The 144,179-nt window shown below is 43.4% G+C and overlaps 2 protein-coding genes across 3 annotated transcripts in view; both read left to right on the top strand.

Annotated features, from left to right (window-relative positions):
• The first annotated feature begins 36,041 nt into the window (after positions 1-36,041).
• mpp4b (membrane protein, palmitoylated 4b (MAGUK p55 subfamily member 4)) lies at positions 36,042-110,001 on the top strand. 2 transcript variants are annotated; one of them, XM_034174846.1, is made up of 21 exons: positions 36,042-36,232; positions 36,357-36,478; positions 37,353-37,430; positions 37,524-37,607; positions 40,040-40,171; positions 71,058-71,139; positions 71,318-71,403; positions 83,415-83,489; positions 83,595-83,791; positions 89,462-89,520; positions 89,612-89,629; positions 89,754-89,795; positions 92,449-92,469; positions 93,334-93,348; positions 99,142-99,183; positions 99,743-99,916; positions 100,880-100,960; positions 101,247-101,340; positions 103,341-103,449; positions 106,760-106,894; positions 109,487-110,001. In XM_034174846.1, exons 1-21 carry the CDS (start codon positions 36,169-36,171, stop codon positions 109,676-109,678), a joined length of 1,902 nt encoding a protein of 633 aa, XP_034030737.1. In that variant the 5' UTR covers positions 36,042-36,168; the 3' UTR covers positions 109,679-110,001. The 2 variants fall into 2 exon arrangements, with proteins under 2 accessions (XP_034030737.1, XP_034030746.1); XM_034174855.1 differs by lacking the exons at positions 92,449-92,469; positions 93,334-93,348.
• An 11,044-nt stretch (positions 110,002-121,045) lies between these two features.
• tmem237b (transmembrane protein 237b) overlaps positions 121,046-144,179 on the top strand; it is a 43,810-nt gene continuing 20,676 nt past the window's right edge. The window contains exons 1-7 of the mRNA XM_034174836.1: positions 121,046-121,153; positions 121,389-121,418; positions 140,393-140,424; positions 140,534-140,547; positions 140,632-140,703; positions 142,008-142,136; positions 142,537-142,630. Coding sequence (XP_034030727.1) covers positions 121,133-121,153; positions 121,389-121,418; positions 140,393-140,424; positions 140,534-140,547; positions 140,632-140,703; positions 142,008-142,136; positions 142,537-142,630 — 392 coding nt within the window. The 5' untranslated portion in view covers positions 121,046-121,132. The remainder of the gene's footprint in view (positions 121,154-121,388; positions 121,419-140,392; positions 140,425-140,533; positions 140,548-140,631; positions 140,704-142,007; positions 142,137-142,536; positions 142,631-144,179) is intronic.

The following is a 144,179-nucleotide window of genomic DNA, read 5'->3' as shown; positions in this document are numbered from 1 at the left end:
GGCAAGCAAATTACCTTATACTTTTTCTTAAGGTTTTCCCATTTTTTCTTGCATTGCTGAGGAGTTACCTTTCCCTCCAGGTCCATAATTTTTATGATTTCGCTGCAAGAGTCATTAAATAAACAATTATACTGTTATTTTTTATTTTTTACTTAAACTTTTTTATATTGTTTACAGCTGTAAACTTACTCATAGCCTTGAGTTGAAGCATTCCTGTGGCCAGTGAAAAGATGGTCATTTTCAGACCAGAATGTAATAAAATTGTCATTTCATCTGTCCCTGTGGAATAATAAAAAAAAAAAAAAGTGTTTAGGCAATGGCATCTTGACACGTCTTCAGAAATGTAAATTAGTGATTGGTCATTTATTTAAGGTAGTTGTTTAATTTTTTTAATTTAAAGGAGTGGGTAAATAACCGGTAAATGTTTTAAATAAATATTAATATTTTTATTTGGCTGTTTAATTGGTTGTTTTATGACATGACTACAAAAAGTAACGAAATTGTTCGCACGAAAGTCCGTAAATACACATCAAAATGTCATGGCAGAGCAAACGTCCATTGTAATTACACGTTAAGAATAAAATATTTACACTTGAAAAGACACTTTTTTGGCACAGGAGCTCGATCGCCATCCATCTTTTTCCAATATTTTCCGCCGTTTTGCTCAAATACGTCACATGCAGCAATGAATTGTGGGTAATCGCCTTTGGCAAAGTTTGCATCGATGTGGACTTGGCCGAAGTGCAGACCAAGTGCGGAAACGGGGCGGGGCGAAGTCCTCTCCGGAGAATTGGGACACTTGAACCCCTAGCGGGAACGCGCATTTGAGGGGCACAAGGGTTGAAGTGCTGGTATTGGGACAGGGCCTTAGACTGCTGGGGGGTTCCCATGATGTAGTGAGTGTTTCTTTCTCTTTTTGCTCTGTATGCACCACTCTGCATTTAATCATTAGTGACTGATCTCTGCTCCCCTCCACAGTATGTCTTTTTCCTGGTTCTCTCCCTCAGCCCCAACCAGTCCCAGCAGAAGACTGCCCCTCCCTGAGCCTGGTTCTGCTGGAGGTTTCTTCCTGTTAAAAGGGAGTTTTTCCTTCCCACTGTCGCCAAGTGCTTGCTCACAGGGGGTCGTTTTGACCGTTGGGGTTTTTCTGTAATTATTGTATGGCTTTGCCTTACAATATAAAGCACCGTGGGGCAGCTGTTTGTTGAGATTTGGCGCTATATAAATAAAATTGATTTGATTTGATTATTGTTGGAGCAGAATTATGTTTTGCAACATTTATACATTCATTCTAATTATATTCTTTTATAACATGAATTGTATGGACATTAATAACATGCAACACAAAAATGTATTTAATGCCAGTTTTTTGTGCCCCCCAATGCTCTGGGCCCTGGGTACATAGTACCCTTTACCCCCCCAGTCCGACGCCCCTGGCTTTTATTTTAACACTCAGTCCCAGTGTTTGGGGATCATGCATGGTACCCAAACCCATATGGATATAGCAACCCAGAGGAGCCAAAAGTTGCCCCCTCTTACAGTTTTGGGGGAAAGCATTTTGGCTATGGAAAGAGCATTGCGGCTGCTACCTTTGTGTTTCCCAGCCTTATGAGCTCCTTCAAAAAAAGACGCAAGAAACAAACTGTGCGTCAATTACAAAGCGAAAGGCTGATTATAATCCTGTGTCTCTTATTATTGGGAGACGTGCATCACTGTCCTGGCCCCATCTCTTTCAGCGGTGAAACAAACCAGGCCAGCAGAGGCGACGCTATCGCATGCCACGTTGGATCAAACATGTGCGTCTCAGGTGGATTCAACTTGGATCTACCTATCCAACCTAAATCTGGAGAGTCGTTTGGCGGAGATGTGTGTGCAGTGGAAAGCAGCACATATGAGGATAAATGGAGCGCAGGAGCCACGAACGGAAGCCCTGGCCTGGAGTGTGATCAGCATGGAGATGCTAGGAGAGGTGCCTGGGGAGAGGAGCGGGAAGCTGGAGGGTGCACGCAGTGGAGAAAGGACACCTTGCAACAGATTAAATCACGACAAAAGACAAGGGCTTTGCCAAAGACTAAGGCCCAGTCTCAGTTCTCTTTTGTACCCCTTCCCCTTCCCCTTGGCCCTACCCCTACCCCTACGCCTACCCCTTTAAAACAAGGGGTAAGGTGAAGAGGTCTGCCTTTAGCCCTATGAATTGAGACACCCCTCTGCCTTAGGGGGGGACAAAAACTGCCCATCTCAAACTGCCGTCTTCACTGTTTGTCAACATGGCAACCAAAGCGCATCTTGTTGCAGTAGCCTATTTCCTGTTTTTATTTTCTGGCCTTTCTGCATAAGTGCAAAGAAATAGAAGAAGTTGCAGATTTCTTAGACGCATCGCAATCATGTCAGAGAATTTTGTGGTATTAATAATGAACTTAATTAATTCATAATTTATAATAATAATAATTAATAGTATTGATAATTAATCAATTAGTATGTAATTAATGTTAATACTAATAATTAACCATTAATAATAGTAATAATTCATATTGTTAGTTGATTAATCATTAGTTGATTGATAAGTAATTCATTAATTAATTAATTTTTTTTACTAATTAATTAATTAACACTTGCCCCCAATCTCAATTCTCTTGTGTTCCCCTTCCCCTTGGCCCTACCCCTACGCCTACCCCTTAAAAACAAGGGGTAAGGCGAAGGGGTATGCCTCTAGCCCTATGAATTGAGACACCCCTCTGCCTTAGGAGAAAAAAAAACTTCCCGTGTCAAACTGCCGTCTTCGTTGTTTCTTAACATGGCAACCGAAATGCAACTTGTTGCAGTAGCCTGTTTACTCTTTTTATTTTCTCGCTTTTCTGTGTAAATGCAAAGAAATAGAAGAAGTCGCAGATTTCTTTGATGCATCGCAATCATGTCATGTTAATGAATGTAATTAATTTGTAATTTATAATAATAATAATAATTAATAGTATTAATAATTAATTAGTAATTAATGAATGTTAATAATACTAATCATTAATCGATAATAGTAATGATTAATACTGTTTGATTAATCATTAATTGATTGATTAGTAATTGATTAATTAGTTAATTAATTAATTAATTAATTAGTGATTAAAATAAATAAACACTTGAAATATCAGTCTGTGTGCAATGAATGTATACAAGTTTCACTTTTTGAATGGAAGTACTGAAATAAATCAACTTTTTCATGATATTCTAATTATATGATTAGCACCTGTATGTATGTTATGGGCTGCATCTAGTTCTGTTAACCTTATATTTCTTTTTCGAATTCTCCCATTTTTTGCATCCAGCCCTATTTCCTTTAGAAATTTCCTTGACAAATAATATCAGTCTATTAGGACATCAGCTTATGTGTTACACATATACATGTGTGTGTATATATTTTCCAACTTATTCCCATTGGGGAAACTTCTCATTTTCTGCCTGAACGTTTATTAGGACACGAGTGCGCTCAGGGCTCCCTGTTTGTTTACAAAATACAGACGCATTACAGACCTTGAAATCCAACAGCAGGGATTGATATTATCCAAAGATTTATGAACATACCAATTAACGTGCTTATCCTTTATCATGATTTTCTCCATTGTGAGATAAAAAAGTGTCTTATCGTAGCGTTTGTGTGCATATGTATTATAACGCCTCAGCGCACGAGCAAAGTTACGATATTCTTCAGAACGACAATACAACCCCTGGCAAAAATTATGGAATCACCAGCCTCGGAGGATGTTCATTCAGTTGTTTAATTTTGTAGAAAAAAAACAGATCACAGACATGACACAAAACTAAACTCATTTCAAATGGCAACTTTCTGACTTTAAGAAACACTATAAGAAATCAGGAAAAATTGTGGCAGTCAGTAACGGTTACTTTTTTAGACCAAGCAGAGTGAAAAAAATATGGACTCACTCAATTCTGAGGAATAAATTATGGAATCATGAAAAACAAAAGAACGCTCCAACACATCACTAGTATTTTGTTGCACCACCTCTGGCTTTTATAACAGCTTGCAGTCTCTGAGGCATGGACTTAATGAGTGACAAACAGTACTCTTCATCAATCTGGCGCCAACTTTCTCTGATTGCTGTTGCCAGATCAGCTTTGCAGGTTGGAGCCTTGTCATGGACCATTTTCTTCAACTTCCACAGATTTTCAATTGGATTAAGGTCCGGACTATTTGCAGGCCATGACATTGACCCTATGTGTCTTTTTGCAAGGAATGTTTTCACAGTTTTTGCTCTATGGCTAGATGCATTATCATCTTGAAAAATGATTTCATCATCCCCAAACATCCTTTCAATTGATGGGATAAGAAAAGTGTCCAAAATATCAACGTAAACGTGTGCATTTATTGATGATGTAATGACAGCCATCTCCCCAGTGCCTTTACCTGACATGCAGCCCCATATCATCAATGACTGTGGAAATTTACATGTTCTCTTCAGGCAGTGATCTTTATAAATCTCATTGGAACGGCACCAAACAAAAGTTCCAGCATCATCACCTTGCCCAATGCAGATTCAAGATTCATCACTGAATATGACTTTCATCCAGTCATCCACAGTCCATGATTACTTTTCCTTAGCCCATTGTAACCTTGTTTTTTTTCTGTTTAGGTGTTAATGATGGCTTCCGTTTAGCTTTTCTGTATGTAAATCCCATTTCCTTTAGGCGGTTTCTTACAGTTCGGTCACAGACGTTGACTCCAGTTTCCTCCCATCCGTTCCTCATTTGTTTTGTTGTGCATTTTCAATTTTTGAGACATATTGCTTTAAGTTTTCTGTCTTGACGCTTTGATGTCTTCCTTGGTCTACCAGTATGTTTGCCTTTAACAACCTTCCCATGTTGTTTGTATTTGGTCCAGAGTTTAGACACAACTGACTGTGAACAACCAACATCTTTTGCAACATTGCGTGATGATTTACCCTCTTTTAAGAGTTTGATAATCCTCTCCTTTGTTTCAATTGACATCTCTCATGTTGGAGCCATGATTCATGTCAGTTCACTCGATGCAACAGCTCTCTGTGCATCCAGATTCACTCCATTTGAAGGGGTTTAAAGCCCTCCGCCTTCCCCTCTGCCTCGCTCCAAAAAGAGAATTGAGACACCCCTCTGTCTCTCATGCCTGCTCAAAACGGAGGGGAAGGGGTAAGGGGAAGGGCCAAGGGGTAGGATTGAGATTCAGCCTAAATTACTGTCACGGAGGTATGACTTAACACTTCTTCATATGCTTAATCCTCAAAAACTGGCCACGTGGAAAAACTATTTACTGGCTCAAATTTGGACTTTATTTGTCTATCAGAGACCTGGTTAACCTCACCACTTGCAGCCTTTTGTATTCCAGGTTATAGAATATTTCAAAGGGACAGGACTATTGGAAAAGGTGGTGGACTATTATTCTATGTTAAAGACAAAATACAATGCAAACAGATAAATGTACAGGAAAAACTGGAAGTTGAGATTGAATGTATTGCCTTAACACTGGGAGGTCCAATCTTTTCTCTTCTACCTGTAAAGCCCACGGAGAGTGAAATGACCCCAAGATCCCCCGTGGAGAGCTACTTCTGTTATGTACTATTCTGTACTTCTGTTATGTAAACAAGGAAATCTCAGAACACCTCACTCAGACGCCCAGACTTGGCGAGCCACATTCTTGTGTTTGTATATTTGCTGTCTGTGTGCCTGCTTAGCTGAAAGGGCTGCTGATTTGTGCTTAGGTGGATAAATAACTTTACCCTGGGGGAGAGATGAAATTTTGTTTTCTGAATTGTATTGAAATGCAACAGGTATACTTGTGGCAAATGCAGAAAATACCTTCCATGGCAGTGTGGGGACTGTTAGTCATTGTGAGTGACTGTAACCTGTACCTATTGAATATATTTTGGTTTTCTGGTGTGTTTTTTGGTACATTTTGGTACATTTCAATAAAATCCAGAAACCAAAGTTTTCTTTTGGTGTGTTTTTTGGTACATTTCAGTAGCCCTGAAATGCTAGGAGATTTTAACATAAATTGGACAGATAAAAGCAACAGGAAAAAGTTAAAAGAAAGGTCTCTATAACTTTATGCGGTTAATAAATGGACCCACAAGGATAACCAAGACATCTAAAACACAATTGGTATTTTCAAATAAACCAGATAGAATAATTAAATCTTTAAATTTTATTACAGGAATGTCAGATCACAATTTAATTCTTATAGCATGGAAGTTGAACAAGACTAGATTTTTATTTAGAAAAAACATGAAAGAAATCTTTTATAAAATACCCAATAAAAATTTGGCACAATTTGATAAAGAATTAGAGGAAACATTGGAATGTTTTAAATTGTAAGGAAATAGATGCATTTTGTTTGAGCCTTTCAGATATAATTAATAAGGTTAAGGAGAAATTCTTAAAAAATGTTGTATCCAAAACAAAAAAGCACATATACCCTGGTTAACAAAATTTGGTCACTGATGAGGAGAAGAGACTATTTACTTAAAAAGGCCTTAAAATCCAATATTGAAAATGATATACGCCTATTTAACGATTGTAGGAATAAAGTAGTGAAAGAACTTTTTTATTGATTTGATAAGATATAGGAAATAACCATTTAGTTTGGAAACATTAATAATATTCCTCATAAGGTAAGGTGCCATAAAGATTATGAAATAAAAATTAATAGTATTTTGACACAAGAAGAATCATTGATAGCCAATGCATTTAATAATTGTTTTTTAAAGATTCTGTAAATGACTTGGTTGTAAGTTTTGGAAACAGGACAATGGAAATTAGATCAGTAGACTCAGACAAACCTGTGTTTCATTTAAGTGACGTTTTGAAGACAAGTCCTTAAAATTTTACAAGGGCTCAAAAATTCCAAGTCACAGGATGTTTATGGTTTAGATTCATGTATGTTCAAAAGGAACGCTGCCACCTTATGTCAGCCAATAACACAGCTAATTAATTGATCGATCAAAGAAGGAGTATTCCCTGACTGCCTTAAACAGGCAGTGGTCACACCCTTGCATAAGGAAGGAGACAGATCTGAGCAGACTAATTATAGACCAGTCAGCGTCCTACCTATAATATCTAAGGTAGTTGAGAAGGTCGTGGCCATACAACTGAGGGTGTTGTGTGCCGCCCGAAGAGGAGGTACTGCAGGCCCAGCACCAGAGGGCGCCCTGCCTGTAGGCGGGCTTCAGGCACTAGAGGGCGCAGTCACCGCAGAGGAGCTTCAGGAGCCCGGAGCTGACAGCTGTCACCACTCATCAATCATCATCACCATAAAAGCCTGGAGGAGACACCACATCTCTGCCGAGAAAACGTATTACCAACTGGTAAAACTCTCAGCCGTTTTTGGTGCCAAACAATAGTTCTGAATATTCTGCAGGCGTACCTGTTGACTACTCCGCAGCTGGAGGCTGGGTTTGTGGAGGAGACGACGCTCTTCGCTCCTCGGATAAGTAGTCACTCAGGCGCTGCACGTATATTGTTCCCGTGTCGGAGGTGGAGATTCTCCCACAAAAGGAACTGAACTGAGTTGCTGATTGTTCTGCTGGGTGTGCACCGACAGCTGAAGGCGGTGGCCACCTGGAGACTCAGGACTTGGCGGCTCTGGTGGCTCTCGGGTCTCCGCTGGCAGGGGAAATCGTGTGGGTCCCGACTCTTCTCTGGACAGGTGTCTCATATCCTCGAGCCTGCCCACACGACACCGACTGTGTAATTGACTGTTGTTCAAAAGCATATCTGTATACCGTTGTGCACTTTTCACAACATTAAATTGTTACCTTTTGGCATTTCCATTGTCCGTTCATTTACGCCCCCTGTTGTGGGTCCGTGTCATCACACTTTTCACAACAGGATTTCTCGGCCACCGTCATGGATCCCGAGGGGCGTCAACCATCGAGTGAACCTCCAATGGAAACGTAGGGTGCACAGGGGCCAGCAGGAGGCGTATTTGGGTGAGCTGCAGCAAATCTTAACCGCCTTCACTGCTCGGTTGGACTTGGTAACCGAGCAGAACGTTAAACTCAATCGGAGGATGGAGGCTCTCACTGCTCAGGTGGAAGCGCACGCGCAGGGCGCTGCTGTGGCATATCCTCCTGCTGACCGAGTGCCACATACAGATTTTCCAGTGGTCATTCAACGAGCCCCCCCCGTCCCCTGAAGCATACATAAGCCCTCCGGAGCCGTACAGAGGTTGTGTCGAGACGTGCGCTGACTTCTTGATGCAGTGTTCACTCGTCTTTGCACAGCGTCCTATTATGTATGCGTCTGATGCCAGCCGGGTGGCTTATGTAATAAATCTGCTTCGAGGAGAGGCACGCGCCTGGGCTACAGTGCTCTGGGAGCAGAATTCTCGGCTCCTAACGACATATACTGGGTTTGTGCGGGAGTTCAAACAAGTATTTGATCACCCCAACAGAGGCGAGACCGCTTCGACGGTGCTACTGTCGATGAGACAGGGGCGTCGGAGTGCAGCCGAATATGCAGTCGACTTCCGCATCGCGGCAGCGAGGTCCAGCTGGAACAATGTTGCACTCCGCGCCGACTTCGTAAACGGACTGTCTCCGGTCCTGAAGGAGCATCTGCTGGCTAAGGACAGGCCGCGGGATTTTGATGGGCTTATCGACCTGGTTATACGGTTAGACAACCGAATAGAAGAACATCGTTGGGAGCGGGGCGAGGGGCGTGGCCGGGCACGAGTCGTCCCTCTTCCTTCCAGGTCCGAAAGGGTGCCGCCGTCCCCACGCTCCACTGCCAGAGAGCTCCGTGTGGCGACAGCTCCCCTTGCTGACGAAGCTATGGACACGAGCAGGGCTAAAGTGAAATCAGAAAACAGACAACAGAGGCTGGCCCGCGGGGAATGCTTTTTCTGTGGCTCGAGTGAGCACATTCAGAAGAATTGCCCCAAGCGGTTAAACTACAACGCCCGCCCTTAGAGACTGGGCTAAGGGTGGGCCACAATACACACGCGGGGAAACCCCGTAAATCCGCACACATCCCAGTGACGATCCTGAGTGGGGATCTAACCCTTCACGCCCCAGCACTGGTGGACACGGGGTCGGAGGGGAATCTGCTGGACAGCAGATGGGCTAGGGAGGTTGGGCTCCCTCTAGTGGCCTTACCATCACCATTGAATGTACGTGCACTAGATGGCACCCTGCTCCCATTAATCATGCACCAGACACAGCCAGTGACATTGGTGGTGTCTGGGAATCACAGGGAGGAGATTGTGTTTTATGTGACACCTTCTACCTCCCGAGTGATTTTGGGCTTTCCATGGATGTTAAAGCACAATCCCCGGATTGATTGGCCGTCTGGGGTTGTGACGCAGTGGAGCGAAACCTGCCACCGGGAGTGTTTAGGATCCTTGGTTCCACCCGGTGTGACAGCTAAGGAAGAGGTTCTAGTCCCGCCCAATCTCGCGGCGGTGCCAGCCGAGTACCATGACGTCGCTGAAGTTTTCAGCAAGGATCTGGCGCTCACACTGCCCTCGCACCATCCGTACGATTGTGCCATTGATTTGATACCGGGCGCTGAGTACCCGTCCAGCAGGCTGTACAACCTCTCATGGCCGGAATGCGAATCAATGGAGACCTACATCCAGGACTCCCTAGCTGCCGGGTTGATGCGGAACTCCACCTCCCCGATGGGTGCTGGTTTCTTTTTTGTGGGCAAGAAGGACGGCGGACTCCGTCCATGCATTGACTACAGAGGGCTGAACGAGATCACGGTTCGCAACCGATACCCGTTACCTCTGTTAGATTCAGTGTTCACGCCCTTGCATGGAGCCCAAATCTTCACGAAACTGGATCTTAGGAATGCGTATCACCTGGTTCGGATCCGGAAGGGAGACGAGTGGAAGACGGCATTTAATACCCCATTAGGTCATTTTGAATACCTGGTCATGCCGTTTGGCCTCACCAATACGCCCGCGGCGTTCCAAGCTTTGGTTAATGACGTCTTGCGGGACTTCCTGCATCGGTTCGTCTTCGTATACCTTGACGATATTCTCATCTTCTCCCCGGATCCTGAGACCCATGTCAAGCATGTACGTCAGGTCCTGCAGCAGTTGTTGGAGAACCAGCTATTTGTGAAGGGCGAGAAGTGTGAGTTCCACCACACTTCTTTGTCTTTCCTGGGGTTCATTATGTCCTCCAACTCCGTCACCCCTGATCCGGCCAAGGTTGCGGCGGTGAGAGATTGGCCCCATCCAACAAGCCGTAGGAAACTGCAACAGTTCCTCGGCTTTGCAAATTTCTACCGGAGGTTCATAAAGGGCTACAGTCAGGTTGTTAGCCCCCTGACAGACCTGACCTCCACTAAAGTTCCCTTCACCTGGTCGGATCGGTGCGAAGCCGCGTTTAGGGAGTTGAAACGCCGGTTCTCGACTGCACCAGTTCTGCTGCAGCCCGATCCTAACCGCCAGTTCATAGTTGAAGTTGATGCCTCTGACTCACGGATAGGAGCCGTGCTGTCCCAGAGCAGGGAGTCCGATAAGGTCCTCCACCCCTGTGCCTATTTTTCCCGCAGGTTGACCCCAGCTGAAAGGAACTATGACGTTGGCAATCAGGAACTTCTGGCGGTGAAAGAGGCCCTTGAGGAGTGGAGACACCTTTTGGAGGGAACTACGGTGCCTTTCGCGGTTTTCACTGACCATCGGAACCTGGAGTACATTCGGACCGCCAAGCGTCTGAACCCCAGGCAAGCCCGTTGGTCACTGTTCTTCGGTCGGTTTGACTTCCAAATTACGTATCGCCCCGGGACCAAGAACCAACGGTCCGATGCACTGTCCCGGGTGCATGAAGAGGAGGTCAAGCCAGAGCTGTCGGATCCACCGGACACCATAATCCCCGAGTCCACTGTCGTCGCAACCCTCACCTGGGACGTGGAGAAGACCGTCCAGGAGGCCCTGACATGACACCCGGACCCGGGAGAAGGACCCAAGAACAGACTATATGTCCCACCAGAAGCCAGAGCTGCAGTCTTGGACTTCTGTCACGGTTCTAAGCTCACCTGCCACCCGGGGGTGCAACGAACCGTGGCAGTGGTCCGGCAGTGCTTCTGGTGGGCATCGATGGAAACCAACGTCCGGGAGTACGTCCAGGCCTGCACCACCTGTGCCAGGGGCAAGGCAGAACACAGGAAGGCCCAAGGACTACTCCAGCCGCTGCCGGTGCCTCGTCGCCCCTGGTCCCACATAGGCCTGGACTTCGTCACAGGCCTCCCTGCGTCCCAGGGTATGACCACCATCCTGACGATAGTGGACCGGTTCTCCAAGGCGGCCCACTTCGTAGCCCTCCCAAAGCTCCCGACTGCCCAGGAGACTGCAGACCTCCTGGTCCACCACGTTGTGCGTCTGCATGGTATCCCCACGAACATCGTCTCAGACCGTGGTCCCCAGTTCTCCTCGCAAGTCTGGAGGAGTTTCTGTAGGGAACTGGGGGCCACCGTGAGTCTCTCGTCCGGGTACCACCCTCAAACTAATGGACAGGCAGAGCGGGCTAATCAAGATCTGGAGCAGGCCCTGCGGTGTGTGACCTCCGTGCACCTGACGGCTTGGAGTCAACATCTGGCCTGGATCGAGTATGCCCATAACAGTCAGATCTCCTTGGCAACCGGCCTCTCCCCCTTCAAGGTATGTTTGGGGTATCAGCACCCATTGTTCCCAGCCACGGAGGGAGAGGTCGATGTCCCCTCGGTCCAGGCCCACCTCAGAAGGTGCCGTCTGGTGTGGCGCGCAGCCTGCTCTGCCCTTCTGAAAGCCCGGACGAGGGCGAAGGGCCATGCAGACCGCCGGCGTGTCCCGGCTCCTGCGTACCAGCCCGGGCAGGAGGTGTGGCTATCAACTAAGGACATCCCTCTGCACGTGGACTCTCAAAAACTGAAGGACAGGTTCATCGGACCGTTTCCAATCATCAAAGTCCTCAGTCCGGCCGCAGTGAGGCTGCGACTGCCAGCTTCACTGCGGATTCATCCGGTATTCCACGTTTCCAAGATCGAGCCATATCTCGCCTCCACCCTCTGCACCCCCGAACCAGCGCCGCCTCCTGCCCGTATCATCGACGGCGATCCTGCATGGACCGTCCGCAGGCTCCTGGATGTTCGTCGGCGGGGCCGGGGATTCCAGTATTTGGTGGACTTGGGAGGGTTACGGACCCGAAGAACGCTCCTGGGTGAAGCAGAGCTACATCCTGGACCCGGCCCTCCTGGCCGACTTCTACTGACGACACCCCGACAAGCCTGGTCGGGCGCCAGGAGGCGCCCGTTGAGGGGGGGTCCTGTTGTGTGGGCCGCCTGAAGAGGAGGTACTGCCGGCCCAACACCAGAGGGTGCCCTGCTTGTAGGCGGGCTTCAGGCACTAGAGGGCGCAGCGCCGCAGAGGAGCTCCAGGAGCCCGGAGCTGACAGCTGTCACCACTCATCAATCATCATCACCATAAAAGCCTAGAGGAGACACCACATCTCTGCCGCGAAATCGTCTTACCAACTGGTAAAACTCTCAGCCGTTTTTGGTGCCAAACAATAGTTCTGAATATTCTGCAGGCGTACCTGTTGACTACTCCGCAGCTGGAGGCTGGGTTTGTGAAGGAGATGACGCTCTTCGCTCCTCGGATAAGTAGTCACTCAGGCGCTGCACGTATATTGTTCCCGTGTCGGAGGTGGAGATTCTCCCACAAAAGGAACTGAACTGAGTTGCTGATTGTTCTGCTGGGTGTGCACACACCCACTTGATCTGTTTTTGCTTTCTGCCAGCAGTAGCCGGTCCGACAGCTGAAGGCGGTGGCCACCTGGAGACTCAGGACTTGGCGGCTCTGGTGGCTCTCGGGTCTCCGCTGGCAGGGGAAATCATGTGGGTCCCGACTCTTCTCTGGCCAGGCGTTTCCTATCCTCGAGCCTGCCCACACGACACCGACTGTGTAATTGACTGTTGTTCAAAACCGTATCTGTATACCGTTGTGCACTTTTCACAACATTAAATTGTTACCTTTTGGCATTTCCATTGTCCGTTCATTTACGCCCCCTGTTGTGGGTCCGTGTCATCACACTTTTCACAACAGAGGGACCATTTAAATTATGACGACCACCCTCTGAATCCACTTCAGTTTGGTTTCAGAGAACACCATTCCACTGAGACTGCCCTTTGTTACTTTGTTGATTAACTCAAAGCGATGTTGGACAAAAGGGGAGGGGGGGGGGGGGGGTCGGGGCCATTTTTTGGACCTGAGAAAAGCATTCGACGCAGTGAACCATAACATCCTGTTAACAAAATCATCATCTCACAATATTTCTGAAAGCACAATACAATGGTTTAAATTTTATTTACAGAATAGAAAACACTGTACAAGAATTAAGAGCACTATGTCTTCTGTTTTAGATAGCTCAGTAGGGGTGCCACAAGGCTCCATTTTGGGCCCCCTCTTGTTCAGTATTTATGTAAATGACCTTCCATCCATTTGTCCTGAAGTTCACACTCAACTCTATGCAGATGACGCAGTGATGTATATTCATGCGAATTCAAGTCAAAAAGCAGCTTCTGTGCTCCAGGATGCAATGGAAAAGATTTCAGACTGGATGGTGCAAACATGTTTAACATTAAATTTTAATAAATTTGTTAGCATGTTTTTTTTCTAAAAGAAACAATCTTCACCTTACACCTGAAATTATTGTAAAAGAAGGAAAACTTATGTAAGTGGAATCTGTCAAATATTTAGTTGTGGTATTGGACAGGACACTGTCCTTTAAAATACACATTTCTAAACTAATCAAAACTGTAAAATTTAATTTACATCACTTTAGATATATTGGCAATCAGATGAGCACAGATGCTGCCAAGCTTTACATGCATGCAATGATATTTTCACATTTTTCTTATTGCATCACAACCTGGTCTTTGTCGACCAACACAGAGTTACAGCCACTAAAAAGTTTTTATAAACAGGCTCTTAAAATTTTAGATAAAAAAAAAATAATTTTTACATACCATTATTGTAACATTGTGAAAAATATAAATTATTAACATTTGCAATTTTTATTTTCTTCAGTAATGTTAGTTTAGTGTATATATTTGTTTATAATCTGGCACCACAACCTCTGAAATTGTTTGTAAAATTGTGTGTTGAAGCAGGATGGAGAACAAGATGTTCCTTCTCCAGAGGAGATCGTTTTGTGAATTTTAGGTCCTCAACATTTGGACAAAACTGCTTCTCTATCAAAGCTGCAGGGATGTGGAACTCTATACCTTTGACTGTTCGAGAGAGAGAGACACTCTGCAACAGTTTAAATTTTACACAAAGAAATGGTTGAAAGATGGTCATTAATTGAGTGTGTCTTGGAAAACTATATATTAATTGTGAGTAATCCGTTGCTGGTGCTTGTGGGTGTTGTATCTTTTTTTTTTTTTTGTAGTAGTAGTAGTAGTAGTATTTTGTACATTGTGACCTGCTGTTTCTTGCTTTTGCTCAGGAACAACAGATGAAAATTAGCTTGTAACTAAATCTGGTCTGTGGAAGACAGTTGTTGTGCAATGTCGCTGTCAAATAAATAGATAAATAAATCAATATAAATGAAGTGATTATATGCAAAGCATTTTGTTAGAATAATCAACACAAACAACATTAGAATTTTATATATGCATAACATAAAACACTGGTCTCTTGCATTCCTATTTAAACAAAAAAGTCTCCTTTTTCTTCACTTAGACCTATAAATAATAGCTGGTTGTCAAGGCTCAAAGTTTATGGCCACGTCTTATCATGGAAGAGATCCTCTGCAGTCTGGAGAACTTCTGGCCTTGGCATGAGGCCATAAAGGTGGCCTGGCCTGGATAATTTCAGATTCTGAAATGAAGCAATTATAATGTCATGTAATTCACAGTGACTGAAATTTAACCAATAACAAGCAAGGACTCCTTTGAAAAACTCTGAGTTACAGTTCTCTTGTGATGTTGGGCCAGTGGAGTCCCACGTAAGTGTCTCCAAAGCTTATCTCCAGATGGAACCAGGAATTTCCCAGGAGTGAAAACACAACAGTCTCTGTCCTCAGTTCAAAACCTCAGGTTTTTGTTGAGAAAGCATTAATGTATTTATTTAATTGGGGCGAATCGAGGCAATGCGCTACATTTATTATTGGAGTTTATTTTGTTTAGTGCTTTGATTCTTGGGAAAGTTCTATATAAATAGTCATAATTACTATTATTAAGAACAAACATGTGAATTTTCAGTATATAAGTCACAGGGCCTTCCAAACTAGTAAAAATAATCCACGACTTATACTCTGAAAAATAAGGTAAGCTGATTTTGTGCAGGTTGAAGTCAGGTTGTTGAAGTGTATAGCGTGAAGGAATTATAAGCACTATTTGTCCAAAAACAGATACAACCTGTATAATGTCTAATGTAACAGAGGCCAGCAGGTGTCGCTGTGCAGATGTAGTTAGTAAAACTCAATCCCAACAGCTCAAAAGGATTCTCTGGTCACAAGGCCAGAGCCTTGGGTTTTAGCATTCTGGTTAGAGAGGCTGACTCCCATGCCGGAGATCGATCTCGTGAGTTCGCATCCGAGGGGAGCGAATAGGCGGAGTCATAACAACACAACACAGAGTGCAACCGCTACACTAACACAACATTTTTGGAGTTGAGTTGCTACACAGTCTGTGGCAGCAAACTTTATAACCTCAGTGAAATACAGTTGCAAAATAAATCCATTTAGAAACTAAAACCTCTGTCCCACCGAATAATAAGCCATGAATGGGTGTGTCCACGATTATTTGAAGAATGATCCACGTTTTAAGCCATCACGTATCCGCTACTAAGGCGCCTCTATGTGCCTCTCTGTACCTCACATGTGCCAAGTATCAGCCTCTAGTGAGCCAGGACTGAGCCCCGTCCAGCCTCAAATTGCTTGTGTCAATGCATATGATCCATGTTGTCAGGTTTTTCCCCTGGACTCTGGTTTTTACTGTTTGTTTTACCAAAGTCTTGTGTTTGTGTATCCACCAGATGTGCCCTCAGTTTTGTTTTCAAACCTGGATCAGATGAGTTACTGATTAATGATGGACTATTTACGCCCTGACTTTCTGTTCATGAATTCCCAGATGCTTCCAGCTGCTTCTTAAAGGGGAACATTATACAGTGAGAAATGCAGTACCTTCCTATAAGAGACATACCAAAGAGCTAATATTCCACACTTTTTACACTAGTACCGCAAGTACATACCTTTATCGGACATTTGAACTTCGCTCTCTTCCGAGCACCTGCGGGCCTCCAACTTTGTAGAATATCCGCTCGGCGCTGACGTCATTGACGAACGACTGTACATGAGCTGGCGTGACCAAATAAGGAAGTGGGAAAGGTCACTGCACTGGGCAGAGGGTCATCTCTCTTGTTTGAGGCACACGACTTGCAGCTCATCAAGTGGAGTAAACAAGCAGTAAGCAAAGCGAGTGGTGACGTCAGCGGATCGCATCAGAGTGCACCTCGTCTGAAGGATTATAACAAGAAGTTAAATCTGTTATAAACATAAAACTAAATCCTTTAACAGCTGCAGATGAGAAGGAAAGAACATGCAACTGTTTTATCAAGCCATGACGATGTAAACAAGACAAATAATTACCTCTTTGGACGGCTCAAAATGCTTTCTGCAGTGAACGGCTCTGGCTGCAGCCTCCTCTGTGATTCAGGAAGTGCTTAGAGCCATTTTCAACGGCTCCCAGTGTGGTGCGCGTCTTGATGAAACACCAGATAAGTTCTCCATCTTAGTGGGATCCTGTTCTCACTTGGTCCCGTTTGTGACTGTGCTATGATAAAGAACTATTCCAGGAACTCTGTTTAAGAACTGCATGAACTCTGATATCAAACAATTGAAGAACCCAGCCCAGCTGTATCAAGTCCTGCTTAATTGGCATTGCGCTTCAACACACAGCACTTGACCTCTGACCTTTGGATACAACTTATGAACTATAAACAATTGCTGAACAGTGAACTGTTTTTCTTAAGATGATAACTTTATTTCATGAGCTCTGAAACAACCTGTGTTAACCCTTTTATGAACTGTGACTGTTTGAGGCTCCAGCGTTACAAGTGCATTTTACTCACCCTGTGTGTCTTCTTCCTTAGTTTCTGGTTGCAGAGGTGAGCATCCCACTTGGCCCAGACTATGAAATCCTTTGTTGACACATTCCTTCAAGACTGGCTCGGGATACTTAGGCTCCCAAATTTTACCGCTAGAAGGTGGGCCACTCTCCATACTGCAGGCACCCCAGCATAGCATTTTGTTTTATTTATTGTAAATAAACATATTTTCCTTTTGTACTCCTCTCTGTGTCCAGCTCCCTGCGTTTGGGTCCATAGTCTGAAATGGTTCAGTTCCACCCGAATCCCTAATCATAACATGTAGCACCATGTAACATGATGTTGGTGCATGTTTAGTCATGGGTTTGGTCCAAACCTCCAGCCCTCCCACACTTGGTCCTTTTAAAGTGTGGATTTTCAATTCACAGCATCCATTCAAGATGTTACATTTTTTTTAAACGCAGTCCAAAAAAAGACGCTGCACTGAATGAGTGCACACTCCTGCACCAGGGGATACAGTAGTTATCCTCGACAGAGGCTGGATGGGGCTCAAATGACAGGTCATTCTTTATGTAGCTCACTAGAGGCTGACACCTGGTACATGTGAGGTACAGAGAGGCACACGGAGGTGCCTTAGTAGCAGATACGTCACGGCTTAAGATGTGGATCATTCTTCAAATAATCGGTGACACACCCATGCGTGTCTCATTATTCATGGCTTATTATTCGGTGTGATTGAGGCTTAATGGGCTTTTAACAGCCTCATCCTCACACACGTGCCTCTAAAATCCTCGTATGTCCTCGTGGTACCTCATCACGAACTGCCCCACACTGTTGTTGCTAAATTTTGATCTTCTTGAAGATGAGCCTTGTTAGCTAAGAGCCTCTCAGAGCCACTTTTCTCCCACGACTGTTGAATAACTGGACTCGCACCAAAAAAACATGTTGCATGGCTCATTATTCACTGTTCATTATTTGGTGGGACCAGGGCTTTAGGGTCCTATCTCACTGGGCACAACTGTTGGAAAGCAGTTGGAGCTCAATGAAGTGGCCAATCACAGCTGAAACGATGACACGTTTGCACACGAAGTGTTCAGCTCTTATTTTCCTGCTATTATCCTTGTGAATAGACAGAATTCCCCCACTCTTCCCAATTATGACAAAATAAATATTAAAAACAACATTAATAAAGCCTACAGTGCAATCACTGACTTGCATGTCTTCCATGTGCAGTATATAATCCACTGCTTATATGATCCTTTTTTCCTTGGCTCAGAGATCCACGCACAGCGATTGTTCACGCGCTGGACCAGCCTTTTCTCCATGATGCAGTGATGTCCAGCAGCACTTCAGGGGTCTGCGTCCTTTGACTAAGTCCCTTCGGCTATACCCTTGTTTTTTTTTCCACTTGGGGTGTCCCCAGTAGGTCCGAGGTGGATCTACATGTTGATTTGCTACAGATGCATCATCCTCAGTCTTCCTGCATTTCAGCTCTGATGGACAGATGTCACATTTCCATGGCACAGCATTTAGCAGAAAGATTTTCACAGTTTAAAGACATGTGCTGTGGGAGAGCTGGATCTAAACAGTGTACCATTCAATGAAAACACATCGTCATATTTCCTCCCTCTTCGTGCCTCCCTCACAATGAGCACATCAAAGAACTCTCACCTCATGTCCTCAGAGAGAGAGCAAGGGGGAGGGAGCGACAGAGAACAGAGAAAGACAACAGGAGAGAGTGCTCCAGGTAAAAGAAGATTGACGAAGGGCTGTGTGCTCCACTCCTGCAGATTTGTGCACCTCAATAAAAAACACTAAATGCATACATCTTGATGCCCACTGCAACTGTGGCCAGGCCGGCAGCAACTCAGCCACTTCCAGAAACGGCTGTTCCTCTCTGATCATCTCTGTTATTGTGGTGCGGCATGGAGTCTTCCATGCCCTAATATCTATCTGTGGTGCAAATTTGGTGAGAATCTATGAAGTGGTTTTAATGTAATCCTTCAAAGCCGATATAAAGTAAATGTTTATCCCGAATCCGGATCACCTGTAAAATTTGGTGGAGTCTTCCATGGCCTAATATGTATCTCTGGTTAAAATCTCGTTAAAATTTTGACGTAATCCTGCTGACAGACAGACAAGTAAATAAACTCCGATGATGTCCATAGTGGACGTAATAAAAAGAGATTTGAATGCCCAAATGTGCCCATCCTAGTTCCATGCAGAACAATTACGCAAATAAACTGTACTCTTCCCGCACGTGTCAGAGGTGGGCACGAAATGCGGGGAGACAAAGGGTGGGAGGGGGGCAGGTCTGGGGAGTTATTAAGTAAAGGGGTTAGGATTATAGTTAAACAAAAAAAAACCCACATCGCCGAAATGTCACTCATTTCGTGACAGGAACATACAAAAAGCGTGAGACTGGGCTGCCGCAACCATGCTGTTAGTCAGAATGAAAAAGTCATGCGCTGAACCAGGCAAACTAGCCACGATGTTTGTTAGATGCATTTGCACATCACATATGATTTGAACATTGGTGGAATGAAAGTGTCCTTTAAAAAAAAAAAAAAAAAAACAAATTCATCATGTGATGGCACCTTTAAAGCACTACGTGTGCAGTCAATAGCTCTGATTATTATATGGTATGTGATTTTGCCAACTTCTGATTGGCCCATTCGCCACTTTCTGAGCTGTACCACATGCCGAGTTGACCGCTGGTAGAGCCGAGTACACCTCACGTGCAGCGTAGCGTTAACCAATTGAGCGACGTCTTCTATCAATAACGACCAATCAGATAACACGATACAACGCCTACTTTGGCCTGCTTCGAGTTGCGTCGTCATGACAACGCCGTGTACACAATGCAGTAAAAACTAAGGGCACAGAAAAAAAAAAAAAAAAAAAAACTGCTGGCTGCAGCAGCTCCTCGGTCTTCTCTCACAAATGTGTTTAAATACAGTCCATAAAAGTCCTGCTCACAGACTGATTGACAGGACATGTCCACATCAAGTAAAACTCCAGACATCTCCACATTTACTCAGACAGTTCGTTTGTGCGCATCTTAAGGTTCTATTCGATTTTAAGGTTCTGTTACTAGTCTATAAAATTGTTCACGGACTGGCACCTCCCTACTTAGTTGATCTAATTAAACCTTACGTACCAGCCCGGGCTTTGCGTTCTCAGGGTGCAGGAGTACTTTGTGTCCCTAGGGTAAATAAGAAGTCTGCGGGTCATAAAGCTTTCTCTTATGTCCCTGTTCTGTGGAATGATCTCCCTGCATCAATAAAACAGTCAGATTCTGTGGAGACTTTCAAGTACAGACTTTCAAGTCCCTTTCATATGGCTAGCATACTGGTATAGTTTTGTTTTACACGTTTTACTCTTAATTCTGTTACGGTCGGGAGGAGGTGGACTAAGGGACGAGGGGAACCCCTAGATGCAAGACAGCCGAGGCGATGAGAGTGGCGTTAAAGTACAGTTTTATTAGTGATAAAGAAAGCAGTCAAGCACATCATGTGGTAACAAAACTCGGAGTCGGGAGTCCTCTTCCTGGTGAGGACCATGGAGGAATGTAACTGCACTGCCGGTGGAAGCACCAAGGAATGCTCACCAGAACTGGGGACTTCTTCCTGTAAAGGGGAATGCAGTAAACAGTCTTTACATAAAAGAGTGAGTACCAAACAGAATAAGCAGAGCCAATGAATGTTTTTGTTGCTTGGAGCGTATTTCCAAAATGAACCACCAAATTCAAACAAGAGTATTTCTGGTATACAGAATAATGTTCAAACAGATAGTCTTCTCATTGAAAACAGGATTCCAACAAAAAGTCTCTTATGATTCAACCAGGATTCCAACAAAAGTCTTTCTTGGTAAAAAGAGTGAATTAAGCTCCAAAGTGCAAAACCAATGTTTACTCACACTCCAAACATGATCCCAGGAGACAGAGGACAGGAAGCACTCAGGCTGCAAAGGGCAAACCTTTCATGCATACACAGACAATCAGAGACAATGGACCTGCACTGAACAAAAACCAGACTCACTTTAAGTCACATGTCTAATCAGCTACAGATGTAGACCAACCAAGGTGTAGGTGATATTGCCTAATTATGTGTAGGTACAAAAATGACCACTAGATGGAGGTAAAGCAAAGAGACTAAGAACTGTGAAGACATAAAGGATCACCAGAGGGTGCCAAATACTGAAAGGTGATAAAGGGCCCATGCAGAGAATACTTTACCTGAGAAAGGGTGAACAGACAAGCTGTGAAATCAGAGCAGGAAGCGACTGAGAAAGAAATGACAGAAAGTACTGAGATAGAAAATAGAGCAATGAGAAAGAAGACATAAGTTAGACAAAAGCTGGGATAAAGTGTGAAAAATAGGAACAGAAGACAAAACCAACCAAACTGGACAGGACCACAACAGTACCCCCCCCCCCCCCCAAAATGGCTGGCCCACGACAGCCCAAAAACAACCCACCCCACAAGGAAGACAGATCAACACAGAAAAAACTGGGGACATGGGACAAATACAGGGAGACCAACACCAGAACTCCCAAAACACCACAGACCCATCAAAAGCAACACCGACGGGAGGCGGGGAAGGACCCAGGGAGAAAAGCCCACCCAGCTGGAAAGAACCACCCTAAAGGCCGGGGGATGACGACCCAGCAATCCATTGAGGCAGGAAAGGCCCACCAAACAACTGTGACTGGGGCTGAAAAGCAGGAAACAGTGGGCTGGCCTGTTGCCCAGGTAGGAAAGGCTCACCTAACAGGGGTGACCTAGACTGAAAACCAGAAACAGACGAGACAAAATGATGCCCTGGTAGGAGAGGCCCTCCAAACAGATGCAACCCAGCCTGTACCCCAGGGGGCACACCATTTGAACATGACTGGACAGGAAAGGCTCACTGAATGGGGCCATACTGGTGTGAAAACCAGGAGACAAACCAAATGAGTCACGCCCCGGCTGGAAAGACCGGGGCATACTGGTTTGAAAACCGGGAATGGTAAGGAGAACATTGGACGGTGACAAGACTGGTCTGGAAACCGGGAGACACTGACCCAGAACAAGGAGCTAAGGACATATGACTGGTCTGGAAACCAGGGACTAGATTCATAGGACTGGTCTGGGAACCAGGAGCTAGGGACATAGGACTGTTCTGGAAACCAGGGACTGGATACATAGGACTGGTGTGGGAACCAGGAGATAAAAACCCAGAACTAGTCTGGAAACCAGGAGGTAATAACCCTGGACTGGCCTGGGAATCCGGGGATGTAAAACTGGAACAAGGAAACAAACACCCAGAAGTGCTCTGGGAACGTAAAACCCCTACCATCTCTAGATCTAGAGGACCTACAAGACAGGGTTCGACTGGTCTGGAATTCTTGAGTTACATTTACCTCGTCATGACAACCCGGAGATAAGCCTGCATTGTCATCAACATCCTGAGATAAATTTACATTAAGACAACCCAACATCATTCCGCTGGTAATTAAACAACTGGGGATACTGTTTACCCGGATCTGTGTCAACAGATGGCTGGAAGCCCAACTGACTGGAGTCTCCAGTGGAGGCAGGAGGGTGAGCATTTGACTCACTGGAGTTCTCCACAGGTGCCCAGATGGGGATGTCCAGCCCCTCATTACCACAGTCCTTGGGGGTGGGGGTGTCCAACCCCATTTCACCAACACAGTCTGGTGCAGAGGCTGCCGTCTCCTGGGTTGCATCCCTGGGAACTGAAATCTTAAACTGCTCATGAATGCCTTCAGGACCCAGACAGACAGCCTCCTGAGACCTGCAAAAAGAGGCACAGAAATTTTTGAGTTCCACCCCACTTTTACCAGCATCGTCCTTGTGAGTGGGGATGTCCAGCCTCACTTCAGTGATGTTGCAAGGTGCCATCGTCTCCTGAGCCCCTTCATCAAGAGCAGAGACACTCAACTCCCCTATAATGTCACCTGGACTCAGACGGACGGCACCAGCTTCCTCAGACCTGTAAATAGTGGCACAACCATTTTCAAGCCCTACCCTCACCCTGCAGTCAGATGATAAGGCCTGACAGCTCCTCCTGGAAGCTGACCATTTTATAAAAAGACAATGCCCTTTTTGTCCCCAGTGTTAGTTCAAATATAGCTGTATTTTCTAAACAGCAGTTATAGATTTTCCAAGGTAATGAAAATGTTCAGAATGACCACTACATGTTTGGGAGGATCATAGAAAAGTGGAAAATTTCTATTTTGATATTTTAAGAGGAAATGTCAACTTATTACAGTACATTGGAAGAAAATGAGCATTTGCCAAATAGGGGAAGCCGGGGCACAGTGGATGCATAGGTTTAGGTCATTCTATTGTGGATTTAATACAGCAAGTTATCTATATGCATAAAGGGCTAATTCTGTCTGTCCGGGATAAACTTCCAAACTATAATATGTAGCCCGAAAAACTATATATATTCTGAATCTTCATGACATGGGGAACAAACTGGTACCATTTTTAAAAACGTTCTGGGCAACCAATAATTTAATGCTTTAATCTATTCTCTTTATCTGTTTATCTTTTATGGTTACTTGATGTCATCAAGAAAGCCTAAGTACAAAAAGTATAAAGTGGTCAATTCTAATTCCACCCCACCCAAACAATAATATGTAGCCCTAAAAACTATATATATTCTGAATCCTCATGACATGGGGAACAAAGTGGTACCATTTTTTTAAAAGTTGGACTGAAAATTACCCCCAAAATAGCCTTTTACGTAAGAAATAGCCTTTTATGTAAGACCGTACAGTGTTGTACCATGTGGTTTCTCAACTGTTCTCAGCTGTTAAGCACCTGACTGTCCTGTACAACCCAGTTTGCCTTCCTGTCTGAATACATCCAACCAAAGAAGTTATTTGATTCAACATATTATATTGAATCTGTAAAATATAATTACCTTTGGTGTACAACCCAGTACATTTGGAAGATTTGCTGTCTGTAAACTTGTATTTTCACCATTTATGACAAGAAAGAAAAAGCTGGCAAGATACATAAAGGTAAAACATCTTTTACTTCCTAAAGACACTATTAAGGGCAACCAATAATTTAATGCCTTAATGTATTCTATTTATCTATTACAGAATTCAGCTTTAATCATTACTGGTAGATATAATCTATAGAGCTATTACAGAATTCACCTTGAATCATTATTGCTAGAAATCTTAGACAAAAAGAACTTTCACTTTAATTCTTTATGGTTACTGGACTAATGCTTTAATCTATTCTCTATCTATTTATCTGTTACAGAATTCTGCTTTAATCATTATTGCTAGAAATCTTAGGCAAAAAGAACTGCCACTTAAATTCTTTATGGTTACTGGGCAACCAATAATTTAATGCTTTAATCTATTCTCTATCTATTTATCTTTTATAGTTACTAGGAACCCTGACACTCTGGATGACCAGGTCAAGCTGCCCTTTGGTCACACTGTTCATGACATATGTGAGTTGGTGGCCAAAGCCTTTCCAAACCTCCACCGTAACTACCAGAACCACAACTGGCTAAGTGAGCATGCTATCCTTGCTCATAAGAACTTGGCAGTGGGTGACATCAATGCTAAGCTTCTGGCCCAGCTTCCAGGGCAGGCATCCAGCTACATGTTAATTGACACAGTGCCCTATTCAAATGAGGTGGTTTACCCAGTTGAATTCCTTAACAGCCTGGCACGAGCAGGCCTCCCACCACACAGCTTGGTGCTCAGATTTGGTGCCCCAGTCATGCTCCTGCAGAATCTCGACCCACCCAAGCTCTGCAGTGGAATGCGACTCACAATTAAGAAGTCGATGCCAAGAGTCCTGGAGGCCACAGTAATGACAGGCAAGGCCAAGGGAGAAGATGTCTTTATACCAAGGATTCCACTTATCCCATCAGACTTCAGGTGTCTGCACTTCCCAGTCAAACCCAGCTTTGCAATGTCCATCAACAAGGCTCAGGGACAGTCCCTTAAGGTGGTTGGACTGAATCTGGCAGAGCCTGTGTTCTCCCACGGCCAGTTGTATGCCGGCTGCTCCAGGGTTGGTAACCCAGAGCAGCTGTACATCCACTTGCCAGGTGGCATGACAAGGAACATTGTCTATCAAGAGGCTCTTCAAAACTAACGGTCAGAAAACACTAAGTGAATTTCATGAAGAAATATTTCTCCATTCTAATATTTACATTTGCTGTTTAAAGCCATTTTATGTTTGTAAAATTGCAATGTAAAAACAGTGAAATACACCACTACCTCAATTTTGATTCATTGATATTTATACATTTACTGTTACCTACCTTTTGTGTGTAATTTTGTTATAAATGATTGCAAAACAAAGTCTGCATGAAGGACTTCAAAAGTGTTTGTCTTTTAAGCAAGTATTTCCACTTATTTTGGGGAGTCCACCTCTTATAGTACTGCTGGTCAAACTTTAGCCCATTAACTATTATATTTCTAAGACATCAGCATTACAAAAACAAATGTTGGACAATTGTTTTGATTAAAATGATTGGCATTTGGCCTATGTCTAAAACAGGTTAACTCGGGCAGTGCCGGGTACTAGTTTAAAAGGCTGTGTTATTTACGTCTCCCCAAGTGTAATTTACAGGTGTTTAAAATTCATTTTAAAATTTGATTCACTGTGCCCTGGACATTAATTCATGGAGCACAGTGAATCAACTTAGAATATAATGACAAGACACATTATTATAAATAGTTCTTCAAAATTATTAAATATATGCTGATGTATATACAAACTATAATCCAGCAAACCAGCTATGTAATGTGTGAGTGTCGTATATAGTGATATAAGTCCTTTAGAAACTACTATAAATACAACAGTCAGAATTTGTGTTCAAACGTGAAAATAGTTGTTTATACACACAAATTATAGAAATAATTCAAGGAAAAATAAATGTATAAGCTTCAACAAGTAATATTTGTCATCCACTTAATACTGCGGTTTAGTAAATCATTTTCTAGACTGATTCACTGCGCCCCGGGTGCATGTGACACACATGAGTCATGGTGTCAAATAGCTGATAGTCTGGAGAAGACATAACACATGCTCATCAGTTGGATGGGGAAGTCTTCTAACTAATAACTATTTTTTTGGGAACCTTTCCTCTGTTGAGAATACAAAGACACTGACATCCACAAAATTTACTTTTGATAGGAAAAAACTGACTTCACTTACCACTTAGTTTTACCCTTAATATATCCAAAAACAAAACACTAATTTATAAGGAGGATGTCTTTATGCATAAAAATATGGCATAACCACTGCAAATATATATGTAGTTTTGCAGATATAGTTACCGATTCACTGTGCCCCATGAGTCACCATACCCCGGTTTCCCCTACAATGAAATTTTTTTTTCAGTCATACTGTTATCAATGAAATATTGATTTTAAATGAAAAACAAAAAACTTGTTTCTTCAGCAGACAGCAGTATCGAGACATCTTAAATGGTTTAAAGATTATCAGGGAAATTTCCCAACAGCCAGTAATACAACTTGTAATGCCACATTACTATTTCTTTTTCAAACATGTAAGTACAACAAAATCCAGATATGAAGATAATCTCATTCAGTGTTAGGGTTTCAGCAGCAATCAACTCCCTTGCATTTGCAGTACTTGCAGCAGTAGATCCCAGCTACTCGAAAATCCAGCTGTATTTGAAGTAAAGGCCCCCTGTCACTTGCACAACTTTGAGCCGTGGACATGCACACACTCTGCCATGCAGGAGAGTAAACCAATCTCAAATTCACTATAAACCATTGTAAACTGTGCGTGGCTTCGTGCAAGTGTGCAAAGAAAATTTTGAAATGTTTAAAATCTCCATCATGCATGCATTCATTACGTGAACGTCAAGTGATCATTGCGCAAACAAGTCAAAAACACTGCATGTGAGTGCGAGTGATTGCGTCAGCGCATGAGTGCAGCTCATCTGAACGATTATAACGAGATGTTAAATCTATCATAAACATACTTTTGCAGCTACTCATGAGAAGGAATGAACATGCAACTATTTTACCAAGCCATTACAATATAAACATTAGAAATAATTACCTTTTATACAGTTCCAATGCATTCTCCATCTCATTAAGCGCACGAGAGAGAGGAAAGCAGCAGCTGGAACAGTCCTCTGTGATTCCGGAAGCGATGAGAGGTGTTTTCAACAGCCAAATCTGAGAGAAAAATGATTAATTCACTACAAAATGATTATTTTCTATACGCAGCGTCCCGCGCACAATGCATGGCATCCAGCTAGGAACACAGCGGGTGGGATCATTGTGACAGTGTGCATGCAATAGTGTCAGGGCACCTTAACTCTCAGGACGAAAAGGTGTGGTCATTTTTTAAAAGGGGGTGCTGTTTGTACCGGATAGAGATTTTGGCACATATTCCACGTTGTTCATTGGGGTCATATTAGTCTAGAACAGTTGAGTTATCCTGTCCTAAATAATGTGAATACATGTTGAAGCAGATGTAGACTTCTGTCTACGAGGTCTGTCAATAAAGTAACGGTCCTTTTTTTTTTTCAAAAACTATATGGATTTCATTCATATGTTTTTACGTCAGACAAGTTTGAACCCTCGTGCGCATTCGTGAGTTTTTCCACGCCTGTCGGTTACGTCATTCGCCTGTGAGCACGCCTTGGGAAGGAGTGGTCCCGCCCCCTCATCGGATTTTCATTGTCTGGAAATGGCGGAATGAAAAGGACTTTTTTTTCATCAGAATTTTTTCAGAAGCTGTTAGAGACTGGCAGCTGGAAACCATTCGAAAAATTTATCTGGCTTTCGGCGTGTCAGAGGACAAGTTTGGACATGTCCAGCTCTCCACAATTTCTCTGATACTTACTGGACTGGTAAGCATTGAAAGCCGAGATAGGCATGTCCCAACTTGTCCCATGACACGCCGAAACAGAGGTGTTCCTTTGTCTCGCTTCCAAAGCGAATCGGTCTTTATGAGCGAAGCCTCCGCGCGGCTTTCCATGACAAAATCTCTTGTTAAAAGTGAAATCTGCCGGAACATGGCTGATGTCGAGCTCTTGTGATAACCAGAGAAAGAGCACACGACGGTCTCGTATCCACAGAGCCATCCGTTTAGAAATGGTCCGGTGGCTTGTGCCGCGTCGTCGCAGCTCAGAGCGCGGCGCACTGAGCGTCCTTAAAGGGGTCCTTAAAGCTGTAGTAACAGTCCTTATTCTCTGTGAAGCCCGTAAAATTTTCACCGAAAGCCAGATAAATTTTTCGAATGGTTTCCAGCTGCCAGTCTCTAACAGCTTCTGAAAAAATTCTGATGGAAAAAAAGTCCTTTTCATTCCGCCATTTCCAGACAATGAAAATCCGACGAGGGGGCGGGACCACTCCTTCCCAAGGCGTGCTCACAGGCGAATGACGCCACCGACAGGCATGGAAAAACTCACGCATGCGCACGAGGGTTCAAGTACGTCTGACGTAAAAACATATGAATGAAATCCATATAGGGTTTGAAAAAAATAAAAAGGACCGTTACTTTATTGACAGACCTCGTATATGTGGCCCTGCGATAGACTGGTGTCCTGTCCAAGGTGTACCCTGCCTCTCATCTTATGACTGCTGGGATAGGCTCCAGTTCCCCCACCCCTGTTATCCTTAATTGGATTAAGCGAATATAGAAAAGGGATAGCTTCATGCAGACTTCTTTTGCAGGCAGTGTGTTGTAATGCATACTATGGGCCTTATCCGGCCCCTGCACCGCACATTTGAAATCCCTCTTCGACATATTGGCATCACTCCATACTGACAGCTTTTTAGAGTATAACTATGTAACTAACAGCTCAGTGAGACTGTGTTTGAGTTGCATAAGATGAAATCACTAAAGTGACTTGTAGGATGTTCAAAATAAAAGCACAATATAAGAGCATATGCAGTAGTTGGAGCTCAGTCAATGTATGTCTGCTGACTTTTTTTTTTTTTTACCTTTGCCTCTCACTCTGTGGCATTACACAGGATTGGATGTCACTTTAGGTGTGTCTGCAGTCTTTTGACGTGGTGTATTCACACTCTCCCTCTTTGTCAAACCTCTGTTGCCTCCTGTGTCACAGTTCCTCCTACGTACTGTTAGCAGCTGAATAAGTTAAGAAGATTTAGCAGCCTTGTGGCACCCAGCCACTCGATAAGGAAGGACTGGCTGTCCGTGGCCAGAGACAGGAGGCTCATTTTCCTAGGATTAAGTGGGATCGAGAGAGATTACAGCCTTCTCTTTCTTTCCACACACTGAATTAAAACGTAGTGTCTGGGACACATTTACACACCGTATCTGCACCTGCTGGGAGCTGGATACTGATTACATCCATCAGGATTCAGTTGTAAAGGTAACATGCATCACTTTGCCTTATGAGAGATTTCACTTGGGTTGCAGGAGGGCCACAGGGATCCTCTAACCTTTAACTGCAGGCAGTTTCCACATAAATGCTCTTAAATATCCCTTTACATTTATAATGCATAGTTATTTATTTATTTTACTGTTAGTCAAATCTGTTACCTTGCACTTCTGTGTAGCCATGTTTGTGGTTGTAGAGTGTTAAACATTTTGATCTACTGCTCATCTTGACTGCAGAATGACATTCTGTATGCTTTTTAAGGCTGGATTAAATACAAGCAGCTGTGGCCTTGGTAGCAACCAGCCATAGGCATTTAAAATAAACAAAACTAAAACAATTTTATTACAATCTACAGTTGTGCTCAAAAGTTTACATACTCTGTCAGAAATCTTGACATTTTGGCCATTTTTCAGAGAATATGAATGATAGCACAAAAATCCCTAGATTTACTGTAAGTACGATTTAGCACTTGTCCGGACAGACAACAGTCATAAACCACTAACTTACCCCAGAGTCTCTAGTTGCACTAGACTAGGGGTCAGCTGCTAATATCGAGACAAAGTCCACATTCAAGTGAACAAGTTCTGAGCAGTAAATATGTAGATCAGTTTTACCCAAGGAAAACCCAAATCAGACACCAGACCATAAACACTCGAGTTCTAGCATTACTATATCCATAACATTAACCCAATGTGTCAGGTTTGGCCCCGGCTCAAGGTTTAGGTCTTCGTTTATTGTGTAATTGCCTTTGTTTTTTTTCCACTTTTACTTTTCATGTGTCTTTATCATATTAATCTCACTTTGGTTCCATTTATTGCTTATCTTTGTGTTATGTGTTATTCTTTGTCTCATTCTTTGGTTGTCATTTAGTTTGCCGTCATCCGGTTATTTATTTGTGTTCTGTTAGTCTGAGGTTTTGTTTTGTTACTGTTTATTGTGTGTCAGTTATTCATTGCTTTATTACGTAGTTACTGGTTTTACTTTCTGTTCAGCATTTATTCTCTGTTTAACCAATAGTTTGTTTTGCCACTTTTATTGTATTTACTTTTCTGTATCAGATCTGCTTTATTTTCAGTTATAATCATTAGTTTTCTTCTTTTCCACTTTTTGACTCACCCCCTTAGTCCTTAGTTTTACCGTTTTGTTTTGCTCACGTATTATTGTTTGTCTGGAACTCTTCACGTTTTACACCATTAGTTTTTCTGTCAGTTAGTTATCTTGCCCCAGTTCGCTTTGCTTTTGTCTCACTGCACACTCTTGCACTTACCTTTTGTTCTCCCTGGTCATTCCCCCATTCCAGAGCCTTCCAAATACCTGCACCTCATCACACCCTAATTAGTCCACTCCTTATTTAAGCCCTCACAGTTCCACAGCTCACTGCCCGATTGTTGACTTTGTTCACTTTCTCGCCTTTCGTCCACCTCCTGTTTACTCTGTAGTTACTGACCTTGCTTGTTTGCAGCTGGCCTCCGCCTTGTTGTATCCTGAACTCCACCTGTTTTTTGACTCTGCCTTTGTTTTGCCTGCTTTATTCCTCAACGTCGTGTGTACAAACCCAGCCTGTACCATGACTGATACCTGTGCCTCCTTGTCTGACTTCCTGTGTGCGGAATCCCATGCCTGGTTTCTAGATAAAGCCTTTTATTCATCTCAACCTATCATGCCTGTGAGTCTGCATGTGTCTCCTAATAATTCCTGTGTCAAGCAACCACGAGTCCTGACACAATGAATACTTAAATAATGCAATAACATTCATCGGCACTGCAATAGCAGATCATCAAGATTAAATTTAGGGGGTGTGACATCAGTGTAGACGAGAGGTCTCAGACTGATTCCAGAAAGGGCAAATAGGGTGAAGGTTTTCTTTGCAACCACTCACTCCAAGGATTTCACTGATTAACAACACTTTGAGCAGATGGAATCAGTTAATCAGTGCAATCACTTGGTGGAGTGAGTAGTTGCGAAGAAAACCTACAGCCTCTCTGCCCTTTCTGGAATCAGTTTGAGACCTCTGGTGTAGACAAAAGAATAATATTTGGATTGATTTATTTTATTTGGTAAAAATCTATATATGTAAAATGCCCATATAAATAATTAGAGAGAACCACACAAAGTATGAAAGATCACAATGACGGCAGGGCTGCCCTGTGTACCAGTTTGCAATCAGCTTGGCACAGGCTGAAATTGGAACTACAGTTATAAACAAAAGACAAAGGAGACAGAGTGCTGACTCCATCACCACAGCTTCACACCTTCACTGTGCTCTTCAAAATAGTCCGATATGAATAAATAAAAGTTTTGATTTGCATGTGTGGCATAACGAACCAGAGTATACAATGATACACAATCTTTTCTTCATACTACAGTGCAGCATCTCACACTTTACTGTTTGCATATGCCATGGGCCTGAGGGATATTCTAGCAAATGTGATTAAGCCAAATCCCTGTTTATTTTGACAAGTCACAACTTTCTAAGCGAGGGTTCCATTCCAAATGCCAAATCTTGCTAAGTTACAGTAGTAACTTATACTTCTGAACTAGTCTGGTCGCTACCAGGCTAATTATTAGGCTTAGCCTGAGTTGCCACTTAACCATACCTGTCAACTCTGGGAAATATCAGACAGGGAGATATTTTTTGCCATAAACATCATGAATGTGCAACCCACCCTTGAGCCCTGTAGAGTGCCGTGCATTTTTTCTTCCTTTCTTACTAATTAGTTAATTAATCCTAAATAATTAATTTATTTATTGCACATGTAAAATAGTTAAAAAAAAAAAAAAAAGTCCAGTAGAGCTAAGTGCCACTCTTTGCAGCTTTGAAGTCACTGGCCTTGCAAATCTGAGTTGAGTTTCAATCAAAATCAGACTAAAATTTATTGCCAAGTAAGTCTGCACTAACAAGGAATTTGATCTGGAGTTATTGGAGCAATAAGAAAAGAAAAGAAAAACAATTGTATAAGTAAAAGAGTCAAATAGACAAAACCATATATAAACAAAATGTCATGGAATTGAATACCATTGCACACGCCAAAACCTGAACAATTACTGGCCACCACGTCAAGTTGGACCACTGCAAATTAATGTGTCCTTATTCTGCAGATTGCAGTGCTTTATGCTACTGCTGTGGTGAACATGTTGAAGTTTCTTAGAGCTTATTAAAATTATGTCCGTAGGTGTTTTTGATGTCTAAATTATGAAACAACATGACACCGTGAGTGAGTGGTTGGGTTGGATTAGGGGCTTCAACATACTGAGCTTCGTGATGTTGGAATAATCCCAGAAATTTCTCTTGCTTATTCACAAAAGGCAAACAACTTAATAACGGAAATTTTTTTCTGGAGTCTGACGTATCACTCCATGAAAAAAAAAAAGTTAAATTTTTTTATGGAGAGATACATAGCTTAAAGTTATCTAAATGAATGTATCACTCCATTTAAAAAAAAAAATGGTTTTATGGAGTGATATATAGCTTAAAGTTATTTAATTTAGCATATCACACCCTAAAAAATGTTTTAATTTCTTTTATGGACTGATACCTTAGTTTAAATAACTTCAAACTAATGTATCAATCCATAAAAAAATTTAACTCAGTGATACATTAGTTTAAGTAACTCAGTGTTTTCATAACATTTTTTAAGAAGTGATACATAGCTTAAAGTTGTTTAAATTAATATATCACTCCATACATTTTTTTCTTAATTTGCTTTAAGGAGTGATACATAGCTTAAAGTTATTTAAATTAATGTATCACACCCTAAAAAATGTTTTAATTTGTTTTATGGACTGATACCTTAGTTTAAATAACTTCAAACTAATGTATCACTCTATAAAAAAATTTAAATTCAGCGATACATTAGTTTAAATAACTTAGTGTTTTTTAGAATGTTTTTTTATAGAGTGATACCCTAGTTTGAAGGTTGAAACGCACAAGTCAGACTCCAGAAAAAAATAATAAATTTTGATATTATCTGCTTTTTGTGAACATGCAGGAGAAATTTCTGGGATCCCTCCAACATCACAACACTCTAACACAATGAACCTCAGCATTTTGAAGCCCATAATACAACCCAACCACTCACTTATGGTGTCAAGTTGTTTCATAATTTAGACATCAAAAACACGTACGGACATAATTTTAACAAGATCTAAGAAACTTCAACATGTTCACCACAGCAGTAGCATAAAGCATTGCAATCTGCAGAATGACATATTTATCAGTACATTTTACCCAGAATGCATTGCACTGGTATGTTAACCATGCACATTTAGTCAATCAGCAGTTTCCTGCCAGCCTTTCTCTGAGTTTATTTATTGCTGCAGTGTTCCCTCTTTTCCGTGTTAGATGTTTAAATTCGTCATAGTTCTCCATTATAAGTGCTGCTCTGAGGCAGTGAACATTGTTGCTCGCTCTTTACATGTTGTCATTGTGAATACAGTTGATCTGTGCTCGACCTCATGGGCTGCCTATGAATGTCGTGCACACGCAATTAGTCTGAGTGACTGAACCTGTCTTGACTTAGTTTGATTGCGTGAACGTGGCTCGGCCTTTTGGAACCGCTTTAGCTTGAGCTCATTTGGTCGGCTTATGCAAGTCAGGTGCTTCACATTAAGCACCGCTTTTCTGAGCTTGCTTCAGGAAACAGGTCCCTGCTGTCTGCACACTGAGTTGCATCCCGTGTTCAGGAAATTTTGTCAATTCGCCTTAAGATATTCCATAATCCCTTTGCGCACCAGACAGTCACTGCAGTCTAAACAGCATTGAGAAACCACATGACAACAATTGCAAATGAACATTATACTACCAAAATGTACATTTTTATGCAAGACTGCATGCATGAGACCCTGGAAACAAATATGCTAAAACAAATCTTCCAAATATTCTTTGTTTAAATTTGTCATGCTCTAAGAGCTCCTCTTGTCAGGATCGGACTAGGCGTGGCACAGAAGATGGATGGACACAAATGCAAAACTCACAGGGACAGGTGTGATTGTATAAAGGCTTGCAAAGCTCACAGACTGGTGTGATAGTAAAAAGGCAGGCAGGGATTCGGTACACAAGTAGACAGTCAGAGAGGTGGCAGTACAGGCAGGCGACAGGCAAAGGCGAGGTCCAAAAACATGCACTGGTCAAAACACAAGTCAGCAATGGTCATGGGCTGAGGCGAGAGCAAGGTCAAAAGCAGAACATGGTCAAAAACACTGCAGAGCAAGACAAAGGCCTGGAACGTGAACTAGAAAGCACAACAAACTGGCAGAGAACAGAATGAAATGCACAGCTTAAATAACAGGGTGTGATTAAGAAAAGTGAAAACAGGTGTGTGAGAAAGTTCAGGAAGGAGACAAAGCTGAGACAAACAGGAACAAGAGAGTGCAATAAAATAAACACTAAGAGGCATGGAAGAAAGAGAAAGATGAAGCAAACAGGTGCAAGAAAGTGCAGAAAAGTAAACACTAAGCAGACAGAAAGAAAGTGGAAGGTGAGTCCCAAACATAATGCAAGAAAATCAACACCTGGAAGGAGCAAAGAAACAAAATCAAGACAAAGGTGAGAACTGAAAGTGATCAACAAGAGAATTAAAGGCTGGGGCTGAAACTGAAACAACTAACATGTGGCAAAAGCATAACAAACAGAAATTACAAGCAATGACTATAGTGGTAAAATGCAAAACCAGTGACTAAAGTAATCCTAAACTGAAAATCAAAGACAGGAGAAATGAGCACAGACAGAACCAAGATGAAAACCCAGGCCCGGGGCAGTTCATGACACCTCTATGCTGTTGAGTCTTGCCTTGCGAATAGCAAATTGAACACGGGGCAGCCCTGTGAATACAATCAGCTAGAAAACAAATTTATTTCCATTGTGGTGCAAAAGAAGTTAAAGATCAACATGTGTGCAACAGATCACATAACCCGCCCCAGGGCAGGTTTGATTCAGAGACTGAAATGAAAACTTCATCTTCTTCACTAACACACCTGTCACCTCCCACCTGTCCCGGACTCCACAAAACTGTTAGTGTGGGACTAAAGCTGCCTCAAAAAAAAAAAACCTACTACTACTACTACTGCTGCTGCTGTTACTTGAAAAAATGAAGAGGTAAAAAGTTCAAAGGTAAAAAGTTCAGAGGAAAAAGAAGAGAATAGAAATGTATGACACCAAACTTTTACAACACTTGCAGATGATGATGCAGCACAAAAGTATCTCTCCTCTTAACTGACCTATATAAATATAAGTACGAGCTGCATCTGGAAATCCCTCAACTTCTGTAGAACTTTGGAATGCATAGAACTGTTATTGAAGTGCATCTTTCTGGAGACACTGTGGAAATGATGAACTTGAGCAACTCTGTAAAACCATAAATGCAAAACTAGTGGCCATTTGCTTTCAGCAGAGGCATGCGCTTTGTAGTGGTGACTCCCATACTGCAATATGAGATTGCACTCCTGCTTTATTCTCTCCCTAATGATCGGTGCCACAAAGCTAAAAAGAAACCAGATATGCACAAAGTTTGATGGCAGGTGACAGCTGTGAGGGTCAACATCACATCTCCAAAGCGATAGTCCTGAAGAACATCTGGCTACTATAATACTGACAACTGCAGACACAACTTTGATTGGTCCATTGTGTATTTTTTTTTTTTTTTTACTTAAAAAAGGATACTACATGTCCTGGTAAATCATCAGTGAAAATTCCAGAACTTGGTAGGAGGCTGAATGACCATGAGGCAGGCGGTGGAAGCTCAGGTGTTAAACCCCCACTGTGAACTTGGAGAACACGGTCAGTCCCTTCTCTATAAATATACGGCTTTGGTCTTTGTGGACATTTTAATAATCTGGCATTGTGCTTGTGTGTGTGTGTGCCTGTGTGTGTGTGTGTGTGTACATATGTACACACGGTCCAGGACTGCATCAGATCCTGACAGATGTGATTGAGGAGGTGAGGCAGTCAATCCATGAGGACATCGACGGAGCAGAGTTGGTCCACAGTCTTCTCAATGCCTCGTGGCTGCAGTCATTGCTTCAGGTCTGAACACAACACAAAGTGGAAATACTTTTGCAGTTAGACTTGAATAACTAACTGAAGCAATGTGAAAGAATAGCAAATCTAGGCTGAGAAAAGAGGTGAAGATTTGTGAGTAATAATATGGCATCATGCTGAGAAAGAGCACCACAGCTACACTGTTTGCTTTGAGAGTGCTGAAAAACACTGCCAAAAACAACAGTATAAAGTCAGAAGGAGTTGCATGTTTGTGGATGTACTAGAAGCCTATGACAGGGTGTCAAGAGAAGAGTTTTGTTATTGCATGAGCATGTCTTGAGTGTCAGAGAAGTATGTGTTGGTGGTGCAGGATATGTAAAAGAAAAATGTGATAGTGGTGAGATGTCAAGTGGGAGTGACAAGTACATTCAGGGTGGACATACGATCATCAAGGATCAGCTCTGGGGCCTTCCTTGTTTGCAATGGTGATGGACAGGGTGACAGATGATATCAGACAGGAGTGTTTATGGATGATGATGTTTGCAGATGACATTATGATCTGGAGTGAGAGTAGGGAGCAGGTTGAGACAAGCCTGGAGTGGTGCAGGTACACTCTGGAGAGAAGGGGAATGAAAGTCAGTTGGAGAAAGTGTGTGTGAATGAGGGTGAGCATAGTGGAATGTTGAGATTACCAGAGCTAGAGGGAATGAATTTGCATGTTAGCTCTTGTTGATCTTGTTGTTCATAGTGACGAATGGATACAGGAACATCTCCAAGTCACTGAATATGTCTTGGATTTCATTTACATTAATCATGAAGAAATACAGTACTTTGTTCTTACAAACTATTTCACTACTCCCTGAAAATACTGTTAATGTCTTTCCCTTTGTTGTATTTATTGTTGGACAACACATTTCAGGTTTATGAGTGCCTTCAGAAATTCCTGATTGATGGTCCAACACCAGCTTTGAGCTACGGTTCAGGGTTGTGTTTTCAGGTTACCTTCACATTTGATTAAATTACAAAATTACATTCATTGAATGGAGTAAGTTACATGTATTTAAATAGTCCATGTGTGTTGTTTGCATAGTTGCTGATAGATATCAGAGGATTAACCTGCTGCTCCGAAGAAGCCAAGGAGCTTGACCGTCTCCTCCGACAACCACATCTGCAGGTGAGTAATGAAAAAATAAATAAATAAATAAAAGTCACCTGATAAGGATTTCATGTTGCTTTAACAAGATATAGCAATTAACAAAAGAAAAAAAAGAAGAAGTCCTAGGCAGGCCCTGAGGCCAGTTCGTTCCAGTGCTTATCTCCAGATTCCATAAAGTCAAGTGTATGAGCGTCTAAGACTCCAGGTTAATTCCCCAGCCGAGGCGAGTACCCATTCACAGAACTCCTGGACTGCTGCTTGCTTTGTGAGATGGCCAGTGTGACTGTTTTGTCTGTGTTTGAGTCTGTTCATACAGAGCATACACATAAATAAGTGATGCTTGGATCATTTTTATTCCAAATGCAAAATGTTTCCTACAGAAAATAACCACAGCTGTTACACATTAAGGCTATTTTTGTAGTGTAGAAATAAAAAAAAATAGCATAAAGACATTGGTCATATTGGACAATGTCTGTGCAAGTGACGAGGTTTTACCCACAGACTGGACAAACCCTCTGTGAAGTCACCCATAGGTTTTCTGAAGAGCAGTTTTGAAAATGAACTGGTGCAGATGCGACTGTTGTAATCTTGGCACTGCCTGTCTCCCAGCCAAACCATAAGTGGATAAAAGTGTTGAGCATAGACAAGACTGTGCACTGTTGGAATGAATGACGCCTGTACGCACTAACCTATCTCCAAGTTACCCCACCTAACGAACTAAATAACCTTCATTCAGGTGTTTGATTCATGTATTTTTCTATGGACTGTGTTTTCGTACCAGGTGGTAGGGGGTGGATATTAAAAACTATGACCAACACTTTGTCTCCAAAAACATGATAATCACTGCAGCTAACATTACCAAGCCATCGATACCTGCTAATTAGGGGTAATGGCACTAATGTATAGATAGCACAGAATTTTGAAATAAAATGCTCAAAAAAGTTGTCAGTATTGCTAGCTGCTGTATTGACAACACTCTGCCTGTGTCCCAATTCAGCAGCTGCATGCTTCTAAGACTGCAATCGTAGGCCGCTTACATCATAAGTGGTGTGGCTAGGCTATCCCGTTTCAAACGTTGCTTGGAAAGTGGCCAACTTGTGCAGCCTTCTTTCTCCCAAAGGATAAAACAGGTGTATCCTACATGGCCCAAAGAATCCCATGAATCACTGTACATTTTTTAATACAAAATGATTGGTAAATAAGTAATAATAAAAAGTACCACCTTTTGGGATCCGTATGTACATTTGTGAATATGTTATGTATGTATGTATGTATTTATAAGTAAGGTATAAATAAGTAGGATTACTAAACTACAGGTTATACCCACTATGCTAGCCTGTCTCGTGCAGCTATCAAGGTTGCCAGGTAGCAGGGCATCATGGCTTGGAAAGGTAATGTCCATAACAGAAGACCATCAAATCACACCAGTAGACCTGTGATCCTCCCCAAACCACCCTGATGTCTTGATATTATCGCTCTATGTGCTGCAGACTGGTTGTTTGCGGGCCTTCTTTTGGCCTGGTCCCGGTAGCATGGCCTTTCACAGTGTAGCAACTTAGCAATGGATCGTGCTTGGGAAAACACACCATGTTACCAAAAAAAGATGACATGGTCTTAGTTTACTGGCTAGTGTTCATGTCTCAAGCATGTGCATCTACAAAACTTGGCAGATTTTCATGCAAACATGGTTAAAAGGTTTTGGTAGTTGCAAACTGTCTGAATAAGATACCCAATTCTGACAGGTTTCGCTCATTTGCCTCACAACAAGTCTTGGGTTGTATTCCACCAGAACCTACTTTTTGTGTAATTATGTTCTGCATGTCTACAAGGGTTTCTGCCAACCATCAGGCCATGCACTTTAGTTTCATCTCCAAACAGGGGTTGTTGACAGGATTGGTTCTCCAGCCATTGTCAAAACCTTCACCCTGTTGGAATGAAACCATGCCATGCCTTCATGGGGTTTGTTTGTGATTTAAAAAAAAAGTCTTTGGTTTGCATGTCATCTCACTGTCCTGTCCACGAGCCATGCAGCAAGGTATTGTAATCATTCAAATAATTCTGACACAGCTGAGCAGATGTTCTCCAAACTTGGTTGGGATGCTCCCTGGGAAAGTGTCTCTAGATTAACGGTTAGAACAGATTGGGGCGATAAGAGCATTTTCTAGGTTTTCTCTGCAGCCAACAGGGCTTGACAGACAGTAACACTTATACCAATCAGTAAATCACTTGTAATCCAATGGTATACATGATGTCATGATTATGTCACTAAAACCTCATGGAATTCTGTCGCTATAGTCAGAAAAACACATTTCTTAGATCTATGCAGCCAGTACAGTTAGATTAACAGCGCCACACTTGCTGTATCTTGAAATGACTATTATACTGTTGCAGCGCAGTTTTACGTGCACACATGGGGTATTCATCGGCTTTCATTCTTACTCGTTTTCTAGGCCCTTCTGTCGGCTCATGATTCAGTGGCCCAGAAGGACTATGAGCCAGTGCTGCCGCCAATGCCAGATGACCTGCCAGATGATGAGGAGGCCACCAGGATTGTCTGCCTGGTCAAGAACAAACAGCCTCTGGTGAGGTGGACAGCTAACATTTGTTACATTGAGTAGCTTTTTTCAAGAAGAAAAAGAAAGAAAGAAAGAAGACAGAGTTTGCAGCCCTTTCCGCTGACCTTAGCAGGGCAAGCGTAGGATTAATGGAGACAATCAGTCAGCTGGTCTCCAAAAATCTGTACATAACTCCATAAAAGCTCCAGTGTGTTCAGCTCTGAAATTCCAGCTTCTGATAGATACGGGCGACGACCAGTGAACCTTTTATTTTGTGCCATGGTGACGTCATTTAGCATGTAAAATGACCATAACATAATATACAGTTACAGCTGCGTGTGAAGTGTTATTTCCAAATGCAGACGGCTGTTGCTTGCAATAAACAGTAATAATGATCTTTGTGATGGGCCCATGCAGTGGTGGGCACAGTTCCGATAATCCGATAACCGATAATTATTGAAGCTAATGTTTTCATTATCAGATTATCTTTTCAGATAACTTTAAGAACCATTATCAGACTAATTATCTTCCAATAAATTTTTGTCCGATAATTTTTAGACTGTTAACGTGGTAAACAAAGCTGAACAACTACAAACATTTCTAAAATTTAAAATCAGTTGAGCACCTACCTGTTAAATGTTTCATAGCAGGAGGAGTAGCAGAAGGAGAGCTGCTTCTATAAGAAACCGTTCTATCCTCTGCAATCAAAGGATAACTGGTCACAAAAAAAAACTTATTTCTTTTAACCCCATACTGATACACAGGCAATATCACCCAAGTCATCCAGAGACATACATTTTTAACTTATGGTTCAAATTTTAACCAAACTAATTTCAGACAAGTTATTTAAAATTAACGTCATGTCTGAAGTTTTATAAAGTGAAAATATCAGATATATGTTTTAGTTTTAAAGTAATGCACTAATTTTTAAGGTTTTAGTATGGACATGCTGTGCCAAGTGCATTATGGGTAGGATAGGGTAATCTCAGTATGTTTACGACAGGAGAAATGCATTTCACACACTCTGATCAGGCTCCACGGACAACAGCATTAAACTCTAGTGCCTAAAACTCTTGTGAATATATTCTCTGGGTTTATAGATGTTGTTATTGTGTTTGGGTTTATTAAATTCCACTTATCTTAAATGTAGCAGACACGGATTATCTTGAATTTTGTTTTGGCAAGTTTTCATGGTCTCTACTGCCATCTGCTGGCCAGTAGTGTTCATGGCAGTATTCGCCCTGAAGCTGGGCTGATATTTTCATTCACTGTACTCGGTTCCAGCTTAAGATGGATGACAGAACCGCACAGTGTAAAGTTCAGAGCACACGATTTATGTTCTCACACACATTGTACATTCAAAAGCTACACGCCGTCGGACTCGTTTCCAGAAGTACGTGAACAGAAGCTTTTTTTTCAAATTTAATTTACATTTCTTATTTTTTACAAAAACTCTCGATGGGAGACATCAAAGTTAAAAAAAAACATTACAATACAGGTCTGTGGTGTTTGCACGTGCACAGTGCGAGAGGTCGGATGCTTGTAGCACTTGAGCAGCGGGAAACCCTTACAACGGCCGACCAGAATATCAAATAGGTTTGATTTTCATCTGATGTTAAACGCAGCTCGTTACTCAATGTATACTAAACGATGCAGGACGCGCGATTAACCTGAAACTCGGTGCGATATAAAAAATTCTTGCACGAATGAAAAATCAGCTGAAAAAGGGCCAAAACTCGCACAGTGTAAACCCAGCTTAAGTACTGAACGTCTGGCACCAGTAGATCATGGCAGTGTTCTATTTATTTTTGACACCGGTTATATCAGACGGTTATCTAATTACAACTTGGCTTTTTTTACAATTAAAAATATGGAATATTTTACAAAAGCACATTTATCTGTAAACACCAGCACATGACACACCTCACATTAATGTGTTGGTTTACATAATAAATGAGTCAACTAATCAGTGTTAGCGGAGGCACATTTTACCCAGAATCCTTTGCACTCTGTCTTTGTTTGTTACAAAACTTCAGAATTAGTGCATTATTCAACATTAAAAGATATATGTTATGTTTTAACTTTGTACAAATTACAGAATTGACATTAATGGAGTTATTCTATCAGTATTCATTTTATTTATACACAAAACCATAAGTCAGCACTGCTTTATTTTCCAAGACCTCTGCTTGATGGCACCGTTGTGATTGAGTAGGGAGTTGAGCTTTGTGGCTCCTCTCAGCTGTGTCTGTGCTGGAAGCTATGTAGTAAACAGGAGCTGGGAGCAGAGAGCAGGAAGCACAAAGACAGAAGTGCTGGCTCATTGTTTGGGTCTGTTGTTGCTTTTGATGCTACCAGAAGCGATTGTGGTGTTAAAACTCAAAATCAGCTTGTTAGTAGTTGCAAGTGTACCAGAGACAATACTGGAATTTATCGGTTATCTATAACTTCCGATGCATTTTTAGGTGGTTTATCGGTTTAGCTTTATAAAAGATAACTTTTCAGTTATCTGATTATCTGTTATCAAAGTTAATTTTTTGGTTATCTGTGCCCACCACTGGGCCCATGTAATCAGTTTTGGGACATTATTATAACAGAAAATAGACATCAGTCTGTGTATGCTCAGTACAGTTCCTGAAATGACACAAAGGCTCAGGGTTTCCCAGTTGTTTCAGCAGCACAAGTGAAATTTTATTCACCTCAGTTTTGCAGAAATGTAAGATGAAGTTATTTCGGAACCTGTGCAGACCTTGTCGCGGTATCTGCAGGACTAGATACCGCTAGCATTCCTTTGTATCTACATTTATTGTGTATTTTGGATGCAGGAACACTTGGATTGTTCTTAATCTTTTGAAAACACATTTATTTCAGGGGCATGTTGGCCTCAGTGTTGGAAAAGCAGCCCTGTGATTCAAGCTGCAACTAATGATTATTTTTGTAATTGATTAGTCTATTGATTATTGTTTTCAGTTAATCTTTGTCTGCAGTACAGGATGGGATCCAGCTTTGAGTCTTCATGCTTACCTAGTCCATCTACTCCCACACTTCAGTCTTATTGGTCATGAAGTCCAAATACATTTTTATTTACATGTTGAAATACATCACATCACGGAAACTACTGTAAAGTCACTTATATCACTGATTAGCATCCAAGTCTCACAAGGACACAGTAAGACAGGAAATACCAGGACCTTAAAGACGTGGACTTCATTGTCCTGGAACAATATCGCATTGCCAAACACATCTGTCGAGTGACCTCATGGCTCCATACGTTCTTCTGAAGCATCTCCCAGTCTCACAGAAATGAACTTCATTTCTCCAATCACAGCCACATCAGCCTGTAACTTCTTCTGGGTTGTCTGGGTGTCTTGGTTGCTTTCCTCACTCTTCTCCTTCTTGCACAGTCACTCAGTTTTTGGAAACTATGTACTCCATGCAGATTTACCATAGAGTGCCACACTGTTTGTATTTCTTCTTAATTGATGTACATAAAGTTCAAGACATATTCAGTGACTTGGAAATGTTCATGTATCCATCCCCTGACTTGTCTGAAGAAAACTGGCAATAAAACTGATTATTTACAGGTTATTATATTATACCAAAGCATTCCATTACTTATGCAACCCATCAGCTATATTTTTTAATTAATTTATATGAAATTGTAGAGATTTGCTTTGAGTTTAAGAAAGAGTTTAAGAAAGATCATTTAGAAATTTTTATTATTGACAAGCCTGGTTTACTTTTTGTATTTGAAATGGCATGAACAAATTAAAATGCGTGAAATACCAAGGGGGGCCGAATACTTTTGCAAGCCAATGTAGTCAGGCCCAAAAGTAGTTTTCTTTTGACAAGTTAAGGGATGGATACATGAACATTTTTAAGTCACAGAATTTGTCTTGGAATTCATTTACATCACTCTTTAACAAATACAAAAAGGATGGTACTATACAGTAAAACTGTCTGGAGAAGGCAGTTTTCAGAAACTGAGTGATCATGCAAGACTGAGACAAGTGAGAGAAGCCACCAAGACATCCACACAATTCTGAAGGTGTTACACTACCAGTCAAATATTTGGACACACTTTCCCATTGAATTGAAGAGGAAAGTGTTGGGAAAGTGAATGCACAGACCCACGTTAGGGGGCGTAAATGAGCAGTCAATAGGAATTCCAATAAATAACCATTTATTATGCAAAAGTGCAAACAGATTATGAATATTCCAATTAATAGTCCAATTAATAACAAAATGGTGACACGTGGGCAGGACCGAGGGTAGGAAACGCCTAGCCAGAGAAGTGCCGGAAACGACGAAGTCCCACCGCCAGCCAGAGGCCTGCAATACACCAGAGCCGCCAAGTCCTGGTCCCCCAGGTGGCCACCGCTCGAAGCTGTCGGACCGGTACTGCTGGCAGGAGCAAAAACAGATTAGGTGGGTGTGTGTACACCCAGCAAACAGTCAGCAAATCACAGAAATCCTCCTGAAGGAATAAATCCAGATACTCCCAGAGTGCAGAGGAAAACTGGAGAATGTGCAGTGTCAATGGTTATACTCAGTAAGTCAGAAGTGAGGAGTGGAGACGCCAACTCCTCCAAACTTCCCACAAACTTGGGTACAAGCTGCAAGTATAAGTCACAACTGCAAAGACTTCAGTAACAATGAATGTGCGTATGGCATAGAACGGCTGTGTAGGTTTACCTGTGTGGTAAGCTGATAACTCGGCAGAGTTATGGTGTCCTTCCCAGGCTTTTATGGATGGTGATGATGAATGATGACAATCAGCTGACAGCCAACGAGCGCACCTGGTGACGTCAGAGAGGCCAACTGGCCCGTGCACCCTCTAAAGCCGCATTCACACTGGGCGCGATCAGACGCTACAAATTCGCGTGGGTCGCCAGGCGACGGACGCGCCTCCTTCGCCCGGTGTGTCGCTCTGCTTGGGTGGACTTTCACTGCGAAAATTCGCCCCGGTGCGTCATCAAATAGGAGGAGCTTCCATTCCGCTCGCCGGCTCCGGTTGTCAGTCACGCTAACATGACGGACCTTGATCACACGGAGTGAGTTGCTGTGGAAAGCTCCCAATACAGAGAGTATCATTATTTGCTGCAGGAGCTGTGTCTGGGTGACGGCCGCTTTCAGCGGTCCTTCCACCTCTGTGGGACCCAGTTTGAGGATCAACTGTCCCGTTCGAGCACGCACGTGTAAACAATTAAAAAAAAAAAGAAACTCCGCTGCTTGCTGCAGCTGGCTCTTCCCCCAAAAAACTCTGTCATAATTGTGTTTAGAAACCAGTCACCATTTGTTTTATTATACATCTGTGTAGTTAATTAATAAAATATTCTCTACAGACGATTCGCTCGCGCGCGCACGGAAAATAAAAAAGAAAAGGAAAAAGCTCCGCTCCCGCTGCTGCAAGTAGGGCTGCTGCTCGCTCCAAAAACTCTGTCATAATTGTCTTTAGAAACCAGTCACCATTTGCTTTATTATACAGCTGTGTAGTTAATAAGTAAAATAATCTCCAGGACGATTCACGCGCACGTAAAATAAAAAAAATAAACTCTGCTCCCCGCTGCTGTGGTGCTGCTGTTCGTTCCAAAAACTCTGTCATGATTGTGAAATAAAGGACAAAAGAGACATAAGTCCTGCTCACAGGCTGCTACCAGATACAGGACATGTTCACATCAGTCAAACTCCAGACATCTCCACGTCACTACATATTCAGTCCCTGATTGGTCATCGCGGTGCGACGAGACGAAAAAGTTCAGATTTTTTAACTTGAGGAGGAGGGCAACGCGACGTGATGCGACGCAATATTGCGCCACAAACGCGCAAAACGCTCAAAATCGCTTCACTCGCGTCGCTTCACTCACGTCCATCGCCTTGCGCTGCATGGTTTGGCGCCAAAACGCATCTTTACATAGGGATTACATGGCAACCTGTGGCTGCAGTCGCTCGCGTCACGCCCGGTGTGAACGCAGCATAAGGGCCAAAAAGTGCCAGTGTGGCAGGGCGCCATCTGATGGTGGGCCAGCAGTACCTCCTCTTCAGCGGCCCACATAACAGAAAGTGTGTAAAGTAAAAGTAAAGTGTACTGAATTCATAAAGCACATTTAAACACAGTGTCCGCTGACCAAAATGCTGTACAAAAAGTAAATAAAATAGTAAAACAACCAAAAACATAATTGGATCATAAACACAATAATATTAATAAAAAGAACAGCAAGGGACAAACACAAAGTCACAGGATAGCACCGGAAATGAAAAGATTAGAGGGCTGGATGTTGGGAAGGTGTCGTAGCACGGACCCACAACAGGGGGCGCAAATGAACGGACAATGAGTAAGCCAAAAGGTAACAATTTAATGTTGTGATATTACACAACGAAACGTGTCTTAATGTTCACAGTCAATAAACACCAGGTGACGTGTGGGCAGGCTCGAAGATAGAAGACGCCCGACGAGAGAGAAGCTGCGTCCCACACGGCCTCCACCACCAACGGCCTGAAGAACACCGGAGCCGCCAAGTCCCGAGTCCCCAGGTGGCCTCTGTCTTCGGCTGTCGACCCTGGTACTGCTGGCAGAAAACAGAAAGATAATGTGTGAGTGTGAGTCCGCACACTCAGTAATTAACAGTCCAGACACCGTTAGGAGGGAGCACCTCCACCTCCAAATCACACACACTCGTGCAGCTCCTGATCAACCACTTATCTGGGACGGGGTGCGAGGTGAAGCCGTCACTGTCACACCAAAATGCCAATCCTCCAGACAAGGAAAGCACCAGGAATACGGCTGCAACAGAAGTTCAGATTACTTTTCAACGTATAAGTCAGCAGAGAAAATTACCTTAGTACTGGTAGTCGATTTCTCGGCGGGGAGGTGGAGTTGCAGTCCGGCTTATATGGTGGTGTAGATGAGTGACAGCTGGAGTAATGAGTGACAGCTGTCACCTCCTCTGGGTCTGGCGCCCTCTTGTGCTTGGAGCCCGCACTCCAAGCAGGGCGCCCTCTGGTGGTAGTGGGCCAGCAGTACCTCCTCTTCAGCGGCCCACACAACACTGGAAAGACCAAAGAATACAAATGGGTTTTGATCCTAGATTTTAAGGCAGAAATGGAGAGGTCACACCTGACATCTGGAGGCAACTGGTTCCACAGTTGTGGGGCAACGGCCACAAAAGCTCTGCCACCTCGCTGTTTGAGCCGTGACTGCAGCACTTGGAGAAGACCTTTGCCAGAGCATCTGAGGCAAGGTCAGAAATATAGACCGGAGCCAGTCCAGGAAGAGCCTTAAAAACAATTAATATAACCTTAAACTTAATTCTAAAAATAACAGGGAGCCAGTGTAAGGAGGCCAGGACTGAGGTGATATGTTCCCACTTCCTACCACCAGTCTCACAGCGGTATTTTGGAAAATCTCAGACACGTGAGTAGAGACTGAGGGTGGCCAAGGTGGAGAGAGTTGCAGTAATCCAACCGTGATGTAATAAAAGCATGGATTACTTTCTCTAGATCATTAAATGATAATAAAAATTTCAAACGAGAGAGAATTCTTAACTGATAAAAGCTTTTCTTAATGACAGAGATTATCTGTCTGTCAAAACAGAGCTCCGAGTCAAGAATGACACCCAAGTTTCTCGCATAAGGCCAGACAGAAACCACTGATCGCTACAAAACAGATCAGTGCAGAAACCACTGATCTGTACAAAACAAAAATGTGTCACAGGACTGCTCATTTATAGAGCAGTTTTTGAAGAAAAAAAAAAGGTGTTTTTTTTAACCTCAAAATTTCTGATTACTGTTAAAAAAAAGTTTACAACACTTGTAATTAAAATAGCTAAATAAATAAAAGGTTCTTTAGAAACCTTTCTTCATCTGTAAATTAAAACCATGTGTAACCTTGGAGATTTATTTTTAGACAAATAAAATAACATGGAAATTTGTACATTTTTTAAGTCTGGTAGATTATTCATATCTCATTTCAACCAGAAAAAACAGACACTGTAAATAAATACAAATGTTTATTATAAATGCAACAGGAGATAATGCTGTGTGATTGTAAAGTAGGATTTCTGTGACATAAACCTCATGATGATTTTTTTTTTTTAAATTGAGTCATTGCAACTTGTAATTTCATCAAAATTTGTGATTGCCTTTAATGTTGTGATCAGGACAGAAAAATTTCTAAAATATGAATTTGACTAGTGATTGTGAATGTTTTAAAATTATGCACAATAAGTGGAGAGCTTCTACCTGTGCAAATGTCTTTTGACTTTGATTTCATGGACATTTTTAATGATCCATTAAATTATTGTTAAAATATAAAATGAAACATCTTTTTTTTTTTTTTAAATAACAAAATAGTTGCTGTTTAAAGAGCCTTTTATTTAGAAGCAGGTGATGTTATGCTGGATTCTCTGGACCTGATGAAGGTCTCTTCTGCAGCTTTGACCTCTGTTGTTGCTGAAGACACTTTTCTCCTATTTTGAGGAATTTTGAATTCGTGAAATACCTGTGTACAGACACAAGAGAAATTTAAATTTATGTTAATTCTGAATCCCAACACAAAATTTTGATTGGAAATGTCCGTAAACCAAATAATAAAAAATGTCTGGCCTAACCTCCGTTTTATCACTGTTTAACCGGAGGGAGTTATTTGCCATCCAGCCTTTAATATCTTCAAAACAGTCAAGAAGAGACTGTATGGAGTTGGTTAATTTCACGGGGAGGTACAACTGTGTCATCTCCATAAAATGAAAAGAGATGTTATAAAGTGCATCTAGAAAGTATACACACCGCTTTACCTTTTACACATTTTGTTATGTTACAGCCTTATTTTCAGATCTTTTCAATCAGATTGAGGTCTGGGTTCTGGCTGGGCCACTCGAGGACATTCACAGAGTCATCCTGAAGCCACTCCTTTGATATCTTGGCTGTGTGCTTAGGGTCATTGTCCTGCTGAAAGATGAACCGTCACCCCAGTCTGAGGTCAAGAGTGTTCTGGAGCAGGTTTTCATCCAGGATGTCTCTGTACATTGCTGCATTCATCTTTCCCTCAGTCCTGACTAGTCTCCCAGTTGCTGCCGCTGAAAAACATCCTCACAGCATGATGCTGCCATGACCATGCTTCACTGTAGGGATGGTGCCTGGTTTCCACCAAACACGACACCTGGCATTCATGCCAAAGAGTTCAATCTTTTTTCACATCAGACTTGTTTCTCATGGTCTGAGAGTCCTTCAGGTGCTTTTTGGCAAACTCCAGGTGGGCTGCCATGTGCCTTTTACTAAGGAGTGGCTTCCGTCTGGCCATTCTGCCATACAGGCCTGATTGGTGGATTGCTGCAGAGATGGTTGTCCTTGTGCAAGGTTCTTCTCTCTCCACAGAGGAATGCTGAAGCTCTGACAGCGTGACCATTGGGTTCTTGATCACCTCCCTGACTAAGGCCCTTCTCCCCCAATCGCTCAGTTTAGACAGGTGGTCAGCTCTAGGAAAAGTCCTGGTGGATCCCAGCTTCTTCCATTTATGGATGATGGAGGCCACTGTGCTCATTAGGACCTTCAAAGCAGCAAAAATGTTTCTGTACCCTTCCCCAGATAGGCGCCTTGAGACAATCCTGTCTCGGAGGTCTACAGACAATTCCTTTGACTTCATCCTTGGTTTGTGCTCTAACTGTGGGACCTTATATGTCGACATATGTGTGCCTTTCCAAATCCTGTCCAATCCACTGAATTTACCCCAGGTGGACTCTCATTAAGCTGTAGAAACATCTCAAGGATGATCAGTGGAAACAAGACGTACCTGAGCTCAATTTTGAGCTTCATGGCAAAGGCTGTGAATACTTATGTTCATGTGATTTCTTAGTGTTTGTAGGTTTAATAAATTTGCAAAATTAAAAAAAAAAATACTTTATCACATTGTCATTATGGGGTATTGTTCATAGAATTTTGAGGGGGGAAAAAAATGAATTTCATCTATTTTGAAATAAGGCTGCAACATAACAAAATGTGGAAAAATGCTTTCTGGAAGCACTGTACTTTCTGATGATGTCCCCAAATGGGAGCGAAGAGGACTGGACCCAAGATGGACCCCTGAGGGACTCTATAGGAGATGGGAGCAGAAGATGAGGAAAACTGACCAATAGACACAGAAAGTATCCTATGTTTCAGATAAGACCACAACCAGAGTAGCACTGTCCCTGTAATGCCATCCCAGTATTCAAGGCATTTGAGGTAATCTTGCGATCTGCAGTGTCAAATGCGGCGCTAAGGGCCAATAAAATCAGGACAGTGTTATCACCAGAATATAAAGGGAGTAGCAGATAATTTTTTATTTTCAGCAGGGCTCTCTCAGTACTGTGGAGGGTCTTAAACATCGATTTCTATTTAATCCACTAGATGGCGGATGCAGCCTGTGAGCTGTTGCCAGAGCGCCGCCATCTTGCTTAGCCTTATTATGCATCATCAAGCATTAGATTAAATAAAAATGATAGAATATTTGCTGACTTAAACTTGGGTTAAAGTGATCTGAAAATGCTGTTTTGTGCAGCATTCAGGTGCTGTTACAAGCTGACAAAGGAGTATCAGCTGGTTAAATAAATAAAAAATAAGAATAATAAATTGTGGAGTGAGCTTTCATAAGTGTGTATTATATGTAATATAAATGATGAGGGTAAATGACTAAAATTGCTGAATAAAGGTTAGAAAATGATTTATTTTTTGTGTCTATCTGTATTCTGTAGTGACTTCCGTTTTACTGCCTGAATGCTTTGTCGTGATAAATATCTCACCATTCGTTTAGTGATTCAATGAGAAGTCTCACTTTCATAAGTCTCAATTTATCCCTTTTTAATTAGCTTCTGTTTTTTTTTTTTTTTTCTTCACATCAGTTTTTCCATCCTGAGATATTCTGTAAGTGCAAATTCATAGAATGGAAATGTTTTTTCTCCCAATTTGTTGGGTCAAATGACAGTCGCTTTGACATTTTATATTCTACTAATATAAGAATAAACACAAATGAGATTAATTTCTCTGTGATATACTCCATATTCCAGTACAGTGTTTTCAGATTTCTTTCAATTTGGTCCAGAAATTATTGAATAATTTTACTTTCACCCTGGCTGGCATCGCTGTTTTATTTATATTATTTAATATTTTCGTGGAGAAGCAGCCCCGCAGGTGTGTTAAGAGCAGTCTTTAATATTAAAATCTTTAATATGATGCGAGCGTGCTAAGCTCTTACTTTCACCCCTGATTATTTCCCATCTTCAACTTCATAATGAAATTAAATAAGGATCTGGTGTTGTGGCAGACATAATGTGTTTGACAAACTGATGGTATTATTTTCTATCTGGACTGAGACTAACAAATGTATTTAAGCCTACTATATAAAAAGTCTGACCTTCTGTATTTGTTTTGACAAATATTGTCTGTACAAATGTGGGACTGAGTTTGAATAAATGTAACAGACGGAAACTGCAGATTTATGGTGAAACTCTCTTATAAACACTGATCATACCCACATTGATTTCTATTTATGTCTGGTTGTCAGACACTAACCAAGATGGTGATGCTCTAGCAACTGCCAGCGAATGAGCAGATCGCTGCGGTCCTCCATCTAATGAGTAAATAGAAATCGATGGTCCTAAAGCTGGACTGAAAAGGATCAGGAAGGGATGCAGCTGTGACTAAACATTTTTTTTTCAACACCTTGGAAATGAAGGGAAGCTTAGAAATCGTTTATTTAGGCATTTAGCTTCCAGGTTGTGTCTGGACAACTGCATGCTTGAAACATGCAGCGACGGTATTGGATGAAAGACATGAATTTAGAATGACTTGAATGCTGGAGCCAACCACATCAAAAGTGTGTCCAAACTTTTGACTTAATGTGTCGGCTTCTGTGCCTGCGATTGGAGAAACTGTGCATATTGTGAATGTTGCCTGTTGCATCACCATTCATACAGCTTCATGTTGGAAGTGGCACAGAGAAGGATTTTTATGAAAAAGAAGACATGCAGCCTCAGCTACAGTTTGCCAGAAGGCACATAGGAGACTCAAGTTGAGATTTTATCCATTTTCTTGACTGAAAATATATCTTTCTGCCACTCCACCAGTTGGGGAAAGTTAAAAAGCCCGTTTTTGCTTTGCTATTCCTGGATATAGAATTTTTGCATGAAGCTACAACAAATAACAAACCGCCAGAAAATGCTCTGAATACATTCACTGTGTCATTCAAGACAAGCTTTTCATTGCAGGTATTCAATCTTTTAAGTCCATTTTTCACTGGTGCTGTATCCAATGCAGATGTTGTAACTGTTCTCTCTACCTGTCTTTGAGTTACTGTGTTGTCTCACAGCTGTGTAACCAACGAAGAGTTGAGCAACGGCAGACCATTGCATCCCCCCCATGTGACAAAATGTCTGGACGGGGGATTCTCATTCACAGGGACACCTTGCGGTGTTTGACTCAAGGGAAGTTGATCAAAGGTGGCTCTTTTGGAATTCAGGGCCCCAGTGTGGGGTGTCCAAACCTGATGGTCCATGAGCCATCATGGGGAAATGGATGGAGTGGCAGCTGCCCTTCACTTGGGCCCGCAGCTAGTCCAAACCCTCTGCCTCAGTTTGAACCCACGAGTAACTGTCGAATGTGCTCTAGCAAGTGTAGAGTTTATTCCAACTTGTTGTGGGAGCAAAATCTTAACCGCTCTGCCCCTTCAGTCTACAGTTCTGTTTTGATTAGTAAGAAAATCTCTTTTGGTTTGTCATCATATGTTTTTGTCTTCATATATACCTTATCACATCTACTCTGAATATGCCATGGAATGCTAAATTATGTTTCTAACCCCTCTCACTGCATGTGGAGATAATATCACTGAAGAGCTCAGAGATGAACATGACATTGAAACACAGCTATCCATAGAAGCCACTTCCCTGGGCCGTCTTCACACTCGACCTACCTACCAACAATGGACGATGTCTCCACCGTGTGCCAACATGTCATACTATTCCAATGTCAAAGACTACTGCCAGCCACGCACATCTCCCTCACCTCGAAGTAAAAGCCCTCACATCCGCACGGCACCACCCAGTCCCATGTACCCTCGGGGTGTGATGGACATCCTTCAGGTGACTCCTGTGGAGCTTGCCAAGCAGGAGAATCTATATGAGCTTAGATCTGCTGTACATCTGGCAGCCACCTCCATGACAAATAATACCAACAACATTAAGCTCCTAGGGGAAAAGATGGCAGTTGCCACAGAACGGATATCGGAGACCATGCAGGACAATTCACAGGCACTGGTCCTCCTCTCCCAGGTGGTGGACAAGTTGCAGTTGCTCCTGGTGGCCAACAGAACAGAGACAAACTCATCAAGTGGCTTGACAAATGCCACAGTTGCCAAACAAAACCCATCTGAAGGTGATGGAAGTTGCATGAACCAAACTCAGAAGAACTATGGGCAGCATTCCCCGCTGACCCACCAGTTTAGATGTTCTTTCCCTTCTCTTCTTTCATCCTCCTCTTCCTCAAGTTCCATCAGTATGTCCATAGAAGCACCATCCACCTCACAGCAGACCAACTGTCTGTCCGGATCTTCTTGGGATTGATCCAGGACCACCATAAAAACCAAGAATAATCCTTTGCCACCAAAGATACACGTTAACATCAAAACGCAAGCATCCAAACTCCCTCTGCCCAATGGCATCTTAGACGAGTCCCAGGAGACAACCCACTCCATGAAGGGAGACCACTTCAATAAGAAAAAGAAGAAGAAGACAATATCAGCAATGCTGAAAATGTTTAAACAGTGACAAATCACCTTAAAGGGATTTCTTGGTCCATTCAAGAGCTCTCCAAGGGGTAACCAACCATTGAAGAGACATGTGTTAGTTGTTTTTTCTTCTTTTAATGGCATTTCATTTCATTTTCATTCCTTTGATGTGTTCCAGTGGGATAAGGTTCATTCAGTCATTCATATTTCATTCTTTCCTGTTTGCACTTATGTTGTCTTCTCACCATTGACTTCTTCTTGCTCTTGCCTTTCCTTCTAAAGTCAAATGTTAATTTCACAACACTGAACTTCATCTGTTTTCTTTGAGATCACGTCTTGACCTTCTTGTCCCTTGAAACTTTTCATTATTTTACCACCTCTGCCAGGGAAATCATGCTTTCTTCTGCACCTATTTATTAGCTTGTTAGCAGGATTGTTGGCTCACAAAATAATGAACACATTTTCACAAAATGATACATTTTACATTGTTTCCTTTTTAAACTGGGACCTTTTAGTTCTGGTAATGGGGCAACACCAGAAAACTATCAGGTCTAGGTGACTGGTTAGGCTGGATGCAAATGCAGGACTCAGACAACAAGCTCTGTAGGTAAAAGCAGTTTACTGTTGCAGTAAACGGGGTCCAGTACACAGTGAGGCAGTCCAACAAGTGTCAGGCAAACATCAGGCAAAGGCGTGGTCGAGGATACAGGCAGGTAATCATAACACATGTGAGGCAAGCAGGTTGAGAATACAAAACAGAGCTGGAAAGAAGGCACTAGGCACTTCAATCTGGCAAAGGAATAAGGTAAAGAGAGGAGCTTAAATACACCCAGGTGATGAGGTGCTGATTGGAAGCAGATGTGCGTGGAACACACCAGAAAGGGGGTGTAGCCAGAGAAAGGGAAACACCCACCACCAAGAGCCAGCAGAGACAGACAAGAGAGAAAGGGACAGACAGACTCAAACAGGAAAAATCCCAGCAAGAGAACAAACAGAAAGTACCCGAAAAACAAAACAAAGAAATAAAAGCACACCAAACTCAAATCCTGACAGTACCCCCCCCCCCAAGGGCTGACCCCAGATGGCCCAGGAGCCGTAGGATTAACCAAACAAAGATCACAAATAAGACCGGGGTCCAAAATAAAATGAGAGTGAACCCACGGCCGCACCTTGGGGCCGTTGCCCTCCTAGCCAACCAAATATTGGACACCCTGGCCCCGACGGTGTGAAGCAAGCAACTGCCGGATGGAAAACACAGGCCCCCGTCCACCAACTGGGTGGTAGGCGGGGGAACGGCCAGAGGACACAACAGGCTAAACCTAACTGGCTTAATGTGACTAACATGGAAAGTAGGGTGAAAGCACATGGAGCTGGGTAACCGGAGCCGAACAGAAACAGGATTGATGACTGTAGTTACGGAGAAAGAATGAACAAATCTGGGAGCTAATTTACACGGAACCCCACGGAGAGGTAAATGGTGGGTAGACAACCAAACCTTTTGACCAACTGAATAGGTTGGAGATACTGCCTGCTTACGGTCAGCCGCCACCTTGTACAGACCAGACGATTGAGTGAGGGCTCAACGAGTCCGCTCCCAGGTTCACTGGCACTGAATGACCAGACTCGGGGCTGACAGAACCGGGGACCGCAGAACAGTGGGGGAGAACAAGGAAGGTTGATGACCGAACACGACATGAAATGGTGAAAACCCAGAAGATGCAGATGGCAAACTATTGTGTGATAACTCTATCCAAACAACTGTGAAGGCCAGGTGGACAGGTGCTGTGCACATAATATCCTAAAACCTTCTTCCAACTCTTGGCTAAAGCGCTCAGTCAGACCGTTAGCCTGGGGATGGTACCCAGACGTGAGACTGAAGGTGGCCCCAAGGAGACAGCAGAATTCCCTCCAAAATCCCGAAACAAACTGAGGACCTCGGTCGGAGACAATGTCCTGTGGAAAACCGTGGAGACGGAAAACGTGTCAGCATCATTTCAGCTAGTAGAATGCTAGTTCTTTAGAAGACTGTTGTGTGGGCCGCCAGAAGAGGAGGTACTGCTGGCCCACCACCAGAGGGCGCCCTGCCTGAAGTGCGGGCTTCAGGCACGAGAGGGCGCTGCCGCCACGGACACAGCTGGGGGTGACAGCTGTCACTCATTATCTCATGACAGCTGTCACCCATCTACGCTTCATCATACTACTCCATAAAACCCAGACGTCATCTCCACCTCATTGCCGAGATATCATCTACCTGTGAAGGTAATTCTCTGCTAAACTGAAAACACTGACTACTAGTCTGAACTTCTTTGCAGCTGTTTTCCTGTAAGTGTTTCCTTATCTGTGGGATTGGCGTGTGATCAGCGATGGCTTCGCTTCACACTCAAACCAGATAAGTGGTTAACAGGAGCTGCACGAGTGTGTGATTAGAGTACCAGATCCGACAGTCGGGGACGGTGATCACCTGGGAATTCGGGACTTGGCGGCTCCAGTATTCACCAGGTTCGGTGGCGGCGGAAATCGTGTGGTTCCGGCTCTTCTCAGGACAGACGTCTTCTATCCTCGAGCCTGCCCACACGTCACCTTTGTATTGACTGCTATCATATTCTGAGATTGTCTGTATAGTCGTTGTGCACATTCACAACATTAAATTGTTACTTTTTGGCTCATCTATTGACCGTTCATTTGCGCCCCCTGTTGTGGGTCCGTGTCACTACACTTTCCCCAACAAAGACGGCAATTTAGACAGCGACACAAATGGGCACATTCTGGGCAATCTATCAACAACAGTCAGAATTACCATGTGTCCCTTGGAGGAAGGAAGTCCAGTGACGAAATCCAGGGAAATATGAGTCCAAGGCTGTCTAGGAATAGACAGAGGCAGCAATGAACCAGCAGGAGGGTGAGTTGAGGATTTCTGCATGGCACAAATCTGACAGGCATTAACAAACTCGATAACAACCTTGCTCATACGTGGCCACCAAAACCATTGTTGGAGAACAAAGTCTTTTTAATACCAGGATGGCAGGAGAAATGACTACTATGACCCCACTTGATAACTTCCCCCCTAAGGGGGGCCAGAACAAACAATTTATCAGCAGGATAGTCGGTCGGAATGGTTTCTTTCTCTAGCGTGGCCCTTACGCGATATTCTATTTCCCAGGTAATAGCGGAAACAAAGCAGGTGGATGGCAAAATATTGGCTGAATCAACTGGTGTATTGGGGTCATCATACTGCCTAGACAACGCGTCTGGTTTACCATCCTTCGACCCGGGCCAGTAAGTGATTACAAAATTGAACTGACTGAAAAATATTGCCCAACTAGCCTGACGGGTGTTCAACCACTTAGCAGAATGTAAATAAGCCAAATTCTTATGATCAGTATAGCCTAAGAATGGCATCTGTGCCTCCTCGAGCCAGTGTCTCCAATCCTCCAGGGCCACTTTGACCGCGAGCAGTTCCCGGTTGCTGATGCTGTAATTGCGCTCCGGAGCAGACAATCTGTGGGACAGAAAGGCCCATGGATGTAACCGTCTGTCTGCAGGGCACATCTGGGGCAGGATTGCTCTCAAACCAATGTTCAAAGCATCGACCTCTACCACAAACTGAAGTGCGGGGTCAGGAAGGAGTAACATGGGGGCTTCTGTAAACCTTTGCTTTAGGACCCTAAGGGTCTCGTCTCAGTCCACTTGAACGTCCATAATGACGAGGTCACATTGTAAAGTGGAGCAGGTACAGAACTGAAATTTCTGATAAATTTTCAGTAGAAATTTGCAAAGCCCAAGAATTTCTGTACGTCCTTGTGGCTACTAGGCACCGCTCACTCACATACCGCTGCCACCTTGTCGGGGTCCATTTGAATCCTTCCTTACATTACCCCAGAAACGACACGGTAGTTTTGTGAAACTCACACTTCTCCGCCTTGACATACAACTCATTGCACAAGAGGGTTTGTAACACAGCCTGAACATGCTCTGTGAGAGAAGATCAGGATATCATCCAAATATACAAACACAAACTCATTCAAGTATTCCCGCAGAACATCATTGACAAGGTTCTGGAAGAAGGCAGGCAGATTGGTAAGTCTGAAAGGCATCACCAGATATTCATAGTGCCCTGTGGGAGTGTTAAGCGCCATCTCACATTCATCACCCTGCCTAATCCTGACCAAATGATAGGCATTACGAAGATCCAATATCAAAAATATTTTTGCACCCTCTAGTGACTCAAAAGCAGATTTCCACATGGTTCTCATTAATAGTGAGATGGAGTGACTGAGCTCTGTGAGTGATTTGGTCAAGTTCGTGGCCTTCCACTGCCCTGACCACCAGAGGTCGTGAGAGGCAAACAATCTAAGGTGCAGGGACCTGGCGAGAGAGGATAACATCAAATTAGCATCAGAGCCAGAGTCCACAAATGCATGCACCAATTCAATGTTCTGATCAGATTCCAATTTAGCTGAAATTACATTCTGAGATCCCTAGAGAGAAACTGAACTGTGACTTCACCCGTACGGAGGCTCGGGACTTAGCAGAGGCACCCCTGACCGGACAACAAAAAATCAAACGACCTGACTATCCACAATAAAAACAAAGTCTGTCATCCCGTCTCTGCTGTCGTTCCTCCTGAGACAAGTGCGTGCGGCCGAGCTGCATCGGTTCTTCAGTCCCAGGATGTGTGACGTTGACATAAGAGTGGTGGACAGTGATTGCACTCAGGTCCGAGGTGAAAGCGCGCCGGGGCAGGTGATGCGGCTCGTGGTGAGAACGTTCCGCCAGGTGTCAGTCGATCTGGATTGCCAGGGCGATCAACTCGTCCAGATCTTCGGGTAACTCGGTGGTGATATGCTGATCCTGAACCTCTGCTGCCAGCCCCTGAACGAAAATGTCTTGAAGTGCGGTTGGATTCCACTTGGTCTTGGTGGTAAGAATGCGGAAGTCCACAGCGTAATCTGCCACTTGGCGAGTTCCCTGCCTGAGCTCAACAGGAAACATGCCACCTCGCGCCCCGGTGATGTGTGTTGGAATACCTGCTAGAGTGCGGCAGTGAATGCTCAGAGGGAGTAGCAAGATGGCGACTGACGGCTCCACTCCACGGTTGCCCATGCAGTAGCCCAGCCGGACAGGTGAGAGATCATTTATGCTATCTTCGTCTTGTCATGCCCTTCATCACACTGTGTGATGAAGGGCATGACGCCACCCGTCTCTCCGGAGAATTGCTCCGGGTGGGAAAGCTGAGTACAGATGGTGGCCTCCAGTACGGAAACCAAGGAGGCAGCAGGCGGATGTGACAAAGGAGAGCAGGTGTTGCCCTTTGCCAGGTCCGGGCTGGCCTGAATATCAAACTTAGACAGGAGTTGGTCAATTTGCCAACTCATGGAGGTCATGAAGGCGTCCTGTCACTGAGCTAGCTTGCCTAAGCCAGTGCTGAGAGCAGCGAGCCGGTCCTCTTGCTGAGCAAGCTGCCTACTATGGTTACGTACTGCTAGCTGGAAAGGCGTCGAGTCCGCTGCATCCATAGTTGGCCAAATTGATCTATCAGGTCTAGGTGACTGGTTAGGCTGGATGCAAATGCAGGACTCAAGACAACAAACTCTGTAGGTAAAAGCAGTTTACTGTAGCAGTAAACAGGGTCCGGTACACAGTGAGGCAGTCCAACAAGAGTAACAATACCAAAAACATCAGGCAAAGGCGTGGTTGAGGATACAGGCATGTAATCCTAACACACGTGAGGCAGGCAGGTCAAGAATACAATACAGAGCTGGAGAGAAGGCACTAGGCACATCAGTCTGGCAAAGGAATAAGGTAAAGAGAGGAGCTTAAATACACCCAAGTGATGAGGTGCTGATTGGAAGCAGGTGTGCATGGAATGCACCAGAAAGGGGGTGTGGCCAGAGAAAGGGAAACACCCACTACCAAGAGCCAGCAGAGACAGACAAGAAAGAAAGGGACAGACAGACCCAAACAGGAAAAACCCAGCAAGAGAACAAACAGAAAGTACCCGAAAAACAAAACAAAGAAATAAAAGCACACCAAACTCAAATCCTGACAAAAACTTTAAAGTGATTTCTTTACCACTGTGAGAAAATGACTACAAAATGGTGCTGCAATCCAAACCAACAGTTTTCTGGATAAAAAGACAGAACCAGGAAATTGTGAAATATTTTTCATATATTCATCACTGGGAGAAGGGAGGTTGTTTGTCTTAAAACAGGGTGAAACTGTGGAGGCTGTCCTGATAATGAGAACTGAAGTGATGACGTAACAATCCCTTGAAAACTGCTCAGTTGGTTCCATACAAATGGTTGCTATAGGCCCTAGGGGGAACTTTTCTAGTGAGCCAGAACCATCAAGGGGAAAATCACTAAAAATCTCTACATGTGGAAAGATGTAATTATTTTCTGGGTGACTGAGGAATTTTGTGAGCGAACATGAAAAAAATAAGTAACAACATTGTGGTAAGTGTTGCTGTTGGTTCTGCCACTGTGGATGTTTGAGTCCTCTGCTTTACATCTGTACTGCAAAGACTTTCATCCTAAATGCTAATAGTGGAGCAGCTGTAACAGTCGTTCATTTTTGGAAACAAGCAGCAAAATTGGCACACATACTCCTTAGCTATTACTCTTTTGAAAAAAAAGAAAAGAAAAGAAAAAAACGATTGTCACTTGAATTTTCAGTAGGCAGTCAGGTAGGGGTCAAATGAAGAATTACACGAGGGTCAAAATTGAAAGATATTCCAATCATATTGAAAACTATACCACATTATTTGCCTGTTCTCAAAGATTCCAAAAAGTATAGTTTGGAATATCTGTGACTGAATGTTATGGGGTAAAAACAGCAAGAATGGTGACAAAGTTCAATTTCAGTTTGTACAGGGATCAAAAGCTAAAGTTGCTCGAATTTTGGTAAAAAGTAATGCAATAGGGTTTTAAAAAGGAATAGTTGCACCATGTGTTATGCTTGGTTATCATGTTACAGGGTAACATATGTCATGTTACAGAATCCAATGGACGTCCACATTGTTTAATCTTTATTTTGGAGACCAAACATTCAACACAATCAAAGCTGTTCCATTTATTAATCATATTAGCTCAACTTATAAGTTGCACCACTTTTTTTTAACCAAAATTAGAGCAACTTTAACTTTTGACCCTTGTACAAACTGAAATTGAACTTTGTCACCATTCTTGCTGTTTTCACCCCATATCACCATAACATTCAGTCATAGATAGTCCAAACTATACTGTTGTGTGGGCCGCTGAAGAGGAGGTACTGCTGGCCCACCACCACCAGATGGCGCCCTGCTTGGAGTGCGGGCTCCAAGCACGAGAGGGCGTCGGAGCCGCTGGAGGTGACAGCTGTCATCTATCAACACCAGCTGTCACCCATCACCACCACTACAAAGACCGAACTGCAACTCCACCTCCTCGCCGAGAAATCAGCTACCATTCAGGTAATTTTCTCTGCTGACTCAAAACATTGAGTATTAATCTGAACTTCTTTGCAGCCGTTTTCCTGGTGTGTCCTTATCTGTGGGATTGGCGTTTGGTGTGATCAGCGACGGCTTCGCCTCACACCCCAAACCAGATAAGTGCTGAAACAGGAGCTGCACGAGTGTGTGATTGGAGGTGGAGGTGCTCCCTCCTAAATAAACACTGACTGTGGGATTACTGAGTGTGCGAACTCACACTCATCAGGACTGTCTCTGTTTTCTGCCAGCAGTACCAGGTCTGACTGCTGAAGACAGCGGCCACCTGGGGCGCAGGGCTTGGCGGCTCCGGTGTTCTTCAGCTCCGTTGGTGGTGAAGTCTGTGTGGGGATCCGGCTCTTCTCTCGCCAGGCGTCTTCTATCGTCGAGCCTGCCCACACGTCACTTGGTGTATGATTGACAGTCCACCATATTGTTGTCTGTACGTCGTTGTGCGATTCACAACATTAAATTGTTACTTTTGGCTTATCCATTGTCCGTTCATTAACGCCCCCTGTTGTGGGTCCGTGTCACGACACTTTCACAACAGGATTTCTCGGCCAGCGTCATGGATCCAGAGGGGGGTCAACCATCGCTTGAACAGCCAATGGAAGAGCGAGGTGCACAGGCGCCAGCAGGAGGCGTGTTGGGTGAGCTGCAGCACATCTTAACCGCCTTTACCGCTCGGTTGGACTTAGTTACCGAGCAGAGCAGTGTTCTCAATCGTAGGATGGAGGCTCTCACCGCCCAGGTGGAAGCGTGTGCTCAGGGCGCTGCTGCAGCACCTCCTCCTGCTGACCGTGTGCCAGAAACAGACATTCCACTGGTCGTTCAACGAACCCCCCCACCTTCCCCTGAAGCATACATAAGCCCTCCGGAGCCGTACGGAGGCTGTGTGGAGACGTGCACGGACTTCTTGATGCAGTGCTCGCTCGTCTTTTCACAGCGTCCCGTCATGTACGCAGCAGACGCCAGCCGGGTGGCTTATGTGATCAATTTGCTTCGAGGAGAGGCACGCGCCTGGGCTACGGCGCTTTGGGAGCAGAATTCACGGCTCCTAACGGTTTATACTGAGTTTGTGAGGGAGTTCCGACAGGTGTTCGACCACCCTCATAGAGGCGAGACCGCTTCAAGTGTGCTGCTGTCGATACGGCAGGGGCGTCGGAGCGCAGCGAAGTATGCAGTCGACTTCCGCATCGCGGCAGCGCGAGCCGGCTGGAATGCTGTTGCGCTCCGCACCACCTTTGTAAACGGACTGTCTCTGGTCCTTAAGGAGCACCTGGTGGCGAAGGACGAGCTGCGGGATTTAGACGGGCTTATCGACCTGGTTATACGGTTAGACAACCGATTAACGGAACACCAACGGGAGCGAGACGAGGGGCGTGGCCAGGCACAAGCCGTCCCTCTTCCTCCCGGGTCCGAAAGGAAGCCGATTTCCTCACGCTCCACTGCCAGGGCTCTCCACGTGACAACAGCTCCCCCTGCTGACGTTGCTATGGAAACGAGCAGGGCCAAAAAAACGATCAGATCAGAGACAAAGGAGGCTGATCCGTGGAGAGTGTTTTCTCTGCAGCTCTACCGAGCACACACAGAGAGAATGCCCCAAACGGTCAAAACAGCAGCACTCATCCTTAGAGACTGGGCTAAGGGTGGGTCACAACACCCACGTGGGGAAACCCCGACGATCTGCACGAATCCCAGTCACGATCCTGAGTGGGGATCTAACCCTTCATGCCCCAGCACTGGTGGACACGGGGTCGGAGGGAAATCTGCTGGATAGCAGATGGGCAAAGGAGGTTGGGCTCCCTCTAGTGGCCTTACCGTCACCATTGTCGGTGCGGGCGCTAGATGGCACCCTTCTTCCACTGATCACACACCAGACACAGCCAGTGACATTGGTGGTGTCTGGGAATCACAGGAAGGAGATTGTGTTTTATGTAACACCTTCTACCTCCCGAGTAATTTTGGGTTTTCCATGGGTACTAAAACACAATCCCCGGATTGATTGGCCGTCTGGGGCTGTGGTTCAGTGGAGCGAAACCTGCCACCGGGAGTGTTTAGGATCCTCGGTTCCACCCGGTGTGACAGCTAAGGAGGAGGTTTTAGTCCCCCCCAATCTGGCGGCGGTGCCAGCCGAGTACCATGACCTTGCTGACGTCTTCAGCAAGGATCTGGCACTCACGCTGATCACCTGCGGCTCGTCAGGACTCACAGCTGAGGTGCATCTATATGGATTGGAACATGGTGGCATTTAAGACTGGAGTATACAGTGTGTATTTGCCAGAGACTCGACCTTGTGACCAGACGGGTGAGATCGTCGTCTCGGGAGCCATCTCATCATCAGTGGATGCAGAGAACGTCCAGGGTTTGATGCACGGTCTGTGAAAGAGGAGGGGGTGAGGTCTCACGCTCGTCAGCACACTTCCTGAGGTATGTTAGATTTTGTGACTAACATTTATACAGTCAGTAAATGTGGTGTCCCTCACACCTTTTTATATTGAGCTGTATGTTAGTCATGTATCGGCTTCCACTGCAGTGGAGTTTTGTGAACTGGATGTTCCATGCCTGCAGGTTGGGAAGCTGATTAGTAATCAAGCCAGGAAGTGTTTGCTGTTTGTACACCTTTAAGTGTTCTCTCTGTGTGTAGAGTGTGGACTCACATAATGGTTCCTTCTTTCACAGACTCGGTTTGTTGCGGCCACCTGGGGGGTGTCGGCGGGGTCCTTGGGTCCGAACAGCTTCTGGCTCCGGACCGTTAGCGCTGCTGGGAGCGCACCACGCCAGACCGCACTTTCTTTTGTTGTATTTTGTATCACTGTTATGTATTAAATTCAGTTAGCCTTTGTACCGTGCTCTGCTTATTTCATACTGGGTCCTTCAAACGCTGGTCGGTTCTCCGAGCTGCGTCCGACACATAACAGTAGTCTCTGGCCAAACATCACGGACCCAGCGGTAGCAGAGACGGTAACGCGCCAGGAAGGCGGCAGCAGACGTTCAGTAGTTATCCGGATCAGTTGCGGGTGCTCTCCGCCCGGATGGTGCGTGTTTGAGACCCATTACTGAATACTGATTTGTGCTCTCTTGCAGCCGTGTTCCTGTGTTTGTGCCTTATCCGTGGGTCGTGGTGGAGTGTGACTGGCGACGGCTTCGCGTCACGCTCCGACCGGATAAGAGGTTTAAACGGGAGCTGCAAGAGTGTGTCTGTAATGGGTGCACGCGCACGGCGGAGCTCTGTGGCACGGGTCGCTGAGCTTCCTGTGTTCCAGTTGTAGCCCCGTTTCCCCGGATAAAGATAACTACTGCGTCTGTTGTATCAGCTCCGGCGTTATTTAGTTGAGCACATTTTGGTTGTGTGTTGCACACAGCTGCGCATGGAGATGCAGCTCGTTTGTTTTTTGTCACCAAAGGGGGTTTTTCATTTTTAGCACTTTGGCACCCTCTTTTGGTGAGTGAGTCACATTACCGTCAAGCTCTTAAGTTGGAACAGGTGTGTTCCATTTGTTGGAGCTTGACGGTATAAATCACTTATTTGTTTTGTGTTAGTTCATTTTGTGTGGGTGTTTTTTGAGTTGGTTTTTGTGTGGGATTTTATTTTTTGTTTTTCACTATTTAGTGTCTGGGGTCGTGACCCTGCAGTTCTGCCAAAAAAAAAAGAAAAAAAAAAGGGACCCGAGCAACCTTATGTCAGTCTGTTAGTCTTTCTTTTTGTTTTTTTTTTTCAGTTTCACCTCCCAGGGTTTGATGGGACGGTCCCCTGGGGGGTCATGGGGGGGGGGGGGGGGGGGTATTTGGGTTGTTGTTTTTTCTTTCTTTTTTTTTTGTTTTGTTTTTTGTTATGCCCTCTCTTCTCCTCTGACTCCAGCCGTGTGAGCCGTAGTGTCGGCGTTGCTGGAGTGGTGCAGTTAGGTTGTGCTGGGCGTTTCCCAGGTAACCTCTGCACCCGGGAGGGGAGGGGGGGGGTTTGGGGTATTTTCTTTTTGTTCCCTCTCTTCTCCTCTGGCTCCAGCCGTGTGAGCCGTAGTGTCGGCGTTGCTGGAGTGGTGCAGTGTGGTTATGCTGGGCGTTTCCCAGGTAACCTCTGCACCTGGGGGGGGGGTGTTTTCCCCCCAGTTTCCGCCCTCAGGGTTTGACTGTGGTGTCCTCTGGGGGGGAAAGGGCTGTGGGTCCATCTAGCCATAGACGGCCGGGACTGGGTCCGTTGGTCGTGAGGGGAGGCGTCTCCTGGGGTTGATGAGTGGTCCTCTGGGAGGCGCTGGGAGTCCCCGTGGGTGACGTTGGATCCCAGAGGGACCTCGGCTGTGGTTATTACTCCTGGAGCTGGCGGGAAGTCCTCTGGGGGGTGTTGGTCCCTACATGTCGTTTGGGGGGGGGGGGGTTAGCGCTTTTATTTGTAAGCTTAAGTTTGGGGTTTTTCTTTTCTCCTCATCCCGGGGTTTGATAGGACGGTCCCCTGGGGAGGGGGGGGGTGGTTTGGTTGTTTGTGTTTGTCTTTTTTGTTTTATGACTAATGACCGCACATGGTTGGATAAAGGCTGACCGCACAGGTTTAAGAACTCCTGGCCACACCTGTGCTAAGTGACTGACTGAAACAAAGGCAAGGATGCAGCCAGGGGAGAGGACATCAACCATTCTGTTGGAAGACGAATGCAGATGCGGTTTCCAGCCATGGTCCCTGGAGGGGGTGTTTCTCCTGGGCCAGGTTTGTGTGGTCGCCGGGAGGCTTCCCGTGAGGGTGGGGTACTGTTGTATGGCTGGGGGGCCTGGCTGCCTTTTTGTTTCTGTCTTTTGTTTTTCCTTCCAGGTGGCTTGCATTTGGGACTGAGTGGCTGTGTTGCTGAGGTTATCAGGACCTCACCCTGATCACCTGCGGCTCGTCAGGACTCACAGCTGAGGTGCATCTATATGGATTGGAACATGGTGGCATTTAAGACTGGAGTATACAGTGTGTATTTGCCAGAGACTCGACCTTGTGACCAGACGGGTGAGATCGTCGTCTCGGGAGCCATCTCATCATCAGTGGATGCAGAGAACGTCCAGGGTTTGATGCACGGTCTGTGAAAGAGGAGGGGGTGAGGTCTCACGCTCGTCAGCACACATCCTGAGGTACGTTAGATTTTGTGACTAACATTTATACAGTCAGTAAATGTGGTGTCCCTCACACCTTTTTATATTGAGCTGTATGTTAGTCATGTATCGGCTTCCACTGCAGTGGAGTTTTGTGAACTGGATGTTCCATGCCTGCAGGTTGGGAAGCTGATTAGTAATCAAGCCAGGAAGTGTTTGCTGTTTATACACCTTTAAGTGTTCTCTCTGTGTGTAGAGTGTGGACTCACATAATGGTTCCTTCTTTCACAGACTCGGTTTGTTGCGGCCACCTGGGGGGTGTCGGCGGGGTCCTTGGGTCCGAACAGCTTCTGGCTCCGGACCGTTAGCGCTGCTGGGAGCGCCCACGCCAGACCGCACTTTCTTTTGTTGTATTTTGTATCACTGTTATGTATTAAATTCAGTTAGCCTTTGTACCGTGCTCTGCTTATTTCATACTGGGTCCTTCAAACGCTGGTCGGTTCTCCGAGCTGCGTCCGACACATAACACTTATCACCTGGTTCGGATCCGGGAGGGAGACGAGTGGAAGACGGCATTTAACACCCCGTTAGGTCACTTTGAGTACCTGGTCATGCCGTTCGGCCTCACCAATGCGCCCGCGACGTTCCAAGCGTTGGTTAATGACGTCTTGCGGGACTTCCTGCATCGGTTTGTCTTCGTATATATCTAGACGATATACTCATCTTTTCTCCGGATCCTGAGACCCATGTCAAGCATGTACGTCAGGTCCTACAGCGGTTGTTGGAGAACCGGCTGTTTGTGAAGGGCGAGAAGTGTGAGTTCCACCGCACTTCTTTGTCTTTCCTGGGGTTCATAATCTCCTCCAACTCCGTCGCCCCTAATCCGGCCAAGGTTGCGGCGGTGAGAGATTGGCCCCAACCAACGAACCGTAGGAAACTACAACAGTTCCTCGGTTTTGCAAATTTCTACCGGAGGTTCATCAAGGGCTACAGTCAGGTAGTTAGCCCCCTGACAGCCCTGACCTCCACAAAAGTCCCCTTCACCTGGTCGGATCGGTGCGAAGCAGCGTTTAGGGAGTTGAAACGCCGGTTCTCGACTGCACCAGTTCTGGTGCAGCCCGATCCCAAGCGCCAGTTCGTAGTTGAAGTGGACGCCTCTGACTCAGGGATAGGAGCCGTGCTATCCCAGAGCGGGGAGTCCGACAAGGTTCTCCATCCATGTGCCTACTTTTCCCGCAGGTTGACCCCAGCTGAATGGAACTATGACGTTGGCAATCGGGAACTTCTTGCGGTGAAGGAGGCTCTTGAGGAGTGGAGACACCTGTTGGAGGGAGCATCGGTACCATTTACGGTTTTCACGGACCATCGGAACCTGGAGTACATCCGGACCGCGAAGTGTCTGAACCCAGGCAAGCCCGCTGGTCACTGTTCTTCGGGCGCTTTGACTTCCAGATTACGTACCACCCCGGGGCCAAGAACCAACGGTCGGATGCACTGTCCCGGGTGCATGAAGAGGAAGCCAAGGCCGAGCTGTCAGACCCCCAGAGACCATCATCCCCGAGTCCACTGTTGTGGCCACCCTCACCTGGGACGTGGAGAAGACCGTCCGGGAGGCCCTGACATGGAACCCGGACCCGGGGACCGGCCCGAAGAAAAGATGTACGTCCCACCAGAGGCCAGAGCTGCGGTTTTGGACTTCTGCCATGGGTCCAAATTCTCCTGTCATCCCGGAGTGCGCAGGACCATGGCAGTAGTCCAGCAGCGCTTCTGGTGGGCGTCTATGGAAGCCGACGTCCGGGACTACGTCCAGGCCTGCACCACCTGCGCCAGGGGCAAGGCGGACCACAAGAGGACCTCAGGACTCCTCCGACCCCTACCGGTGCCTCATCGCCCCTGGTCCCACATCGGCCTGGACTTTGTCACGGGCCTCCCGCCGTCCCAGGGCCACACCACCATCTTGACGATAGTGGACCGGTTCTCCAAGGCGGCCCACTTCGTGGCCCTCCCGAAGCTCCCTACGGCCCAGGAAACAGCAGACCTCCTGGTCCACCACGTCGTGCGTCTGCATGGGATACCAGCGGACATCGTCTCAGACCGTGGCCCTCAGTTCTCCTCTCAGGTCTGGAGGAGTTTTTGCAAGGAACTGGGGGCCACCGTGAGTCTCTCGTCCGGGTATCACCCCCAGACGAACGGACAGGCAGAGCGGGCCAACCAGGAGTTGGAGCAGGCCCTCCGTTGCGTTACCTCCGCGCACCCGATGGCCTGGAGCACCCATCTGGCCTGGATCGAGTACGCCCACAACAGCCAAGTGTCGTCTGCCACCGGCCTCTCCCCGTTCGAGGCGTGTTTGGGGTACCAGCCCCCATTGTTCCCGCTTGTGGAGGGTGAGGTCGGTGTGCCCTCGGTCCAGGCCCACCTCAGGAGGTGCCGCTGGGTGTGGCGGACCGCCCGTTCTGCCCTGTTGAAGGCCCGGACGAGGGCCAAGGCCCATGCAGACCGCCGGCGTTCCCTGGCCCCTGCATACCAGCCCGGGCAGGAGGTATGGTTGTCGACGAAGGACATCCCACTTCAAGTAGAATCACAGAAACTGAAAGACAGATATATCTGACCCTTTCCCATCACCAAAGTCCTCAGCCCGGCCGCAGTGAAGCTGGCAGCTGTAGCTTCACTGCGGATCCATCCTGTTTTTCACGTTTCTCGTATCAAACCATACCACACCTCACCGCTCTGCACCCCTGGACATGCACCACCTCCTGCCCGGATCATCGACGGGGAGCCGGCTTGGACCGTGCATCGGCTTCTGGACGTCCGTCGCAAGGGTCGGGGCTTCCAGTATCTGGTGGACTGGGAGGGGTATGGTCCCGAGGAACGCTCCTGGGTGAAAAGGAGCTTCATCCTGGACCCGGCCCTCCTGGCCGACTTCTACGCCCGGCACCCGGATAAACCTGGTCGGGCACCAGGAGGCGCCCGTTGAGGGGGGGGTCCTGTTGTGTGGGCCGCTGAAGAGGAGGTACTGCTGGCCCACCACCACCAGATGGCGCCCTGCTTGGAGTGCGGGCTCCAAGCACGAGAGGGCGTCGGAGCCGCTGGAGGTGACAGCTGTCATCTATCAACACCAGCTGTCACCCATCACCACCACTACAAAGACTGGACTGCAACTCCACCTCCTCGCCGAGAAATCAGCTACCATTCAGGTAATTTTCTCTGCTGACTCCAAACATTGAGTATTAATCTGAACTTCTTTGCAGCCGTTTTCCTGGTGTGTCCTTATCTGTGGGATTGGCGTTTGGTGTGATCAGTGACGGCTTTGCCTCACACCCCAAAGCAGATAAGTGGTGAAACAGGAGCTGCACGAGTGTGTGATTGGAGGTGGAGGTGCTCCCTCCTAACTAAACACTGACTGTGGGATTACTGAGTGTGCGAACTCACACTCATCAGGACTGTCTCTGTTTTCTGCCAGCAGTACCAGGTCTGACTGCTGAAGACAGCGGCCACCTGGGGCGCAGGGCTTGGCGGCTCCGGTGTTCTTCAGCTCCGTTGGTGGTGAAGGCTGTGTGGGGATCCGGCTCTTCTCTCGCCAGGCGTCTTCTATCGTCGAGCCTGCCCACACGTCACCTGGTGTATGATTGACAGTCCACCATATTGTTATTGTCTGTACGTCGTTGTGCGATTCACAACATTAAATTGTTACTTTTGGCTTATCCATTGTCCGTTCATTAACGCCCCCTGTTGTGGGTCCGTGTCACGACACTTTCACAACATATACCTTTTTGGAATATTTATGATCAGATAAATAATGTGGTATAGTTTTCAATATGACTGGCAAATCTTTTCATTTTGGCCCCTGTGTAATTCTTCAGTTGACCCTATCTGCCTATTGAAAATTCAAGTGGCCAATCGTTTTTTGTTTTTTTTCAGAAGAGTAATGTCTAAGGAGTATTTGTGCTGAATTTGGTGCTTGTTTCACCATTTGAAAGATTCCTCTGTAAATATTCTGTGATCTGCTGCACTATAAAAGCTAAATACTGAGACGGACACGAGTAGACCTCCGTGAGTGTTGTTGGTCTTCTGGCTGCAGCACATTGTATAATTTTTAAAATCAGCTTCTTTCTCGTGTCTAACGCAAGTACAGGACCCGCCGCATGCAAACATAGTTCATATTCTATCATCACCACTCTAACGACAATAAAATTATACAATAAAATGTATAAATAGCTTTTAACCCATCAGAATTGTTCACAAGCATGACAACAGTCGGCACGTTGCACTTGGGTTGGTCCTCAAAGCACAAAACGGCCATTTTGAAAAGAGAGCGCAGAACCAGTTTTAGCATTGTTACGGATACATGATGTCACACTTTGATACTCTAGAAAAAACCCTATTAAAAGACCCAGGAAATGCTTACTGTCTCTTCACTGGAAACAACTTCATTGTTAAATAAACAGTTCTGGACTCACTGACTCTGATCCACTGTTTGGTTTGGACCCAACCCATCACAGTCCACCTTCCACAATTCCATTTCATTTTAGTCCTCGAAGTCATGGCTGCCCATGTCACTTTTATTTTCTTTATTTTTGTAAGTTTAGGATTTGTTTTAATTTATTTACTTCATGTTTTCATTTTTGTCATAGGGCGCAACAATAAAGAGAAACGAGATCACAGGGGAGATTTTTGTTGCGCGGGTGATTCACGGTGGGCTGGCTGATCGAAGTGGTGAGCTTCTCTTTCTTTCACACTCTTAAGACTGTTTTTTTTTTCTTTCTTGGAATATGTTCTGAATTTGTGCCACAGCACAGACCTTAGAGGATTGTGGTGTACTAATTTGCAGTTGGACACTGAAAAAGCAGTGTTTGTCATGTGCACTGCTGGACAATCATGTGTGTTTATGTAGGTCTGCTCCATGCAGGGGACCGAATCATTGAGGTGAACGGCTTTTCTGTTGATGGAATGGAACCTGAGCAAGTTATTCAGGTTGTGGTAGGTCAGAATTTATTGTATTTCAAACACTGAATCCCTTTTTGATTCTTATTTCCGGTGTCGCCGACCGAACGGTTCCCTCTAAAAATTGGTCCACCCTGCCTTCACTGTGCATGTGTCTGAGACTGACTCTCTGAGTCTGACTCTACACCCAGAGTGATCAAAGGGAATAATGTGATTACTAACCATCAGATGACAAAGTAAAACCTCTCAAATCATTCTAAAGTCAGTTTTAAGCAGAAACGAGGCTGTTTTGAGCAGAAATGAGACGTTAATCTGTGGGTTGCTACTGACTCTACAAAATGACGTAGGCACAGCAGCAGCATGTCAGACTCAGATGGTTGCTGTGGCCAGGGTCAGATTGGGAACAAATTTCGGCCCTGGCATTTCTCCTCTGGACCAGCCCACTATTGGCGATGAATCCACCCCCAAACACGCACACCCACCTGTGTATACCGAACCCCCAATGAACAAATACTATACACTTAAACACCATGAACACACACTTTTACTGTCATTTCACCTTGATCATAGTACAAAACGGAAGCAAAAGCACACAAGCGGAAAAAAGCTTTTGTGTCTCCAAAGTGTGTGTGTGTGTGAGAGAGAGAGAGAAAGGTAATGTGTGTGTGTGTGAGAGAGAGAGAGAGAGAGAGAAAGGTAATGTGTGTGTGTGAGAGAGAGAGGTAATGTGTGTGTGAGAGAGAGAGAGAGAGAGAGAGAGAGAGAGAGAGAGAGGTAATGTGTGTGTGTGAGAGAGAGAGAGAGAGAGAGAGAGAGAGAGGTAATGTGTGTGTGTGTGAGAGAGAGAGAGAGGTAATGTGTGTGTGTGTGTGTGTGTGTGTGTGTGTGTGTGTGTGTGTGTGTGTGTGTGTGTGTGTGTGTGTGTGTGTGTGTGTGTGAGAGAGAGAGAGAGAGGTAATGTGTGTGTGTGTGTGTGTGTGTGTGTGAGAGAGAGAGAGGTAATGTGTGTGTGTGTGAGAGAGAGAGAGAGAGGTAATGTGTGTGTGTGTGTGAGAGAGAGAGAGGTAATGTGTGTGTGTGTGTGAGAGAGAGAGGTAATGCGTGTGTGTGTGAGAGAGAGAGAGGTAATGTGTGTGTGTGTGTGAGAGAGAGAGAGAGAGAGAAGTAATGTGTGTGTGCGTGTGTTTAGTTTAGTTTATCTTACCTTACAGCAGACAGTCTCGGGGAACACAACCACTTATTCAGGGTATTTTTTGTGTTCGGTGTTGGGTGTTTTTCAAAAAATAAAGACAGCTCGTTTCAGTTAGGGCGGCTGAAATAATCCATAGCAGGCTGGGCCTCAGACGTAGCTGAAGGGACGTTGACAGTAGAAGCACTAGCATGATGAACTTCAGGTTCTGTCACCTCCTGTGCGTCCTTTCCCACGACCTGCTCACTGGACACGGAATCCTCCGATTCCGACCCAACATAGACATCAATTGGCTTTGAGCCTGGACTAACCTCTCCAGTAAAGTTGTCCTCATTTTCGCCCATTGAAGTTGCATTTTCGCCCGTTGTAGTAGGGACGTCGGGAGCACTAGCAGCAATGCTAGAAGTAGTATTGGCCACAGCAAACAAATTATCTATTTTAAAACACCCGGAAGCCTCAGCTTGTAGAGCTTTCTGCTTTTTGTCCCGAATCTTCTCCGCTCCCCCTTCCTCTTTTTGCCACCTCTTTCCATGATTTATCTAGTGAAAATATATGCGCGACATGCATCCGTGTTCCCATGGACCTGCGCCACTCATCACATCAGCAGGGTTGCCAGATGTGACTGACTGATGATTTCCAGCCCAAAAAAATGCTCAAAAACTGCCTGGATGCACTAAATCTCGCCCAATTTGAACAAAAGTCTATTGATCTCTATGGCCATAAATCTACAGAAAAACATTTTTTACCTGCAGACGGCCATCCTAAACAGCCCAATTGGGAAACTGCCCAATCTGGCAACATTGCACATCAGATGGAAAACGACAGCCTTTAGATCAGGGGTGGGCAACCTGTTCCAGAAAGAGCCAAGAGGGTGCAGGTTTTCTTTGCAGCCACTGACTCCACCAGGTGATTTTACTGATTAATATCACTTTGAGCATATGGAATCAGTTAATCAGTGAAATCACCTGGTGGAGTCAGTGGCTGCAAAGAAAACCTGCACCCTCTTGGCTCTTTCTGGAACAGGTTGCCTACCCCTGCTTTAGATGCATACTCCCATGCACCGCAACACATTTTTTGCAAAATCTTTGGACATAAATCCGCCAAATACAAGAGGAACATCGTAGTTTTGCTTAAACAAAGTAATATTTATTATAATTTAGTTTGTTGCAAGGATTTTACAATTTAAAAAAGAAAAAGAAAATTACACCATATTCCAACCGTCACAAAGATGTTTACTACAAGTAAAGGGTATATAAACTGCACGTACCTCCTTATCAATTAATAGTAAAAGTTAAACCTCAATAACGGTTTTTTTGAGTTGTCACTACCTACTCGCAGTTACAAAGTAGAGAACAGGGCCGGTGGGTAGAGAACGGGGCCGGTGTGAACTTGGGAGGGCCGGCCCACGCACGTCTAAACGTGCAGCGGCCCACCGGGCAAATGCCCAAAATCACAGATTACCAGTCCGAGTGTGGCTGTGGCACTCTGATCGCTCCCCCGTCTTTTATTATGAAATAATGCTGAATTTATGTGGAAATGATTGTTGTACAAAAGCTTCAGATACCTGTCGCTGAGATAGATAATGACTGGAGTGCAGTTTGAAGTAGAAATGATGTGATAATCAGTGAATTGCTACTGATGCTCCGAAATGATGCATGCTCAGTGAAGGCAGGGCGGACTGATTTTTTTGGGGGGGACCATTCGGTCAGCGACACCGGCATAAATAAAACATCAGAATGCTTCAAATGGTTGAATTAATGAAAGAATTGATAGTTCTCAACAATATACCAAACATAATGTGTGTACAACCCCATTTCCAAAAGCAGCTGGGACGCTGTGTAGATGTAAATCAAAACAGCATGTGATGATTGGAAAATCATGCAAAACCTGCACAGTAAATTTAGCAAAGGAAAAGTAAATTCTGTCAGGTCTACATTTGGTCCCACTCCAAAGAGCACTAAATAAGCTGTTTCATAGTGTGCAGCCATCGTGGCTCCCACCACATGCCATCTGTGTGCACTTGGCCTTGCACTGTTAAGAAAGGCAGAGTGTGATTTTTGTCCTCCTGGAAGATGCAGGGACTTCCCTGAAAAAGGCCTGTCGCATTGGAGCATATGTTGCTTTAAGATGAGTACATATACGATCTTTCTAAAGTACATTTCTCCATGACCCATGTCACGGGCACTAATAACCTCATACCATCACAGACATTTTTATTTGTTTAGTTTTTTGCCTGGTGCTTTTGGAATAGTGGATGCTCTTTTTCCTCTTTGGCACAGGGGAGCATGGACTCTTCAGTCTGCATACGCGATTCCTCTGTGCTGCTGTCCATGTGACCACTGGAGTATTTTACATATCTGTCCAAAAATGCCTCATTAAGAAAAAAATATATATATATATAATTAGTATCAGTCAATAAGTCTCATTTATTTTTGCACTATGGTGCTCAATGGCGAAAACCTTCATGTGTGTGTAACCAGACAGAACGCATGTTTGGTTGTTTGCAGACTGTCCATTGGAGAACATTGCCTGGTCCTGTGAAGTTCACTAAAATGCTGGCTGTCTTTGTCATTGAGAACATTGAAACGTTTTGAAATGTGAATTCAGTCAAATCTGTTGTGCTTGCTGAGGCACTTTACAAACTTTTGAACTGTGGAATGACGAAGGCAATACGAGTGAGTGTCAAGTGTAGTTGGAAACACCGCACAATATACAAATAATGAATGTTTATGAGTGCAATAGTACGAATATTTCATGAGGTGAAAGATGGAATGTTACATTCAATGAGGCTCGAATGAAAAAACATTTATTATTTGTTAAATACATCTAAAAATTTGATATTTTATTAATTTTTAAGCAAGAGAAAGGGACTTACATTTTGGTATGTGTCACTGGTCCTTTGACATCAAGAGGTTCCAAACAGTCCAACACGAATTTTAAACAGGAGTCCAATCTAATCCAAAACTGTTCTCGTTCAACTTGCAAAAACAATCATATAGTTAAAAAACAATCCTGACAGTCATCCATAGCTGATGCTGTGTACTGACTTGTTTGTGTACTTCTGCTTTTCTCAGTCCAATGAAAACTCGTGACCGGAATTTGTTATGCTCTTCATCCGACAGCACTTCTTCTTTAGCTAGATACATCCCAGCGAATATTGCAAATGCCACCAGACAGCTTACGGCGTACTGGATTTGTTTTTCTTTTGTGTTAGAAGAATGAGCACCGTCAATAAGCTATAAAGTGCTGTCACCACTCGTGTGTGCATGCGGTGGTCGTAGTGTGCAATGGAACAAATAATATGGAACCAAATTTGCACGCTCAGTGGAACCAGAATTGCACGGTAAATGGAGCACAATGGCAAATTGAATGAATGATCAATATCACATGACATACAATATCACGTGACATACAAACCAGCAATCAAATGATAAGAATCTATCCAGGCGTTATATAATGCTTCATATTCAGTCAAGAGAAGAACAGTGTCCAGTGGCCTTACTTGTGCTGGCGATCACAACTGTAAGCTTCCTGTAGTGTCAGTCCAGATGACGTCCAAGAAAAGCAATAAGACAGTGATCACTTTGGCGTTCCTAGACAAAGGTAGCACTGCTGTTTTCTGTACTGTGAATTTGCTAAATAAGCTTGATTTATTGGTAAAGAGAACATGTATCCTTTAACATACTATGAGTCAAGAAAAAGTGGACAGCTATGTAGTCACTGGGTTAGATGTTGCAGGTTTAGACTGAATAGTTCTTGATGATCTTTGGCGGAAGCAGTTTAAAACTGATTTTCCAGAATCAGTGCTCTCCTCAGAAATTTACTGTACAATAGTGTTAGAGTTGAGGTCGACTTTTGCATGCCGGCGGGGGGTAGGTCCCCCTCTTTGGGGGAGAAGCTCTATTATTATATGGCTATGAGGCTACACGTGCTCTGATTGGTTGATTACCGGTCAGATATTTTTCCATATCAGGCCGGTTACCATGACAATCGTCCGCTTTTTGTTACAAACCAGAAAGCTAAAAACATGATTAGAAAGTCACGCATGAACGTACTCCGTAAATCTCTAAACAGCATCAGAAAAAACACACAGATTGAAAGCTTACTAGCTAATTACAGGACCGTCTGTTAGAAACTTCTTCATGGAGGTGAAGAAAGCGAAGAGCCCAACACCATCAGCAGCATATTCGGGCTATACTGTAAGTTTGCATGTTTTATATATATATATATATATATATATATATATATATATATATCAAATATCCATATAATAAACAAATTATTAACCTCGCTTGCTCAGTCTGTATGGGGATATCAGACCTCTGTGTGCACAGAGGTCTGACGCTCGGTCCGTACTGTCAATACCTTGGTCTAATATTTCCCCGTACAGACCTCTCGCTTAGTTATAAATCCTTTAGTATTTTACCTTTTTCAAATACCAATGTAAGTAATTTCCTGCAACTTCAGCTTTACATCTTATCTAAAATTACAAACTGAAGAGACAGGGGGAAAAAAAATCAAAAAGTCACAATACATTGTGAAATCTGATTTCAAGTAAACATTTTTTATGTTGTTCCTCAATTCCACTTAGCACAGAATTGTAGGAGTAAAACTAGGACACTCAGCATAATACTGATTGAATGTTTTAATTATTAAAAATATGTTATTATCATTATTATTATTATTAGTAGTAGTAGTAGTAGTTGTACGTATGTGCAAAATGTCTTCAAAAGTGGATCTTTACTCGCTAAGGGGGTTGGGGGGCTGTTCCCACCCGTTGCCCTGCTGCCTACGCCTCTGTCACAGACGGTGATTAATATCATTTTGAGCAGATGGAATCAGTTAATCAGTGAAATCACCTGGTGGAATCAGTGGCTGAAAAAACCCTGCACCCTCTTGGCCTTTTCTGGAACAAGTTGCCCACCCCTGACTTACAGTATGTGGAAAGTGGCATCTGATTAACAGCTAAGGATTTATCTGTGCCATCCTCAGAAACAGACTTCAGTAGGGGGTGGTATTATTTTGTAAAATTAAACATTTCAGTGTTACCCCCTTAAAAATGGGGATGGTTATTATGAACAAGAAAATGCATATCATTGACCAAATGATCTGTACATATCCCCTGAAGTCGAAAACCCCCAAATCATGCATTTTTCACTCCAAAATGCTGCCTGACAATGGCAGGACATCTATACCTGGAGGTTTGCTATCCTCGAGATACCTCACTTTCCCTGCCAAAATCAAATGACCTTTTTTGCCTCATGAAGGACCACAAGAAGCTCCCACTGAACTATGACCGACATGTTCAGAAACAGACCATTATGGACATAAATGCTCACATTATTTAAGCCCAACAATATCTACAATGTTCATGTAATATTATTTTTTTGTGTGTGATGGTCTAGTGGTTAAGTGTTGGGCTTCGGACCAGAGGATCCTTGATTCAAAGCCCAGCCAGACTGGAAAATCACTAAGGGCCCTTGGGCAAGGTCCTTAATCCCCAGTTGCTCCTGGTGTGTAGTGAGCGTCTTGCATGGCAGCACCCTGACATCGATGGGTGAGTGTGTCTGTGTGAATGGGTGAAAGCGAGGCACCATTGTAAAGCGCTTTGAGCTTCTGATGCAGATGGAAAAGTGCTATAAAAAGATAGTCCATTTACCCTGTGCCTCCTTGCCATCATGATCTCCTCCATCATCATCAGCCTCCATATCTGAATACTCCTCATCTTCATCCCTCATATACACATATTTTTCCTCTTCATTTATGCATTAATTTGTTCCTCTTTCTGTAGCCTTCTCGTGCTCTGAACCACCTGGTCTCTCCAGCATAATGTCTTCTCTGTTTTCATTTCTTCCCTAGTCATCCTGCTCAGTCTTCACTTTCTAAAAAAAAAAAAAAAACCTGGCAATATCCCCACTTTAATATGTATTTTTCATTTATAATCCTGCTGGAAGCTACTCTGGCCTGCAAGACTGAGTCAAGATGTATTATAATTAAGATATATTATAATAGCCAAGTGACCTCTGTGTATACGTGCGTGTGTGATGGCTTCGATCACGGAGAAACTGGGGAGAGCTGACATTTGCAGTTTGGTACGCTAATGTATTTTGGGTCAAGCATGAACACTGCCAAAACAGGAGGTTGTTAGAATAAATATATTTTGGAGAAATTGGGGATATTAGGTAACAACATTCAACAATGGATGTTTTGCTGCAATGCACCATGGGAGATCGGGTTTTTGGAGTTTTAAATGTTGCTATTGTAGTTCATGTCAGTTTAACAGTGTTAGTGTTATTGATTTATTGTTGCCATTACCATGAGTGAAAAGTGTAGTGCGTTTGATGTCTTCCGTCAACATCTGTTTGTGGGTGTGTAAAAATAAAAGCGCCTGCTTGGGGCAGAATGCAGAAAAGATAAAAAGCTTTCTCTGTGTTTGTGCGCTTGTGCGTGTGAAAACTTCAATAACGGAAAAACTGGAGAGAGCTGACATTTTCTGTTTGGTATGCTTATGTATTTTGGGTCAAGGATGAACGCTGCTGAAACAGATCATTGATAGGACTAACATTTTTGCAGAAACTACAGATATTAGCTGACAACAATGAACAATGGATGTTGATAATTACATTCTGGACTCACATGTCATTCCAGCAGGGAGCGGTAAAGAGCAGCTGAAGGGACTTACTATTAAAAGCGTGCGTGCATGCGCGTGTGCATATATGCATGCATGCGTGCGTGCCTGATTTTATTTAGTAAGTTCAGTGTAAGTACATAATTGTAAATACGTTAAAAATACATAGATGACACAAGAAAGTGAAAACACTTATTTCCATTGTGGTCCATTTATAAATCAAATGACAAAACATAAGAAATAAAATTAAATAATAATAATAATAATGACAATAATAATAATAATAGTGTATAGGATAACAAGAACCTAGACAATTTATGAATACAGTAAGACAGCAAATTAACATAAAAAATATGTAATTAACAGGAAACAAAAGGATTGAGTTCCTCTTCTAAAAACTGTTAAGATCTAAGGTTCTAAAAACATTCTGGACTCACTGTTGTGTGGGCCGCTGAAGAGGAGGTACCGCTGGCCCACCACCACCAGAGGGCGACCTGCCTGGAGTGCGGGCTCCAGGCACCAGAGGGCGCTGCCGCCTCACAGGAGCAGCCAGGGTGACAGCTGTCACCCATCACCTGAGACAGCTGACAGCAATCATCAGAGGGGTATATCAGCAGGACGGCATCTCCACCTCATTGCCGAGATATCGTTTTTCCCGAGGAGGTAACGTATCCAGCCGACTATATCAACCTTGAATACTTTTTTGCCTTTATACAGAGAGAGAGAAGAGCAGCAGAAGACAGTGTTGGATAAGTACTCACACTCCTGCACTTCAGTGTTTACTTGACGAGAGGGGGAGGTGGTGTTACCACCGTCCGTGTTGCTGGGTGCAGCGCACCCACCCTTGACTGTTTTTGTTCCTCGCCAGCAGTACCAGATCCGACAAGCGGAGGCAGTGGTCACCTGGGAGTTCGGGACTTGGCAGCTCCAGTATTCCCGGGGTTCGGTGGCGATGGAAATAGAGTGGTTCCGGTTCGACTTGGACAGACGTCTCCTACCTTCGAGCCTGCCCACACGACACCATTGGAATTCGGCTTGTTCCCGAAATTGTAATCTGTTGTGTTTGTTGTGCGAGTTTCACAACAGTAAAGCTTTGTTATTTGACTTACTCCATTGTCCGTTCATTTGCGCCCCCTGTTGTGGGTCCGTGTACCTACACTTTCACAACACTCACACACCATTCCAATTCATTATAGAAACTTTGCATAATTTATTACTGCCCCTGAAAAATGTCAGCTACCTATTTTATAAACACTACCCAATCTAGAGCCCATGGATCCCCATGGGCAACACACTAGTGTGTGTGTGTATATATGCAGTGGGGAAAATTTGACCCTGTGTCAGTTTTGCAGGTTTTCCCACCTACAAAGAATGGAGAGGTCTGTAATTTTTATCGTAGGGACACTTCAACTGTGAGAGAGAGAATCTACAAAAACAAAAATCCAGAAAATCACATTGTATGATTTTAAAATAATTAATTTGCATTTTATTGCATAAAATAAGTATTTGACCCCCTACCAACCAACAAGAATTCTGGCTCACACAGACCTAATTTTTCTTTAAGAAGCTCTGTTATTCCGTCATCTTGTGTTTCTTCCACTTTCTAATAAATAATCATAACACTTGTTGTCTTCTACCAAGCTGCTTGCCTGTTGTCCTGTAGTCCATCCCAGCCTTGTGCAGGTCTACAGTTTTGTCCCTGGTGTCCTTAGACAGCTCTTTGGTCTTGGCTATGGTGATTGAGTGTGATTGACTGAGTGTGTGAAGAGGTGTCTTTTATACAGGTAACAAGTTCAAACAGGTGCAATTAATACAGGCAAAAAGTGCAGAATAAGAGGGCTTCTTAAAGAAAAATGAACTGTTGTGTGTTGGGGGGTTTGGCTGGATGTTTTTGTGTTGTTTTCTTTTCTTTGCTCTCCAGGTGGTATGCAAACTGGTTTTTGTCTGTGGAGACGGTGCTGGCAGAAGAATCCTTCACCCTCATCAACATTATTGGCTGCACTTGTGGAGGATGTTCACATGCAGACTTAAGGACTTTCAGCTGAAGCAGATAATTAGATGGCGTTCTGCATTTAAGCCATGAGTGGTTCAAGCAGAATTGCCGGGAACTCGACCTTGTGACGTTCGTTTGTGAGACGCTGAGGACCGCGCCTGGGTTTGACACATTGTGCCTGTGAAGGAGGACGGGTGAGGGACACATGCTGTCAGCACACATCAGAGGTGATTGATTGTCTGAATAAGTGTTAATAGTAATTTGGTATTTTGTTACGCAGTATATTTGAACATTGATGAGAATTGTGCAGCTCGCTTCTCACGGCCGTGGCGTGCAGACTGATGATCCTCCACCTGTTGTGAGAAGCTGCTCATTTACATAAAGCTTAAATTCAGACCTGAATGTGTTGCTGATAGCATGTGCCTTTGAAGGATATTAGTTGTAGCTGTTGACTTACCTCACCTCTTCTATCCTTCACAGTGTTATGTGTCGGACGCAGCCCGGAGAACCGACCAGCGTTTGAAGGACCCAGTATAAAATAAGCAGAGCACGGTACAAAGGATAACAGAGTTTAATAAACATAACAGTGATGTGAAAAAATACAAACAAATAAGTGCGCGGTCTGGCGTGGCGGATTTGCGGTGTGCTCCCAGCAGCACAAAACGGTCCGGAGCCAGAACCAGTTCGGACCCAAGGACCCCGCCGACACCCCCCAGGTGGCCGCGACAAACCGAGTCTGTGAAAGAAGAAATCATCATGTGAGTCCACACTCTACACACAGAGGGACCGCTCAAAGGTGTACAAACAGCAAACACTTCCTGGCTTAATTACTAATCAGCTTCCCACCCTGCAGGCATGGAACATCCAGTTCACAAAACTCCACCGCAGTGGAAGCTGATTAAACGACTACATACAGCTCAATAAAATAAGGTGTGAGGGACACCACATTTACTGACTGTATAAATGTTAGTCACAAAATCTAACGTACCTCAGGAAGTGTGCTGACGAGCGTGAGACCTCACCCCCTCCTCTTTCACAGACCATGCATCAAACCTGGACGTTCTCTGCATCCACTGATGATGAGATGGCTCTCGAGACGACGATCTCACCCGTCTGGTCACAAGGTCGAGTCTCTGGCAAATACACACTGTGTACTCCAGTCTTAAATGCCACCATGTTCCAATCCATGTAGATGCACCACAGCTGAGAGTCCTGACGAGCCGCAGATGATCAGCCTCAGGTGATCAGGGTGAGGTCCTGATAAACTCAGCAACACAGCCACTCAGTCCCAAATGCAAGCCACCTGGAAGGAAAAACAAAAGACAGGACAGAAAACAGAAACAAAAGGCAGCCAGGCCCCCCCAGCCACACAACACACAGAGTCAGTTTGTCGTGTCCACCTGGGGGGTGTTTGGCGGTGAATTTGAGTCCAGAAGCGCCGGGCTTCGATCCCTTTGGGCGCTGGAGAGCGCGCCGTCCTTCACTCCGCCAGACAAGCTATATATTATGTTGTACACAATTATTGCACGGAAAGGGAAATAAATGTTTTGTTTTTGGAACCGCTTTCTGGTTATTTAGCGCTGGGTTCAGTCAGACGCAGGTCCGCTCCTCAACCCGCGTCGGCACATAACATGAACAGGTCTGTGAGAGCCAGAATTCTTGTTGGCTGGTAGGGGGTCAAATACTTATTTTATGCAATAAAATGCAAATTAATTATTTAAAAATCATACAATGTGATTTTCTGTTGGTTTTTTTTTTTTTTTTTTTAGATTCTGTCTCTCACAGTTGAAGTGTACCTATGATAAAAATTACAGACCTCTCCTCTTCTTTGTAGGTGGGAAAACCTGCAAAACTAACAGGGGGTCAAATACTTATTTTCCCCACTGTATATAAGTATATAAGAAACACAAATAACAAAGTGTATGGACTTCAACATTTCATATCATGTCTTTGTACTGTTTTCAATTAAATATTGGCTTTAAATGACTTGCATATAATCCCATTCATTTTTTATTCATATTATTCGGCGTCCCAGCTCCTTGGAAATAGTGTGTGTGTGTGTGTGTGTGTGTGTGTGTGTGTGTGTGTGTGTGTGCGCACATTTGTACATGTTCATTTAGCTTGTTAAACTGAAGTAAACTAAATGAACAAACAGTGTTTTATAAGTCACATTATGATATAGTTATTTAAGTGTGTATTCATTAATTGATTCATCATTATTCTTTGCAAATAATCAGCAAGCCAAAGCTCAAGGCACCATCATGTTCAAGGTCATTCCCATCACTGACAGGCCGGTCCACAACCAGTCGATGGTACGTCATTTTCTGCTCCTGTCTTGCGCTTTCACACCCTTGTTTTTTTTAAATATAATTTTTTTTTTTTTTAATTCTGAGTCGCTCTCTCGTCATCTACATTAGCTCTACATGCGGGCCATGACTGACTACAGTCCACAGCAGGACCCCACCATCCCCTGCGTTGATGCTGGTATGAGCTTCAGGAAGGGTGACATTCTGCAGATTGTGGACCAAACCGATGCCCTCTGGTGGCAGGCCAAGAAACTGCCCAGCAACACAGCCTGTGCTGGTCTGGTTCCCTCCACCCACCTGCTGAAACAGTAAGCAGTTTGTCTTTAGTAGGATTTTGTTTTTGTAGCTTTTCCATAATTGTTTTTGTGCTGTAAAAAATGTCAAAGGTGTTCATTATAACATTTCATCACCAGGAATTTTTTGAGGTTGTTTTTGCTTTCATCACAGAACAGCTGTCTTTCCATATTTGTCACCTCAAAGGTGAGGCTTTGCAACGGCATCTGTGTGTTAGCCTGTCTGTGTGTCTGCACAGATCAGCCAGGAGCTATTGAGTCAATCCCTTTACTCCTTCAAGATCATCCAAATGCAGATTTTCCAACTTCAGAGAGATGGGACAATTTTCTACAGTTTCTTTGTTCTGAAGTTAAATGATCTGCCCGCTCATGTCTGCCAAACTGCTACCACACTCTTGAACATTACTGCCAAGATAAGTTAAGGTAGACAATGAAAGCCTAGATATTAAACTTCATCATAATCATCGCCTGCTACCCCTCCTCGTGCATAGTCCAGCGAGAAGAGATTTCCAAGCATCTTTGTATTGGGCTTTCTGCTACAACTGACCCCATTCTTTTAGTGTTAGCTTCAAGGTCTTGGCACTGTGTTTCTGATCCGTCCTCTGTTCCTCTTGCCTTGGGGATTCCACTTAAGCACTTGTTTGGTGATGTCATGAGGCTGTCTCCAGCGCAGTTTCAGGATCTCGTTTTCTGCAGGAAGCTGGATAGTTTTCTGCCAAAGGTTGTGGTTGCTTACAGTGTTTGGTCAACAAATCATCTTCTTGACCTAGAACAATTATGAATCCAGACACTCCAATGCTTCCCTCAGCATTACAAGTAGTGCAGTCAGGGCATGAATTAATTCCACAAAGTTCACAACAATGTGAAGATCAATGAACCTTTATTCACCCACAAAGGCACCTGTAAATAGACTCCATGACTTTTCCCAAAACACAGACCATGCAAGCACTGAACAGAGTAGTAACCAGAACACATCCCTGAAGAATCCCAAAATTCAGTGAGCCAGAGACTCTCTCTACTCCACAAAGTACTCACAATACTTTTGTGTGGGTCATCTGTGGTGTCCTACAACTTATTGGGGATCTTGCACATTCTCAGGATGTTCCAAAGAGCAGCCAAATCAGCCCAGTCCACTGCTTTGGAAAAATTAACATAGAGCTCATTAAAGCCCTGTTGATATTCAGCTAAGATATTTTTCCATGTGTTGCATTTCTGTGGGAATGATCCAGATCACAGGAGCATCAGTGTTAATGATCCAAACCACTAGCTGCATCAGATACATGGTTACTTTTGGGAGTTGGGCTTGGCTTGTTGTCTAATAATGGTTACCATCCAGGACCCAAGGCAGTTCTGTAGAGTAGTGGCTGTGGTGAGCCACATGGGGTGTGCAGCCAGTACATTCTGAGTGCTGGTCCCAAGCACAGATAAATGAGGAGGGTTGTGTCAGGAAGGGCATCTGGTGTAAAACGCATCAAATTTAAAGATGCAGATAACAAATCAAATTCCCATACCGGATGGGTCAAGGCCCGGGTTGACAACGACCAACACTGGTGCTGTTGCCCAACAGGGTGCCGGTGGAAATTGGGCTACTGCTGGGCAAAGAAGAGGAGGAAACCGTGTCCAGAGACAGTGGGAGAAGAGGAAAGCTAGAAGGGTGGAAGTAAGAGTCAGGACTTTGAATGTTGGCAGTATGACTGGTAAAGGGAGAGAGCTGGCTGACATGATGGAGAGGAGAAAGGTAGAGAAAATGTAGGTGGGTGTGTGCAAGTGACCAAGTGGAAGGAAAGTAAGAGCAGGAGTATAGGCAGTGGGTTCAAGTTGTTGTATCATAGTGTGGATACACAGGAAATTTTGCTGAGTAATTTACTCTACTGGGATAGCATTTGATCCCAGTCCAAATACAGTGAATTATATATCACAGAGCTAAACAGTTGAAAATCAATTCTTATTGGAGTAAAACCACTTGCATTGACCAAATGGTGTCGCAGACCGAACGGTCCTCCTTCAGCCCTGCTACCTTCACTGCGCTTACGTCATCAGCCATGGTTCACTGATAATCACCTCTTTTCTGCTTAAAACCACACTCCAGTCATCAAGTATCTCAGCGACAGTCAGATATCTGAAGCTTTTGTACAACAATCCTGTCTGCATAAATTCAGCATTATTCCATAATAACAGATGGAGGAAGCGATCAGACCACCGTGGCTGCACAAGCTGATGGCTGATGCGTTCACTGCGTGTCGGACATTTCATTGTGTCACCGTTTAAAGCCTCTCTTCTGCTTAATACGGCCTTGTTTCTGCTTATACCTGACTTTGGAATGATTCAAGAGGTTTTACCTTGTCGTCTGATGGTTAATAATCCCATTAATCCATTTGATCGCTTTGGGTGGAGAGACTCTGTGTCCCACGGGTGGCTGGGCTCCAGAATGACACATGCACAGTGGAAGCAGGGCGGACCAATGTTTAGGGGGTGGACCATTCAGTCAGTGATAACTGTCGAGCTGATTCACTCTATGATAGAGTGCAATGTACTCTATTTAGACTGGATCAAATGCTATCCCAGCAGAGTAAATTTTACTCAGCAAAATTTCCTGTGTGGGAAGAGAAATCACGTTGGGGTCATTTTAAATGAATGAATGAATTTATTTGGCACACAAACTCAACAATAACAAAAAACTGATACACAAGACAATTCCACAGTGACATGTGTGACCAAAAGGGGGTGAGCAGAAGCAAAGCTTATAAACGCCCACCCCTTATATACATACATACATATATACATACATACATACTCATTACCAACCCCCAGAGCAAGAACACAGGCGACAGTGGTAAAGAAAAACTCCCTCTGATGTTTTGAGGAAGAAACCTCAAGCAGACCAGACTCTTAAGGGGTGACCCTCTGCTTGGGCCATGCTACAAACACATTTAACAACACAAACTCAATTCACTCTTTTAAATGAAGAGTATGTTAAGACTGTGTTGAAGGTTAAGCGAGTGTCTGACAGGGTGATGAGTGTGAAGTTTGAAATCGAAGGGGTGATGATGAATATCATCAGTGCATATGACCCAGAGGTAGGTTGCGAGATGAAGGATATCGAAGACTTCTGGAGTGAGTTAGATGAGGTGGTGGAGAGTGTGCCCAAACATGAAAGAGTGGTGGTAGGAGCGAACTTCAATGGGCATGTTGGCATGTCGGAACAGAAGTGATGAGAAAGTAATGGGTAGATATGGTATCAAGGACAGGAATGTGGAAGGGCAGATGGTAGTTGATTTTGCAAAAAGGATGGAAATGGCTGTAGTGAACACCTACTTTAAGAAAAGGGAGGAGCACAGGGTGACAAATAAGAGTGGAGAAAGGTGCACGCAGGTGGATTGCATTCTGTGTAGGAGATGCAAGCCAAAAGAAATTAGAGACTGTAAGGTGGTGGCAGGAGAGAGTGTCACTAGACAGCATAAGATGGTGGTTTGTAGGATGACTTTAGAGGTGATAAGAAGATAGTGAGAGCTCAACAAAGGACCAGGTGGTGGAAGCTGAAGGAGGAAGAATGTTGTGTGAAATTTCGTGAGCAGGTAAGAGAAGCACTGGATGGACTGGAAGCAGTTTTGGACAACTGGATAAATACTGCAAATGTGGTGAGGGAGACAGCTAGGAAGGCACTGGGTGTGACATCTGGACAATGGAAGGGAGGCAGGAAGACTTGGTGGTGGAACGAAGATGTCCAGGAAAGCATAAGGAGAAATAATTGGCAAAAAGAATTGGGATAGTCAGAGAGATGAAGAAAGTAGACAGGAGTACAGGGACATGTGACGTAAGACAAAAAAGAAGTGGCAAAAGCTAAGGAAAAGGCATTTAGTGAACTGTACAAGAAGTTGAATAGGAAGGACAGAGAAAAGGACATGTACAGATTGGCCAGACAAAGGGACAGAGATGGAAAGGATGTGCAGCAGGTTAGGGTGGTAAAAGATGCAGATGGTAATGTGCTGACAAGTGAGGAGAGTGTGTTGAGAAGGTAGAGGGAATATTTTGAGGAGCTGATGAATGAAGAAAATGAGAGAGAGAAAAGGCTGAATGACATGGAGAGAGTAAATCAGGAATTACAAGGGATAAGTAAGGATGAAGTGAGAGCAGCTATGAAGATGATGAAGAGTGGAAAGGCAGTTGGTCCAGATGACATTCCGGTGGAGGCATGTCTTGCAGAGATAGCAGTGGAGTTTCTAATAAGATTGTTTAATAAAATCTTGGAAAGAGAAAGGATGCCTGAAGAGGGGAGGCGAAGTGTACTGGTTCCTGTTTTTAAGAACAAGGGTGATGTGCAGAGCTGCAGTAACTACAGAGGCATAAAGTTGATCAGACACAGCATGAAGTTATGGGAAAGAGTAGCAGAAGCTAGGAGCAATACAGATGCAATGTTTGCTTTGAGAAAACTGATGGAGAAATATAGAGAAGGCCAGAAGGAGTTACACTGTGTGTTTGTGGATTTAGAGCAGGGGTCACCAACCCTGTTCCTGAAGAGCACCTATCCTGCATGTTTCCAAGTCTACCTACTCAAGTCACACCTGGTGTTTTCCAGCTCTTGATTGGCTGAGCACACCTGATAGAGTTAATTGCCTGGGAGTGGAACAGGGAGAATTAGAAAACATGCAGGGCAGGTGCCCTCCAGGAACAGGGTTGGTGACCCCTGATTTAGAGAAAGCTTATGACAGGATGCCAAGAGAACAGTTGTGGTATTGCACGAGGAAGTCTGGAGTGGCAGAGAAGTATGTGAAGGTAGTGCAGGTCATGTACTAGGATAGTGTGACAGCGGTGAGTTGCACAGTTGGACTGACCGACTCATTCAAGGGGGAGGTGAGTTACACCAAGGATCAGCTCTGAGTCCTTTCTTGTTTGCAATGGTGATGGACAGGTTGACTGATGAGACAGCCAGGAGTCTCCATGGACCATGATGTTTATAGATGACATTGTGATCTGTAGTGAGAGTAGAGAACATGTTGAGTCTAGCCTGGAAAGGTGGAGATATGCTCTGGAGAAAAGAGGAATGAAGGTCAGTAGGAGCAACACTGAGTACATGTGTGTGAATGAGAGGGAGCCCGGTGGAATAGTGCGGTTACAAGGAATAGAAGTGGTGAAAGTAGATGAGTTTAAATACTTGAGGTCAACTGTCCAAAGTAATGGAGAGTGTGGTAGAGAGGCGAAGAAAGACAGGATGGGGTGGGTGGAGAAAGGTGGCAGGAGTGATTTGTGATAGAAGAATTTCTGCAAGAGTGAAGCAAATAGTTTACAAGACAGTAGTGAGACCAGCTATGATGTACAGCTTAGAGACGGTGGCACTAACCAAAAGACAGGAGGCAGAGCTGAAGGTGGCACAGCTGAAGATGTTGCGATTCTCGATGGGAGTGACGAGATCAGAGGGACAGCTCAGGTGAGACGGTTTGGAGACAAAGTCACGGAGGTGAGATTGAGATGGTTTGGACATGTGCAGAGGAAGAACCTAGGGTATATAGGGAGAAAAATGCTGGGGATGGAGCCACCAGGCAGGAGAAGAAGGAGGCCAAAGAGGAGGTTTATGTATGTGATGAGGGAGGACATGCAGGTGGTTGGTGTGACAGGACCAGCTCATGCTCCCTGACTTAATATAATATAAAGTCACACTGTATTACTTTGAATCTGTTGTTGTGACAGGAAACAGAGCGAGTTTTGGTGGTCTCAGTCTTTTCAACCACACACCTGCAATCACACGTGTGAGTTACCTTTTCTCTGAAATACTGTCTTTCTGCAGCTCTGTTTTATAAGTGCATTTAATGTTTTATTTTCACCTTGTGCTATCTGAAGTGACCATTGTAGAAGAAGGTAAGAAAAAACTGATGGGGTCTTGTAACAATATTTCCCATTTTTGCCAGTCAGTTGTGATTACTATTTTGTATAATTTTGTCATTAATTTTTTTTTTTTGTTTGTTTACTTTTTTGCACACAGAGGAAGATCTGATGGCCATTGATGACAGATGTGTTGAAGCAGGTACAGCATCAACTGTAGTTCATTGCTTTATTTTGCAAAACCTCCTGTATCTATTTTCATCTAGTGAAAATGTATTCCCTGTGCTCATGAAGCTTGTACAGTCAAAATGGAAGGCGATGCGATCAAGTACTTTCATGTAAGAAGCATAAAGAACAACAGCAAAAAAAGAACTCAGGAGTAACAATTCACAATGGACCACTGTTGACAGACAGATGAGGAAGTGCTTAAGTAACAGGTGAGATTGACAGCAGGTGGGGAGAAAACTGCAAGCAACTATAAGTGAAGAGAAGAGGAAATCACAAAGCCATGAACCAACATAGAACTTAGAAGTGCCAGAGTGAAAGAACAACATAAACATCTAAGGAAGTGAACAGAACATAAAGACTAATAATCAACACAGAAAAGCCAACTGAACAAAATCAATATGTGAAAGAGTGCAAAAGGAAGACAAACACTACTGACAGAGGTGAATGCAAGGGTGGAACAAGAGGGGCCAGACCACTGACAGAAGAATAAACAAATCTATACAGGACGTAAGACAAAATTAACACATACTCAAAACGTAAAGAAAGACACGACTGAAAACATATAGCATATGAAATACTGAAAGAATTCAAAATTCAATCAACTGAAAACCCCCAAAATACGATAAAACCCTTAAAATCCCAGCCTAACGGGCTGCAGGACAGGATCTCAACAAACAATACACACAATCATCTTGTAACTCACCAAATTGAAGGAGCACATAATGATGATGAGCTTGTTTGGACTTTAACTTTAACCTTCTACCAGATCAGTTGACAAAAACAATGTTACCTATGTAATATCCCAGGTCCATAAGTATTTGTATTATTCCAATTTTTGAAATTTTGCTTCTGTACTTCATCACAATGGAGTTCAAATGAAACAGTCAAGATGTGCTTGTAGTGACAAATTTCAACTTTAATTCAAGGGGTTTTACAAATATAGCACATTAATCATTTAGGAATTATAGCTATTTTATACATGGTTCCTCCATTTACAGAGGCCATAAGTAACTTGACAAACTAAATATTAAAACAAGAGCAAACAGAGATTTCTGACGTCCGCCAGTCCGGATCTGGATAACCTCCAAAATTCAGTGGAGTCTTCCATGGCCTAATATGTATCTGTGGTGAAAATTTGGTGAGAATCTGTGAAGTAGTTTTGACCTAATCCTTCAAAGCCTAATGAAAGTGAATCTTGATCCAGAATCTGGATCCGAATCACCTCCAAAATTTAATGGGTTCTTCTATGGCCTAATATCTATCTGTGGTGAAAATTTTGTCAAAATCTGTTTAGCAGTTTTGGCATAATCCTGCTAACAGACAGACAGACAGACAGACAAATAAACGCAGATCATTTTATTACGCCCTTGACAGATGTAACAAGTCACAGGAAGGGATTGGATTCATGAAAATTTCCAAATCACTGAATATGTCTTTGGAGTACTTTGATTGGTTTTATTTATTTATTTATTTTGGCTTGATGTAAATGAAGTAAACAGCACTGTACCGCATGGTAAATGTATCTGAAGTTGGTAGTTCTCAATAACAGAGTGAAAGTGCAAGACTAGTGAGGGAAGCCACAGTAGAAGCACATCTTGAGTGTTTCTTTTCAACTCCATTGTGGTGGTGTATTGAGGAAAAGTTATAAAAATTCTATCTTTGTCCAATTAATTATGGACCTGACGGCAGAGGTGCCGGATGTGGGAATCGCTTGACCATCAACTAACACATTTGGTGCTGTGTGGAGAAACATGATTCTCACAATGCGGACAAATACCAGACACAGTATACAACAGATGTCAAATTAATGTAAAACTGGAATTATAGAATGAATAGAATGTGTGGCTGGGGATAATACCAAAACTTTTCATTGAAACTGTAAGTTAGTGATGGCAAACGGCAAAGACTTTTCTGAAACATTTCAAAAACTTTGCAACAACCAGCTTTTGGAATATTGTTCAGCTCTGCATGAAAAAGGAAAAGACATCACAAGCTAAATCTAAATATCGACACATACTAGCAGCTACATTGCTTGCTCACAAAGCCTGTCAAAAGCTTGGGTCAGCCTCGACTAATGCAATTACAATTTGGGCTACATGCACATAAATGTGCAGAACAAAAGAAAAACATTTCCTTGTGAGAGGGGGAATTTACTAAGAGTACCTAATTTTCACAAAGCAGAAAGGTTGAGCAGGAGCTGATGGAGATTTTGTTAAATTTGGGGCAATCCAGCCAGTGGGCGGAGCTAGTTTTTGTTAGATGGTGAGATGACAAATTCAATGAATAAAACCTAGTACAGATTCAAGACAAGAAATCTATATTCAAAGTGATGGAAATGTGCACACACTATTTCTCTACATTCATAAAACCATGTGCACAAACATTCCCATTTTGTCAAACTGTGCACCATGCACAAACCTGATCTCCACTCCCACATTCAGTATGCGCATGCATCCTTATTGTACATGTGGTCTGAGGCGTTTTGGCCCATAACTACTGTATGTACTGTCCAAGTAATCATGTAGTTGTAACAGGTGTTTTTAACTGCTGGTAAACAAACTTGATTTATATAGAAATATGTACCTGTGAGTCATTCATTCTCTGTGGTTTTCTTTTTTTGTTTCCAGATGAGGAGGCATTTGAATCTGGTAGGTAAGTCTTTGTTGAGTAAATTCCCTGTGATTTGTTGTCTGAATTCAGTTTTACAATGTGTAGTTTTGAAATGTTATACAAATAATGAATGTTTACGAGTTCAATGGTACGAATATTCCATGAGGTGAAAAATGGAATGTTCCATTCAACTCAGCTTCGCCTCGTTGAATGGAACATTCCATTTTTCACTGAATTAAATATTCGTTCCATTGAAAAAATGTAAAAACATTCATGATTTGTTTTATAGATCCTTGTCATTTGATATTATATTAATTTATAAACAACAGAAAATAGACTTACCTTTCGGTGTGCATCACTGGTGCCTTGACATCAACAGTCCAACATGAACTTTAAATCGGAGTCAAGAATTGTTCTCAGTCAACTTGGAAAAACAGTTAGATAGTTCAGTAATAATTTCGATGATGTTGTCCGTGATGCCATGCAGTGACTTCGTGTACTTCCACACACAAAAAAGAGACCTTGTGTACTTCCTCAGTCCAGCGAAAAATTGCATCAGAAATTTGGCCAGGTTTTCATCCTAACAGCTTTTCATGCCTCCAGACAGCTTGCAGTGTAGTGGATTTGTTTTTGTGTGTGTGTGTTTGAACCATGCTTAGCTAAATACCGCCCCCACTAACATGTGCGTGGGTGGGGTTCAGAGTGTGCAGTGGTACAAAACGTATGGACCCAAATTTGCACTGTAAATGCAACGCAACACATATGGGATGAATAATCCATGTCACGTAACATACAAAGCACCAAGCAAATGACAAGGATCCACTCAGCCGTTATATAAATGACATCAGTAAAGACTTACTGTCTTTGTTTTTAACCCTTGCTGCTCTCACGGGAAACGTCAGAGGAGCTTAGAGAAGGTGAGCATGTGTTTCTCTGCAGAACTCAACCATTAGTATGAGTTTTGAAAGTGAAACAGAGAAGGTGAGATGGATTGTTAGAGATTGTTGTGGAATTATTTGTCTTGAGTGCACATGTGACAGAGGCCAGCAGGAGTCGCTGTGCATGTGGTAGTCAGTAGGTGTCACTCCCCCGACAGCCAAAAGATACTCTGGCAACTCAGGTCAGCACCCGGGTTTTAGCCGACTGGACAGAGCGCCTGCCTCCCATGCCGAAGATTGTGAGTTTGTGTCCTGATGGGAGTGAGTGGGAGGAGTCAAACACAAAACACAGAGCAAGTCGCTACACACACTCCAGTCATTAGTAAGATAAACTGTAGGTTAGAATCCTGGAACCACTGAGCCACAAGTGAACTTTGAAACTTGCTCACAGATAGCATTGTTGCCTCACAGTGAGGAGATTTTGGATGTTTTTCGGTATTATTATTTACCTGCATTCAGTGGCGCCAGCAAAAAAAATTCTAAGGGTGGCTAGTGGGGACTAGGCAAAATCTTAGGGTGGCATACCCAACCAAAAAAAAAAAAAAACCCAAAAAAACTATTTGATATACCGGTGCGGAGGACCCCATTGTGCTCTGTTTCTTATTCTTATTATATTATATATTATTATTATTGTTGTTGTTGTTGATGATGATGATGTCGCTGTTGCTCTTGTTTTAACACTGTTTTCACATTATTAACTGTTGTGATTTAAAATATATTTGCTAAATCCACACAAATCCAATGCGCCCTCATGTGGTGGCTGGGGGGTGGCTCAGAGTAATCTGGTGGTGGCTGTAGCCACCCCCAGCCACCACATGGGGGCGCCACTGCCTGCATTGTCCAGAGCAGGTCTAGGGACTGCTTGACCCTGTGTGCGCCTGTTTCTGTGTGGTTGATTTGTGAGCGAAATCTTGACACAAACTTTGTGCATCAAGGTGAAATTTGATACCTCGTTAAGATCTCAGACATGTTCAGTGTTGGGCCTGTTTTGATTTAAACTGTAGTCATCACATGGCCGAGTCTCTGAAACATTGCATAAAAAGACTTCATGTATCAAAGTAAATTTTGTTGCATAATGTTACCTCACTAAGATCTTGGATAGTCAAAGTGTTGAATATGTTTCAGTTGTAACTGTAGCCACTAGGTAGCAGAGTATTAAAACCTTGTACCTGTGATATCTTGAAAAAGTCTTCGTATATTATAGTGACTCTTGCTCCATAAGGTCACTTCACTAAAATATCAGAAATATTAAACACTGGGTGCAGTTCATTTCTAACTGTGGCCACTAGGAGGCTGAATCTTTGAAATGTTGTTTTCATTAGACAATCTCCGCACAACTGCACTGCAAAAACTGATATTTAAGAAACTAAAAAAAAAGACTTGTCTAAAGAAAATTTGACTTAATTTTTGTCTAAATAAAAAAAAAAAAAATCTTGTTAAGCATTTTTTACAAAAGAAAAAAATGTCTTATTTTTGGGACAATGTATCTCACTTTTTCTTAAGTTTTTTCCAGCTAATAATAAACTGCATTTAACCAGTAACAAGGAAAGGCAATGGATTTCAAATCATCCAAGCAAAGAAATAAGATTGTTTTCCTTATTTTACGACAGAGGCTAATCTTACAACCCCAATTCCAATGAAGTTGGGATGTTATGTGAAATGTAAATAAAAACAGAATACAATGATTTGCAAATCCTCTTCAACCTATATTCAATTAAATACACCACAAAGACAAGATATTTAATGCAGAAAAACTGATAAACTTTCTTGTTTTTGTGCAAATATTTGCTCATTTTGAAATGGATGCCTGCAACACGTTTCAAAAAAGTTGGGACGGGGCAACAAAAGACTGGGAAACTTGATGAACGTGTTGGGAAAGTGTAGTGACACGGACCCACAACAGGGGGCGTAAATGAACGGACAATGGAAGGAGTTAAATTAGAACACTTTACTGTTGTGAATGTCACAACCAAACACAGCAGATTACAGAATGTACACAAGTCAATTAATAAAGGTGTCGTGTGGGCAGGCTCGACGATAGGAGACGCCCGTCTGGAGACGAACCGGAACCACACGATTTCCACCGCCACCGAACCCGAGGGATACTGGAGCCGCCAAGTCCCGAAGTCCCCAGGTGGCCACCGTCTCGGCGTGTCGGATCTGGTACTGCTGGCAGAAAACAAAAACAGTCAAGTGTGGGTGTGTGTGCACCCAGAACAATTATGGTGGGAATTCCACCTCCACCTCTCACTCAATACGTGTTGCAGCGATCCCTCAGAGGAAAAGAGTGCCGTCCTGCACAGCCTCCACAAACTAAGGACCGGTACTCCTGCAAACACTCACAATAGATAGATTTAGAAAATTACCACAAAGGCTGAGGATATTACCTCTTGATGAAGATGATATCTCGGCAATGTGGTGGAGGTGTCTTCCTGCTTTTATTCCAGATGTGGAGTAGATGATCAGTGACAGCTGTCATGGTTGATGGGTGACAGCTGTCACCACGGCTTGTTCCTGGAGGCGGCAGCGCCCTCTCATGCCTGAAGCCCGCACTTCAGGCAGGGCGCCCTCTGGTGGTGGGCCAGCAGTACCTCCTCTTCTGGCGGCCCACACAACAGGACCCCCCCCCTCAACGGGCGCCGCCTGGCACCCAACCAGGCTTGTTCGGGTGGCGACGGTAGAAATCGGCCAGGAGGGCCGGGTCCAGGATGAAGCTCCTCTTCACCCAGGAGCGTTCTTCGGGTCCATACCCTTCCCAGTCCACCAAATACTGAAAGCCCCGGCCCATTCGACGGACGTCCAAGAGCCGGCGTACTGTCCAAGCCGGCTCCCCGTCGATGATACGGGCAGGAGGCGGCGCTGGACCGGGTGCACAGAGGGGTGAGGTGTGATGCGGTTTAATCCTGGAGACATGGAAGACCGGATGGATCCGCAGTGAGGCCGGGAGTCGGAGCCTCACTGCGGTAGGACTGAGGACCTTAAGGATGGTGAATGGTCCGATGAAACGGTCTTTTAACTTGGGCGACTCGACCTGGAGTGGAATGTCCTTGGTGGATAGCCATACCTCCTGCCCGGGCTGATATGCGGGGGCCGAGATATCCTGTTGGGAAAGTGTAGTGACACGGACCCACAACAGGGGGCGTAAATGAACGGACAATGGAAGAAGTTAAATTAGAACACTTTACTGTTGTGAATGTCACAACCAAACACAGCAGATTACAGAATGTACACAAGTCAATTAATAAAGGTGTCGTGTGGGCAGGCTCGACGATAGGAGACGCCCGTCTGGAGACGAACCGGAACCACACGATTTCCACCGCCACCGAACCCAAGGGATACTGGAGCCGCCAAGTCCCGAACTCCCCAGGTGGCCACCGTCTCGGCGTGTCGGATCTGGTACTGCTCGCAGAAAACAAAAACAGTCAAGTGTGGGTGTGTGTGCACCCAGAACAATTATGGTGGGAATTCCACCTCCACCTCTCACTCAATACGTGTTGCAGCGATCCCTCAGAGGAAAAGAGTGCCGTCCTGCACAGCCTCCACAAACTAAGGACCGGTACTCCTGCAAACACTCACAATAGATAGATTTAGAAAATTACCACAAAGGCTGAGGATATTACCTCTTGATGAAGATTATATCTCGGCAATGTGGTGGAGGTGTCTTCCTGCTTTTATTCCAGATGTGGAGTAGATGATCAGTGACAGCTGTCATGGTTGATGGGTGACAGCTGTCACCACGGCTTGTTCCTGGAGGCGGCAGCGCCCTCTCATGCCTGAAGCCCGCACTTCAGGCAGGGCGCCCTCTGGTGGTGGGCCAGCAGTACCTCCTCTTCTGGCGGCCCACACAACAGAACGCTCAAAGAACACCTAATTGGAAACAGGTGAGTGTCATGATTGGGTATAGAAAGAGCATCCCCAAAAGGCTCAGCCCTTCACAAGCAAAGATGGGGCGAGGATCACCACTTTGTGAACAACTACGTGAAAAAAATAGTCCAACAGTTTAAGAACAATGTTTCTCAACATTCAATTGCAAGGAATTTAGGGATTCCATCATCTACAGTCCATAATATAATCAGAAGATTCCAAGAATGTGGAGAACTTTCTACACGTAAGCAGCAAGGCCGGAAACCAACATTGAATGCCTGTGACCTTCAATCCCTCAGGCGTCACTGCATTAAAAACTGACATCACTGTGTAAAGGAGCTTACCGTGTGGGCTCAGGAACACTTCAGAAAACTATTGTCAGTTAACACAGTTTGTCACTACATCTACAAGTTAAAGTTAAAACTCTACCATGCAAAGTGAAACCACACATCAACAACATTCAGAAACACTGCCGCCTTCTCTGGGCCCGAGCTCATTTGAAATGGACAGATGCAAAGTGGAAAGTGTGCTGTGGTCTGATGAGTCCACTTTTCAAATTGTTTTTGGAAATCATGGACCATCCAGATTGTTAGCAGCACAAAGTTCAAAAGCACACATCTGTGATGGTATGGGTGTGTTAGTGCCCATGGCATGGGCAACTTACACATTTGTGATGGCACCATCAATGATGAAAGGTACATCCAGGTTTTGGAGCAACACATGCTGCCATCCAAGCGTCTTTTTCAGGGATGTCCCTGCTTATTTCAGCAAGACAATGCCTAGACACATTCTGCACATGTTACAACAGTGTAGCTTCGTAGTAAAAGAGTGCAGGTAATAGACTGGCCTGCCTGCAGTCCAGAACTGTTGCCCATTGAAAATGTGTGGCGCATTATGAAGCACAAAATACGACAACGGAGACCCCGGACTGTTGAACAACTGAAGTCGTACATCAAGCAAGAATGGGAAAGAATTCCACCTACAAAGCTTCAACAATTAGTGTCCTCAGTTCCCAAACGCTTATTGAGTGTTGTTAGAAGGAAAGGTGATGTAACACAGTGGTAAATATACCACTGTCCCAGCTTTTTTTAAATATGTTGCAGGAATCCATTTCAAAATGAGCAAATATTTGCACAAAAACAATAAAGTTTATCAGTTTGAACATTAAATATCTTGTCTTTGTGGTGTATTCAACTGAATATAAGTTGAAGAGGATTTTCAAATCATTGTATTCTGTTTTTATTTACATTTTACACAACATCCCAACTTCACTGAAATTGGGGCTGTACAATTTTGCTCTGAAACATAAAAAAAATATAAAGTTTCTTGTTTCATTTTTGTTCCTAGCAAATACCAAAAGTTTCTGGTTTTCTTTTTCGTTCAAAGCCTTGATTGTAAGTGTTGTTTGGCCACCTTAAATGCTACAGATTAGATCAAAATTGGCTTCGGTCTCATACTCTATTAGGAGCTACACCGCCAGCTGTCATTCATAAATACCAGGCTCCCACTTCACCGTGTTGCAGATCATAGTCCTGATTTCATTCAGTTAAATTCGAGCGTTAATAATTGTTTATTCTGATTGCAGCCTTTACTAATTCATGCTTCACCTTGCTCAGTGTATTCCACCAGCCTGACTCCTGCCTTTGCATCCGCTCATCCACTTCATGTCATAGAATCTGGGGATAAATACCAACAGGCCTCAGGGCTTACACAGGACGCACTTTTCTCTTCTTGTTCATGAGTTACTGTATTTGTTTGATTCAGCAGCTTTGGTGATGATATACAACACTATTGGACAGATTTATTCATTTTGTAAATGTATTTATTTATGCACAACTGTCATGAATTTCATAATGTTTTCCTCCACTGTGCATATTTTCCTCTCTACTTCCGTCCATGTCGTATTAGAGGATGACGACTTCAACATTAATACTGAAGGAATCTATTTATGTAAGTTTTGAAAGTATTTTCAAGAGTTGTACAACAAATGTCCACCTTTGTCAAATGGTTATAAATAAATAATGCACATTTTCAAGTTGTTATATATCTCTGTATTGCACTGTATGATTTAAAATTTGCCCCAACTATATTATTAAATATTATTTATTGTCTTAAAAAAAAAATCCAGTGTTCTTTACATTTGAGGCTTCAAGGTTACATTCAGAACTGTCAAACTAAGTGTTCCTCAACTCTGCACGTCAGGTAGGCAAACACTACTTATTGACTCATCTTCAACGTTAACATAAAATTATCAAAGAAATAATAGTTAATATATTTATGGGGGGGGGTCCAACTAAAATATGAAAGTCTTGACCCAAGCTGAATATAACCTTAAGGCCTCACCTGCACACACACACACACACACACACACACACACACACACACACACACACACACACACACACACACACACACACACACACACACACACACACACACACACACACACACACACACACACACACAGTATGTTGATATGATCAGTTTAGTGGGTTTCCGTCCCCTGCAGCAGGCTTTAGGAGCAGCATGCGTCTGTGTCGGCGGCGGTCCAGCAGCACCAGCCAACCAAACTGTAACACTCACAGCCCCAGGGGCTGCTGCGGTGACCTAACCAGCCCTTATGAGGAGGTGGTGCGCTACCAGCGGCACCCACAGGATGCACACCGCCTCATTGCCCTCTTAGGTACAGTCATTCTTGGTGCTCTGTTACCACTTGTCATGATTCATTCATTTTCTACCGCTTCTCCGAGTCCGGGTCGCGGGCAGCAGCAGGCCAAGCAGCTCAACCCACACTTCCCAATCCTCAGCCAAATCCTACAACTCTCACCGGGGGTCAGAATCGAATTTATTGCCAAGTAAGATCTCACATACAAGGAATTTGATCTGGTGTCATTGTTGCATAAACAACAATAAAAAGAAAAGGAAAAAATCCACTTCATCCACTTCTGTAAGACGTGAAAGAGTCAAATAGACAAATAATAGTCAAATAAATATAACATAGTGGAACGGGGCTCTGCAAAAACATGCAGATGTACGCAGATGTTGATCCCAAGACATTCCCAAACCAGCTGGGAAATATAACCCCTTCAGCATGTCCCATGTCTTCTCTGGGGCCTATTCCCAGCTGGACATGTCTGGAAGATCTCCTTAGGGAGAAGACCAGGGGGCGTTCTGACCATATGCCAAAACCACCACAACTGGCTCCTTTTGATGTGACCTCCCTCGGGATTTGAGAGAAGCATCTTCACAGGTGTGAGTTAAAGGCTGTCTGGACAGGTTCTTCCACCAAACATTCCCAGAAACCTCTCACCACACGTTTAGGTGTTCCAGGTTGCTTCGGTTTGCTCACCCTGCCATCTGACCCACTCATCGCCAGGTGGTGTCCAGTTGACAGCTCTGCCCCTCTCTTCCCCCGAGTGTCCAAGACACACTGTCACAGGTCTGATGACACGATTACAAAATTGATCATCGACCTTTGGCCTAGGGTCCTCATCATAATGTGAAAACTAAAGCGGCACTTGAGAAGGTGTGCGTCAATGTATGCTGTATATTTATCTTGATTTGTGGAAGATGCTGAAATAAGAGTTTGGAGTTGAAATATTACTTCTGTTTCCAGGAGTTTATTTTACACTTTGTCCTCCTTCAGGTCCATCTGGAGTGGGTGTGAATAAACTCCGGAAGCGACTGATTGAATTGAACCCAAACATCTTCCAGGGAGCAGTGCCTCGTATGTACCAGCTGCTATCATTTTTCATGTTACCGTTGAGCAAATATGATGCTGGAGTTCACTGTTGATATAAGAACTAGAACTGCACACAGAGAAACAGACCTGGGAACAGAAACAAGTGCCAGCAAGCTTAAAAACATCATCCAGCTTCATGTTTTGACTGTTAATGCGACATACAGGGATCAAATGTCAAGTTATCTTTTTAACTTGACCTTTGATCCCGTTAGTGTTCCTTTAGTCCGTACAGTGGTGACACATATGAAGTGTTTCTGATTTCCTTTACCAGACACAACAAGAACACCCAAAGTATATGAAGAGTCTGGCAGAGAATATTACTTCACCAGCCGAGAAATCTTTGACAACATGGTACACAACAACAGGTACAAGTGTGAATTTGTCAGTAATCAATGAATGAAGTGAAGATATTTGCAATTACAAATGCATTACAAGCTGAACTACATATAAATGATCCATAAATCAAGAACTGATCAATACTAGATTATAGTACCCGTGGGTATGATAGCAGAAGGGGCTGCGGTAATCTGACCTTTGAGTCCAATACAACGTTTGGTAGAAATCAGCCTCTGGATTGTTCAGATACATGTTTAACATGACCTGTATCTGATCTGAACAGTCACACTGAGACAAATCAGATATAAATCAGAACCAGGACAACGTGTGCAAACGGTTCTACTCTGATTGGGGGGGAGATGGGACCTGTTCATATGTATCAGAAAATACCAGCTCTGTGGCACAAACAGACAAATAAACAAACACGTAAACATGAAAATTTGACAAGAATTGTGATATAACTATGATTATTATAGACTCTTTCTTTTTTAGCGATTCTGAGGTGAAAATAAAACTGTTGATTCATTTTCTGCCGCCTATCGGGGTCCAGGTTGCAGTGGCAGCAGACTAAGCAGCTCATCCCATGCTTCCCTATCTTCGGCCAAGTTCTGTAACTCTTCCTGTGGTATCCCAAACCAGCTGGGAAATATAATCCTTCCACAGTGTGTCCTGGATTTTTGCTGAGGCTTCCTCCCAGTTGGACATAGCTGGAAGATCTCCCGAGGGAGATAACAAGGGGGCATCCTCACCAGATGCCCAAACTACCTCAGCTGGCTCCTTTTCGATGTGAAGAAGCAGCAGCTCTACTCCGAGTCCCGCACGGATAGTCAAGCTGCTCACCCTGCCCAGGGTTGTAAACCAAGATACCTGAAGGAGGAATCTCATTTCCGCCGCTTGTATCCGCAACCTTATTTTTTTGGTCATCACCCAAAGCTCATGCCCATAGGTGAGGATAGGACCATAAATTGACTGGTAAATTGAGAAACTCGCCTTCTGGCTCCACTCCTTCTACACCACAATGGTTCGCCCCAATCCGTCTCTTGATCTCATGCTCCAGTTTACCCCCACTCATGAATAAGACTCTGAGATACCGAAACTCCTCCATCTGGGGAAATAACTCTCCCCTGACCCAGTGTGGACAATCCATGTTTTCCGACAAAGGACCATGGACTCAGATTTGGAGGTGCTGATTCTCATCCCAGTCGCTTCACTCTTTCTCATACCTGCTGAGTGCACCTCTGAGGTCACTGCTTGATGAAGCCAACAGATCCACACCATCCACGAGGGCGTTTTATGTGGATAACAGTTTTGGGCAGGCTGTGATGATTAATCCAGCTCAAAGGATGCAACAGGTCAGATTAAAAGACTTCATTTTACTCAGTGTGCCACTTTGTAAAGTTCTCACTTCTGCCGCTACATTGATTAGCTCCTTACACCGGTTATGCGCATGCTGCACATCATCTTCTCCATTTTTTGTGGGAGTGTTACAGCACAACTTACAGGCCTGGCATATATACTACACTGTTTTCAGGGGATTTGTGTATATGCAGAAAGGGTGACGTGTTTATGGAGTACTTTTTGAAAATGACAAAGGAAAACATTGTATCAATGCCAGTGTCAGTGACAAGGCCTTAGTTTATCATTTTAAATAAGATCTAAAGCTGATCTTCGAGCACCGTCATGCTCTAAATTTCTGGGGAGAGGACATCAGAGGGCTGTCAATCAGTCCTCTGATGTCTTTAATTTTATATATGGTTATTTGAAACATTTTGAATACATCAAGCTGATTGTCCTAAATTGGAGGCTGGTGTATGTTTTTGCTCAATGGTCATTGTGATGTCTCCACTGCTGGAGTTGGACAAACTAATGGGGTGTTGTCTGTTGTATCTTAAAATGACAAGAAAAAAAAAAAGAAAAAGTTCTTTCCTTATGTGGGATGGAAACCCACTAATTTAATTATGTTAGAAATTTCTTTATCAATTAGTTCCATTCTACTGGATCTAATCAATTCCCTTGTGATGTTCAACAGGTTTCTGGAGTATGCAGAGTCTAAAGGAAACCTGTATGGCAGCAGTGTGGAGTCAGTGAGAGACGTTTTAAGCAGCGGAAAGATCTGTGTTATTGATATTGAGCCTCATGTAAGTCCAACATAAACACCTTTTGACATGTTGAATGTGCATTCTGGTGGATTATCTTTATGCAAGAGTGGCTGTTAAATGTGACCATCAAAGGTTAGAATGTCACAGCTGGTGTTCCCTCCAGTCAGAGTAGGCCAGGTATGGAGGCATGTGCTTGTTCCATTTGTCGCCACATCTACCACACCATGAAACTCCCTTGTGTGCTGGTTGGCATCCACCCAGGTAGACGATGAGTCCTTCCCCAGCTCCTGAACATAGACATCTATCTATCACAGCCAGGTGATACTGGTTGGTGGGCAACTCAACGGTGAGCCACCTGTGCAGCACTTCATGCTCAGAATGCTGCACATGGTGTCTCCCCACCATCAGTTAGAATGGAGCAGAAGACTCCTAAAGATTCAGGCTTTATTTCTCTTGTAAAGGTATTGGAATTGCTAAACAACGGCAGGTCGGTTATGATGTCTATCAACTTACTGGGAATCCCACAAAACCTTGATTGTCCCTCAGAGAAACCCCATCAACCAAATAAAATTCTTTGAGACACAAAGTGGCTTGCAAAAGTATTCAGCCCCTTGGTATTTCATGCATTTTTAATTTGTTTATAGAATTTCAAATGCAAAAATTAAATCAGGCTTCTCAATATAAAATTTTTTAAATATCTTCCTTAGAGTCAAACTGAAAGTAAATCTCTACAACATGATATAAATTAATTAAAAATATAAAAGCCAAGATGATGGGTTGCATAAGTAATCAGCCCCTTTTGTATAATACCTGTAAATAATCAGTTTAATTGCCAGTTTTCTTCAGATAAGTCAGGAGATGGATACATGAACATTTCCAAGTCACTAAATATGTCTTGGAATTTATTTACATAAATTATGAAGAAATACAAACAGTATGGCACTCTATGGTATTTTTTTTTTTTTACCTTTATTTAACCAGGTAAGTTATTAAGAAAAAAAAAAATTCTTATTTACAATAACGACCTGGAATAAATCTGTGTGGGGTAGACAGTTCTCAAAAACTGAGTGACTGTGCAAGAAGGAGAAGAGTGAGGAAAGCCGCCAAAACACCCAGATGACCCAGAAGAGGTTACAAGCTTCTGTGGCTGTGATTGGAGAAATTGTGCCTAGTGCATGTTTTGCATTTTGTACCCCCAAATATACAGCTTCATGATGAAGTGATACAGAGGAGGGTTTTATTAAAAAGAAGACCTGAAAGTTGAGCTAAAATTTGCCAGAAGGTACATCTGAGATGCAAGCCTGGATGTGATGTTTTGGTGAAAGAAACCAGCACCCACAACGTGTGTGTTACAGTCCCTCCTGCTGCCACAATGGGTGTGTCCAATCCCACTCACACCCACGAAACGCTAAGCACACAATTATAGAGATACATTGATTTTGTGTGTTCTCCCGTTCCACGGGAATAAACACATCATTTAGGCTTATTAATAAAGAAATTCATGGATTGTTTGTTTCATTGAATCCCTGGCCTGTATATCTTTTGACGCACTGATCAGGAATAGCGTTGCTATTTTGTTGTTTTCAGTGACAGTTCAGTTCAATACAACCCTATAAGGGCATGCAGCAACTCGCTGTGCTGTGACAAAGAGAGCGAGAGACAGACTCGCTGTGCTCCGCTGTCTCTCTCTTTCTTTGCTCCTGTAATGTCCTCTGCTCCTGTTAAAATACTTGAGATGAAAGTAGCGTGTGGACACACAATTTACACTATTCTCCTTTGTTGACTGAGTCATCTTATCACTTCTGTTCCTGCAGTGTTTATTTTTAGCTGCCCACTCCCATCCACAGCGACGTTCTGTCCACCTGCTCCTGCAACATTTGTGTTAGGTCCCACGGGACCCATTCCCAATGCTTCCCTCTACTCTGCAGCTCTACTGTCACCATCAACAAAGAGAAAACACATGAATGATAACAAAAACATATTTGAATGCGCACATGCCCAAATGTGCCCGTGTTGGTTTTCGTTCAGAACAGTTATATAAATATACTGTTTAACCACCAAGCAGCCACCCATCGCGCGCTGCGCCAGCCTGCCTGTTCCCATCCTGACACAATGCATTTGGCATTCCATATGATTTGAACATTGATGGAATGAAATTGTTTCCTATTAACAAAAGCAAATTCATCATGTGATGGTGCCTTGATAGCAATATGTGTGCACTCCTGACCGTTCGGCCAGCTCCCACTGGAATGCCCCTGTAGCCAAGAAGCCCAGCGTCAGCGTGGTCAGCACCTGTGTGGGCACAGACAGCCCCCGGCTCCTTGCCGTATTGCGCTCTGGGCCAGCTGCAGTTCTGCACACAACTCCAGTAACAGTGGCCTTGGTAATTGAAATTGTCTTATAAGCCAATTATCTTCTTTTGCAAGTAAATCCTCGTGTTCCCTGAAGACACACTCACGTCGTGTGGCACCATTTGCAAGGTCCTCTGACAACACTAACGGAGCCACTGTTAGTGCCATTTTACGCATCACTTTGCACATGCTTTTATGTCCACCCATATAACTGCGAACACGTGGGCGTGTTAATTGCTCATCAGTGTGTCCCTGATGTGCGCATCACTCTGATGGCTTCATGTTTTCATACTATTGACGGTTTCCCAGCATCAGCTCTACATGTCGGCAGTGGACAATAGCTGTAGAAACGTGCGTATGCAGTCATGATTTTTGCGTGACACATGGCACATTTCCACGCTCATTTCACTTTTGATACATCTGAACGTTAGTGTGGAGACGGACATATGCCACATTTTTGTGCATACACAGCCTTTGTACATGAGGCCCCTAGAGAAAAGTATCTCTGTGGTACTGGTGTTGAAAGAGTTCAGCCCTAGTACCACAGAGTATCACTTAGAATACAGATACAAAGCTGTACATTTGCAACCTTGCATACAAATTTGAATAATTGTTGAATTTTTGTTCATAACTATATAGAACATGAGGCTCGTCAGGAAATAACATTAAGATTATCAAATATTTTCAGAATGTTATGAGCTTCCTAAAAGGAAAATTAGAAAGTCTTTGCATAATGGTTATTGTGATAACCACTAGGAGGAATTTGTGTTGTAGGTCAGTATGTAGATGTTTTCTAGAATCCTTCATCTCGGCCCACCAAGAATGAAGCAGGTTATGAGTTCAAAGGTTCTATTTGGTCAAAGTTATGTTGTTTTGCTAAGCTATAGTTGTCTAAATTACAATATCTATCAAAAATACTACTCACAAAACATGTTTTTAGTAAAAAGTTTGGTGTGTTGAAAGTTATTCTTTCTGTAATGTGTTGTTGCTGGGAGCAGGCCATTCAGGCAGTGAGGACCCATGAACTGAGAGCCTACATTATCTACGTGAAGCCCCCAACACTGGAGCGACTCAGACAGACCAGACAGGAGTCCTACATCACCACCGACTACTACATCACACGGCCGTTCAAAGTGAGTCCAGAAGATGTCTCTTTCCTGCTGTGCTAAAGTCCTATGTAGCTTTTGGGAAATATTTTTGAGAGCAGCAATCATCACATCTTCCAGCCCACCTTTCTGAATTTCTTACCTCAACCAAGGAGGGTGTGTTTTTGTATTTGTTGGTCAGCCTATACAACCTGTGTTATCCAGTGATTAAAGTTTTTCAAAAATTATCCGGTTTCTAGGTGTGCAGCATACTGCTGATACTCAGCACAGATAATTTATCATCACGTTTAACGCTTAGGTTGTTGGTTTGTGTTGGGTGTTGTTACCATCATCCAAGGTTGGCATCAAGCACAGTGTCTTGAATAAATGTTCAGGGTCACCACAGCTGTTCCAAAAGATGTCCATCCCAATGTAACTCCAGATGTATAAGGAGAATGGGTATGGTGTATGGTGTATGGTGGCTGATAAGGACCATAGCACTCCCAAATTAAGACAGCACAATATGAGAAAATCCATGCAAAAAACAAACAACAACAAAAACACTTGCTGACACTGACAGGTACCGTTGTAGTTGCATCAAAAATGGTTTGCAGATTGAAAAAAAAGGTTGTAAACATAGAAAATACAAACAAATATAACCTGCAGCACATTCAACAATTTCATAACCTCCACCAACAAAATGAGGTAATGAGGGGCAAAAACACAACCTCTGCCAATTTCGTTGGCGGAGGTTGTGTTTTTGACCATGTTTGTTTGTTTGTTTGTTTGTTTGTGTACAGCCTGGAGCACACAATTTTTCATGTATCATTATGATTTTTTTTTTTAACTGAAGATTCATATCCTGATAGGCAAGAACTGATTAAATTTTCAAGGTCATAGGTCAAAGGGCAAAGTCAGGAAAAAATCTTGGAAAAATCCCTATCTAACATTGAATGAATTTTCAAAAATTCCTAACTCAAAAAAGATCAAATTTCTTTCATATCTGAGAGTGTTATGTAGGATGGTATACTTTACCGCCTGACACAGTTTGATCTGAATCTGATCCGGATTGTGGATTTTGTGGATATTTGAATTTAATATTGAAAAGCCCATTTGCATTTTGCATTATATCTCAATCAAAACTGCTTCAATCGCTCTCATTTGTGACAGTGAGGTGCAAACTGGCACTCAAAATGAAAAGACCAAGTTTGATCCGCATCTGATCCGTATTGCTGATTTAGTGGATATTTCATTTTGAAATTGAAAAGGCTGTTTGATCTATACATATTTTGCATTATATCTCAATAAAAATGCTTCTGTCACTCATGTTTGATAGTGAAGTGCAGACGAACAGCCTCTATCAAATGATAAGATTTGATCTGGATCTGACCCAGAGTGCCAGCCTGCTCCTCCATGTCAAATACAAAACGAGTGTTAGTGGAGGTCTGCGCTCTACGAGCTCGGTGCTCTCCTTACACAATGTGTCTGCTGTAAATTCAGACAACATACACAAAACTCAGATACACTACAAAGATCCACAACACAACAGAAGTACTAACAACTTGAAAAGAGGTTTTTGCCCAAAGGACTATCTGATGAACTGCTCACATCATCACGGTGCATCACTCATTATATCTATCTGGTCGGTAGAACTAAGTTCATCAATTTACTTTATTGCTGATTCAACTCTTATTTTTTATGGTTTATTATTACCTCCGCCAAGGAGGTTATGTTTTCTGTCGCGTTTGTTTGTTTGTCTGTCTGTCAGCAGGATAACTCAAAACGTTTTAAATGGATTTTGATGAAATTTTGTGGAGTGGTTGGAAATGACAAGAGGAACAAGTGATTAAATTTTAGTGGTGATCCGGATCACGATCCGGATCCCGATGCTAACACATTAGCATGTCTATGGCATTTTCCATGTTAAAAGTTAGCATTAAGCAGTTGCAGCTGTCATCACGTTCGGGTGCATTTGTTTTCAAATTGTAATATTTCTTAAATTTATTTTTGTTCATATATTAATAATCTGATTATTATATACAATTTTAGACAAAGAGACAAAAAGAAATAGATCACTGTGCCAAGGAGGGAATCTCTTTAGGGTCAGTGACCCTATGGCCGTGTTTAGAGAATAAATGTTAAAAAATTCATATATTTGCAGTTTAGTTGAATAATAAATTGAATTTTGTCTCTTATTTGTTTTTGTCTATAAGCACATGCAATATCAGTATCAGTGCTCAGATGACAGTAGCTTCTGGGAAAGGTGCAAGTTGCAATAAACTGTGATGCCAAGCGCTAAGGATACATGCTATCCAGTCACAGCAGAGGAAACTTTTTTACTACTGAGCAAACATCATTGTTAGACTTTTTTAGGTTCAATGATTCCACGGCGTGTAGATGTTATGCAGTCAGTGACCCCATGGCCTTGGTGGAGGTTTGCACTCTCTGAGTGCTTCTAGTTTTATTTGTGATACACTGAATAGTAGAACTCAGTTAAAGTGTTTCAGTCAGAAACCTCCTTTTGTGTTGTTAGTACTTCCATCGTGTACAAAGCATTTCTGTATTTTGGTGCATCGTCTGAATTTGGGTTATATTGAAATGAATGAATCCAACTTTTTAAGCTTTATTTCACTCTGACAGGATGAGGACTTCCAGGAGATGGAAGAAACTGCGAGGAGAATGGAGGCCCATTATTGGCAGTTCTTTGATCATGTGATTGTGAACGATGACTTGCAGGACTCCTGCATTCAGCTGCTGACTGCGGTGAAGAAGGCCCAGGAGGAACCACAGTGGGTACCTGCCAGCTGGATTCGACCTGCTGCGGAGTCGTAACTTTGGCGGCGTTCACAGTCTGCACAATTCTGCATTAAAGGAATGAGATGTCCTCCAACCAACAGCAGATAGTTTATTACTGTTCCTCTATATTTCTTGTGTTAATATCATTTGTCTGTTTTGTTATAGCAGAAAGAAAAGTGCCAAAAGCCAAAACTCAGATCTGTGTTTAGTAAACTACTGTATCACAACCAAGTACTCTGGTTTTCCAACATGTTGAAGCACAGCAGTGACATTTTGATATTTATACGGCTGGGATGAGGATCAGCACCTCTAAATCTGAGGCCATGGTTCTCAGCAGGACACCGATGGATTGCCTACTCCAGGTAGGGAATGAGGTCTTGCCCCAAGTGAAGGAGTTCAAGTACCTCAAGGTCTTGTTCACAAGTGAGGGGACAATGGAGCGTGCATTCGCTCTACCGTACTGTTGTAACAAAAAAGGAGCTGAGCCAAAAGGCGAAGCCCTCAATCTACTGGTCAATCATTGTTCCTACACTCACCTATGGTCATGAGGGTTGGGTCACGACCGAAAGAACTAGATCACGGGTACAAGTGGCCAAAATGGGTTTCCTCAGGAGGGTGGCTGGTGTCTCCCTTAGAGATATGGTGAGAAGCTCGGTCATCCGTGAGGAGCTCGGAGTAGAGCTGCTGCTCCTTCATGTTGAAAGGAGCCAGCTGAGGTGGTTTGGGCATCTGATAAGGATGCCCCCTGGGCACCGCCCTAGGGAGGTGTTCCAGGCATGTCCGGTTGGGAGGAGAATCCAGGGAAGACCCAGGACTAGGTGGAGAGATTACATCTCCACACTGACTGAACACCTCGGTATGCCCCAGTCAGAGGTGGTCAATGTGGCCTGGGAAAGGGAAGTTGGGGTCCACTGGTGAAGTCGTTGCCCCCACGACCAGGTCTCAGATAAGTGGTTGAAGATGAGTGAGTGTGAGTTATCAAACGCGACAAAAATAAATAAGAGCAACAACAAAGATTTCTCTACATTGATTATAGACCTGCAGCGGGTCTGTAATCAACTTTTCTGCAGCGCGGATTTGCTTTGAACCTTGTCTGTGAGTAATATTTAATATTTTTATGTTAAACCGACCTGTTATGATCTTCTGAAACAGTTGATAGATGTATTTTATAACTTAAAAACTGTACCGATGCTAACGCGTTAGCATGTCTATGGCGTTTTCACTGTTAAAGTTAGCATTAAGCTGTTCACATCAGCACGTTTGTGTTGATTTGTTTTCTGTATAATTAATGGCTCAGAGTTCGTTGTTGTAAAAGAATCAAATTGTAATTTTTTTTTTTTATTCATATATTAATAATAATAGCAACAACAATAATAGTCTACATAATAGACAATAATGGTCAATAATAATAGACTAATAATGTTACAATAAAATTTTAGAGAAAGAGACAAAAAGAACCTAATGAAACAAAACACAACAGAAAAGATAAAACCATGTAACAATGAAAATAAATAAATACATATAGAAATAAATAACTTACCTGTGAACACCTAGTGAGTAGCCTACTCTTGTTTAGGTTTTGAAACCTTGTTTCTGAAGTGTTTTTGTGTGATGTGCACAATTTTCAGTATTTTGAGAAATACTACCAGTCATTTACAAGCCTAGATAAACTTTGTAATAGAAAAAAATCAGTCCGTTTTTGATGATTAACATTTACTTGTACTTTTACTTTCAATACTTGAGTATATTTAGTTGTACATTACTTGTCATACTTAAGTACAATAAATACTAGATACTTTAAGACTTTTACTTGAGTAGCATTTCAATCGGTGACTTGAACTTCTACCAAAGTCATTTTTTAATGGGTATCTGTACTTTTACTTAAGTGTGATTTTCCGGTACTTTATACAACACTGCTAGACACCATCAAAACCTCTGGTTTCCACACAGCTGGCTTTTATGAAGTCATGTATTTGGCATGAAGTTGGCCTGATTTAGCATCTTCATACATGTGAGCAGTGTTGTGAAAGTGTAGGAACACGGACCCACAACAGGGGGCGCAAATGAACGGACAATGGAGGAAGTCAAATAACAACACTTTACTGTTGTGAATAAGCACAACAAACACAACGGATTACAACAATAGACAAAGAAGTCAATTCACAAAAATGTGTCACGTGGGCAGGCTTGAAGATAAGAGACGTCTGTCCAAAGCAGAACCGGAACCACACGATTTCCTCCGCCACCGAACCCCGGGAATAATGGAGCCGCCAAGTCCCGAACTCCCAGGTGGCCACTGCCTCCGCGTGTCGGATCTGGTACTGCTGGCGAGGAACAAAAACAGTTAAATATGGGTGCGTTTGCACCCAGCAACCCGTATGGCGGGAAAACCACCTCCACCTCTCGTTGGAAGAATGTCTGCTATTTAACGCACAAAAGTAATAAAGGGTTACTGTCAAAAAAGACAACACAGTCAGCTGAGTACGGTACCTTCTAGGTAGAGCGATATCTCGGCAAAGAGGTGGAGATGTCGTCCTGCTGATATACCACTGCTGATCAGATGATTGGTGACAGCTGTTGTAGGCGATAAGTGACAGCTGTCACCCCGGCTGCTCCTGTGAGGCGGCAGCGCCCTCTGGTGCCTGGAGCCCGCACTCCAGACAGGGCGCCCTCTGGTGGTGGTGGGCCAGCAGTACCTCCTCTTCAGCGGCCCACACAACAGGACCCCCCCCTCAACGGGCGCCTCCTGGCGCCCGACCAGGCTTGTCCGGGTGGCGGCGGTAGAAATCGGCCAGGAGGGCCGGGTCCAGGATGAAGCTCCTCTTCACCCAGGAGCGTTCTTCGGGTCTGTACCCCTCCCAGTCCACCAAATACTGGAAGCCCCTGCCCATCCTACGGACATCCAAGAGCCGGCGCACAGTCCAAGCCGGCTCGCCATCGATGATCCGGGCAGGAGGCGGCGCCGGACCCGGAGCACAGAGGGGTGAGGTGTGATGCGGCTTTATCCGGGACACATGGAAAACAGGATGGATCCGCAGTGAGGCCGGAAGCTGAAGCCTCACTGCGGCTGGACTGATGACCTTAAGGATTTTGAAGGGGCCGATGTAACGGTCCTGTAGTTTGGGGGAGTCCACTTTCAGGGGAATGTCCTTTGTGGACAACCACACCTCCTGCCCTGGCTGATACGCAGGGGCCGGGGTCCGCCGACGGTCTGCATGGGCTTTTGCCCTCGTCCGGGCCTTTAGCAAAGCAGAACGGGCGGCGCGCCACACCCAACGGCACTTCCACAGGTGGGCCTGGACCGAGGGCACACCGACCTCTCCCTCAACCACCGGAAACAACGGGGGCTGATACCCCAGACACACCTCAAAAGGGGAGAGGCCGGTGGCTGAAGACACCTACTGTTATGGGCATACTCGATCCAGGCCAAATGGGTACTCCAGGCCGCCGGGTGCGCAGCCATCACGCAGCGCAGGGCCTGTTCCACCTCCTGATTTACCCGTTCTGCTTGCCCGTTGGTCTGAGGATGATACCCGGACGAGAGACTCACCGTGGCCCCCAGTTCCCGGCAGAAGCTCCTCCAGACTTGCGAGGAGAACTGGTGACCGCGATCGGAGACGATGTCTGTTGGAATCCCATGCACCCGGACGACGTGGTGGACCAGGAGGTCCGCTGTCTCCTGGGCAGTCGGGAGCTTCGGGAGGGCCACGAAGTGGGCCGCCTTGGAGAATCGGTCCACTATCGTGAGGATGGTGGTGTTGCCCTGGGACGGCGGGAGGCCCGTGACAAAATCCAGGCCGATGTGGGACCAGGGGCGATGAGGCACAGGCAGCGGCTGGAGCAGTCCCGATGCCCTGCGGTGGTCAGCCTTGCCCCTGGCGCAGGTGGTGCAGGCCTGGATATAATCCCGGACGTCGGCCTCCAGGGACACCCACCAGAAGCGCTGCCGGACAACTGCCACGGTCCTACGCACCCCTGGATGACAGGAGAACTTGGAGCCGTGACAGAAGTCCAGGACTGCAGCCCTGGCCTCTGGTGGGACATAAAGTCTGTTCTTCGGCCCAGTTCCGGGATCCGGGCTCCATGCCAGGGCCTCCCGGACGGTTTTCTCTACGTCCCAGGTGAGGGTGGCCACGATAGCGGACTCCGGGATGATAGGTTCCGGTGGATCCGACAACTCCGTTTTGACTTCGTCTTCATGCACCCGGGACAAGGCATTCGATCTCTGGTTTTTGGTCCCGGGACGGTAGGTGATCCGGAAGTCAAAACGGCCGAAGAACAGTGACCAGCGGGCTTGCCTGGGGTTCAGCCGCTTGGCGGTCCTGATATACTCCAGGTTCCGGTGGTCAGTGAAAACCGTGAATGGCACGGACGTTCCCTCCAACAGATGTCTCCACTCTTCAAGAGCCTCTTTCACCGCAAGGAGTTCTCGATTGCCGACGTCATAGTTCCGTTCGGCCGGGGTCAACCTGCGGGAAAAATAGGCACACGGGTGAAGGACCTTATCGGCCTTTCCGCTCTGAGATAGCACGGCTCCTATCCCTGAGTCCGAGGCGTCCATTTCAACCACAAACTGGCGACTAGGATCGGGCTGCACCAGAACAGGTGCAGACGAGAAGCGCTGTTTCAACTCCTTGAACGCGGCATCGCACCGATCCGACCAGGTGAAGGGAACTTTTGGAGAGGTCAGGGCTGTCAGGGGGCTAACTACCTGACTGTAGCCTTTAATGAACCTCCTGTAGAAATTCGCAAAGCCGAGGAACTGTTGCAGCTTCCTACGGCTGGTGGGTTGGGGCCAGTCTCTCACCGCCGCAACCTTGGCCGGATCAGGAGCGACGGAGTTGGGGGAGATGATAAACCCCAGGAAGGACAAAGAGGTGCGGTGAAACTCACACTTCTCGCCCTTCACAAACAGCCGGTTCTCCAACAACCGCTGCAGGACCTGACGTACATGCCGGACATGAGTCTCAGGATCCGGAGAAAAGATGAGTATATCGTCTAGATATACGAAGACGAATCGGTGCAGGAAATCCCGCAAGACATCATTAACTAATGCTTGGAACGTCGCGGGGGCGTTTGTGAGGCCGAACGGCATGACCAGGTACTCAAAAGTGACCTAAGGGGGTGTTAAATGCCGTCTTCCACTCGTCTCCCTTCTGGATCCGAACCAGGTGATACGCATTTCTAAGATCTAGCTTAGTGAATATCTGGGCTCCATGCAGGGGCGTGAACACTGAAACCAACAAGGGCAACGGGTATCGATTACGAACCGTGATTTCGTTCAGCCCCCTATAATCAATGCATGGACGAAGTCCGCCGTCTTTTTTACCCACAAAAAAGAAACCTGCACCCATCGGGGAGGTGGAATTCCAGATCAACCCGGCGGCTAAAGAGTCCCGGATGTAGGTCTCCATTGATTTGCGCTCAGGTCATGAGAGGTTGTACAGCCTGCTGGACGGGAACTCAACGCCTGGAACCAAATCAATGGCACAATCGTACGGACGGTGGGGGAGAAGGGTGAGTGCCAGATCCTTACTGAACACATCCACAAGGTCATGGTACTCCACCGGCACCGTCCCAAGATTGGGCGGGACTCTGACCTCCTCCTTAGCCTGGGAACCGGGAGGAACCGAGGAACCTAAACATACCCGATGGCAGGTCTTGCTCCACTGAACCACTACCCCGGACGGCCTATCGATCCGGGGATTGTGTTTTAACATCCAAGGGAACCCGAGAATCACACGGGAGGTGGCAGGAGTCACAAAAAACTCGATCTCCTCCCGGTGGTTTTGTTGTGTGGGCCGCTGAAGAGGAGGTACTGCTGGCCCACCACCACCAGAGGGCGCCCTGCCTGGAGTGCGGGCTCCAGGCACCAGAGGGCGCTGCCGCCGACGAAGGCTGTCAGGATGACAGCTGTCACCCATTACTAGACACAGCTGACTGCACTCAGGACGGAGTATATCAGCAGGACAGCGTCTCCACCTCAGTGCCGAGATATCGCCTTGAGATTAAGGTAACCTTCTTTGCTAGTATATATATTGAGGACTCTGATAAACCTTGCTAAACCATTTCAGGACAGCTGATTACAGAAAGCACCTTGCTTGGATAAGTACTCACCTTCCTGCTTCATTATTACAAGAGGTGGAGGCGGCTTCTCCCCTCTCCGTCTACTGGGTGCTGTCGCATCCATACCTGTGTGTTTGTGCTCTTTCCCGCCAGCAGTACCGGATCCGACGAGCGAAGGCAGTGGCCACCTGGGAATTCGGGACTTGGCGGTTCCAGTACTCCTGGTTTTCGGTGGCAGAGGAAATCTGGGTGGTTCCGGTTCGACTGGGACGGACGTCTCCTACCTTCGAGCCTGCCCACACAACACCAGCAGATTTCGACTTACAACTCTAAAGTATTAATTGTTGTATTGGTTGTGCCCTGTTCACAACAGTAAAACTTGTTATTCACCTTTCTCTATTGTCCGTTCATTGCGCCCCCTGTTGTGGGTCCGTGTACCTACACTTTCACAACAGGTTTCCTGACACCACCAGAGTTACTGGTGGTGTCTTATGTGTGATTAGAGGGAGTAGGGAGCCATCTAGTGCCCGCACCTGCACAGGCGAGGTAAGCGCCACCAGAGGGAGCCCTGCCTCCCTGGCCCATCTGCTGTCTAGCAGATTCCCTTCAGAGCCCGTGTCCACCAGTGCTGGGGCCTTCAGGGTTAAATCCTCATAAAGGATTGTCACTGGGAGTCATGTGGCAATATGGGTATGTCCCACGTGAATGTTTTGGCCCACCCCTAACCCAGTTTCTAGGGGCGGGCGTTGGTGTTTAACCGCTCGGGGCAGTCCCTCACTTGATGCTCTATTGAGCCACAAACAAAGCACGCTCCGCGGACCAGCCTCCTCTGTCTATCTGGTGGCCTAAATGTGGCCCTGCTCGTGTCCATAGCTTCATCAGCAGGGGGAGCTGTAACCACACGGAGCGTAGAGGCCGTGGAGCGTGGGGAGGGCGGAACTCGGTCGGAACCGGAAGGGAGAGGGACGGCGTGTGCCCGGCCACGCCCTTCGTCTCGTTCCCGACGGCGTTCTTCTAACCGATTGTCTAATCGTATAACGAGATCAATAAGCCCGTCTAAATCCCGCGGTTCGTCCTTGGCCACCAGGTGCTCCTTCAGGACCAACGACAGTCCGTTTACGAAGGCAGCACGGAGGGCAGTGCTATTCCAGCCGGACCTCACAGCCGCGATGCGGAAGTCGACTGCATAAGCAGCTGCGCTCCGGCGCCCCTGTCTCATTGACAGCAGCACGGCTGAAGCGGTCTCTCCTCTATTTGGGTGATCGAACACTGTTCTGAACTCCCTCACAAACCCATCATATGTCAGAAGGAGCCGTGAATTTTGCTCCCAGAGCGCTGTAGCCCAAGCGCGTGCCTCGCCGCGAAGCAGATTAATTACATAAGCTATCTTACTAGCATCAGTCGCGTACATGACGGGATGTTGTGTGAAGACGAGCGAACACTGCATAAGAAAGTCCGCGCATGTCTCCACACAACCCCCGTACGGCTCTGGAGGGCTTATGTATGCTTCAGGGGAAGGTGGGAGGGGTCGTTGAACGACCTGTGGAACGTCACTGTTGCGCACAGGATCGACAGGAGGGGGAGCCGCAGCAGCGCCCTGAGGGTGCGCTTCCACCTGCGCGGCGAGAGCCTCCACCCTGCGGTTAAGGAGGACGTTCTGCTCGGTCATTAGATCCAATCGAGCCGTAAAAGCGGTGAGGATTCGCTGCAACTCACCGATCATTCCTCCTGCAGACGCCTGTGCGCCCTGCTCTTCCATTGGCCGTTCAACAGCCGGTTGACGCCCCTCGGGGTCCGTCACGGTGGCCGAGATATCCTGTTGTGAAAGTGTAGGAACACGGACCCACAACAGGGGGCGCAAATGAACGGACAATGGAGGAAGTCAAATAACAACACTTTACTGTTGTGAATAAGCACAACAAACACAACGGATTACAACAATAGACAAAGAAGTCAATTCACAAAAATGTGTCACGTGGGCAGGCTCGAAGATAAGAGACGTCTGTCCAAAGCAGAACCGGAACCACACGATTTCCTCCGCCACCGAACCCCGGGAATACTGGAGCCGCCAAGTCCCGAACTCCCAGGTGGCCACTGCCTCCGCGTGTCGGATCTGGTACTGCTGGCGAGGAACAAAAACAGTTAAATGTGGGTGCGTTTGCACCCAGCAACCCGTATGGCGGGAAAACCACCTCCACCTCTCGTTGGAAGAATGTCTGCTATTTAACGCACAAAATTAATAAAGGGTTACTGTCAAAAAAGACAACACAGTCAGCTGAGTACGGTACCTTCTAGGTAGAGCGATATCTCGGCAAAGAGGTGGAGATGTCGTCCTGCTGATATACCACTGCTGATCAGATGATTTGTGACAGCTGTTGTAGGCGATAAGTGACAGCTGTCACCCTGGCTGCTCCTGTGAGGCGGCAGCGCCCTCTGGTGCCTGGAGCCCGCACTCCAGACAGGGCGCCCTCTGGTGGTGGTGGGCCAGCAGTACCTCCTCTTCAGCAGCCCACACAACAGGCAGAAGAGAAGAAAGGAGATAAGACTTTATTGGTCCCACACCAGGGACATTCATTTGTTACTAGCACACGACCAATATGTTGCCTGGTTGATATCTGAATCAAGTTTATTGCCAAGTAAGTTTTCACATACAAGGGATTTGCTGTGTTGTTTGGGACAAAATAAACATAACTGGAATAAAACCAGTACTATAATTTCAGGAGCTAAAGTAGAATATATAGGTTTGCCTATTGACCTCTATAAATGTGTACAATGTGCTGTTAAAATGAGCAGGTCAAATTTTCTGTACGTTAATGTATCATATGGACTCTCAGGAGAGAGGTGCGTGGTAGAGTGAGACCGTGTCAGTGGCCATCCCAATGAGGCCGACTACAGATGGAAAATAATTTTTTGTGGTGAAAGGTTTGAGTCCTGATGGACAGCAGCCTACTACCAGAGAGGAGTGTCTAAAAAATGTATGAGGTGAGGGTGGATCCAGTGATGACTGTGTAGAAGTGCACCTGTTGGGCCATTAAAAATTGAAATAATAAGGGAAAGGGATAAAGAAGAAAGTCTATGAGCCAGTCATCAATTTGTACCAGGGTCAAAAGTTAAAGGTGCTCCAATTTCAGTAAAAAATGATGCAAATTATTGGTTGAAATAAAAGGATTAATAAATGAAACAGGTTTGACTGTGTTGAATGTTTGGCCTCCAAAGTAAAGGTCAAACAACGTCAGTGTACATTGGATTGGATTCTTTGACATGTGACACATGTTACCCTGTAACATGATAACTAAGCATGACAGACAGTATAAACTATTCATTTTTAGAACCCTATTAACCCAAATAATAATTTGGAAGCTGAAATGTGCAGTGCATCACATAATTGTTCAACAGTCAGTTGGTATAATGCTCCTTTGACCTCCAGTTGTCGGTTCTTTAACTCAGACTGCATTTTATCAGGAAAGTAGGCAGAAGTCGGAAAATCATGTTTTTAATTGGGTTTTTGCTAGAGGTGGGCAGATTGATCCTAATATCGATAATATCGAATGCTGGTATTGATATTGAATAATCTGTTGTGTGGTCGCCAGAAGAGGAGGTACTGCTGGCCCACCACCAGAGGGCGTCCTGCCTGAATGGCGGGCTTCAGGCACGAGAGGGCGCAGCCGTCTCACGGGAGCAGCTGGAGATGACAGCTGTCCCTCGTCACCACCTGACAGTTGTCCCTCATCATTATCACGATCACCATAAAAGCCGGGCAGCAACTCCACCTCGCTGCCGAGAAATCAGTCTACCTTACAGGTAAACCTCTCAGCAAGTTTTGGTGCCGATTGCACAATTGTTTGAGTATTTCGCAGGCGCTCCTGGACCGTGCCACAGCGGGAGGCTGGAATAGTGGAACCTTCAGGCGATGACATATCTCTCTCCTTAAGGATAAGTAGAGTCAGGACCTGCACGTAGTTGTTTGGAGGTGGAGGTGTCTGCCCTCCATACGGAACTGTTTTGCTGACTGTTTACTGGGTGTGTGCACACACACCTACCGTTAACTGTCTCTGCTTCCTGCCAGCAGTACCAGATCTGACAGCTGGAGACGGTGGCCACCTGGGGACTCAGGACTTGCCGGCTCTGGTGTGTTCCAGATCCGTTGGCAGTGGAAATCGTGTGGGACTCGGCTCTTCTCTGGACAGACATCTTCTATCCTCGAGCCTGCCCACACGTCACCATTGTACATTGTGTAACTCCAAAAACTGTAATTGTTTGTATCTCGTTGTGCACTTCACAACAGTAAATTGTTACTTTTGGCTATTCCATTGTCCATTCATTTACGCCCCCTGTTGTGGGTCCGTGTCATGACACTTTCCCAACATGATCCTCGTGTAAAAAGATAGATACTCAAGCTTTTTTTTTCTCCCGCAAGCAGTGTCTGTAAGAGCAGCGCTGTGCTGTGTCACACAACATGGAGCAGTGCACCCTTGTATTGTGGTGTGTCAGCCCTCTACCTCAGGAGATTTTGTTTTAAGTTGGGTTGAGTGATATTTTTTTTTAAACAAAAAATTTTATTGTGATAATAAAGTATTTTGTTGTCACGTACAATGTTTGGCAAAATTCTATCCTAGGTCTTTTATATCCTTTGGATCTATGAAGCTTAAATATGAAAAAGTATCGGTGTGGATATCGGCAATATTGGGCCTGTATTTACTTGGTATCGGATCAATACCAAAATTCCCGGTATCGCCCACCTCTAGTTTTTGCTGCTCCCTAGTGGTTACTTTTGCTCATTTTAGGATACACGTTGCCAATGTCTATCTGAAGACCAACTCTGGTTCTTCTTTGCTAGATGGATGATCAGCGAGAGGGTTCCACTTTCAGCTCAGACTATATGCGGGTACGTGCACGCTCTCGTAGGAGGCAGTGTTGCCAGATCAGTTTCCAGTTGCAACGCGTTATTTTTATTTTTATCATGGACTACTCGTGCTTCATGTTCAGTCGTGCACTTCTCTAATGTTGAGTGGTGGCTCCGCCTTCATAACCTTTCGAAGCTGTAGTGATACAGTGGCTGGATTGCAGCCGTCACAACTTTATATGTCAGTCTACTCCATACTAATACGTATATGTACTTAGCTGACTTTATGCCTCAAGAGTGCTGCCCATAGCTGAGTACTAATGCGAACTATTTATATTTATAAGAAAATGATAAAAACTATATTTTAAAACGTGTGTGCATAATCATTTGTTTGTTAGAATTCTGCCACCGGCATTTTTAGTCATTATCTGGCAACACGTAGGAGAAGACTGCTTCATGTGTTCGAGCATTGTTTCACGCTTCGAAGCTCGCAGCAGCCGAAACATAACTGATTTTCACTTTTCGCCTGGACATAATTTAAACCCCTGTACATAAAAACTGTTTTAATAACTCTTCCAAGCATGGATACGAAAGGCTTAAAGGTAGCGTCTATTGGCTTTAGCAACTCACGTTATAATGCGTGGATAAGATAGCTTCAAAGCTAAATATCGATGAATGATGCTAACGTTATTTCCACAAGTCTTTTTAAGACGATTAAAAAAATGTAATGCTCTTAATGAAATATGTGTTATGTTTGCGTGTAAACGAGCTAATATCTTGTTAATGCTGATAGTTATTGCTTTTTCCACTTAATATTCCCAATCATTTATTTTATAGACACCACGAGAGCTTCCTCCTCTTCCACAGGTAAGTCAAGAAGAAAAAAAATCAAGTAATGTCACTTTTGTCAGTAACGATTAAGACTATTACTTAAGAGTTCTATTTTTTTCTTTTATTAAAGATCTTTTTGCATCTGTTGACTAAGTCACCCACTCATGTTTTTCCAGTTCAAGGAATTGGCCACGTTTCATAAAAATCTGAATTCATTGAAATATGACAAAGTTCTTGAGAGTTCATGCCTTTTTTGGCAAATAGATGTGCCTCAGTGCATAGAAAGCAGATCTTCTCCACTTGCTTGCATTCATGACTTTATTTATAAAGTCATAAATACTCTCTTGGGCCGACTGTGCTGGAAATTCTTAATCTTTCTTTAACTTCTGTATCTGTTCCTAAACGTTTCAAATCTGCAGTGATTAAATCATTACTTAAGAAACCTGATCTTGACCCTGGTGTGTTGAAAACTATCGGCCGATATCAAATCTATCATTTTGCTCTAAAATTATGGAAAAGGTGGTGTCACAGCAGCTCGTGGACTATCTTACTGAGAATAATCTCTTTGAGCCACTGCAGTTTGCTTTTAGAAAATATCATTCCACAGAGACGACACTCACTAAAGTGGTAAATGATCTTCTGCTTGCAATGGATTTGGACACCGCTACGGTTCTGGTGCTGTTAGATCTCAGTGCTGCGTTTGATACCATGGATCATCATATTCTACTTGATAGGCTGGAAAATTACTTTGGGATTACTGGAAGTGCCCTTGCATGGTCGACATCATACTTGACCAGTTGTTCTCACTGTGTTTTGTACAGTAACACTACCTTTAACCTTAGTGACATGAAATTTGGTGTTCCACAGGGGTCCGTCTTAGGCCCCCTGCTTTTCTTCCTTTATATAGCACCCCTTGGACACATATTGTGGTGTTTTGGGATTACCTTTCACTGCTATGCTGATGATACTCAGTTATACATGTCGATAACTGCTGGTAATCTCATTCACATAAAATCCTTAGAAGATTGCCTTGCATCAGTGAGAAGTTGGATGTCTAGAAACGTCCTACTTTTAAACTCTGATAAGACTGAAATGATAGTTCATGGTCCAGTGAGACATCGGCATCAATTTGACCAGTTAACGCTTTGCTTAGGCTCGTGTGTCATACATCACACTGACAAAGTGAGGAACCTTGGGGTAATTTTTGATCCTACATTGTCCTTTGACCTCCGGAATTAGAAATATTACGAGGACTGCTTTCTTCCACCTGTGAAATATAGTGAAAATTTATCCCATCCTGTCTATGGCTGATGGTGAGACCCTAAGCCGTGCGTGTATCTCTTCTAGATTGGACTACTGCAATGTTCTATTGTCTGGTTTACCGCAGTCCAGCATTAGGGCTCTCCAAGTGGTTCAAAATGCTGCAGCCAGACTTTTGACACAAAGCAGAAAGTTCGACCACATTACACCCATTTTGGCATCTCTTCACTGGCTTCCTGTCCCAGTGAGACCAGATTTTAAGGTTCTGTTACTAGTCTATAAAATTGTTCATGGACTGGCACCTCCCTACCTAGTTGACCTTATTAAACCTTATGTACTGGCCCGGGCTTTGTGTTCTCAGGGCTGCTTTGTGTCCCTCGGGTGAATAAGAAGTCTGCGGGTCACAGAGCTCCCTCTTATCGTGCCCCTGTTTTGTGGAATGATCTCCCTGCATCAATAAAACAGTCAGATTCTGTGGAGACTTTCAAGTCCAGACTTAAGATGCACTTATTTTCCCTTTCGTATGGCTAGCATACTGGCATAGTATAGTTCTATGCTTTTTACTCTTTTAAATCGTTTCATTAGGAAATGGAGCATGCCGCTGCCTCAACTTTACCTAAATTCTGGGTCTTTTAGTGAAGCTTAGGGCTAGGGGCCGGTGATCACCTTAGTATTTCCTGTTTTTGTTGTTGTTTAATGCTGGTAAATTGTACTGTATTTCTTGTCTTTCTGAAGCCTGATTCTGTTTTTTTTTTCTCTCTGTTTAAGGTGCAGCTCCATCCAGAGATGGGTGTGGTATTTGTGCTAGAGACCCTCCTGTCCTGTGCAACAACAGCATTTCCTGTATGTTCCTTTTGTGAATTGTTCTGTAATTTGTGTCTGTAGCATGGCCCAAGCAGACGGTCACCCCTTTGAGTCTGGTCTGCTTGAGGTTTCTTCCTCAGAGGGACTTTTTCCTTACCACTGCTGCTCTGGGGATTAGTAAAGTTAGACCTTTCTTGTGTGAAGTGTCTTAAGACAATTCTCTTGTGATTTGTTGTGATTGCCTCTACTGGTGGTTGGCTCTCACTGCGGTATTGTATCACTTCCTGTTCCGGAGCATAGTGGTGTTTTGCTGTATCTGTTAGCTGTTTAATCTGCGCAGTTAGATTGATCTAGATAACTAGATAACGATTTGTTTCACAGTGTAATCTTCACGTGCCTTAACTAAAGCACTCCCTCTGCTGAATCACCTCTAAATTATTTACACATTATTCACTTTGTGTGTTTTTAGGAATCTGCTAGCTTAGCGCAGCTACTAGCTCTTAGTCGATTTAGCATGGCGGCTTCTCCTGTCTCTCCCGCACTTTTCTGCTCTGGGTGTGAAATGTTTAGTTATTCCTCAGCCTCCTTTAGCAGTAATGGTACTTGTAATAAGTGTAGCTTAGTCGTAGCTTTGGAGGCCAGGCTGGGCGAATTGGAGACTCGGCTTCGCACCGTGGAAAATTCTACAGCTAGCCAAGCCCCTGTAGTCAGTGCGGACAAAGGTAGCTTAGCCGCCGTTAGTTCCCTTCCAGCAGATCCCGAGCAGCCGGGAAAGCAGGCCGACTGGGTGACTGTGAGGAGGAAGCGTAGCCCTAAACAGAAGCCCCGTGTACACCGCCAACCCGTTCACATTTCTAACCGTTTTTCCCCACTCGGCGACACACCCACCGAGGATCAAACTCTGGTTATTGGCGACTGTTTTGAGAAATGTGAAGTTAACGACACCAGCAACCATAGTCAAATGTCTTCCGGGGGCCAGAGCAGGCGACATTGAAGGAAATTTGAAACTGCTGGCTAAGGCTAAGCGTAAATTTGGTAAGGTTGTAATTCACGTCGGCAGTAATGACACCCGGTTATGCCAATTGGAGGTCACTAAAATTAACATTGAATCGGTGTGTAACTTTGCAAAAACAATGTTGGACTCTGTAGTTTTCTCTTGGCCCCTCCCCAATCGGACCGGGAGTGACATGTTTAGCCGCATGTTCTCCTTGAATTGCTGGCTGTCTGAGTGGTGTCCAAAAAATGAGGTGGGCTTCATAGATAATTGGCAAAGCTTCTGGGGAGAACCTGGTCTTGTTAGGAGAGACGGCATCCATCCCACTTTGGATGAAGCAGCTCTCATTTCTAGAAATCTGGCCAATTTTCTTAATTCCTCCAAACCGTGACTATCCAGGGTTGGGACCAGGAAGCAGAGTTGTAGTCTTACACACCTCTCTGCAGCTTCTCTCCCCCTGCCATCCCCTCATTACCCCATCCCCGTAGAGACGGTGCCTGCTCCCAGACCACCAATAACCAGTAAAAATCTATTTAAGCATAAAAATTCAAAAAGAAAAAATAATATAGCACCTTCAACTGCACCACAGACTAAAACAGTTAAATGTGGTCTATTAAACATTAGGTCTCTCTCTTCTAAGTCCCTGTTAGTAAATGATATAATAATTGACCAACATATTGATTTATTCTGCCTTACAGAAACCTGGTTACAGCAGGATGAATATGTTAATTTAATTGAGTCAACACCCCCGAGTCACACTAACTGCCAGAACGCTCGTAGCACGGGCCGAGGTGGAGGATTAGCAGCAATCTTCCATTCCAGTTTATTAATTAATCAAAAACCCAGACAGAGCTTTAATTCATTTGAAAGCTTGACTCTTAGTCTTGTCCATCCAAATTGGAAGTCCCAAAAAACAGTTTTATTTGTTATTATCTATCGTCCACCTGGTCGTTATTGTGAATTTCTCTGTGAATTTTCAGACCTTTTGTCTGACTTAGTGCTTAGCTCAGATAAGATAATTATAGTGGGTGATTTTAACATCCACACAGATGCTGAGAATGACAGCCTCAACACTGCATTTAATCTATTATTAGACTCAATTGGCTTTGCTCAAAATGTAAATGAGTCCACCCACCACTTTAATCATATCTTAGATCTTGTTCTGACTTATGGTATGGAAATTGAAGACTTAACAGTATTCCCTGAAAACTCCCTTCTGTCTGATCATTTCTTAATAACATTTACATTTACTCTGATGGCCTACCCAGCAGTGGGGAATAAGTTTCATTACACTAGAAGTCTTTCAGAAAGCGCTGTAACTAGGTTTAAGGATATGATTCCTTCTTTATGTTCTCCAATGCCATATACCAACACAGTGCAGAGTAGCTACCTAAACTCTGTAAGTGAGATAGAGTATCTCGTCAATAGTTTTACATCCTCATTGAAGACAACTTTGGATGCTGTAGCTCCTCTGAAAAAGAGAGCTTTAAATCAGAAGTGCCTGACTCCGTGGTATAACTCACAAACTCGCAGCTTAAAGCAGATAACCCGTAAGTTGGAGAGGAAATGGCGTGTCACTAATTTAGAAGATCTTCACTTAGCCTGGAAAAAGAGTCTGTTGCTCTATAAAAAAGCCCTCCATAAAGCTAGGACATCTTACTACTCATCACTAATTGAAGAAAATAAGAACAACCCCAGGTTTCTTTTCAGCACTGTAGCCAGGCTGACAAAGAGTCAGAGCTCTATTGAGCCGAGTATTCCTTTAACTTTAACCAGTAATGACTTCATGACTTTCTTTGCTAATAAAATTTTAACTATTAGAGAAAAAATTACTCATAACCAGTGATGCCGGTTGTTACTTAGTGTTACTTAGTAACGCGTTACTCTAATCTGACCACTTTTTTTAGTAACGAGTAATCTAACGCGTTAATCTTTCCAAATCAGTAATCAGATTAAAGTTACTTCTCCATGTCACTGTGCGTTACTATTATTTTTCATTGTGGGTCGATAGCAGCATTAAACTTGGTCCGTGGGCAGGAGGTCGGGGTTCGACTGAACTGCCCACTTTAAGTGAGCTGTGAGCTTTTCATCCGCGGTTTTTTGCAGCTGCTCGACTCGTCCTCACCTCACCTTAAAGCGTGGTGATCAGCACACCTGCACTGAGCTTTACAAAGACATTTTTATACTTTTTTTCCTCCTTTATTTAGAATTCTGAGCTGAGCCGCTCTGTATCTGGTCGTTAAAAACAGCTGATCCTCCGCGACGCGTCAACAACTAACACTATTTTCCACTCAAATGCACCTAAACACTCTTTCTGAGGACCACATGATGTGAAAACGCAATAAAACTTTCTTACCTGTAAATCTGGTCATGTTTTCTGCATAAATAAATGTTATCCATTCTTTGTGCTCAAACGCCAAAGCAGGGGCGAATCCAGATGGAATGGGGGCGTGGGGCAAGGATGTGCCCCCCTCCCCCACAACACCCCTAGATTAAAGGTCCAGTTTTGAAGCCGTTTTTTACTACAACTACTAATATTGCTTAAAATAATGATAATTTCGACAAGTAAAATGTTTAGAGAGAATTTAAATGTTAGAGAAATGTTAGAATTTAATAGTTACATTTATAAACAATGTAGGTTCAAAATTGCAAGTTTTACTGTTACAGTGCTGTCAACAGTTAAATATGAGGTCAAGAAAGAGGTCTTTATTGTACTTTTTATAAAACAAGTATTTATTTTCATTGAAGTCAAGAAAGGGTGACTATAAAGTTTGTTTTGGCAAAACAGGTATCATTGTCATGTTGAGGTGGCAGAGGGTTGTTGTCGGCAGCTGGGAAAAGTAACTAAAAAAGTAACTAGTAATCTAACTTAATTACTTTTACAATTGAGTAATCAGTAAAGTAACTAAGTTACTTTTTCAAGGAGTAATCAGTAATCAGTAATTGGATTACTTTTTCAAAGTAACTGTGGCAACACTGCTCATAACCATCCCAAAGACGTATCGTTATCTTTGGCTGCTTTCAGTGATGCCGGTATTTGGTTAGACTCTTTCTCTCCGATTGTTCTGAGTTATTTTCATTAGTTACTTCCTCCAAACCATCAACATGTCTATTAGACCCCATTCCTACCAGGCTGCTCAAGGAAGCCCTACCATTAATTAATGCTTTGATCTTAAATATGATCAATCTATCTTTATTAGTTGGCTATGTACCACAGGCTTTTAAGGTGGCAGTAATTAAACCATTACTTAAAAAGCCATCACTTGACCCAGCTATCTTAGCTAATTATAGGCCAATCTCCAACCTTCCTTTTCTCTCAAAAATTCTTGAAAGGGTAGCTGTAAAATAGCTAACTGATCATCTGCAGAGGAATGGTCTATTTGAAGAGTTTCAGTCAGGTTTTAGAATTCATCATACTACAGAAACAGCATTAGTGAAGGTTACAAATGATCTTCTTATGGCCTCAGACAGTGGACTCATCTCTGTGCTTGTTCTGTTAGACCTCAGTGCTGCTTTTGATAGTGTTGACCATAAAATTTTATTACAGAGATTAGAGCATGCCATAGGTATTAAAGGCACTGCGCTGCAGTGGTTTGAATCATATTTATCTAATAGATTACAATTTGTTCATGTAAATGGGGAATCTTCTTCACAGACTAAGGTTAATTATGGAGTTCCACAAGGTTCTGTGCTAGGACCAATTTTATTCACTTTATACATGTTTCCCTTAGGCAGTATTATTAGACGGCATTGCTTAAATTTTCATTGTTACGCAGATGATACCCAGCTTTATCTAGCCATGAAGCCAGAGGGGACACACCAATTAGCTAAACTGCAGGATTGTCTTACAGACATAAAGACATGGATGACCTCTAATTTCCTGCTTTTAAACTCAGATAAAACTGAAGTTATTGTACTTGGCCCCACAAATCTTAGAAACATGGTGTCTAACCAGATCCTTACTCTGGTGGCATTACCCTGACCTCTAGTAATACTGTGAGAAATCTTGGAGTCATTTTTGATCAGGATATGTCATTCAGTATCTCTAAAATTAGAAAGGTCTTGTCTCAGAGTGATGCTGAAAAACTAATTCATGCATTTATTTCCTCTAGGCTGGACTATTGTAATTAATTATTATCAGGTTGTCCTAAAAGTTCCCTGAAAAGCCTTCAGTTAATTCAAAATGCTGCAGCTAGAGTACTGACAGGGACTAGAAGGAGAGAGCATATCTCACCCATATTGGCCTCTCTTCATTGGCTTCCTGTTAATTCTAGAATAGAATTTAAAATTCTTCTTCTTACTTATAAGGTTTTGAATAATCAGGTCCCATCTTATCTTAGGGACCTCATAGTACCATATCACCCCAATAGAGCGCTTCGCTCTCAGACTGCAGGCTTACTTGTAGTTCCTAGGGTTTGTAAGAGTAGAATGGGAGGCAGAGCCTTCAGCTTTCAGGCTCCTCTCCTGTGGAAACAGCTCCCAATTCAGATTAGGGAGACAGACACCCTCTCTACTTTTAAGATTAGGTTTAAAACCTTCCTTTTTGCTAAAGCTTATAGTTAGGGCTGGATCAGGTGACCCTGAACCATCCCTTAGTTATGCTGCTATAGACTTAGACTGCTGGGGGGTTTCCCATGATGCACTGAGTGTTTCTCTTTTTGCTCTGTATGCACCACTCTGCATTTAATCATTAGTGATTGATCTCTGCTCCCCTCCACAGCATGTCTTTTTCCTGGTTCTCTCCCTCAGCCCCAACCAGTCCCAGCAGAAGACTGCCCCTCCCTGAGCCTGGTTCTGCTGGAGGTTTCTTCCTGTTAAAAGGGAGTTTTTCCTTCCCACTGTTGCCAAGTGCGTGCTCACAGGGGGTCGTTTTGACCGTTGGGGTTTTTCCGTAATTATTGTATGGCCTTGCCTTACAATATAAAGCGCCTTGGGGCAACTGTTTGTTGTGATTTGGCGCTATATAAATAAAATTGATTTGATTTGATTTGGCGCTATATAAATGAAAATAAATTGAAAATTTAAATTGAATAACACACCCACAAAATATCTGTAAGAATGTATAAAGTGTATGATGGTAAAGACCAGAGAGAAGTAAGTGGCCAGCTTGACCTCCTCTGCATTTAAAGTGACAGACACAAAAGAAGTTCCCGTAATTTATGGACAATAAGCCGCTACTTGTTTCACATGCTTTGAACACTTAAACCATGATGCGGCTAATTTATGGATTTTTACAGGTTTTCTCATAAGTCGAAATATGTCAGTTAATGCTGTCCATTGATTGGCTGAAAGCTGTGGTCCTCATGTGGAGTAAATTAACACATGGAGTAAATATAAAGTATTACCTGTTCATTTCAGTGATTTCATCACATCCTGAAGAAAAATTATCCACATAAAGCCTCCTGTTTTTTGAAAACGACGTCTGAAAATACTTTAATTCCTTGTCGTGGCTGAAGAAAAATCCCTCTGTGACACGGGTACTTTGCACCACAGTTGCTCCGTCAAATCAGTCAGCGGAGCCTTCTCTCCCGCACCGGGTCTCTGTCTTTGCGTCACAAGTTGAAAAAGTCACAGCGCTTTATTACATCTCAGTTACCATAGGCACCACGGGATTCTGGCTGCACGCGATGATAGTATCTCAAGATCCACAAAGAAAAAAAAAAAACAAAAAGTCAGTTTTGCCTTCGTGTGGAGACACCGCACGACACCGTGCTCATCAATATTTACGTGTAACACCTTCAGAAAAACGAGCATTTATGGTATATATTTAATTCGAAGTTAAAAAATCTTTCTGTCTAACATCTTTCTGTGTAAATATCTCATGTTACAACGTTGAGACCTGCGGCTTATAGAGAAGCGTGGCCTATTTATGTACAATTTCTTTCTTTTTAAAATTGGTGGGTACGACTTATATTCAGGTGCGCTCTATAGTCCAGAGATTACGGTATCGATATGCCCGCAGTCCATCTGAAAAATTCAGCAAAAGTCAGTGAACCCAGCAGTCATTCCTCAAACTGGGTCAGAATAGGTTTGTTTCCGTGTTTTTTGGTATTTAAGGAGTTTCAAGATCAGAGGCTTGACAACAGAACCTTATGATGCTATGTATAAAAGTGTATCTGTATGTTATGTCTGCACAAACTTGAACTCTGTGAGAAAATGTTTATGAAACGTAGGGTTTGGTGGTACATCAGTGTAGTATTGCACAGTGATGTGAAAAATTGGGCCAACGAAAAGTCCGCCAAGCCAGAAATATTCTTTTAATGATGCCAATGCAAAATAATGAAAAATAACACCAGTTATCTGTTCATTTGGTAATCAATAATGCAGTGCTGAGGTTGTGGTGTTCAAAGCTCTGTTTATTTTCTGTTTTGCTGAGCTTCGAATGAGTCAGAACACCTGTTAAATACTTTCCTTGTACTGTTACTGACTATATTTACACATGAAGAATTAAGTGAACAGTCATGGAAATACTGTGATTCTGTTGTGTGAACCAGCTAATTTTTGCACTTCAGGCTTGTGAATGATTGTTAATTATACACAGCCATAGCTTTTTTTGTGAACATAACACTAAAAATCTTTGATTCATTTAGTTTTTCATCCAGATTTTAACTTTGTAGGAGTATATTTGAAACATGAAAATAGTCCAGATTAAACTTGTTCAAACAACATAATTATTGAAGGGCTCAGTAATAATAATGCAAGACCTGTTTTTTCTACACTTTACATTTTCACGTGTTTGAGGTTGAATGTTAAATGCCACATTTTAATCTCCAAAGTATCATAATTTTGTGAGTTTTTTTCACAGACGTTTTCCTGCTTTTTAGGCTGGACATAGCTTGTTTGAGACCTCTGTGACTTCTGTAACAGAAATACACCTCAGAAGGTTTGATTTTTTTTTTTTTTTGCCTCGGATTATTCAAATACCGCCCCATACTCAATTTTGAGAACATATAATACTCTACCATGTGTCCCAGTTGAAAATAATTATCAAACAGACTTAAATGTTTTTGTATTTACATAAAAGGATGATGCATGATACTCCATCCAAAATGTGGGAAGAATGTAATACCATGATGCAATACGTCACCTTCTAAAAAATGAAAAACACCATATTATTGATTTCTGGTTATATTGGTCATGATTCTGGAGTGGAGAACAATACAACATTTTTGCTTCTCTTTCATTTTTTTATACCCGCTTTCTCCAATCAAAGGTGATGTTTGTGGGGGGGGCTATCAGTCATGAGTCAGGCAGGGTACACCGTGGACAGGATGTTGGTCAGTCACAGGGCTACATATGAACAGACAAACACATTCACACCTGCAGCAGACCCATCAATATCATCAAAGACCCCACCCACCCAGCACATGAACTGTTCACCCTCCTACCATCTGGTAAGCATTACCGTAGCATGTGGTACAAAACTACCAGACATAGCAACAGCTTTTTGCCAGGCCATCAGTCCACTTAACTCACTTGAGAAAATTCCAAAAACATGATAACCCCTACACCCACAAAGACCAGTTGACTGTTAAAATGTCTGTACAATGACCTTTATATGCACAAGAACATATAGGTTTACATACATATGGATCTCCATGCTGCTATTCTGCTTTTTGCACCTTGCAGGGGTGGTGGCCAAGTAGTTAATGCGCTTGGTTTCAGTTCAGAAGGCTCTGGGTTCAAATCCCACCCCTGCCACATTTCTCCATGTAATGTGGAGTTGCGTCAGGAAGGGCATCCGAACTTGTGCCAATTCAACATGCAGATCCACCTTGGATTTGCTGTGGCGACCCCAAGTGCAAACAAGGGAGCAGCCGAAGGGACTTACTAGTAACATACCTCATAACTGACTACACTTTTGGCACACTGAATATTCTGCAGAATGTAGTATATGCTTGCTGTCTGTCTGCTTATGTTGCATTTATTTACTTACTAGCTGGGGTACCCGGCGCTGCCCGGGTTAACATAAGACATAAGCCAAATGCCAATCATTTTAATCAAAACAATTGCCCAACATTTGTTTTTGTAATGCTGATGTCTTATAAATATAATAGTTAATGGGCTAAAGTTTGTCCAGCAGAACTCTAAGAGGTGGACTCCCCAAACTAAGTGGAAGTACTTGGTTAAAAGACAAACGCATTTGAAGTCCTTCATGCAGACTTTGTTTTACAATCAAATTTATAACAAAATTACAAAAGGTAGGTAACAGTAAATGTAAATATCAACGAATCAAAATTGAGGTAGTGGTGTATTTCACTATTTTTACGTTGCAATTTTACAAACATAAAATGAATGTATTCAGATAGGAAGGCAAACTGGGTTGTACAGGACAGTCAGGCGCTTATCAGTTGAGAACATAAAGTAGCTGAAGAAAGGGATTAAATAAACATAGATGGCCAACACATATACAGGGCTGGAAATTTGAATCTGCCTGGTCATACCCACAGCCTCAGCCTAAGCATGTTGTTGTTTTGCTGAGTGTGCTGTGGCTGTGCTGTGCTGAGTGTGCTGTAGAAAGGGATTAAATAAACAGAGGTGGCCAACACATATATAGGGCTGGAAACTTGAATCTGCCCGCTCATACCCACAGCCGGCTATTTTGGGGTAATTTTCAGTTCAACTTTTAAAAAAAATGGTACCAGTTTGTTCCCCATACCATGAGGATTCAGAATATATATAGTTTTTAGGGCTACATATTATAGTTTGGGTGTTTATCCCGGACAGATAGAAAGACAGACAGAAGTGGCAGCATGAAAAGCACATGTTACAACACTGTATGGTCTTACATAAAAGGCTATTTCTTACATAAAAGGCTATTGTGGGGTTAATTTTCAGTTGAACATTTTAAAAAATGGTACCAGTTTGTTCCCCATGTCATGAGGATTCAGAATATATATAGTTTTTAGGGCTACATATTATAGTTTGGGTGGGGTGGAATTAGAATTCTGACCGCTTTATACTTTTTGTACTCAGGCTTTCTTGATGACATCATCAGGATGGGGGGGGGGGGGGTGGAAGCTGAATTCTGCAATGGATAAATAGATAAAGAGAATAGAATAGAGTATTAAATTATTGGTTGCTCAGAACTTTAAAAAAAAATCTGCCTGGTCATACCCACAGCCGGCTATTTTGGGGGTAATTTTCAGTTCAACTTTAAAAAAAAAATGGTACCAGTTTGTTCCCCATGTCATGAGGATTCAGAATATATATAGTTTTTAGGGCTACATATTATAGTTTGGGAGTTTATCCCAGACAGATGGACAGACAGAATTAGCCTTTTATGTATATAGATTAACTAGCTGGGGTACCCAGCGCTGCCCGGGTTAACCTGTTTTAGACATAGGCCAAATGCCAATCATTTTAATCAAAACAATTGCCCAACATTTGTTTTTGTGATGCTGATGTCTTACAAATGTAATATTTAATAGGCTAAAGTTTGTCCAGCAGAACTATAAGAGGTGGACTCCCCAAACTAAGTGGAAATACTTGGTTAAAAGACAAACATATTTGAAGTCCTTCATGCAGACTTTGTTTTGCAATCAAATTTATAACAAAATTACACACAAACGATAGGTAACAGTAAATGTAAATATCAATCAAAATTGAGGTAGTGGTGTATTTCACTGTTTTTACATTGCAATTTTACAAACATAAACTGGCTTTAAACAGCAAATGTAAATATTACAATGGAGAAATATTTCTTCATGAAATTCAATTAGTGTTTTCTGACCATTAATTTTGAAGGGCCTCTTGATAGACAATGTTCCTTGTCATGCCACCTCGTGAGTGGATGTACAGCTGTTCTGGGTTACCAACCCTGGAGCAGCCGACATACAACTGGCCATGGGAGAACACAGGCTCTGCCAGATTCAGTCCAACCACCTTAAGAAACTGTCCCTGAGCCTTGTTGATGGACATTGCAAAGCTGGGTTTGACTGGGAACTGCAGACGCCTGAACTCAAATGGCATGTCTGATAACCTAGACAGAGCTTTAATTCATTTGAAAGCTTGTCTCTTAGTCTTGTCCATCCAAATTGGAAGTCCCAAAAACCAGTTTTATTTGTTATTATCTATCGTCCACCTGGTCGTTACTGTGAGTTTCTCTGTGAATTTTCAGACCTTTTGTCTGACTTAGTGCTTAGCTCAGATAAGATAATTATAGTGGGCGATTTTAACATCCACACAGATGCTGAGAATGACAGCCTCAACACTGCATTTAATCTATTATTAGACTCTATTGGCTTTGCTCAAAAAGTAAATGAGTCCACCCACCACTTTAATCATATCTTAGATCTTGTTCTGACTTATGGTATGGAAATAGAAGACTTAACAGTATTCCCTGAAAACTCCCTTCTGTCTGATCATTTTTTAATAACATTTACATTTACCCTGATGGACTACCCTGCAGTGGGGAATAAGTTTCATTACACTAGAAGTCTTTCAGAAAGCGCTGTAACTAGGTTTAAGGATATGATTCCTTCTTTATGTTCTCTAATGTCATATACCAACACAGAGCAGAGTAGCTACCTAAACTCTGTAAGGGAGTTAGAGTATCTCGCCAATAGTTTTACATCCTCATTGAAGACAACTTTGGATGCTGTAGCTCCTCTGAAAAAGAGAGCTTTAAATCAGAAGTGTCTGACTCCGTGGTATAACTCTCAAACTCGTAGCTTAAAGCAGATAACCCGTAAGTTGGAGAGGAAATGGCGTCTCACTAATTTAGAAGATCTTCACTTAGCCTGGAAAAAGAGTTTGTTGCTCTATAAAAAAGCCCTCCGTAAAGCTAGGACATCTTTCTACTCATCACTAATTGAAGAAAATAAGAACAACCCCAGGTTTCTTTTCAGCACTGTAGCCAGGCTGACAAAGAGTCAGAGCTCTATTGAGCTGAGTATTCCATTAACTAGTAATGACTTCATGACTTTCTTTGCTAACAAAATTTTGACTATTAGAGAAAAAATTACTCATAACCATCCCAAAGATGTATCGTTATCTTTGGCTGCTTTCAGTGATGCCGGTATTTGGTTAGACTCTTTCTCTCCGATTGTTCTGTCTGAGTTATTTTCATTAGTTACTTCATCCAAACCATCAACATGTTTATTAGACCCCATTCCTGCCAGGCTGCTCAAGGAGGTCCTACCATTATTTAATGCTTCAATCTTAAATATGATCAATCTATCTTTGTTAGTTGGTTATGTACCACAGGCTTTTAAGGTGGCAGTAATTAAACCATTACTTAAAAAGCCATCACTTGACCCAGCTATCTTAGCTAATTATAGGCCAATCTCCAACCTTCCTTTTCTCTCAAAGATTCTTGAGAGGGTAGTTGTAAAACAGCTAACTGAACACCTGCAGAGGAATGGTCTATTTGAAGAGTTTCAGTCAGGTTTTAGAATTCATCATAGTACAGAAACAGCATTAGTGAAGGTTACAAATGATCTTCTTATGGCTTCGGACAGTGGACTTATCTCTGTGCTTGTTCTGTTGGACCTCAGTGCTGCTTTTGATACTGTTGACCATAAAATTTTATTACAGAGATTAGAGCATGTCATAGGTATTAAAGGCACTGCGCTGCGGTGGTTTGAATCATATTTGTCTAATAGATTACAGTTTGTTCATGTAAATGGGGAATCTTCTTCACAGACTAAAGTTAATTATGGAGTTCCACAAGGTTCTGTGCTAGGACCAATTTTATTCACTTTATACATGCTTCCCTTAGGCAGTATTATTAGACGGTATTGCTTAAATTTTCATTGTTACGCAGATGATACCCAGCTTTATCTATCCATGAAGCCAGAGGATACACACCAATTAGCTAAACTGCAGGATTGTCTTACAGACATAAAGACATGGATGACCTCTAATTTCCTGCTTTTAAACTCAGATAAAACTGAAGTTATTGTACTTGGCCCCACAAATCTTAGAAGCATGGTGTCTAACCAGATCTTTACTCTGGATGTCATTTCCCTGACCTCTAGTAATACTGTGAGAAATCTTGGAGTCATTTTTGATCAGGATATGTAATTCAAAGCGCATATTAAACAAATATGTAGGACTGCCTTTTTGCATTTACGCAATATCTCTAAAATCAGAAAGGTCTTGTCTCAGAGTGATGCTGAAAAACTAATTAATGCATTTATTTCCTCTAGGTTGGACTATTGTAATTCATTATTATCAGGTTGTCCTAAAAGTTCCCTAAAAAGCCTTCAGTTGGTTCAGAATGCTGCAGCTAGAGTACTGACGGGGACTAGCAGGAGAGAGCATATCTCACCCGTGTTGGCCTCTCTTCATTGGCTTCCTGTTAATTCTAGAATAGAATTTAAAATTCTTCTTCTTACTTATAAGGTTTTGAATAATCAGGTCCCATCTTATCTTAGGGACCTCGTAGTACCATATTACCCCATTAGAGCGCTTCGCTCTCAGACTGCAGGCTTACTTGTAGTTCCTAGGGTTTGTAAGAGTAGAATGGGAGGCAGAGCCTTCAGCTTTCAGGCTCCTCTCCTGTGGAACCAGCTCCCAATTCAGATCAGGGAGACAGATACCCTCTCTACTTTTAAGATTAGGCTTAAAACTTTCCTTTTCGCTAAGGCTTATAGTTAGGGCTGGATCAGGTGACCCTGGACCATCCCTTGGTTATGCTGCTTTAGACGTAGACTGTGGGGGGGTTCCCATGATGCACTGTTTCTTTCTCTTTTTGCTCCGTATGCATCACTCTGCATTTAATCATTAGTGATCGATCTCTGCCCCCCTCCACAGCATGTCTTTTTCCTGGTTCTTTCCCTCAGCCCCAACCAGTCTCAGCAGAAGACTGCCCCTCCCTGAGCCTGGTTCTGCTGGAGGTTTCTTCCTGTTAAAAGGGAGTTTTTCCTTCCCACTGTAGCCAAGTGCTTGCTCATAGGGGGTCGTTTTGACCGTTGGGGTTTTTCATAATTATTGTATGGCCTTGCCTTACAATATAGAGCGCCTTGGGGCAACTGTTTGTTGTGATTTGGCGCTATATAAAAAAAAAGTTGATTGATTGATTGATTGATGGGATAAGTGGAATCCTTGGTATAAAGACATCTTCTCCCTTGGCTTTGCCTGTCATTACTGTGGCCTCCAGGACTCTTGGCATCAACTTCTTAATTGTGCGTCGTGTTCCGTTGCAGAGCTTGGGTGGGTCGAGATTCCGCAGGAGCATGACTGGGGCACCAACTTTGAGCACCAAGCTGTGTGGTGGGAGGCCTGCTGGTGCCAGGCTGTTAAGGAATTCAACTGGGTAGTTAACCACCTCATCTGGATCAGGCACTGTGTCAGTTGACATGTAGCTGGAGGCCTGTCCTGGAAGCTGGGCCAGAAGCTTAGCATTGATGTCATCCACTGCCAAGTTCTTTGGAGCAAGGATAGCACACTCGCTCAGCCAGTTGTGGTTCTGGTAGTTACCCTGGAGGTTTGGAAAGACTTTGGCCACCAATTCACATATGTCATGAACAGTGTGACCAAAGGGCAGCTTGACCTGGTCATCCAGAGTGTCAGGGTGCCCAGTAACCATAAAAGATTAATAGATAAAGAGAATAGATTAAAGCATTAAATTATTGGTTGCCCAGTAACTATAAAGTATTAAAGTGAAAGTTCTTTTTGTCTAAGATTTTTAGCAATAATGATTAAAGCAGAATTCTGTAACAGATAAATAGATAAAGAGAATAGATGAAAGCATTAGTCCAGTAACCATAAAAAATTAAAGTGAAAGTTCTTTTTTTCTAAGATTTCTAGCAGTAATGAATAAAGCTGAATTCTGTAATAGATAAAGAGAATAGATTAAGGCATTAAATTATTGGTTGCCCTTAATAGTGTCTTTAGCAAGTAAAAGATGTCTTACCTTTAACCTTTATGTATCTTGCCAGCTTTTTCTGTCCTGTCATAAATGGTGAAAATACAAAGTTTTCAGACAGCAGATCTTCAAACTGTACTGGGTTGTACCCAAAGGTAATTTTATTTTACAGATTCAGTATAATGTTATGTTGAATCACATAACTTATTTGGTTGAATGTATTCAGACAGGAAGGAAAACTGGGTTGTACAGGACAGTCAGGTGCTTAACAGTTGAGAACAGTTGAGAAACCACATGGTACAACACTGTATGGTCTTACATAAAAGGCTATTGTGGGGTTAATTTTCAGTTAAATGTTTTAAAAAAAATGGTACCAGTTTGTTCCCCATGTCATGAGGCTTCAGAATATATATAGTTTTTAGGGCTACATATTATAGTTTGGGTGAGGTGGAATTAGAATTCTCACCGCTTTATACTTTTTGTACTCAGGGTTTCTTGATGACATCATCAGGATGGGAGGGGGATTAGAATACTGACCGCTTTCTAATTGTACTCAGGCTTTCTTAACGAGATTATCAGGATTGGGGGGGGGGTAGAATTAGAATTCTGACAGCTTCATACTTTCTGTATTTCTTGATGACATCCTCGGGGTGGGGGGTGGGGGTGGGGGGTTGAAATTACAATTCTGACCGCTTTGTAATTTTTGTACTCAGGCTTTCTTGATTACATCAAGTAACCATAATTGATAAATAGATAAAGAGAATAGATTAAAGCATTAAATTAAACTATGTAACAAATTTTTATTTTTGTTTTGTTCCTGGGTACACAGTGTGTTTTCCTAACCTTTTATGCCTTAAATAAATAGAAAATAGCTGTTATTCCACAGAAACTTTGCTTCTGTGATCAGGACAATGACATTTTGAAATTTGTCTGTTTTCAAGAATATTCTCGATTCACCTTCACTACTACTGAGTAGTCTTCCAGAATATTCTTTAACTGCTAGAACTGGCCAGAATTTTCTAGACGTTTCCAGAATTATCTAGAAATTTCAAGAAACTTTTAGAACTTTCTAGAATGTATTAAAAAATAAAATCAAAGTTTGTGCTGAATGTAGTCATTTTTCCATAGACTTTAGACATAAGCATTTGAAATATAACACTTAGAAGCCAGGAACAAAAATTGTGTTACATAGTGTTATTGGTTGCCCAGAACGTAAAAAAAAAATGGCACCAGTTTGTTCCCCATGTCATGAGGATTCAGAATATATATATAGTTTTTAGGGCTGCATATTATAATTTTGGAGTTTATCCCGGACAGACAGACAGACAGACAGAATTAGCCCTTTATGTATATAGATAACTTCTCCACCTTTAACATTTATGAATCCAGATGAACATGAAGTTTAGTGAATGTTTCATGTATTCACACGATGATCGTCCCTGAGGTTGAAAAGCTTTGATGTGTGACCTCTGCACTGAATAATCCCCAGTCCTGGCAGATGCATGATTACCGATTTAGCCACAGATTTAACACTGTCAGTCGGATGTGACGTGTTACTCTAACTCTCCTCTGACTTGATTCTTGGGTGGATGTTTGAAAACTCTGCGGTAAAGTTTCCTTTTTTCTAGGTTCTTGTTAGTGCGAAGTGTCAAGTGCTTTTTCCAACAATGATTTATGGTCTAATTAATAAATAATTTGGATAATAATGGTACTTACATAATCTTAGGGGGACCTTAAGGTAGTTTTAATTGTGCAGGGTTTCAGCTCTGGTTAGTAGTTAATTTTCTTGTTTGTTTGGAGTGTGCTTCTTTCCAGTCAGTGTTGCATTTGTTAGTTGTGTGTTTAATCGTTCACTGTGATTTAACAATGTTGAGCGTGTCAGTCAGTCTGACACAGTTTGCACAAGAAGTATTTTCTTTTTGTTCCCTTTTGACATGTTTAAGAAAGTATGTGCTCTGAATTGCATAAATAATCTACTGGCGATGTTCCACCACAGGAACATCAGAAAAATTATTCTTTACTTCACATAAGCATAAAAACAAATCTTTCAATCTGCTAAATGCCAGTATGTTAAAGGTGTTGTGTTAAACATTTGAATTAACATTATTGGCTTGTGATTTTGATTTTCTCTCTCATAAGCGAGGGCATCAAGCACGTCCCACAATGCCGAGGTAGGTGAATGCGCATGTGTGTACCACACGTGTTAAAATCTTGTGTACATGTTTGTTGTAAAATAACATATTTCCTTCTCTCTGCTGGGCGCCACATGGACATATGAAGTCAAGACACAGTTGGTAAGATTTCTGATATAAAAAATACTGATCTTTGTTGTGAAGTACTTGGTATAATTCATTCTTGTCAATTATCATTTTGTGCAGGGGACATTTCAGGACACAAACATAAGAAGAAAAAGGCGAGGAAGGAGACAGAAGGAGTGGACGACTTGGACAGTATGCATAATGACCAGACATGCTTTTGCAGTATTTGCCATATTCAGGTCACAAGGGCTTTTCAGAGCGAGTGTGCAGCGCGCTCAATTTGTTCTCTCCATTTGTGTATGTTTTTGTTTTTTTTTTGCAAAAGTGAATGTGGCAACAACACACTTGGACGTGCAGACGGGGTGGGGATTTCTACATCACTATCTGGCTTTTTAAACATCCGGTGAACAATGTTGACAATCACCATCAGGGATTCACGACAGTAAAAAGCGAAACAGTCTGCGAGTCATAACCAAAAGATTAGGAATAAAAAGCAGAGGAACAAGTGACGGCTATCATCCTGCTGGGAGGGTTTTTTTTTTCGTGGCTGTTCAGTGAAGCCAGGCAGAACTGAAACAGCCGGCCTGGCCAAAGACCCAGAGACCCGGTCAGAGAGGAAGAGAGACAGCGGTCGGTGAGATCAAGCCGACACAATCAAACTGAAATTCTTCACTTTTGGATATATACACACATCCAGTTTGAGCAATGGAGCATCTGCAAATTTGTCTAAAGTGAGTAATCTGAAAATAAAATGTTACTTTAGTGCTCCAGTGAACACTGAAGTTTAATGGGTTAGCTTAGCCTTTAACTGCAGAATCATTCACTCAGTCGAGCTAAGTGAATGGTTTATAATTGGAATAGAGCTGGACAACGATTAAAAATTTTAATCGCGATTAGTTGTATGATTTCCACAATTAATTATGATTAATCGCATTGTTATACTCAAAATCCAAAAATGAATTCAAAAGTAGTGTATAGCACAATTTTATTTTAAATGTTCTGCCATATGAACGAAAGCATCGGTGGTGCCAGGGGGGCACTAGGGGGTGCTAGAGCTCCCCTATGTCATAGCACCCCCAAGAAAATAATTCCTCATTTGTTATTTTAATTTAATTTCATCCCGTGTTTTTAAGGCCTTGTCTGCACTGAAACTGAACTTCTCCTATACAAGCTTTTTCTTTGTCATTTTCAAAAAGTGTTCCATTCAAGAAATATCTCCGTTCTCACAAATCCAGTGAAACTGTGTGAAAATGCTGTAGTACATATGCCAGGCCTGTATGTAGTACTGTAACGCTTCTACAAAAAAATGGAGAAGAAATGTGAGCATGACTTCTTTTACTTGCTGATTTTATGTCTTCATAAATTACAAAGGTTAGCAACATTACAATATAAAACAACAGGGTTTCTTTGCCATTGAAAGCCATTTGGACTGGTGTATAACAGCATATTAATACTTGAAGGAAGCTTGTTATTTTCACTTGCTGGTTCTCCTTCAGAACAGGGGACGGAGATGGGAGGTCTCAGCAGCAGGAGGGCATCTGAGACAGTGGAACCACTTCCTCTTGAAGCTACAAGTGATGCTCCGCCACAGAGGAGGAAGAAGAAAAAGAAAACTGCCACCAGAGGTGAGACTGTGGCACTAAACTTTAATTGTGAACTAATGACTGAGATCTTAGTTTTGAAGACATGAAAACTACAGAGTATATTGTAAGTATGCATTTATTTATGTGTTACAGAGGAAGGACTTCTTTATTATGACAAACAGTCTGGCTGACAAGCTGGTGTTTTTAATATAAACACCAATGATGACTAAAAAAAAGTCACACACAGGAAGTAAAATAGTCCAGACAAGATGAACTAATCCTGAATGTCCTGTTTTAAATGAATGTCTGTCGAAAGTGCAGTGGACAAACACAACAAATGAATGGGCCAGAACTGTAACGGTTCAACAGGTCTTTTAAATCTGATTAATGAACAGTTTGTCATGAATGTTAAATAATGTTAATTTGTTATTGGATGTTTCAGAACTCGAGGAGGACCAAGCAGACCTAGTGAATGGATATGACTGTGATCAGACCACAAATACAGAAGAAGTGGCCAGAAAACCAAAAAAGAAAAAGTAAGAAATCAGAGATGAGTTTGATGTATTTAAGTTTCTATCCAGCTTAACAAAACCTGCTTCTTATTTTACTCTTTCTTTCGTTCTTTGTTAAAAAGACCATAAAATTGATGCACCACATTATATCATTACTGATATGTGGGTTGATCTGAAATCAGTGGGTACCCACAGTCATGGGTCAGACAAATACATTTTAAATGGGTCATTTTTGGGTCAGTAACAATACATTTTAAGCACATTAGTCAAACATTACCTAAAGGCTAACATCAGTGTTTAAGAAATAATTGGTTTCTAATACCTGATTAATTGAATAACTCCAATCATGAAAAGACGCAGTGTGTGCTGACCACAGATACTTGTGTGATTGGAGAGTGAACATGGAGATTGTGGGAGAAGTTGAAGATGAGAGAATTAAAAATTTGAAAAATGCAAACCTCAAAGAAAAGTACAGTGTGAGAAGTATTTGGTGAGGTTGTTTGTGAAGACGACAGCAGTGCAGGGTTCTGTCTTCATCAGCATTTGCAGTTTGAGTCGCGGTCAGGCTGAATAAATGAAATCATCATTATCAACACACGTGTCAAATCTTCCGGTCACATTTCACAGATACCCACTTTTCTAAACAATGCACAGAAGCCGCATTATTGGAGTCTTTGATCCACTTATGGTTATATTCGCTGCTTTAAGCAGTGTTAAAGCAACATGCTAGGTCCACATTGCTCCATAGATGATATGTTTGGGCTGCAAAAGTGGAAACAGCAAATTTGTTCACCCAGGAGTGGAAACAATTCACCACACATCACATTTGTGGTCTGGCATATGTCCCATATACTTTTCAGAGGGAATTGTAAGATCCTGTGACGGGATTTTTCAAGGACACTGGTAGGAGTGAGTTTGTCAAGCGCTGAGCAGCGGTTCATAACTCAACTGTGTGGATCCGCCCTGCTAAGCCAGAGATAAAACACATGTAACGTCTTCTAGCTTTGGGGATATACTCAGAACAATGGCTTATTCACTGCTCTGACCTGTATTACTCCCCTTGCAAGGAGAAATAAACTCCACAAAGGCATTTTCAGAATATTTTGAGTCTTTATTTCTGATGTACAGTACTCACAGGTTTTGGTCAACATTTTTTTCGCCACAATCTTGAAGGTTGTGCTGAGTGGATTAAATTAGTAAATTATGATGATTATTTTTACTTACTATTTTTTAATTAATTTATTTATTATTTTTACTTATTATTTTTATATTTATAATGATTATTTTTAATATTATAGGTTACATATCCAAATAAACCCAGCCAAATATTTGATAATGTGATGTATATACAGTTGTATGTAAATGTTTGGGCACCCCTGATGATTTCCATGATTTTTCTTTATAAATCATTGGCTATATGGATCAGCAATTTCACTTAAATATATCATATAGCAGACAAACACAGTAATATTTGATAAATGAAATGACGTTTATAGGATTTACAGAAAGTGTGCAATAATTCTTCAAACAAAATTAGGCAGGTGCATAAATTTGGGCACCCTAACAGAAAAAA

The sequence above is a fragment of the Thalassophryne amazonica genome, chromosome 1 (assembly GCF_902500255.1).
Source record: "Thalassophryne amazonica chromosome 1, fThaAma1.1, whole genome shotgun sequence".
NCBI lineage: Eukaryota > Metazoa > Chordata > Actinopteri > Batrachoidiformes > Batrachoididae > Thalassophryne > Thalassophryne amazonica.
Note: the sequence above shows the minus strand (reverse complement) of the source record. Positions and strands in the feature narration are given on the sequence as shown.

What these genes read in the sequence shown, in the direction of transcription:
- mpp4b (XM_034174846.1), top strand. Translation starts at nt 36,169, where the DNA reads ATGACCATGAGGCAGGCGGTGGAAGCTCAGGTGTTAAACCCCCACTGT. An exon ending in CTGTGAACTTGGAGAACACG is followed by an intron (nt 36,233 to 36,356) that starts GTCAGTCCCTTC and finishes CACACGGTCCAG; the next exon opens with GACTGCATCAGATCCTGACA. An exon ending in GTTCAGGGTTGTGTTTTCAG is followed by an intron (nt 37,431 to 37,523) that starts GTTACCTTCACA and finishes TTGTTTGCATAG; the next exon opens with TTGCTGATAGATATCAGAGG.